This window comes from Schistocerca piceifrons, chromosome 8, assembly GCF_021461385.2.
Source record: "Schistocerca piceifrons isolate TAMUIC-IGC-003096 chromosome 8, iqSchPice1.1, whole genome shotgun sequence".
Lineage (NCBI taxonomy): Eukaryota > Metazoa > Arthropoda > Insecta > Orthoptera > Acrididae > Schistocerca > Schistocerca piceifrons.
The window spans coordinates 468350932-468495110 of NC_060145.1; the positions used below are offsets into that span (position 1 = coordinate 468350932).

The 144179-nt window shown below is 43.6% G+C and overlaps 1 protein-coding gene across 1 annotated transcript; it reads right to left on the minus strand.

The window, feature by feature from the left end:
• Positions 1-2846: 2846 nt before the first annotated feature.
• LOC124712464 (phospholipase A2-like) lies at positions 2847-75372 on the minus strand. Its single transcript, XM_047242760.1, has 7 exons — positions 75368-75372; positions 75128-75183; positions 70540-70578; positions 58339-58548; positions 48165-48324; positions 22405-22557; positions 2847-3442 (listed from the first exon to the last, which is right to left on the minus strand). Exons 1-7 carry the CDS (start codon positions 75370-75372, stop codon positions 3355-3357), a joined length of 711 nt encoding a protein of 236 aa, XP_047098716.1. The 3' UTR covers positions 2847-3354.
• Between the last annotated feature and the right edge of the window lie 68807 nt (positions 75373-144179).

Sequence of the window (144179 nt, forward strand, 5' to 3'; positions counted from 1 at the left end):
CACCCTCAATGCAATGTGAGCAATGTAGAAGAGTCTTGCGGCAGGAGATAACTAAGTGAGGTGGCTCTCGATTTTCAAAGAATTTTAAATAGTACAGAAATGTTGTATGTAGGTTATGGAGAGATAAGAGAAGTGTTAGTTGAAGAGAATGAAGAGGTAAATTCCTACAAGTTTCCTATGGTTAGTGTAACCATCAATAATGTAATTGTTCCATGTATTTTGGATTTAGGTAGCCAAGCCTTGGTATTATGTGAAGATGATTTCAGTTGTTGTTGCAGAGAAAAGAAGTAGTCAACATTGCCATTACAAAAGAGAAAAGGTCAGAGGAGCTTCCAAGGGAAAGGTACTGATGTGAAGGGAAAAAAGCCAGACAAAGTTTGTGTCTCAAGAACATGTTTTGATGGCAGTATTTTTGATTGTCTCTCATCTGACAGTAGAAGCAATATCAGGATTAGATTTCCTATTGAAGTGCAGGGAAACTCTCAGTTTGAGAAGGGAAATAGCCACCTTAATTATGTGGAAAAGGCCACTTCTGAATTTGATGAATCTGTGAATGGAATAGGTCATGTGGTGCAGCTTCATTTCTCTGTATTTACTTTTACTGATTTTTCTTGTCATATCTATTGTTATAAAACCAAATTCATCTTTACTCCAACATTTACTACACATCTCTTTAAAATCACCAAATTTTAAATAAAGTCCAACAAACTCGTGATAAATATGATTTCAATTTGTATCATCTTGCCTGAAAATATTTAGAAAATTATGATTTTCTCTAACTAACTGTTCTGGTATTTTTGAATACATTTGACTTGAATAAAAAACAAACTTTTACCGCCTGTAAGATATTCTTGAACTGTATCTTGCTTTTCAAGAATGAAATCATCAAAAACTGCAACTGAATTATATTCACATTCATCCAATGCAATAATTTCATCAATACTTTCAATAAAAGTAGTAATTTTTCCATTAATTTATCTTCAATTTTTTCATATCCTTTTATGAATTCTTAACATTTGTGGTTGATCTAAACTTTTAGAATAAATGCAGAAATTTTATTCCAGTTTAACCATCCTGGGGCTATAATATAATTATCAAACATTAACACTGTTTTTCCACGACTCCTTGGTCCTGTTATTGAACATCGAATAGAATTTGGTAAAATTGTACCTAGTTTATTTTTTAATTCCCTTTCCTGAATTCTTATTTTTGTTCTCAATCTGTCATTTAATTGAATAAATTTCATTAATAAGAATGACTAGATTATTTTGATTGTGTGATAATTCATCTGTCTGAAAAAAGTTGAACTGTACCAATAAGAGAAACTTATAGAAATGTTTCATTAGTTTCATATTATACACCTTTCTTAAGTCCAAATATTACATCAAAAAATAACAAATTGTATACCGAAAGAGAAGTGATAGAAATACCTTTTGGTGTATAGTTTGAAGCATTTATTCAATCGAAAAAACTAATATCTGCATTACTGAAAGTGACATTAAATTATTTATGGAGAAAGAAGATTTATGGGACAAATTTTTGTATTTAATCATCAAATTATCGAAGTTAATGAAAAAATAGTTGCTAATGATGTTCCTAAAATTATTGCATTTGATTTAATTAATATAAATTTTAATCCATCTGATGGAATGATTGTTAAACCTACTGATCATTTTCATAGATAAACTAATATTATTTCTTCATTAAACCAAATCCTGAATTTGGAGGACCAATAATTAGTGGACCAAATTAGTCTGTAAATATTCTAATTTTTGATGCAATTCAGAATTTAGAAATAACTACAAGTGATGAAAATGATAATTTGATTGACCTAATTAGTGCTTGTGTAGCAGTAATTTTAAAATCAGGTTAATAATTTTTTCCTTAATAAATAAAGAACAAAATCAAGAGTTATCAGTTGTACTCATTTCCTGTTAATGAGAAAACAAAGAATAATTTAAAGAATCCAAACAAGAAAACATATATTAATATTAATATAGGTGATGGTTGGATTCAGCCTAATTATTCACAACTCTATGTGACATTTGATGTTATTCACACAGATGGAACAGATTTTTCAGTATATGATGGTAAATCAAATATTTAACTAACTGATAATTATGTGTTAAAGTTATTTGATGTTATTACAATTAAAAAAGAAAACAATATTTTGTCTGGATTTGAACACCCATTTATTTCTTCCTCAACTCTTTTCAATTAACTTCTTCTCTATCAAATGAAATAATTATGGAACGACATATTTTTAACAATAGTAAAACTGAAAACCTAACAAAATGAAGTACTTTACCCATTAGAATTATTTGGTGTATTTTTAAGCATTTTAAAGAAGTAATAAAGGAAGGAGATTCAATAGTAGTTTTCACTTGGAGCCCCAGAAAAGATCAGAATATTTTATTCTTAGATGGCTTAGTAATAATGATAAAGAAGGTAAAATTGTTGTTAAAAGTATGGAAATTCATGTTCCTGTTGTTAAATACGAACAAAAATATTCACTTGAACCAGAACAAGAAAGACTGAAAAATCAAAAAATTCCAATTCCTTTTTTTGAACCACAAACAATTGAAATCGCTGGATTCACTGGAAAACCCAATTCTGAAGCAGATATTATTATTATACTTCCTTTGTTGATAGTATATAATTCCTTTGTTGATAATTTCATTCCACCCAAATGGACACAGGGTGAAGTGGGCTGGGTACTGCCACATTGTTGCTCTAGTTGTTGGAACACCAGGTGCAAATGTGACACTGTACAGTAACTTGTCAATGTCTACAGTGTTGATATTGAACTGGTTGTGCAATTGGCAGTTAATAATAAAGTCAACATATGCTTTTATCACGTGTTTGACCCTTTATGCTCAAGTTCCATTCCTAATCTATTACAAATGTAAATATTTCTATACGAATTTCTTTCATTCACAATGTCAGATTTGCCTCTGGTGGCCAAAACTGGTTGCACTCTAACACATTTGAATGTCTACCAAATTTCCCTGTCCTATGATAACTATAGCCAATAATGGACCTCTTTGAGTAGCTGCACTTCAATTATAAGCACCCGTTACATTGTCATATGCTGCTGTTAAAGTAAAAACCATATTAATGGACAGAAGAAAAGGATCGGCCCAAATTTTTTCCCACAAAATCAACAAATTATGTGCATACTTTTAACAAGAACCTCTGGGATTTTCTTTATAAAGAAAAAAGTTTATTGGGCATTGTGGAGCAACCTCAACAGTAAGAGTTGCAAGAAACGGAGCTGTAGATTGAAGCAGTGTTGCGAGATGGTGAGGTGAGCTGTGGCCTCCAGTTCCAACACGGCGCCGGCCGGTATTGACGTCAGAAATGCGGGTTGTCCAGCCACTGCCAGCGGGGCTCGCCGCTCCTGTCCAGTTCGTACTCGCTGCAGTGCGGTGTCTCGCCCAGCCTGTGTGCACAGAGGTACATTAAAGACAGGACCAGTAATCTACTACTCACAAAATTACCTTAGGCACAGCTCGGCCCGAAACAAGAACAACGAATCGCATTTCAGACGCAATAGGATTCCTTCATTTCCGATTAGCCGTGGGAGGTCTGCCGTAATCATTTTTACCTTTGGTGTTCTGTGGGTGCCGTGGCAGACATTATGAAAGCAGAATGTTTAGATGTGAGACATTGTGGGAACATTTAGTCAGCAAACGATTCATGAAATAGGGCATTTTGTCACTGCAGTTATTTTTCTGAAAAATGGGAGGGAAATAAAAGTTCGTCCATATAGTCAATACGTGAGTGCTCGTGGTGCTGGCTTCCGCTTCTAGAACATTCACTAGCGTAAAAATTCAACGAAAACGTTTTTGAAATTTGTAGCAGACAGTGTATTTAACAGTTCTCTTGGCGAACAGTGTTGCCTGCTACAAGCAAATGCATATTTTTGTCCTTAAATCATCATTTAACTAAACCAAACTAAGCTCCATCCGAATAGGCCTCGGAAGGCCCAACGGTAGCGACCGGCCGCCGTGTCATCCTCAGCCCACAGTCGTCACTGAAGGTGGATATGGAAGGGCATGTGGTCAGCACACCGCTGTCCCAGATGTATGTCTGTTTACGAGACCAGAGCCTCTACTTCTCAATAAAGTAGCTCCTTAGTTTGCCTCACAAGGGCTAACTGGACCCCGCTTGCCAACAGCGCTCGGCAAACGGGATGGTCACTCATGCACGTGCTAGCCCAGCCCGACAGCGCTTAACTTCGGTGTTCTGACGGGAACCGGTGTTACCACTGCGACAAGGGTATTGGCTAAATCATCATTTAGGAGACGTAAGACTTGTTACGGTAATTAGGGTACAAATCACAGTCAGACCCGCACCCTCAATGTCCATTCCCTATTTTGCACAAAGTTCATTATCACTCGCCGGCCGGTGTGGCCTAGCGGTTCTAGGCGCTTCAGTCTGGAACCGCGCGACCGCTACGTTCGCAGGTTCGAATCCTGCCTCGGGCATGGATGTGTGTGATGTCCTTAGGTTAGTTAGGTTTAAGTAGTTCTAAGTTCTGGGGGACTGATCCACACTCATGAAAATTGCGACAAATTCGGAATAAACAGCAGGGTATTGGCAGTAAGCTAGAATACAGATATTACTGCTCATCGTTTCACTTGCAGGAGTTTTATGTTACGTTTTTTAATCAGACTGCAATCACAAAATCGTTCTGAGAGAGAGACAACGTTAAATAACATCGAATGTTATGGAACATACTGCTAGGCACCCAGAATCTGTTGCAAAAACGAAAATGGAGGAAAAGTTTTAGCATGTAGCAGAATGCGAATTTACCGCCTCCCACATCACAAATACATATCTCTAACTACACCGTTCACATACAACACTTGGCATTATTATTGTTCGTCTCGGGACCTCATAAAAGCCTTTTAATACTTAAGTGTCGTTAACTGATGTTTAATTGTAACAAATCATAGCAAGAGTGACATTTCTGATAAATCTTCAATGCGCCGTCACCTTGTAATGGTATACTGTCTTAACACGCAACTTATAATACAGAAACAATAAAACGCGATGAAATCCAATATGGAGTCTCCAAAGTGGCAAGCAAGGACCATCACGTGACCTGACACGAATGCTGTGGTATGCTATTGGTTGTTCCTGTTTCTGACCGAGCTGTAAGCACAAAATTTTGTGTCCATCTTATTTAGAGAGATCATAGAGCGGGAATATGTATGTAGTGAGTATAGCAGACAGCACGTGTAGACAACATCAAACTGAAATAGTCACGTGACTTTAGTATGATACACATCTTTCTTCCATTATGTTGTGTGTTTTTTTTTTTTTTTTTTTTTTTTTTTTTTTTTTTTTTTTTTCGTCGGTGTATTACTCGAGCTAATGTATAGGGGGAAGTTGGGGGAACTTCGTGCAAAAACGCTGACGGAAAATACATCGCAACACCAAGAAGTAATTAATGAAGGGGAATGAGATTTCTGGAATTCATTTGTCTAGGTAACATAATTATATGATTAACATTGCAAGATCATATGTTAATGTAAGCGCGAGATAAGCCATTGAAAATATGAAATGCTGGAACATTAGTAACCGGTGTAATAGTCGGAATGTTAAATGCAAGGATGCAAAACGTGCATGCGATGTACTGTACAGGTGTCGGATGTGAGTTTATGGGATGGTGTTTCATGCCTGTTGCACTTGGTCAGTCAGTACAGGAACAGGTAACGCTGTTTGTGGATGGCGCTGGTGTTGTCGTCCAATGATGGCCCATATGTGCTCCATTGGAGACAGATCAGGTTATCGAACACTCTGCAGAGCATGTTGGGTTGCGACAGCGGTATGTGGCCAAGAGTTACCCTAATAGAAAACACCTGGTGGAATGCTGTTCACGAATGGCAGCACAACAGGTCGAATCACCAAACTGATGTACATATTTGCAGAAAGGATGCGTGAAATAAGCACGAGCGTGCTCCAGCTGTCATACGAAATCGGGCCCAAGCGCATAACTCCAGGTGTAGGTCCAATGTGTTTAGCATGCAGACAGGTTGCAGCCCTTTAAGTGACCTCCTCCTAACAAAAATATGGGCATAACTGGCACTGAGTTAGAAACAGATGCCATCAGAAAACACAACAGATTTCCACTCTGACGACCAATCAGCTCTCGCTTGACATCACTGAGGTCACAAATGCCGGTGGTTTGGGATCAGCGGATTGCACGCCACAGGGCGTCTGGCTCAGAGCTGTCCTTGAAGCAAACGATCCGTAACAGATCAACAGATCTTTATGTCATTGTGGCGCTACCTGCTGATCAAATTGTTGCTGCAGATGCAGTTCGATGCGCTAGAGCCATGCGTCAAAGTCGTGCGATTGTCTTCCCTCTCGGCAGAGCCACGTGGTCGTCCGAAGCCTGGTCTTCATGCTGCCATACGTTCTCGTGACCACCGCTGCCAGTTGTCATGTACAGTAGCTACAATCCTGCCAAGTCTTTCTGCAATATCGCAAAACAAACATCGTGATAGTCGTAGCGCTGTTACACGACCTCTTTCAAAGTAAGTGAAGCGTTGGTAACGAATTCATTATCGCGTTAAAGTTGTTCTTAATTAACATCAACTCACCACGTCCATTTTCAAAGGTAATTACACTACTGGCCATTAAAATTGCTACACCACGAAGATGACGTGCTACAGACGCGAAATTTAACCGACAAAAAGAAAATGCTGTGATATGCAAATGATTAGCTTTTCAGAGCATTCACACAAGGTTGGCGCCGGTGGCGACACCTACAACGTGCTGACATGAGGAAAGTTTCCAACTGATTTCTCATACACAAACAGCAGTTGACCGGCGTTGCCTGGTGAAACGTTTTGTGATGGCTCGTGTAAAGAGGAGAAATGCGTACCATCATGTTTCCGACTTTGAAAAGGTCGAATTGTATTCGCGATTGCGGTTTATCGTATCGTAACATTGTTGCTCGCGTTGTTCAAGATCCAATGGCTGCTAGCATAATATGGAATCGGTGGGTTCAGGAGGGTAATACGGAACGCCGTGCTGAATCCGAACGGCCTCGTATCACTAGCAGTCGAGATGACAGGTATCTTATCCGCTTCTCTGTAACGGATCGTGCAGCCACGTCTCGATCCCTGAGTCAACAGATGGGGACGTTTGCAAGACAACAACCATCTGCACAGTTAGACGTTTGCAGCAGCATGGACTATCAGCTCGGAGACGATGGCTGTGGTTACCCTTGATCCTGCATCACAGATAGGAGCGCCTGCGATGGTGTACTCAATGACGAACCTGGGTGCACGAATAGCAAAACGTCATTTTTTCGTATGAATCCAGGTTCTGTTTACAGCATAACGATGGTCGCATCCGTGTTTGGCGACATCGCGGTGAACGGACATTGGAAGCATGTATTCGTCATCGCCATACCGGCGTATTACCCAGCGTGATGGTATGGGGTGCCATTGGTTACACGTCTCGGTCACCTCTTGTTCGCATTGACGGCACTTTGAACAGTGGACGTTACATTTCAGATTTGTTACGACTCATGGCTCTACCCTTCATTCGATCCCTGCGAAACCCTACAGTTCAACAGGATAATGCACAACCGTGTGTTGCAGGTCCTGTACGGGCCATTCTGGATACGGAAAATGTTCGACTGCTGCCCTGGCCAGCACATTCTCCAGATATCTCACCAATTGAAAACGTCTGGTCAATGGTGTCCGAGCAACTGGCTCCTCACTAGACGCCAGTCACTACTCTTGATTAACTGTGGCATCGTGTTGAAGCTGCATGGGCAGCTGTACCTGTACACGCCATCCAAGCCCTGTTTGACTCAATGCCCAGGCGTATCAAGGCCGTTATTACGGCTAGAGGTGGTTGTTCTGGGTACTGATTTCTCAGGATCTATGTCCCCAAATTACGTGAAAATGTAATCACATGTCAGTTCTAGTACAATACATTTGTCGAATGAATATCCGTTTATCATCTGCATTTCTTCTTGGTGTAGCAATTTTAATGGCGCTCATGACAGTTACAGCGTAGATTTAAAGCAAACCTGGTTTGCATCCTCATAGTGGCGGTATAGCACCATTCTTAAGCGACTGGCGCGAATTTAGAATAGACTTCGTCTTTCAGATGTAGAAACAGCGCTATCAACTGTCGTTTATATCGCGTATCTCGTTCTTGGTGTTGAGATTTTTTTTCCGTCAGTGTGTTAGCGACTTCTGATGCAATCCAGTCGCGTAGCGAGCAAAGGAACGGATAACTACTCATACACCTTTGTAGATGTCCTAATTTCTCTCGTCTTGTCTGTGCGAGACGTGGTAGAGGCAGGAGAATTAGTAAACACTGTTACGTAAATATTGTATCCTGAAATTTCTTAATCAGGACTGCACGAGAACTATGTCGCCTTACTTTCGAAGATTCCCTTTTCAGCTCGCCGAACAACTCCTTTACACTTTCATATATGTAAGACTGACATACTGCGATAATGGCTACGAACTTCTGAATTTGTTCTGTATCTTCTTTCATAGCCATCACGTAGGCAGTGATCATTGTGTCCCGTTTTAGCTCACTCGCATACAGATGCTGCGCCCTTTGACATCATGTTACTGTTTTCAGGTTATCACCATTTTTCACAGCCTTCCAGTAACAGTACTTGTGGTACAATGGCCCTTAAGGTCACACATCGCTGGACTTACCGTGATGGTTCGGGAGGGCTTAATCAGAATGTTTAACTCAGAGTCTGCTGGTCTTTGGTTAAAAGATACTGGGAGAAACATACTATGGACGGTGCTATGCGAATTGTTTGTAATTGTTTCCACAACGAAATTTTTAAGGTATCCGGATTTTACGGACCTTACATGAGCTTGACCCATAATGACAGGACAATACAGTATGAGATCCTCAGAAAATAATAATTACATTATATCAACAAAAGGTAATTGTCGTTAATCTCATGTACTGAAAACCAACAAAACAACCTCTAACAATATGGACAATGTCATGGATCAAACAAGTTAAAGCGAAATGCATTTTCGAGACGAACCAAGCAGGTGGTTAATGATATCGTAAAACTCCCATTTAGCATGATAACGGCGAGCTTCAGCGCAAAAAGAGGTGAGGCTAGAACATTACACTATTCCTTTTAACGTAAATAAAGCTGGGACGGAGGGTAAGAGGCTGCACGTCATTAACAGGGATAGGCTGCGACCCAGCAAGAAAATAAAAATGTATTCACCTCTAGCGAGACCGTGATTGGCTGAAGCCACACTGGCGACTCAGATGCGACACAGTGGGAAGATCCCCATTACATAAAAGCATTTTGAGACCTAAAATCTATCTCTCTTGTCTCGCGGTGGACCGCAGAAGTATGTGGAAATAAGCAAAGGCTATAGGTGCTTTGCTTTCTGCAAAGTGGGGAGCATACACTTCATGTATCGTGGCTACAGATAGCAAAGCGGTAGTTACTTAATTCAGTCACGGCCAGAGTAGGGAATTTGCATTTCAGATCCAGCACAGAGACAACGCAATTGCAGATGCCGCTTGGTAAAGTACCATCACGTATTAGGCCACAATAAATGTTGAGTCTAGATTTCCTCACTTCAACTTGCGTACGCTTTGACCATTGAATATCAAAAGCTAGGACACTAACCCACCCTCACACTTTGTACATGAGAGTTTTTTTTTTTTCGTTGGTTCAAAAAGTAAATTTGTTCTCCACCAACTCAGTGCACTGGCCAGCTACGACAGCATAGATTTAAATGAGCTGACGAAGATTTTTAATAATCATTCTTTCCTGTGAAAAAAATTTTCATGTGTAGTGATACCCATTTTAATAATCGTCATTTCAATATGTCCAAGAATTAAATATTTTGTTATTGAGTGTCAAAAGTAATTGAACATGATTGTTGTTTATCATTTGACCCCCGAAAGCAACAGTTGATAAATTACATGTAGAATAAAATAGGGAATAGCTGTGTTTTCTTTCTAGAATAGACCCCAAACTTTCACTTTTAGTAATTCATGCATTCTAGGTACGTGACAGCAGGATTTCTAATGATTTTTGTTACGATCTGCACCTGATATTAACTGCCTCACAGGGCCAGGGTCATATTTATTTAGAATGTCGGTTGACACCCTGGACTTGAGAAGACAGTTCAGATGATTTATCCATTTGTGCGGTAAGTGGTAAGCTAAGTTTGCACACATTAGTACACTCACTGTGCTGACACAAAGGTCGGACGTACGACAGACTCTTGTCTCGAAATATTGTCGAGAATATTGTCCTACATAAAGCACGCCAGTGGCAAGAAACAAACAAAATCTTCACCACGCGATACCGGTGGCAATGTTACCAATGCAGTGCCACTGAAGTGGGGTCACTAGGTGCGGTTTTCCGAAATTCCTTTACCAAAGAAGACGAAGGAATGTTTCAGAATTCGAATGAAGTGTAGCTGCCAACATGAGTAACTTAGAAGAAGACATCCTCTATGCTGCAAAGCAACTCAAATCAATAACGGCAAGTCTTCTGGTACAGACTGTATATCAGTTAGGTTCGTTTCAGAGTACGTTGACAGAATAGCCTCATACTTACTAATCATTTACAAACGCTCGCTCGACGAAAGATCCCTACTCAATGACCGGAAACTTGCACAGGTCACACTAATACATCAACAAAGGAAACATGAATAATGCATTGAATTACAGAACAATATAGCTGACGTCGACTTGCTGTAAGATTTTAGAAAATATGCTGTGTTCGCGCATTACAAGTTACCTGGAAGAAATCGAACTATTGACACATAGCAGGGATTCAGAAGATACCGTTGTTGCGCAACACAGTTAGTTTTTATTCTCATGAAATAAAGAGTGCTGTCGACATGGGCTCAAAGTGATCCCATTTCTTTGGTTTCCACGAGACTTTTGACACCATTCTTCACAAACGGCATATAATCAAACTGCGAGCCTACAGAGTGTCACCTCAGCCGTGGTACTGGAAGTGTAATTTCCTGTCAGAGAGGTCACAGTTTGTAATAACTGGCGAAAAGTCATCGAGCAAAACAGAAGTGCTATCTGTCGTTCCCTAAGGAAGAGCTAAAGGTCCTTTCCTATTTCTAACCTATTTCTAATCCACATAAATGATTTCGGAGACAATCTGAGAACCACCTTAGAGTTTTATCAGATTCTGCTGTTGTTTACCGCCTAATAAAGTCATCGTTGTTGTTGTCTTCAGTCCTGAGACTGGCTTGATGCAGCTCTCCATGCTACTCTATCCTGTGCAAGCTTCTTCATCTCCCAGTACTTACTGCAACCTACATCCTTCTGAATCTGCTTAGTGTATTCATCTCTTGGTCTCCCTTTACGATTTTTACCCTCCACGCTGCCCTCCAATGCTAAATTTGTGATCCCTTGATGCCTCAGAACATGTCCTACCAACCGGTCCCTTCTTCTTGTCAAGTTGTGCTACAAACTCCTCTTCTCCCCAGTTCTATTCAATACTTCCTCATGAGTTATGTGATCTACCCATCTAATCTTCAGCATTCTTCTGTAGCACCACATTTCGAAAGCTTCTATTCTCTTCTTGTCTAAACTATTTATCGTCCATGTTTCACTTCCATACATGGCTACACTCCATATAAATACTTTCAGAAACGACTTCCTGACACTTAAATCTATACTCGATGTTAACCAATTTCTCTTCTTCAGAAACGCTTTCCTTGCCATTGCCAGTCTACATTTTATATCCTCTCTATTTCGACCATCATCAGTTATTTTGCTCCCCAAATAGCAAAACTCCTTTACTACTTTAAGTGTCTCATTTCCTAGTCTAATTCCCTCAGCATCACCCGACTTCATTCGACTACATTGATGTTCATCTTATATCCTCCTTTCAAGACACTGTCCATTCTGTTCAACTGTTCTTCCAAGTCCTTTGCTGTCTCTGACAGAATTACAATGTCATCGGCGAACCTCAAAGTTTTTATTTCTTCTCCATGGATTTTAATACCTACTCCGAATTTTTCTTTTGTTTCCTTTACTGCTTGCTCAATATACAGATTGAATAACATCAGGGACAGGTTACAACCCTGTCTCACTCCCTGCCCCTCGACTCATAACTGCCATCTGGTTTCTGTACAAATTGTAAATAGCCTTCCGCTCCATGTATTTTACCCCGCCACCTTTAGAATTTGAAAGAGAGTATTCCAGTCAACATTGTCAAAAGCTTACTCTAAGTCTACAAATGCTAGTAATGTAGGTTTGCCTTTCCTTAATCTAGCTTCTAAGATCAGTCGTAGGGTCAGTATTGCCTCACGTGTTCCAACATTTCTGCGGAATCCAAACTGATCTTCGCCGAGGTCGGCTTCTACCAGTTTTTCCATTCGCCTGTAAAGAATTCGCGTTAGTATTTTGCAGCTGTGACTTATTAAACTGATAGTTCGGTAATTTTCACATCTGTCAACACCTGCTTTCTTTGGGATTGGAATTATTATATTCTTCTTGAAGTCTGAGGGTATTTCGCCTGTCTCATACATCTTGCTCACCAGATGGTAGAGTTTTGTCATGACTGGCTCTCTCAAGGACGTCAGTAGTTCCAATGGAATGTTGTCTACTCCGGGGGCCTTGTTTCGACTCAGGTCTTTCAGTGCTCTGTCAAACTCTTCACGCAATATCGTATCTCCCATTTCGTCTTCATCTACATCCTCTTCCATTTCCATTATATTGTCCTCAAGTACATCGCCCTTGTATAGACCCTCTATATACTCCTTCCATCTTTCTGCTTTCCCTTCTTTGATTAGAACTAGGTTTCCATCTGAGCTCTTGATATTCATACAAGTGGTTCTCTTTTCTCCAAAGGTCTCTTTAAATTTCCTGTAAGCAGTATCTATCTTACCCCTAGTGAGATAAGCCTCTACATCCCTACATTTGTCCTCTAGCCATCCCTGCTTAACCATTTTGCACTTCCTGTCGATCTCATTTTTGAGACGTTTGTATTCCTTTTTGCCTGCTTCATTTACTGCGTTTTTATATTTTCTCCTTTCATCAATTAAATTCAATATTTCTTCTGTTACCCAAGGATCTCTATTATCCCTCGTCTTTTTACCTACTTGATCCTCTGCTGCCTTCACTACTTCATCCCTCAGAGCTACCCATTCGTCTTCTACTGTATTTCTTTCCCCCATTCCTGTCAATTGTTCCATTATGCTCTCCCTGAAACCCTGTACAACCTCTAGTTCTTTCAGTTTAACCAGGTCCCATCTTCTTAAATTCCCACCTTTTTGCAGTTTCGTCAGTTTTAATCTACAGTTTATAACCAATAGATTGTGGTCAGAATCCACATCTGCCTCTGGAAATGTCTTACAATTTAAAATCTGGTTCCTAAATCTCTGTCTTACCATTATATAACCTATCTGATACCTTCTAGTATCTCCAGGATTCTTCCATGTATACAACCTTCTTTTATGATTCTTGAACCAAGTGTTAGCTATACTTAAGTTATGCTCTGTGCAAAATTGAACAAGACGGCTTCCTCGTTCATTTCTCTCCCCCAATCCATATTCACCCACTATGTTTCCTCTCTCCCTTTTCCTACTCTCAAATTCCAGTCACCCATGACTATTAAATTTTCGTCTCTCTTCACTACCTGAATAATTTCTTTTATCTCATCATACATTTCATCAGTTTCTTCATCATCTGCAGAGCTAGTTGGCATATAAACTTGTACTACTGTAGCAGGCATGGGCTTCGTGTCTATCTTGGCCACAATAATGCGTGCACTTTGCTGTTTGTAGTAGCTTACACGCACTCCTATTTTTTTATTCATTATTAAACCTACTCCTACATTACCCCTATTTGATTTTGTATTTACAACCCTGTATTCACCTGACCAAAAGTCTTGTTCTTCCTGCCACCGAACTTCACTAATTCCCACTATATCTAACTTCAACCTATCTATTTCCCTTTTTAAATTTTCTAGCCTACCTGCCCGATTAAGGGATCTGACATTCCACGCTCCGATCCGTAGAACGCCAGTTCTCTTTCTCCTGATAACGACGTCCTCCTGAGTAGTCTCCGCCCGGAGATCCGAATGGGGGACTATTTTACCTCCGGAATATTTTACCCAAGAGGACCGTACAATAAAGCTGCATGCCCTCGAGAAAAATTACGGCTGTAGTTTCGCCTTGCTTTCAGCCGTTCGCACTACCAGCACAGCAAGGCCGTTTTGGTTAGTGTTGCAAGGCCAGACCAGTCAATCATCCAGACTCTTGCCCCTGTAACTACTGAAAAGGCTGCTGCCCCTCTTCACGAACCACACGTTTGTCTGGCCTGTCAACAGATACCCCTCCGTTGTGGTTCCATCTACGGAACGGCCATCTTTATCGCTGAGGCACGCAAGCCTCCTCACCAACGGCAGGGTCCTTGGTTCATTCGGGGTAGGAATAAAGTCATCACATGATCAAAACCAATTGGAATATGATTTAGAGAAGCTACCTGCGTCGTACGAAAAGTGGGAATGGGCCACAAACACTGCAAAGTGTGAGGTCATCCACATGAGTACGAAAAGAAATCCGTCAGATTTCGGTTACATGATAAATCACACAAGTCTAAGCGCTATTTCAACAACATATCTAAGGATTATAACTACGAACAACTTAATTTGGAACGATCACATGGATAATGTTCAGGGAAAGGCGAACAAAAGACTGCATTCCACTAGCAGAACACTTAGTAGATGTAACAAATCTGTCAAAGAGATTCCTCCTCTGCTAGAGAACTGCAGAGCGGTACGGTACCCTTATCGTATCAGATTGACGGAGAATATCGAAGAAGTTCAAAGAAGGGTAGCTCGGTTTGTGCTGTTGTGAAATAAGAGAGGGTGTCACGAAAATGATACTCGAGCTGGAGTAGCAATAATTAAAATAAATGCGTTATTCGTTAGGCCGAGATCTTTTCAAGAAGTCTCAGTATCCATCTTTCCTCTCCTCTTTGATAACTAACTAACTGACTCCGTTCGAATAGGCCTTGGAAAGCCCAACGGCACCGACCGGCCGCCGTGTCATCCTCAGCCCACAGGCATACTGGAGGCGGACATGGAGGGGCATGTGGTCAGCATACCGCTCTCCCGGCCGTATATCAGTTTCCGAGACCGGGGCCGCTACTTCTTAATCAAGTAGCTCCTCAGTTTGCCTCACAAGGGCTGAGTGCACCCCGCTTGCCAACAGCGCTCGGCAGGCCGGTTGGTCACCCATCCAAGTGCTAGCCCAGCCCGAAAGCTCTTAACTTCGGCGATCTGACGGGAACTGGTGGTACCACTGCGGCAAGGCCGTTGGCTCCCTCCTCTTACATGGGGAGAAATAATCAGCGTAATAAAATAAGAGAAATCGGGGCTAGCACAGTAAGACACAACTGATCGTTTTTCTCGCATGCTGTTCGAGAGTAGAACAGTAAAGAGACAGTGTGAAAATGGTCCGATGAACCCTCTGCCGCCCACTAAGTGCGAACTGCAGAGTACTCACGTAGAAGTGAATGTCATGTAGATGCGATCATATCTCGATTGCAGGGAAAAATAACACTTTCCTGACTCATGGTCCTCGCTGAAACAGGTGCGTACTGTGCAGCGAGATAGTAAAGCCGGAAGTCACGTTACCGACAAGCCGAGGCACAAGAGTATAGGGAACCGTTCACGGTGATGTTTCGAAACCTCTGTGATATCTGCAGTAGTCATGTAACTGTAGCGGCTCCGGCAAACATGAGGTTTTCTGTAAACGTCACATGGATGTGAACTGTTGTTGTAAAGTGTTACATCGCTTTCGTAAGTAATGTTTGTCGTTTCCGAAGTCTACCATATCGGACATTCATCTTGAAGGACCTATCACGGTAGTGGATGACGGTACAGCAGCCGATCGACCAAAGGGACCTCGGTTGTATGGGTTTTGTTGAGGGGACCAATCAAAAGAGTAAGACAGCAAACACTATGTCTCGGAACGTGAGCATGTGAGGTAGTGGGCAGTTTAAGTCTACATCTAGATCTACATGACTACTCTGCAATTCACATTTAAGTGCTTGGCAGAGGGTTCGTCGAACCACAATCATACTATCTCTCTACCATTCCACTCCCGAACAGCGCGCGGGAAAAACGAACACCTAAACCTTTCTCTTCGAGCTCTGATTTCTCTTATTTTATTTTGATCATCATTCCTACCTATGTAGGTTGGGCTCAACAAAATATTTTCACATTCGGAAGAGAAAGTTGGTGACTGAAATTTCGTAAATAGATCTCGCCGCGACGAAAAACGTCTTTGCTGTAATGACTTCCATCCCAATTCGCGTATCATATCTGCCACACACTCTCCCCTACTACGTGATAATACAAAACGAGCTGCCCTTTTTTGCACCCTTTCGATGTCCTCCGTCAATCCCACCTGGTAAGGATCCCACACCGCGCAGCAATATTCTAACAGAGGACGAACGAGTGTAGTGTAAGCTGTCTCTTTAGTGGACTTGTTGCATCTTCTAAGTGTCCTGCCAATGAAACGCAACCTTTGGCTCGCCTTCCCCACAATATTATCTATGTAGTCTTTCCAACTGAATTTGTTCGTAATTTTAACACCCAGGTACTTAGTTGAATTGACAGCCTTGAGAATTGTACTATTTATCGAGTAATCGAATTCCCACGGATTTCTTTTGGAACTCATGCGGATCACCTCACACTTTTCGTTATTTAGCGTCAACTGCCACCTGCCACACCACACAGCAATATTTTCTAAGTCGCTTTGCAACTGATACTGGTCTTCGGATGACCTTACTAGACGGTAAATTACAGCATCATCTGCGAACAACCTAAGAGAACTGCTCAAATTGTCACCCAGGTCATTTATATAGATCAGGAACAGCAGAGGTCCCAGGACGCTTCCCTGGGGAACACCTGATATCACTTCAGTTTTACTCAATGATTTGCCGTCTACGAACTGCGACCTTCCTGACAGGAAATCACGAATCCAGTCGCACAACTGAGGCGATACCCCATAGGCCCGCAGCTTGATTAGAAGTCGCTTGTGAGGAACGGTGTCAAAAGCTTTCCGGAAATCTAGAAATACGGAATCAACTTGAGATCCCCTGTCGATAGCGGCCATTACTTTGTGCGAATAAAGAGCTAGCTGCGTTGCACAAGAACGATGTTTTCTGAAACAGTCAAAGAGTTACGGTCATCTTTGGAATTGTACGTGGTGGTTTAATGTTAAGTCAAGGAGTCATTAGCAACACTTCACTCAGTTTGAAAGAGGTCGTGTAAGAGGGCTACGAGAAGCATGATGTTCCTCCTGCGATACTGCAGAAAGACTTGGCAGCAGTGTAGCCACTGTACTTGACTGCTGGCAGCGGTGGTCACGAGAATGTATGGTGGCATGAAGACCGGGCCCGAACGGCCACGTGGCACTACTGAGAGGGAAGACCATCGTATGACTTTGGCGTATGGCTCTGGCGCGTTGTACTGCATCTGCAGAAGCAAATTGAGCAGCAGGTGGCACCACAATGACGCAACGAATCGGTTACTTCAAGGACAGCTCCGAGCCAAACACCCTGCAGCGTGCATTTACTGTTCCCAAACCACCGCCATTTGCGACTTCAGTGGTGTCAAGCGATAGCCCATTGGAGGTTTGGGTAGAGATCTGTTGTGTTTTCTGATGACAGCTGGTTCTGTCTCAGACCTGTTGAGGGCCTGCAACCAACCTGCCTGTGGGCAAGAGTGCAGAGTCCGGAGGTATAATCGGTAAGGATAGGATAAACTGTGACTTAGCGATATGATTTCTGTGAATGCTACTTTTCGGTAAAGTCGGTAACTTCAGATTTGTCACTGTTTAAATTCACAGAGCTTGAATTCATAATTTATGTCCGACGTTAAAAAGCGATTTCTGCGACTTATACGACTTACCAGCGTAGATATTACCCTGTGATTTGGCGCAAGTGCATTTGCAAACTGGTATTTCCGGCAAGGTCAGCTGTGGGAAACTATGCAACGGAAGTGATATGTTCTCGCCTGTAAAGCGTGCAAACAGATTTTTAATTGTGTGTCATTGAAGGTGTTACGCGATTCCAAAGGATTGGTAAACAAATGTGAAACACACTGTGAGCGAATAATAAAAACTTCGTTCTGTCCTTGTTAAAACCGTCTGACAGCCACTAAATTCTCTGGCAAGTAGTTGATAAAGATTTAGTTATGTGTTTTTAGACTGGTGATATACAAATGAAAAGAGTGGGAAGTATAGATCTCCCAATTACAAGCTGACATCAGAAATACACTCTAAGGGGAAAAAAAGAATGATACACCATGAACGAACTACCCGAGAGGGATGGAAATTGGTAGATGTGACTTACATCTCCAGACAAACAAATAATTAAAGTATCAGAAAAAAATCGACGGTTTATTCAACAGAAAAAGCTTCACAATCTGAGCAAGCCAATAACGCGTTGGTCGACCTCTGAACCTTATGAAAACAGTTATTCTACTTGGCATTGATTCACATAGTTGTCTGATGTTCTGAAGGATATCGTGCCAAATTCCGTCCAACGAGCGCGTTAGATCGTCAAAATTCCGAGCAGGTTGGAGGGACCTGCCCATAATCCTCCAAAATATCCTTAAATGAGAAAGATCCGACGACCTTACTGGCCATGCTAGGGTTTGACGAACTCGTAAACAAGCAGTAAAAGCTCTCGCCGTGTGCCTGCGGGCATTATTTTGCTGAAATGTCAGCCTAGGGTGGCTTATAATCAAGGAAAACAAAACGGGGCGTAGAATATCGTCGATGTACTGCTACGCTGTGGATGACAATCGCTGGGATCCTGCTGATAATGAGATCCACCTCAGATCATCACTCATGTTTTCTGGGCCACGTGGTGGGCGACTGTCAGGTTAGTAATCTCACCTCTGTCCAGGACATCACCAGATACATCCTCGGCGTGGAATCTCATTGACTCGAGTATAACTGCCTTCATTGATGAGTCTCGCTTCCACGTGACCCCGACGACCAGCGAAGAAGTATCTGGAGACGTCCCAGAAGCGGTGTGACGTCAACCTGACTGTAGCCTACCATACAGCCCGGAAACCAGGAGTGATGGTGTACTGTCCCATTTCTCTTCATAGCTGGACCCTTTGGTTGTCGTTTGCGGCAGAACAAAGAGGTTTTATTGTCCTTCATGGAAAGCCATCCCGATTTACATTTCAGTAAGGTAATTCCTGCCTACACACGGCTATATTTTCTACTGTTTGGCTTCGTGCCTGCGAAAACCTACTTTGGCCAGCAAGATCGCCTGATCTCTCCCCAAGTGAGAACCTCTGAAACATTACGGGTAGGGCCGTCCAACCTTCTAGGGATTTTGACTATCTAACGGATGATTGGGTAGAATTTGCGACGATATCCTTCAGGAGGACATCCAACAACTGTCTCAAGCAATGGGCCGGCCGTTGTGGCCCAGCTGTTCTAGGCACTTCAGTCAGAAACAGCGCTGCTGCTACTGTCGCAGGTTCGAATCCTGCCTCGTGCATGGATGTGTGCGATGTCCTTAGGTTAGTTAGGTTTAAGTAGTTCTAAGTTGTAGGGGACTGATGACCTCAGATGTTAAGTCCCATAGTGCTCAGAGCCATTTGAACCATTTTGTCAAGCAATGCCAAGAAGAATATCTGCTAGCATAAGGGGCAGAGGTTGACCGCTTGGTTATTGACTTTCTAAATTTGTGGAGCTCTTTCTCTTGAATAAATCATGCAATTTTTCTCAAATTGTAATCATTTGTTTTTCTATGCATGTACATTACATACACCGATTTCCGTCCCATTTGGATAATAACATCGCGGTGCGTTGTTTTTCTTTTCTCGAGAATGTATTTTACATTCATTGTCATGCAGGTAGTTTGTACCACACACAAGAAATGATTGCAGTCAACTTGGAAGTACCAACATACACTAATAAGCCAAAACATTATGATCACTTGCTTAATAGCTTGTTTGTCCGTCTTTGGAATGAAATACGTCACTGATTATGCGTATCAGGGATCTGACAGTTTGTTGGTAGGTTTATGAAGATATGTGATACTAGCTGTCTACGTACAGGTCATGTATTCCCGTAAATATTGGGCCGTTGATTTGCGTACGCGGTGATGGTGCTCCATAGCGACCCATAAATTTTCCATAGGATTTATAACAGGAGAATTTCATAGCCGAGACATCAACGTGAGTTCACTATAACGCTCCTGAAACGAATGCAGCACGGTTCTGGCAACGAAACGCAGAGAGTTATACTGCTGAAATCTGGCATCGTCGTCAGGAAATACATCAAGCGTGAAAGGCTGCAGATGTTTCGTAGCTTTCAGCGTGTCTTCGATTACTATCACAGGTCCCATGTAACCACAGGAGACTGTCTCCCACAGCATAATACTGCTCCCTCCAGTCTGCGTCCGTGGTGTGCCGTACGTTTCGAGCCGCCTCTCACCAAATAACAGCGTTTGTGGAGACGACCATCGACCTAGTGTAGCAAAAACGTGATTCACCCGAAGAGCCGATATGTTTTCGCTGTTAGACGGTCGACTCCCGAGGGCCCCGTTGTCATTGGGTCAACATGTGAACACATAGAGACGGTCTGCTGTAGAGCTCCATGTCCGACAAAGTACAGAACACTTGTGCGTGCACCAGCACTGTGCTCTTTCGGCAGAGACGTCACAGATGACCATTGCTCCTACTTTACAGAGCAGACAAGCCTCCGAAACCCCCGTTCTGTGAAGAGTGGTGGACGTCCAGCAGATTAGCGCCTAATCGTAGTTTTTCTGTAGACGCTCGCGACAGTAGAAAGTGAACATTCGATCAAGTTCGCTATTTCTGTGATACACTTTTATAGGATCTGCATAATAATAATGTGCCCTTTGTCAAAATGGCTTATCTCAATGGATTTCCGCATGTGCTGCCTATATCTTCGCTAGAATGATCGCCCGTCCGTGTATGCTCTGCTTACATACTTTTGATACTCCAGCCACGTGCCCACAACGCCACAAGGTAGCATCCAACGTAGCAGTAGGTACTGGTCACACTTCGCTTATCAGTGTATATTGTGCTACATGGCCACAAGACCTATGTGATAGAGTGATGTCGGGCCTCGTTGGTTGTGAATAGAAGCATCGGGATGTACAGCATGGAGTTGTCCACGTCTCGAATATAGTTCTGTGATACTCCACACCAAGCCGCCTGCACCTAAGCGCGCAGATCCTACAGACTGGTGGTTGGAGGTGAAGGGCTGATAACTTGCTCTATAGCATCTCACACATCTCGATCAAGGAGAGATTGGGGGACGCTTCTCGTCATGGCCTCCGGAATTTGTGAAGCAACTACTTCAGCATTAATGGTCCGTTGTCCCTTCTCACCTGTAAAGGCGTTGACTGTCTGATCAAAAATACCCGGACACTTACAGTATTAGTGCACATTAACACGGGGTGTACCCACTAATCGCTTTTATCACTGCTCCAACTCTGCTCGGAACAGCGGACAGTTCATGAGGTCTGAACTGTGGTTGGTTACTGCTTGTCGTTTCCACTTCACCGTCACATCATCTGCAGTCGACTTGCGCAGCTTTGAAAGAGTTGAAAAGTGCCTGCTGGATCTGTCACTGACGTGACCTCCAGTGGCGTCCCGACTCACTGACCCACTCTGCTATCGCTGCTCCTCTGCTGACGAGACTCAGCACCCCCTACCTACGGGTCCGCCTCTCGCGACGTCTAGCGGCAAGTCCCGCGCTGCAGTGGGGTACCGGATACTTTACATTAGATAGTGTACATTAAAATACGTCTATTGTACTCAAAAGTAACGTTAATATCAGTATTTATCACGAGAAGATTAAAACTGTCACTTTCTGGTAGATTATAACTTTGAGCAAGATCAGGACTCGAACGCGGAATCCTGCCGTTTTCGGGGTCGTTGGTGTTACTGATCGAGCCCTGCAAGCAGAATTCACGACACAGCCCCGTACATTCGCTTCTGCTCGTGCCTGTGTCTGACTTTTCAAGAGCAGAAGCTCTCCCATATAACTTACCGGAATAGCGCTCCTGGAAGAAAAGATTCTGCGAAAAAGTGGCTCAGCCTCACCCCACCTAGTGACTTGTGACTGCAATGCGGTGTCCGATGTTTTAATTAAAACTGCCTGGCAGATTAAAATTGGGTGCCGGGCAGGGACTCGAACCCGGATACCTCAGTCCTTTCTTCGCATTAGCGTTGGTTTAGCAGAACCATCAGTTGTCGATTATCTCTTAGGACTTCTAGATAGTATCAGAAAAAATCATTAAATACACGAGAAAGCTCCATAGACCCCGTTACGTAGAAAGTAATAATCCTCAGTGTTATTGAGATGTAATGTTCCTACTTACAGCGAATAGCTCTTGCATCTGGCTACTGGATAAGTCTCCTCGTAGCACTGGGGTCGCAGGATGCTGAAGTAGATGACGCCCACCTTGAGGGACACTAGCGTGTTGGCATCTTTCAGGCAGCGGTAGAATTCGCGGTCGCACTCACAATGGGATCTGAAAGAGAGATAAAGCAGGAAGAAGAAGAGCTGAACGAATTCCTTATCAGGGATATACAGTGTGATTATAATTAAAGTTAAACTTTCAAAACGCTGTAGAAATAACACCACTATCGGAGAAGGGGGAACACGTATAGCAGAAGAAAAAAATAGTGTGAAAATTGATTAGATTCCGCTGTATGTGTCATAATATGTAAAAGAAAACACCTGTCATGCGCACGACCCACTGGGTTGATATAAACACGCCGGGTACGCGGCTTTTCCTCCCTTCGCGTCTGCGACGTTCGCCATGATTGTCTTAATGCAAGATCTCGCTGTGCTGTGCTGTGCTGTGCTTGTAAAGCTGTATTACAAGAATGATGACTGTGCACACGTCGCTTTGCAGAGGTACCGGACACTGAAGGGTTTGAAAAAAGGTGTTGGTCCGATGACTGCCGTGGATCTGCAGAAAATGATTCGGAATTCGAAAAGACTGGTTCTTTTGGTGTGCAGCCTGGTAGAGGGAGGAAACGAATTGATTCGACGTCAGTGAAAACAGTTGCCACAGCAATGTAGGAGAAAACGAGTGGTGGTGTGCAAACGTGTAGTGCATGGAGAATTGCCCGAACATTGGACATACCCGTGAGCACGGAGCGTAAAGTCCTACGAAACATCCATCTTTGCTGTCCATTCAAGATTACCCATGTGCAAGAGTTGCTTCCTGTTGACCTGTCAGCGAGAGAGACCGTTCCTTTAGAATTTCTTTCTCGCATGAAAGTGGAAAAAGATTGGCCGTGGAAGATTTTGTGGACAGACATCTGACAGGATATGTCAATACACAGAATTGTCGAATACAGGCAACTGAAAATCCACACGCAAATCAACCAGCACCACTTCATCCTGAAAAGGTCACTGTGTGGTGCGGGTTTACGGCATCATTTATCACAGGACCATATGTTTTCGAAGAGACAGGTGTATTCTGTCCTGTTACCTGCACCGTCACTGGTAAGCGCTATGAGTGTCTTTCGCACAACCACGTCATTCCAGATCTCCAACACGGTGAATGTATGGATGGGGTCATTTTTATGCAAGATGGCGCACCTCCGCACATTGTAAATCCAGTCAAGCAGCCGCTGAAAGGCCATTTTGGAAATGCCAGAATTATCAGCCACCACTTCCCTACAGCTGGCCATCCCGATCACCTGGTCTTAATCCGTGTGACTTCAGGCTGTGGGGCTGTCTGATAAATGTTGAGTTCAGTTTTCTGATTTAGCTGCATCGAAGGCACGCATTGCTAACACATTCTGAACGTGACCTCGGAAACACTTCGATCAGTTGTGGAACATGCTGTTTCTCGATTTCAACTTGTTGTACAAAACGGTGGACAGCATATTGAACGTGTCTTGCACCAGTCACACGGAAATTAATAATCCGATTTGATTTTGACTGATGCTTTTTCTGCGGTTTTTGGCCTCAGGACAATTAGAAACCGATTTTTTTCCATCCGATTGGATATGACCTTGCTGTGGTGGAAGGGCTTACGTAATTAACAGTATCACACCTGTAAACCCATGCACACTGGGTAGTACAGTTTGTTTAACGTCAAAAGTACATATTAGTCATTGTTGTATGATGCATTTGTCATTTGTAGTCGACCGCTATTAAATTATGATGCTTACAGCGCCACCTACTGTTACATTTCGTAACTATTTTTGTTCTGCCGTTCGTTTCCCCCTTCTCCGATAATACGCCGTTGCAATTTGATTCCATTCTGACCAGTGGTGCTCTTTCCACATTGGTTTGAAGGTTTAATTGCGTATTTCTAGATACTGACAGGCGCTAATTAATGAATTTAGGATTCAGTATGGGTACATCTGTGGCCACCTTTGTGAATGGAACAGTTGTGTGTGACACTGGGGCGATATGGTTGCCTGTTATACTAGCTGTCTAAGTGACAGTTACGCTTCACCATTTCCGCTTGACAAACAGTCAACATGACAGACAACTCAAAGAAAGAGGCCGAAACTGAAATAAGCAACAAAACAGAGGACGTGACGTCAGCTTCATCAAATGGTTGAAATGGCTCTGAGCACTATGGGACTTAACATCTAAGGTCATTAGTCCCCTAGAACTTAGAACTACTTAAACCTAACTAACCTAAGGACATCACACACATCCATGCCCGAGACAGGATTCGAACCTGCGACCGTAGCGGTCGCGCGGTACCAGACTGAAGCGCCTAGAAACGTTCGGCCACTCCGGATGGCCAGCTTCATCGATCAAATTACCTGGCACATAATCCATAACAGATTATTTTATCTGGAGTCGTGTAAAACTTGTACAGTAGATATGGGCACATAGCGTAGTGACAACAAGAACCACCGGAGGTAACACGGCTCGAATCTTTCCGAGGTATCCCCTACCACCGTCAGAATTTTTGGTGGCGGGAATCTGCAACTCATTTCTAACGTTTCCTGTCACCTTTAAAGTTCCTTCAGATTCAACAATTCAGCAACATTATTATTTAATATCCTCCGTTGTTATCAATTTAATTTTTTGTTGTAATTCATTATTACAAGGGTTGCCCATAAAGTAACGAACCGCAGTTTTTTTTTCCTCTCAGCCTAAAATAATGTCACGAATGCGGAACGTTACGTATGTACTATATTAAGTCTCCTGAGTGAGAGTTTTAAAATGGCGTCTGTAGGTGATGCATGTTTCAAGCAACGTGCCGTCATTGAATTTCCCACAGCAGGGAAAGAAACTGTCGTCAATTTTCACAACCGCTTGTCCAAAATCTATGGGGTGTCTGCTGTCGACAGAAGTACAGTTAGTCACTGGGCACGGAGGGTCAGGTCATTAGACGGCGGTTCGGTGGAGTTCCACGATTTGCAGCGGTCGGAGAGACCATCTACGGCTGTCACACTTGACATGCTGCAACGAGCTGATGTCGTCATTCGCGAAGACAGACCCATTAAGACTCGGGAGTTGGCGCTGCTTCTTCCAATCAGCAAAGTGAAGCACTGGCTCCGCGACCATGGCCAAGGCCGTAGAACAAGATGGAGATTACGTGCAAAAATAGCGTGTATAGATATAACACCATTCTTTCGTGTGTGTAATTCCCATTACGTTCAATACAGAATTGTTGAAGAAAAAATGCGGTGCATTTCTGGGCAACCCTCATATTACTTCGACTTTGTACTGGAGAAAACAACATTTGCTTCGAATAAAGAACAGTTCATGTTATCACATGAAGAAATTGTACAATGTACGATCTGTCTCTAAAAACTAGGCAGCATGTCTAAATATGCAATAAATGAAATGAAAAAATATTGCACATTTTTGAGCCAATTTAGGGTCCGAATTAGTGGCGGAAATACAAAGTAAGATACCAGTAGAAAGAGACGAGATGGACGATAACCAGCTCGGCCCCATAATCTAGGTCCATAATCGAACACAGCCCCACAGGGCGCCGCCCCAGCACTACCGACGCCACTCGAATCGCACACGGGCAGGCGCACGTGGCGTAGGCTACTCGTCAGGTGGCACTGTTAATCGGAATGACGTCGCGCCAGTCAATGAGCACACCACTGGTATGCAAAAGGTAACGATAAAAGATTTCCCATGTTGTACCACTGTCGAGTGACATAGCTTGCTGAAACGTGGACCATACACAGAAACGTCAAAGTGGTACAGTATAGTACACAAGGGAACTGAAAGAAGTACGCTTTGAAACGGAAAGAAATGGCACTTCTGTTCAGAGACAACAATCACAATGAATTCCCCGCAAAGTATGATGGTCTACTGAACATTACAGTTGCGAGACATGCTTTTAAACATGGTACACTTCGTGGTCAAAAGTATCCAGACACCCATAAAACATACTTTTTCATATTAGGTACTCTGCACTGCCACCTACTGACAGGTACTTCATATCAGTGACGTCAGTAGTCATCAGACATTGTAAGACAGCAGAACGGGCAGTTCCGCGGAACTCACGGGCTTCGAACGTCGTCAAGTGATTGGGTATCACTTGTATCATACGTCTGTACGCGAGATTTCCACACTCCTAAAAATCCCTAGGTCCCTTGTTTCCGATGTGATGGTGAAGTGGAAATGTGAAGGGACACGTACAGCACAGCACAGAAGCGTACAGGCCGACGTCGTCTGTTGACTGACAGCGACCGCCGACAGTTCAAGAGGATCGTGCGTAATAGGTAGACATCTATCCAGACCATTACAAACTGCATCAGGATCCACTTCAAGTACTATGACAGTTAGGCGGGAGGTGAGAAAACTTGGATTTCATGGTCGTAAGCCACACATCACGCCGGTGAATGCCAAACGACGCCTCGCTTCCTCTAAGGAGCGTAAACATTGTACGATTGAACAGTGGAAAAACTTTGTGTGGAGTGACGAATCATGATACATAGTGTGGCGACCCGATGACATGGTATGGGTATAGCGAATGCCCAGTGAACGTCATCTGCCAGCGTGTGTAGTGCCAACAGGTAAATTCGGAGGTGGTGGTGTTAAGGTGTGGTTGTGTTTTACATTATAGTGGCTTGCACCCCTTGTTCTTTTGCGTAGCACTATCACAGCACAGGCCTACATTGATGTTTTAAGCACCTTCTTGCTTCCCACTGTTGTTGAACAATTGCTTCTTTCAACACGATCGAGCACCTGTTCATAATGCACGCCTGTGGCGGAGTGGTTACACGACAATAACATCACTGTAATGCTGTAATGGACTGGCCTGCGCAGAGTCCTGACCTGAATCCTACAGAACACCTTTGGCATGTTTTGGGACGCCGACTTCATGCCAGGCTTCACCGACCAACATCGATACCGCTCCTCAGTGCAGCCCTCGGTTAAGAATGGGCTGCCATTCTCCAAGAAACATTTCAGCACCTGATGGAACGTATGCCTGCGAGAGTGGAAACTGTCATCAAGGCTAAGGGTGAGCCAACACTATACTGAATTCCAGCATTATCGATGGAGGGCACCACGAACTGACAGTCATTTTCAGTCACGTGTCCGTATGCTTTTGAGAACATAGTGTCTGTAGTCCTCATACACGGCAATGCACAGTGTGCAGCGTGCTCCCACGGTGGTCATGAGGTTAGTAAGGATTTACTGTGGTAATGTGTTCCATTACTCCACCAGCGCAGTTGACAACTGATGGATGGTCCTCTGTGAGTGGGATGGTCCACTGTGTGTGTTGTCATGCTGCAATGTGTCCGCCCATAGCATCCCACTTGTGTTCGACTGGATTTAAGTAGCAGGAATGGGTACACCAGTTCCTTCGCAGAATACCCTTTTGTTCCAAAAGCTCCTCCACCTGTGCTGTTCGATACGGTCCCACAGTGTCATCCACAATAATGAAGTCAGGGCCGAATGAACCTTTGATAAGATGCACATGGGAAAGGAGTAGCCTACAGTGTCACAATGACGCTGACCGGTCAGGGCACCATGTTCAACCATTTGGAGGCAGTACACACATGCAATATTCTCCTTCCCCACACCACAACACCAGGACCACCAAAACATGATTGGTAGTGTTCCTGGTTGCGTGACAGACTCGTATGGTGAGAGGACTCCGTGCAGATTAACAATGGAAGTGTAAACCAGATGTGACCTGAACTCAAAGAAACAATATTGGCAGCAATTGAGAGATTTATACCAAATAAATTAACAAATGGCAGAGCTAGAATGAGACGATTTGAAACTTCCTGGCAGATTAAAACTGTGTGCCAGACCAAGACTTGAACTCAGGACCTTTGCCTTTCGTGGGCAGATTGAGATTCTGGAAACATCCCCCAGGCTGTGGCTAAGCCATGTCTCCACAGATGCCCTACAGAAGATATCGTCGTCGTGCAAGACAGACAATATATAAAACAATTGAAGACGTTGAAATGACAACATCTGCTGCTGACAAGAAGAAGAATACTATCAAATCCGTCGCCGCACATTCACTACTAGATGGACCCGCCGTCTTCTGTGGATGTAGACTGAACTTCAGTATTGATCTGAATGATACGTTTTCGCATGGTAATGGGTGGCTAACTGTCGCAATTGTACGAGGTGGGTACAGGTGTACCCAATGTATCAGGACTGGAAAGTTTCGTCGACCGTGACGTCATAGCCTACCGCACAACCTCCTATCCTTCCTCTCAGGAGTGCTAGTTCTGCAAGGTTCGCAGGAGAGCTTCTGTAAAGTTTGGAAGGTAGGAGACGAGGTACTGACAGATGTAAATCTGTGAGGACAGGGCGAGAGTCGTGCTTGGATAGCACCTGCCCGCAAAAGGCATAGGTCCTCCTGAGTTGGAGTCTCGCTCTGGCACACAGTTTTAATCTGACAGGAAGTTTCAAATGGCAGAGCTGATTTTCCTTGGTACATGATGTGTCAACACAGCACGGAATTCAACTTTTACACAACGGCACAAGCTCAGCACAACAGGCTGTGGGGTGGTAGGTCTGGACCCAGTGACACATCAGGCAATCACCATCGACAGTTGCACTGAACATTTATTTGCCACATCTAAACAAGACAAATAACAATGAAATTTTTAAAATTACCATTTAGGTGAGAGCAAGTTACTTCAAAATTTAAACATTCATAAACATGGCACTTATGGCCTATTACATATTTAGTGAAATGAATTAAAAATTATTTACTCAAAAACTATGATCAACCTGAAGAACAATTTACCAAAATTTAATGAGGAAATGTAGTCTTTCTTTATTGTAGTGATTGGTATTAGCAAAAGTAATTCAGTGTACAGGCAACTACAAATCAGATACCATGGCACACAACCACGTTACTTAAATGACAATGTAGGATATAAAATATAAAATTTCATGTGACCAAGCAACCTCATGGAATTCAACAAATGGGAGCAGCAACAGTTATGAACAGGCACGAAAAATCCCAGAACTAGAGGGTATCTACAACAGACTGACATCTGCCTTAAGTAACTAGAAACACAATAATTCACTGCAGCACATCATCTGTAGATTTAACCAACCTATTAATGAACATCAGCTAAGCAGTACAAATCTACTATCTTACGTGTGTAAGGCCAATTATACATTAAGCTGTGAGCGAACTAAATACATGGCCAGCCCGCACGTGCAGGAAGAGGGGGCGGAAAATACACAACATCACAAGCAGGACGCAACTTAGGACCCCACACCCGCTACCAAGACAAACAGTAGAAGTCCCGATGAAACGAAATCAAATGCAAGTAACTAGTGCACAGGTTAACAGTATATCGAGACTGCTTCCCTCCCCCCCCCCTCCCCCCTTCCAAGACAAAACACAAGAAGACTTACAGCAAATAGCCACACTTAAATTTGTAATTAATTCAGAATTAATTGCCATATCCATACATTGTCATTGAAGGAAATCTTGTACTTTCATTAATAGAATCAGTTTCATACTATTTAAATACACAACAACAACTGGCCTCTCAGTAACTCTTAAGAATTTATTAAACTACTCATCTAGAGTTAGACACATGTCTCTCAGACACCATCACTTCAGATAGAAAAGTAACAGTAATGTTATTACAATTCGCAGCAAAACATATCCATGGAAATTTTACCCTTGTATATCTATAGCAATTGGCCAGCTTAACTTCATTGTGTGATATAAATACAATAACCAGGCACACTTAGACAAGGATAAGACAAACTGTTTTGAATGGCGGTTAACACTGACAGTAGCAATCTACAGAATATATCAGCACTCCATGCCCTAGTAAATGTTAATCATCACATCACATACAGCTCTCACTACAACCTTGGTACTAAGCAAGTTTAAATTTGCACATTTGAGGACAGACTCAGTACGAGTAGCAACGGCAAGCCAAGAAAATGAAGTCAACAGCACTGAACCAAGTAGTCTATTCTGGCCACAATTTACAGCACAAGCAACCCCCCCCCCCCCCCCCCCCCCCCCCCGCCCTCTTGCCTGTTCGCCAAAGCCAGCCGCCTCAGATCAGGTGCCAGGAGACAGGCAGGATGCGAAATACACCAACGGCTTCCCAGTAACGTGACTGCTTCCACGCCGGCGATATTTGCTACGGTACCGTCACCCGAATAAACAGCAACTTTTGATGTGCTCTTCCTGCTGTCTCGCACGGCGCCTGTACTCTCCGCCAGACTACCCAAATGACATTACTGCTAGGCGTCCCAAAGCAAAATACTCGCTCCTTGCCAGAGCTTACCCCTCGCTCCCGATCCACCCGGTAGGTGGCGCCCCCGCCCGCTCTGTGCAGACCACTGGAAAGATGACCCATACCCGTGACGGGAATATCGCTGATGGAGCCACACGGCTCAGTACACTAAACGGGTCAGAACACTGTTGCAGAAACAACGAAACAAACATTCCAATTTCAAACGGACGCAAAATCCACAAGATTGGCGATGTTTTACAGAAGCTCGAAATTTAGCGTGGACTTCAATTCGAGATGCTTATAATAGTTTCCACAACGAAACCTGGCAGAAAATCCAAAGATATTCTGGTCGTATGTGAAGTATGTTAGAGGAAAGACACAATCAATGCCTTCTCTGCACGATAGCAATGGAGATACTATCGAAGACAGTGCTGCCAAAGCAGGGTTACTAAACACAGCCTTCCGAAATACTTTCACAACAGAAGACGAAGTAAATATTCCAGAATTCGAATCAAGAACAGCTCCCAACATGACTAACACAGAAGTAAATATCCTCGAAGTACTGAAGCAACCTATTCACGTAATAAAAGCAAGCCTTCTGGTCCAGACTGGATACCAATTAGGTTCCTTTCGGTGTATGCCGATGCAATAGCTCCATACTTAACAATCTTATAGAACCGTTCGCGCGGTTAAGGATCCGTACACAAAGACTGGAATGTTGCACAGGCCACACCAATATTCAAGTAAGGTAGTAGGAGTAATCCGTAAAGTTACAGGCCCATATTATTAACGTCGATATCCAGCAGGATTTTGGAACATATATCGTGTTCGAACATTATGAATTACCTCGAAGAAAATGGTCTATTGACACATAGTCAACACGGATTTAGAAAACATCGATCTTGTGAAACACAACTAGCTCTTTATTTGCACGAAGCGTTGAGTGTTATCGTCAAAGGATTTCAGATTGATTCCGTATCTCTGGATTTCCGGAAGACTTTTGACACAGTACCACACAAGTGGCTTGTAGTGAAATTGCGTGCTTATGGAATATCGTCTCAGTTATGCTGGCGTTCCCCAAAGGTAGTGTTAGGGCCCTTTGCTGTTCCTTATCTATATAAACGGTTTGGGAGACAATCTGAGCAGCCGCCTTCGGTTGTTTGCAGATGACGTTAAACTTCAGTTACACGATAAATTAGCCACATCTAAAGGCCATAAATACCTAGGAATTGCAGTTACGAACAACTTAAATTGGAAGGAATAGATAGAAAATAGTGTGGTGAAGGCTAACCAGAGACTGCGTTTTATTGGCCGGACACTTAGAAAATGTAACAGATCTACTATGGAGAATGCCTACACTACGTTTGTCCGTCCTCTATTAGAATACTGCTGCGCAGTGAGAAATACTTATCAGATAGGAATGACAAAGTACATCTAAAAAGTTCAAAGAAGGTTAGCACGTTTTGTATTATCGCGAAATAGGGGAGAGAGTTTCACTGTAAAGATACTGGATTTGGGGTGGACGTCATTGAAAGAAGGCGTTTTCCGTTGCGAAGGAATCTTCTCAATAAATTCTAATCACAAACTTTCTCTTCCGAATGCAAAAATATTTTGTTGACACCGATCTATATGGGGAGAAACGATCACCATGATAAAATAAGGCAAAGAGCTCGTGCCGAAAGATATAGATGTTCGTTCTTTCCGAGCGCTATACGAGATTAGAATAATAGAGAATTGTGAAGGTGGTTCGGTTACCTCTCTGGCAGGCACTTAAATGCGATTTGCAGAGTATCCACGTAGATGTAGAGATAGATTTACTGGTCAACGTTATCGTGACACTATTTTCCTTCTCCGTGTGGATCTTTTCAGGGGTGCGTTCGACCCTGTCTTCATTTTTATGGATAACATTCCGCGACCAAATCGGACTGCGTATCTTGAGGCGCTCTTGGAACGATAGAATATTCGGCGAATGGTCTGGCCTGCTCGTTCCTCCGACTTACATCCCATAGAGCACATGCAGGATGCGTTGGGCAGCACGTCCACAGGCGCCGGCAACCATCTGGCGGTTGAAACTTCCTGGCAGATTAAAACTGTGTGCCAGACCGAGACTCGAACTCGGGACCTTTGCCTTTCTCGGGAAAGTGCTCTACCACGTGCTTCGGTAGCTCAGATGGTATAGCACTTGCCCTCGAAAGGCAAAGGTCCCCAGTTCGAGTCTCGGTCTGGCACACAGCTTTAATATGCCAGGAAGTTTCATATCAGCGCACACTCCGCTGCAGAGTCAAAATGTCATTCGGGAATCATCTGGCAGTTGTCACCAGCTCCTGTGGAGGTGTGCAGCCCCACCACAAGAACTCCTTAACAACCTAAGGTTAGGCGCAAATTGAGAAGCGTATAGCACGTGTGACGTGACACGACACTACAGCGCGACCGACACCCCCGGGATAACAAGGCCGTCCAGCAGTGTTAGTGACGTCACACTAAGCGGCCCATAGCCGACGCAGCAGTCCACGGACAGCTCCGTACAGACGCGCCTGATGCTAACGATCTTCTGTCCGTCATACAGAAAGGAGCGAACTATAATTCGAAACAAAGACCAAATTATATATATTCTTGTAAACAGCATAAAGGTTCATAACGAAATACCGATTGCATATACGGGCAGGAATAGGTTCTAGAATTCCTCTGAAAAGTGTTTATCTTCAGTACCAGAATGAACATCAAATTGTCAGGTTTTCTAAATAGAAAAGCACTTTGTTAGTAACAGACAGCAATAATGAGACTTGCAGTTGGTGATTTCTACGTGGAAAAGCTGTAGAGAGATTGAAAATGGTAAGTAAAGAGAGCCTCAGCCTTTTACTCACATTCTTACATGTAATGCTCTTGGTTGTTTTTCATTTCCTTACCTTTTATAACATCTTTAATATTGTTTCAAGAAGTGTATCTTCAATAGCAGAGTGAACTTCAAATTGTCAGGCTTTTCTTAAAGGAAAGAGCAGTCCCTTAGTATCACAGTGCAAGACAGAATATTGTGTTCAGTGATGTCTATGTTAAAAGGAGAATATTTGATATCTATCTTTTGTTTCCATTCTTTATTACTGGGGATACACTTGTAAAAATTCTTGAAAAGAGCTGTCACCATGAACATATGAGTAAATTCACAATAGTCATGTGTTTTATGAGATAAAGCGAACTCTTGTTACCTTATTGTAAACGAAAGTTGTGAGGGGTTTGCTATGTATGACAGTGTTTGAGATAATTTACTTTCAGTGTAATAGCTTGAAAATGTTAAGTCCTGCTGTCAGTTGGCATTTGTCACCACCTGTATGCGAGTTTTAAAACTAAATAGTGTTCTGACAATTATAAAATAGTGGCAAAGTTCCTCAATCGATTAAACTTAATCCTGCCCGTATATGTAATCGGTATTTCGTTATGAACCTTTATGCTGTTTACAAGAATATATATAATTTGGTCTTTGGTTCGAATTATAGTTCGCTCCTTTCTGTATGACGGACAGAAGATCGTTAGCATCAGGCGCGTCTGTACGGAGGTGTCCGTGGACTGCTGCGTCGGCTATGGGCCGCTTAGTGTGACGTCACTAACACTGCTGGACGGCCTTGTTATCCCGGGGGTGTCGGCGCGACACGCACGTGCCGCACGAGTCGCGCGGGTGCAGCGCATATGGCGAGGCGTACACCGTACTTCGCACGCGCCGACTGGCGACGCTCTGCGCTGACAGAACCGAAGCGCGGGCAACCTGTTATCTTCCTCAAACGATTTTACAGAAACTATTCACTGAAAATATTTTATTGTTGCCTTACTTGTAGCGTTATATGTCAGCTTCGTGGCTACAGAAATGAAGAAAATGGTCAGTATTATTACGAAAGTAGGAATATCCTAAAAGAGTCTTATGATTAGATATATTTAATTTGTTGAAATGTACTGCTGACAAAGGCAGATCTACTTTCATGGCAATGTTTTTCGATCTCCAACTCACAAGGCACACATAGCTAGCTTGTGCATTCCTGTCGTGCGCATTATCCTCCGCTTCTGACAATACACTGACCATTGTGCTGTGCGACATATCAATTGTTTATTTTTCTCAATAACAACTATTTTATTCGCGATCACACATTGTAAGTTTGGCAAGCCGTAGGTGAGTAACCAGTATCTGGTATGTGCCTATCATTCCGCCTGAAGGACGCTCGTCATTATGTTAATACAGCTCAGATCAAGAGGAGGAGTAAAATCGTTTGGTAAGTTTCCATTCCAGTCGCTAAGTGTTAAAAATACGATGGGTTACGGGAATTCCACGAAAATTCCAACAGACTTGGCAATCTATTTTTGTGTGAGTTGCTGACCTTTTCTGATTCGAAGAAGCATCGCCGTTTGTGAGCAACGGCCACATTTCTCTTGGTGACTGGTTTAATTGTACTTGCTTTGTCACAGTGTAATTTGCCAAACTGATCTCACAGTAGCTATTGCGACAGAATCCCGAAACGGATCGCCTCATTAAACAGGTAATTGGCAATCACAGAGCTCAATAGCTTACGAATTACCTCATAGTGTCGGTTTGCAGCAACATAAAAGAAGAAATTTCATGTTTATTTTCATACTAGAAAGCTCTTGTTTCGCTAGGTATCGATAACTCTTAAAAATTACAGTCACTGGAGTGAAATAAATAAAAAGGGAAATATAAATACTGATACATCACCATAGATGAGAAAGTTCCGTGTGTTTAAGAATCGTCAAAACACACTCCTCCTTGTGAGCTATCATTCGCCAAACTTTCGTTTCGATGCCTTGAGAGGTTTAGGAGATATGAGAGATGTTGTGAGTATTTGATTCTGGAGGCCGTGAGATCGGAAGTGAGCGCGCTACATACGATCAATTTTCTCGAGATCGGAGGCAGATAACAGACCTCCTCCCAAGTCTAAAAGAAAATTCAACATGTTAGCTTAATTTCATACGCAGCAACAAATGGTGTAGTACGCACCAAACGCAAAATCATAGCGACCCCTAATTTTCGTTGCAAACTTTTTTGAGTTTTGCGTAGTATCTTACTAAACTGTGTACATCACTATAAGAACGGTCATTAGCGAGATGATGGGCATTTCGCCACGAAGCTGACGTATAACGCTACAAGTAAGGCAAAAATAAAATATTTTCAGTGAATAGTTTCTGTAAAATCGTTTGAGAAAGATTTCATGGTGCGTGCGCTTCGGTTCTGTCAGCGCAGAGCGTCGCCAGTCGGCGCGGGCGAAGTATGGTGTACGCCTCGCCATATGCGCTGGACCCGCGCGACTCGTGCGTGTCGCGCTGTAGTGTCGTGTCACGTCACACGTGCTATACGGGTCTCAATTTGCACCTAGCCTTATGTCCAGTATGATAACACGTTGCAGAGCATGCGGTGCCGTCCGTGGCGATCAGACAGCCTGTTAAGAAACCTACCTCGCCTTTCGTAACGTCCTGGGGACCATGAGAAGTCGCGGTGACTTGAGTGTAATTATTGTCTTTGACTAAAAGTGTCATTTCTGATCGTCTCATTGCGCATTTTTCTCCGTTACTGCTTCAGTACTTCACTCCATGTACTGTCATACATCATACATTATGCGAATGTCACTTCCGTCCGTAAATACCCAATAGTTGCTGATGTAACAACAGTGATACAACCCTTCAACAAAGGAAGATCTGCTGATAACAACTGGGAGAAGTATTCTACCCGAATTAAAATAACGTTGTGATCGACGTCACAGCGTGCCGAGCGCGAGGGACCAATCACCAGCCAATCGTAGTTCATTACGATATTTACGATATTTCAGTGCCTGTGTTATTCCGAATTACGATGTAATGTTCCTTTGGACATGCACACATGTCCGAAGGGACAGGCGCTGCGGCTACTACAGCCGCCATGAAATACATGAACTGTATTTGCAGTTCCGATTATGGATTCTCTGGATTCTCATCAGCTGTATAATGGAATAACAATGAAAATTTGTGCCGAACCGGGATTTCCCGCTTATTGCGAGCGGTTGCCTCACCATTTGGATATCCGAGCGCGACTGATGCCGAGAGCCATACTTCCATTCGCCGTGAACCAAGTGTCCGCAACCTGTACTCGCACATACCGTACGTGTATTCCCGTACAACGGAGACATTTTACTTTGATGTCGCTTGTCCGGTGTCGACGGATAAACGTGCAGTGCCTGTGTTATTCCGAACTATGATGCAATATTAATTTGCACATGCATGCATGCCGCGATAAGCGAAAAATCCGAGGCCCAGACGGGCACAAATTTTCACTGTCGTCATTCCGTTATACAGATGCTGGCAGTTCATATTCGCAACTGCGATTACGTTTCGTGATAATTGTACTAGTTTGGTTTCGATCGCCACGTACTTACACTGTTTCCTGTTTTGTAGGTGTTGTGTTGGCAGAAGAGCCAACACCGTGTTACTAGTGGAGGTCGAAATGCTCGCGTTTTAGCTCACGCAGGCTGGCGTGAGGAGGGAAGGACTATACTGACGTGAGGTCTGGAACATAACAAGGAATTAGAATACAGAAAGCGGACGTAATTAGTTTGATACTTAACTTTAATCCATTAATGATGAACGGTACATGATTCACAATATTATCTGTTCAGATTATAGTAACTGAATAAGGCGCCTTGCTAAGTCGTAGCAAATGATGCAGCTGTAGGCTATGCTAAACTGTCGTCTCTGCAAGTGAGAACGTATGTAGACAGTGAACCATCGCTAGCAAAGTCGGCTGTACAACTGGGGCGAGTGTTAGGAAGTCTCTCTAGACTAGACCTGCCGTGTGGCGGCGCTCGGTCAAAATCACCGATAGTGGCGACACGCGGGTCCGACGTATACTAACGGACCGCGGCCGATTTAAAGGCTACCACCTAGCAAGTGTGGTGTCTCGCAATGACACCACAGTGGGCACGTGCAGAGCCTTGTCGAGCACGACTGCAGCGGGGACCCTCCAACCTCTGTACGTGGCTGTGGTTTGTCTGAGCCAGGACGAATAAACTTCGCGAAGATTAACGGAAGTTGCCGAAGTTGACCGATGCTGCTTCGCCTAATGATGCAGTCCAGTGTGAGCCATGCAGTTGTCAATTAACCAATACAGTTCGCGTTTCCTCTCTGCTTCAGTGCAGTTAAATTTATCAGACGTTAAAAGTCTTATCAGTTAATTTTCTCGATTTAGTCACGGTAGGCTACGGTGCAGCTTCACTGAAGTTTTTTGTTAATTGTAAGCAATTATAATCAGGCGTCGTCTTACTCACCGGAAATCTTTTTCATTTGTCTTGCCCAAACTTCGAGAGGCGTTTGAAAAGTCCGTGCAAAAATAAAAACTACTTACGTGTTTGGGGTAAACTTTTTTATTTTTCGACAGTCTCCTTTTAGACTCGTACACTTCGTCCAACGCTGTTCTGATTTGTTGATCCCTTCCGAATAATAGGAATTGTCCAAGTCTTCAAAATAGCTATTAGTTGCTGCAATCATCTCCTCGTTTGAATAAAATGTTTGTCCCGCCAGCCATTTCTTCAAATTGGGGAACAAACAGTAGCCCTAGGGAGCCAAGTCTGAAGAACAGGGGGGATGTGAAACCAGTTGGAATCCTATTTTAATTAATTTTGCGACCACAATTGTGTGCTGTTTAGTTGTCGTGATGGAAAAGCACTTTTGCGGTCCAATCGCCGGCGTTTTTCTTGCAGCTCGGTTTTCAAACGGTCCAATAACGATGGCTAATATGAAAGTGTAATAGTTTTACCCTTTTCCTGATAGTCCATGAGGATTACCCCTTGCGAATCCCAAAACACAGTCGCCGTAACCTCTCCGGCCGAAGGAATGGTCTTCGCCTTTTTTGGTGCAGATTCTCCCTTGGTAACCCATTTTTTAGATTGTTGTTTGGTCTCAGGAGTATAGTAACGTATCCGTGTTTCATCCACGGTGACTTAACGACGCTTTAAGTACTGCGGATTATCCTTGCAACACTTCACACTATTCCGTTTTTGGTCTAGCGTGAGCAATCGCGGAATCCATCTTGCGGATAGCTTTCTCATATACAAATGTTTATGCAAAATATTATGTACCAATTCATTCGAGATGCCCACAGCACTATCAATCTCACGCAACTTAACTCTTCTGTCATCCTTCACCATATCATGAATTTTATCAATGATTTCTGGGGTCGTAACCTCCACAGGGTGTCCAGAACGTTCAGCATCACTTGTACCCATATGGCCACTCAGAAACTTTTGAAACCACTTATAAACTGTTGTAATCGAAGGTGCAGAGTCACCGTAATGTTTATCAGGCTTCTCTTTAGTCTCCTGAGGCGTTTTGCTTTTCATAAAGTAATGTTTAATCACCACAGGAAATTTTTTTCGTCCATTTTTTGACAATCATTCGACTTCCTTGATTCACACGAATGCCAAACACTAAGAAATAGACCTGTATGGCTGAAACTTGGTGTGCGTTTTTTCCAAAGATGCTACTAACTAAACACGACCTCGATACGCGCCGGTGGTGCCATCTCTCGGACTTTGCACGGACTTTTCAAACGCCCCTTGTATTCCTTACTTCAGTTGCACAATGAATACCATCTATACTTCATAATTTTAGTCTCGCAAATTTAAAGTACGACAGATAAATGAACCACATACAGTATTCTATTATCGCTATAATTTCTCGTTACTCACACTAGGAACGAAAAACGACGCTCCACGAAGAAATTACCCGTATGGGACCGGGATACGTAGACCTGATGTACATTTACAGACAAACAAATTATTACAACTTCAGAAAAATCGGATGATTTATTCAAGAGAAACTGTTTCACAAACTGAATATGCCAGTAACGCGTTGGTCCACATCTGGTCCTTATGTAAGCGGTTATTCGACTTGGCATCCACTGGTAGAGTTGTCCGATACCCTCCTGTACGATATCGTGCCAAATTATGTCCAACCGCGCGTTAAGTCGTAAAAAACCGAGAGATGGTTGGAGGGAGCTCCCCATAATCCTCAAAGCGTTCTCAATTGGGGAGAGATGCGATAACCTTGCTGGCTAAAGTAGGGTTTGGCGAGCACGAAGACAGGCAGCAGAAACTCTCGGCGCGTGCGCTCGCGCATTGTCTTGCTGAAATGCAAGCACAGGATGGCTTTCCATGAAAGGCAAGAAAACGAGGCTTAGAACATCGTCGACATACCACTGTGCTGTAAGGGCGCCGCGGATAACAACCAAAGAAACGGCACCTCAGAATGTCACTGTTGGTTGTGGGGCGGTATGGCAGAGGACAGTGAGGTTGGCTTCCCACTGCTCTCCGGGGCGTCTCCAGCCACGTCTTCTCTGCTCAACGGGCATCGGTTCGAAGCGCCATTCATAGCTGAAGACAGCTGTATTCCAGTCAATGAGATCCCGTGTCAAGGAGGTGTCTGGAGACGCTTCCGGACAGCGATGGGATGCCAGCTTAACTGTCGCCTGCCGTACGGCCGGACAATACGCAGTCACGGTCTGGGGTGTCATTTCATTTCGCACAGGACAGCCGTACGTAGACGATATTCTACGCACAGTTTGTTGCGCTTACATTTCAGCAAGATAATGCCTGAACGCACACTGCGAGAGTTCCTACTGCCTGTCTTCACGCTTGCCAAACCCTACCTTGGCCACGAATGTCTCCCCAACTGAAAACGTTTGGAACTGTTCAGAACTGCTACAAATTCGTCGGGCAATAGACCGCGCCGCTCGAACTATCAACACAACTGGCACTGCTAAGAGTATCCTACGACTTCCACATCGCTGTCAACGGGTTATAAACAATGCTGCTGACTACTTTGAAGGAAAAAAAAACTTTGAAACACCTATCTATTTTGTACGAGCTGTAAATAAATAGTTGCCACTATTAAAGTTCCAACCCTCGTAATCTTTGTAATCTCATCGCAGTCTTTTTCTAAAAGTTACCATTCGCAATAAAGAGACACATTCGCTCTAAACCGGTAATGGGACATTAATAACAAACAGTTCCTGAACTTCTTAGGGTATAGTTCCTTAAAACGACGACCACATGGTAAGACAGCCATAAATCTGACGCCACATCACACGCAACTTTCGCCTCCACAAATTTTAACTTTCCATTTACGACCGTCTTATCCAGTTAACTCACACGCTAAAATACCTCGAGCCATCTAGTCAGCAGAAAGCCCATAACAGACTAAAATTACTAAAACAATAACCGGCCGAACATGGGGATTGCACCCTTTCCATAACCATCTACATCTATAAATCGCTGATCTGACCAATCATCTGCTATGAAAATGTGGCCTGGACTTTCGCTCCTTCCCCCCTCCCCCCCCCCCCCATTTTTCACGCCATACAGATCCTCGAAGGTCACATGCTCCTCCAAGCCTTTCGGAACCGCTTACCCTCCTACTCGAGCATTCTCCACCAACTTATAAAATTCCTCACTCTGCTCTTCCATCTCGAACACAACGGTATAACCTACGTCACCTCACCTGTAAACTCGAAACTCTACCCGCCCTTTAGCCCCCCCCCCCCCCCCCTCTGCTCACAAATCATTCTGCCGCGATACCACCAAAGTCGCCCGGCACCCCCAACACTACACATCCACACCATCCAAGTCCTCTCCGAACGAAACTTTAACCGCGTTCACTTACCCGATAGTGATTCAAAAAAAATGGTTCAAATGGCTCTGAGCACTATGGGACTCAACTGCTGTGGTCATCAGTCTCCTAGAACTTAGAACTACTTAAACCTAACTAACCTAAGGACATCACACACATCCATGCCCGAGGCAGGATTCGAACCTGCGACCGGAGATCGTGATTCATCCTGGCATATATCAGTCCTGCCAGATCTAGGAGATCCCTGTCACACTCGCTTCCCCTCCACTCCTCTCATTTCCTACATCTCAGTTCGGAGTCGCATCCCTCACCATTCTTCCCCAGTCCATCTTCCAGACATCCATCCCGACAAACACCCTCCTACGCATTACCCTTTAATGCTACATTCCCGAGTTACCCCTGTCCAAGGCAGTCTACAATCGTTCATCAACTTCATTCATGTATGTATCTATTTTAGTCAGTCAGCCCACTTATACAGCTCGTGGTCTAGTGGCTGGCGTTGCTGCCTCTAGATCATGGGGTCCCAGGTTCGATTCCCGGCCTGGTTGGGAAGTTTCTCTGTCTGGGGACTGGATGTTGGTGTTTTCCTCATCATTTCATCATCATACATCGATTGGATGGCGAAAAATTGGGATCGTGTACAGGTGCTGAAGTCGACGCAATTGAGCCCCCCACAAACCAAACATCATCAACATTAGTCAGCCCATCGGCGTCCGCAGCTCGTGGTCTTGCGATAGCGTTCTCGCTTCCCGCGCACGAGTTACCGGGTTCGATTCCCGGCGGGGCCAGGGATTTTCTCTGCCTCGTGATGACTGGGTGTAGTGTGTCTTTCATCATCATTTCATCACCATCGACACGCAAGTGGCCGAAGTGGCGTCAACTCGAAAGACTTGCTCCAGGCGAACGGTCTACCCGACGGGAGGCCCTAGCCACACGGCATTTCCATTTTTTTTTTTTTAGCCGATCGGTCTTTTACGTTTCACCTAATGCTACCTGAAAAGCGTCAAAGCTTTTCATGTTTATAATTAAAGGAGATAATTGCTTTTAAAATCAGTCATTAGTTTATTGCAATATATGAAGTGTGATGGAGGTGAATTACTGTGTCATTAAGCATCGGTAAAGGGCTATCATTCTTCTCTTTGCAAACTTGGTACACTTTGTGCGTGGAAGGAATTCTTCTGATGCGTTCCTAGATGGGAAGCCCGGCGACCAGGTGGACACAGGTAGTGCGTCCACGGGCGAGCGGCGGTCGTGCGCCTATGTCGGCACGCTTCGCAGAGGGCAGGCCCCCAGACGATTAGCGGCAGGCGAAGACGCTGCATATATCAACACACTGAGAAGGGAAGCCGTGGACATTCGCACGTGTGCCCGAGGCAGCGAAAACTACAAACTTAGAACGAAAAACAGTTTTGTCACGATTCTAGGTAACGCGGAGAGAGCGGCGAGTTGAATAGCAACAGCACGACTTGGGTGTCCAAGAATCTCAAGTGGCCGAGGGAGAAGTCTTGGTTTATTTGTATACTCTGTCTCACACAATCGCTCTATTTTCCTCGCAGAATGCGACGGCAAGGAGGGAGGAAATTTTTAAAGGGACCTCTTCATTGGCAAGAATGTAATGTTCGCTTCGAAAAATAGTACGAGCTACGTAATTTGCGGAAGGGCGGAGACAAGACGCTGGAGGGGAGCGGCTCTCTCTCTCCAGGTGCGAGGAGCGCTCTAGTATTGGGCATTCCGAATATTGCTTCTGAGGAGGCAGGAGTTCACTCTTGACTGCTTCCGATAAGTCGCAAGGATTCTTTTACCGCTTGTCATGAGACAATGCACGTTGCATTCGTCGCAAACAGCGTAGAGAGCAAAGTTTGTTAGATCCAAGTAGGCGAGCTTCACTCACTGTGCGCGATATCAAGAGCTTAACTCAAGATCATATTTTGATTTACTACATTTCCGATTACGGTAGTACTGTTGGAACAGTTTTGAGCTTTGTTTAATGCAGTTTTACGTAGATTTGCACTTGCACATGGACGCATACCGTCGTCCAGTGTTGATATCATCGAGTAGCAGGTTTCGGCACTGTTTTCAGCGTAGGGCATGTTAGACGCTATCAGCTACGTCGCCGGCAGAGTCTTGATGCAGCCGCACGCAATCAGCCGACTCCACCGCCACGCCGACCACGCTATGAACATGGTAACACAGAAAACGCCCGCTTTTCTAGCCGCGCTTTCTTCTTTCACTTTCTTCAATTTCTTTGCAATGTGTTAGATGCTCATAAAGACGCAAGGCACAGTATTCACCGTTTGCCAATTAAGAGAGCCATATGTTCAGCTGTTTTTCTTTATTCCTTCCTCATTTATTACACCAGGTCAACCCGTCTCGTGTAATTTATTTATACGTTAAATTAGAATGAAGTCATACAATGCTCATGTTAAAAGGCAAATACCAGGGCAGGCACCTTATCTAATTCCTTGTTATGAGCTCTTGGTGCCAACTCAATTCTATTTCATATATATATACTTTCTACAGTATCTGGCGACCCAAATTTTTCTTTTATTTTTGTTTATCATTATTTGAATAATTTGTGAGTGACTGTTAAATGAATTTGATAAAATTTCAATAATTATTGCATATGCAGTTTAATGCAGTTCACTGAATAAACCACTTATATGTTGAACAGCTCTAAGGCGCTGCAGTCATGAACTGTGCGGCTGGTCCCGGTGGAGGTTCGAGTCCTCCCTCGGGCATGGGCGTGTGTGTTTGTCCTTAGGACAACTTAGGTTAAGTAGTGTGTAAGCTTAGGGACTGCATGACCTTAGCAGCTAAGCCCCATAAGATTTCACACACATTTTGAAACCTCCCCTCAGAAAAATTATTGAAGTACTGTGCTGGTAAACCTCTTATCTTATTGGATTTTCAAACAGCTGAGCAGAGCTGAACGTACTCAGACATTTCTCTCTTTACTTATTCTGATCAATACTAAACTGACACACAATATGTGACTTTCAATAATCCCTACAAAAGAATGGCCCTGACTAACAACAACCTATACCTTTCATAAATCACTTACTTGACAAAAATCTTCGTTACTCGAACTACTGCAATACAGCGAGCGCCAATACTGCCAGCTAAATAAAAGATTCTAACTACTGAAGGCACTAACTACTAATAGGCATAGTTAGCAAATGAAAGATTTTGATAGAGAACAAACAATGTATTTACCTTAATAATGTTCAAAAGTCATCATGATATACAGTATAACAAATTTACTCTTTCTGATGGACACACGTCCAGATCGTCCGCTCTGAAAATTCTACCATCTCTCCCCCCACATCCGCCACTGCTGGGGGATCACCTCCAACTGCGCAACGCTAAGCGCTGTTAACATCCAACTGCCCAACACTGCAATAGCAAATATTCCAACAATGCAAACCAGCCACAGACTGCACACAGCACAGCCAGTGATTTTCATACAGAGCGCTACGTGAAGTTACCAACATAGAAACCTAAACAGCCTACTTACAATTTGAACATTTTTTTGTTGAACAGCACTCCTTCAATTTCATTTATAGAATTTAAATAAAATTCATCTCTTTCTCCCTCCCACACGAGGTATATTGCATGTCTATCTGTTTTTATGTATTCGTGTGCAACACTCTCTTTCCATTCATTTGTGTCTGTGTTTTAATTAGTCAACAAATCGAGCTTTTCATATTTTAACTTACGCAGCTGACGATCTGTCTCTTTATTGTGCAAAACAATCATTTCAGTCAGCTCCTGTGTCCAGTTTTCATACTATGTTTTTTTTTAACTTATTACTCTCGTTTGGCAGAAGAGCGTATAATGATGATGCATTAATTTGTTCGGAAAGCGGTGCTGATTTTCAAGGCAATAAAAGCGGGTTAAAAGCTGTGAACTATCTGGGGAAGTTAACCTTGCATTACTGAGCAATTGTTTCACCAGGTATCTAGTCTAGCTTACCAAATACCCAACCAGACTAACATTAATTATAATCTTTTAGTAGTCATCTTACGATAACCGGTGATATATATATATATATATATATATATATATATATATATATATATATATATATATAAAGACAATTTAAATAAAAAGAAATAAATTAGTTTGTAATTGGAAATTTATTTTAACATCTATCATTGAAATTTCAGCATATTAAACTTGAGTCATAACTAAGCTGGTGCCTTATTTAGGACTGTGAAAATATGAGATTGTAATCTTGCGGAAGACATCAAATATGGAGCCAAGATTGGGAGACTGCATACAACACTGCATTCATAAAATAACACACGAAGAACGTTGAAACATATCCAAGAGGAAATTAACCACAACCAACCGATTCAATTTTCACCCAAAGAATCCTGTCCGTCATGAAATTACCACACACTGGTATACTAAATTCATACTAACTCTCAGGGAAATCTTCCTGAAAAGAATAGATGAGGGCTACTTTCATGCTTACACCACATGCTTCACGTGGTCAACTTGGTTTACATAAAGAGTGTAACTCCACAATAATTTCGATAATTAAAATAAATTACATCGAAACGCAATTTACAAAAGAAAAACCTTGAACTGGTTACTATCGTCTTACTATTAACCTGATGGGTCAAACAATTGTATAATCACGTGGTACTGGTCTCACAAAGTACACCCCACGTGGTTTGAACATAAAGAAAAGTTGCTATATTGAAAAATATTGTCAAGACGAGTCGTTATAATCTCACGCAGAGTCGCATTTAAGATTGATGATCTTAGTTAGAGTTACTGATCAACACGTGGTTCCACTTTACTCACAAAGTAGTGACAAAGCAACTACCGGCAGATATTCTGAACTTCACACTCGAATGAGACTGCGTTGCAATTTAAGATACCATTAGCTATTTTAGAGCTAAACCTGAAATAAAGGTGATTAAATTTTCAGTTAGGCTGAACTTAAGAAATCCATTGACCTATGGACTTAGCAGAGATGAGCTTAACCAGAGATCTTACCACTTCAGACGCTCGCCGCGGACAGACTGAACTGGGTCCCTACCGAGGGTGCTTAACAGATACATACGGAATTGACCAGAGAGGCAGCTTCCTGTACCAACATGACAAGGGACAGACAGGACCATACTAAGAATAGAAACCTCTTTGCTTTTAGAAAGTGTAGCTACCTGTTCCGACGTTGGTCCTACTGTTCTCTAGCAGACAGGCTTCTCTGCTACCATCAGGCATGCAACTAGATATACATTTGCTCATTCATCCTTTCACACAGAAGGGAAGCGGGATGACAGTATCTTGTGATATACAGTATATAAAAGAAATAAACTTATTTTAGAAAATAGATTAAGGAAAGGCAAACTTATGTTTCTAGCATTTGTAGACTTAGAGAAAGCTTTTGACAATGTTGACTGGAATACTCTCTTTCAAATTCTAAAGATGGCAGGGGTAAAATACAGGGAGCAAAAGGCTATATACAATTTGTACAGAAGCGAGATGGCAGTTATAAGAGTCGAGGGGCACGAAACGGAAGCAGTGGTTGGCAAGGGAGTGAGACAGGGGTCTAGCCTCTCCCCGATGTTATTCAATCTGTATATTGAGCAAGCAGTAAAGGAAACAAAAGAAAAATTCGGAGTAGGTATTAAAATCCATGGAGAAGAAATAAAAACTTTGAGGTTCGGTTACGACATTGTAATTCTGTCAGAGACAGTAAAGGACTTGGAAGAGCAGTTGAACGGAATGGACAGTGTGTTGAAAGGGGGATATAAGATGAACATCAACAAGAGCAAAACGAGGATAATGGAATGTAGCCGAATTAAGTCGGGTGACGCTGAGGGAATTAGATTAGGAAATGAGACACTTAAAGTAGTAAAGGAGTTTTGCTATTTGGGGAGCAAAATAACTGATGATGGTCGAAGTAGAGAGGATATAAAATGTAGACTGGCAATGGCAAGGAAAGCGTTTCTGAAGAAGAGAAATTTGTTAACATTGAGTATAGATTTAAGTGTCAGGAAGTCATTTCTGAAAGTATTTGTATGGAGTGTAGCCATGTATGGAAGTGAAACATGGACGATAAATAGTTTGGACAAGAAGAGAACAGAAGCTTTTGAAATGTGGTGCTACAGAAGAATGCTGAAGATTAGATGGATAGATCACGTAACTAATGAGAAGATATTGAACAGAATTGGGGAGAAGAGAAGTTTGTGGCTCAACTTGAGTAGAAGAAGGGACCGGTTGGTAGGACATGTTCTGAGGCATCAAGGGGTCACAAATTTAGCATTGTAGGGCAGCGTGGTGGGTAAAAATCGTAGAGGGAGACCAAGAGATGAATACACTAAGCAGATCCAGAAGGATGTAGGTTGCAGTAGGTACTGGGAGATGAAGAAGCTTGCACAGGTTAGAGTAGCATGGAGAGCTACATCAAACCAGTCTCAGGACTGAAGACAACAACAACAACAACATATAAAAGAAAGCGGATGTAGGTTCTGTATGAGACTGTGTGACATGAATTACATATAAACTGTGTTTTAAAGTGTATTAGTGTGACAGATCGTTCTTGATTATGTGTAAAAGTAACACGTTCCACTGCTCAGTCTCCTCCCAGATAGTCAGAAACACCACAATAAATTTAGAAGTAGATGACAACAGTTTTAAAAAATTAACATGAAAGGAATCCAACAGAGACATTTCAAGCGGCAAACTGTATACGCTGACAGCCCACACCCATACGCGGAGAGGGGGACGAAGTAACAATGAAGGAGAAACAAAAGTTGGAGTGTACGTGCTTGCCGGCTACCTGGTGAAGGTGCAGGTGTTGGTGAGTCCGTAGCGCTCCTCGCCGACGGCGAGGTTCTCCGGGCAGCCGTCGTGGCGGCGGCAGCACGCGTCCGTTGCCGCCAGCACGCCCGAGTCCTGCTCGCTGCGGGCCACGTTGCCCGCACCGCACCACTTTGTGCCTGCACACGCCAAACGCCACACGCCACACACTACTGAGCGGCCCCGGATCTACGAGATTTCCGAACAGGGGCAAAAGCCTAACTGGCGCCCCCCCCCCCCTCTCCTTCCCCGTCCATCCCCCTCGACAGTTTGAGATAGGATGCCAAAATTAAAAAAAAAAAAAAAAAAAAAGATTTTTCACAAATATGTTCATTCTGTAGCGCACATCTTTCTGAATATACACGGTGGTCCATTGATAGTGACCGGGCCAAATATCTCACGAAATAAGCATCAAACGAAAAAACAACAAAGAACGAAACTCGTCTAGCTTGAATGGGGGAACCAAATGGCACTATTGTTGGCCCGCTAGATGGCGCTGCCATAGGTCAAACGGATATCAACTTCGTTTTTTTTAATGGTAACCTCCATTTTTTATTACATATTCGTGTAGTACGTAAAGAAATATCAACGTTTTAGTTGAACCACTTCTATCGCTTTGTGATAGATGGTGCTGTAATAGTCACAAAGTACTTGGTATCACGTAACATTCCGCCAGTGCGGACGGTATTTGCTTAGTGATACATTACCCGTGTTAAAATGGACCGTTTACCAATTGCGGAAAAGGTCGATATCGTGTTGATGTATGTCTATTGTGATCAAAATGCCCAACGGGCGTGTGCTATGTATGCTGTTCGGTATCCTGGACGACATCACCCAAGTGTCCCGAACGTTCGCCGGATAGTTACGTTATTTACGGAAACAGGAAGTGTTCAGCCACATCTGAAACGTCAACCACGACCTGCAACAAATGATGATGCCCAAGTAGGTGTTTTAGCTGCTGTCGCGGCTAATCCGCACACAAATTGCGCAAGAATCGGAAATCTCAAAAACGTCGGTGTTGAGAATACTACATCAACATCAATTGCACACGTACCATATTTCTATGCTCCAGAAATTGCATCGAGACGATTTTGAAAGTCGTGTACAGATCTGCCTCTGGGCACAAGAGAAATTACGGGACGATGACGGATTTTTTGCACGCGTTCTATTTAGCGACGAAGCGTCATTCATAAACAGCGTTGACGTAAACCGGCATAATATGCAGTATTGGGCAACGGAAAATCCACGATGGCTGCGACAAGTGGAACATCAGCGACCTTGGCGGGTTAATGTATGGTGCGGCATTATGGGAGAAAGCACAATTGGCCCCCATTTTATCGATGGCAGTCTAAATGGTGCAATGTATGCTGATTTCGTACGTAATGTTCTATCGATTTTACTACAAGATGTTTCACTGCGTGACAGAATGCCGATGTACTTCCAACATGATGGATGTCCGGCACATAGCTCGCGTGCGGTTGAAGCGGTATTGAATAGCGTATTTCATGACAGGTGGATTGGTCGTCGAAGCACCATACCATGGCCCGCACGTTCATCGGATCTGACGTCTCCGGATTTCTTTCTGTGGGGAAAGTTGAAGTATATTTGCTATCGTGATCGACCGACAACGCCTGACAACATGCGTCAGCGCATTGTCAACGCATGTGCGAACATTACGAAAGGCGAAAATACTCGCTGTTGAGAGGAATGTCCTTACACGTATTGCCAAACGTATTGAGGTTGACGGACAACATTTTGAGCATTTATTGCATTAATGTGGTATTTACAGGTAATCACGCTGTAACAGCATGCGTTCTGAGAAATGATAAGTTCACAAAGGTACATGTATCACATTGGAAGAACCGAAATAAAATGTTCAAACGTACCTACGTTCTGTATTTTAATTTAAAAAACTTACCTGTTACCAACTGTTCGTCTAAAATTGTGAGCCATATGTTTGTGACTATTAGAGCGCCATCTATCACAAAGCGAAAAAAGTGGTCCAACTAAAACATTCATATTTCTTTAAGTACTACACGAACATGTAATAAAAACTGGGGGTTCCTATTTTTTTAAAAAAAGCAGTTGATATCAGTTTTACCTATGGCAGCGCCATCTAGCGGGCCAACCATAGCGCCATCTGGTTTCCCCCTACAAGCTAGACAAGTTTCGACTTTGTATTTTTTTTCGTTTGACGCTTATTTCGTGAGATATTTGGCCCTGTCACGATCAATGGACCGCCCTGTATATATATACTGTAAGACGTGTTATTTTGTCTCAAGTTTACCAAAGGGTAGAGTCACGCCTGTGCACATTACATTCTTCTATTGCATGTCAGTGTATTTTGCTCTGCGGAATTCAAACGTGTATATTTTGTAATGGAAGCCATCAAACCTATATTCAGGACAGTGGAAATTAAATTGACCTGCAGTGCCTCTCCTGCTGCCCCCCTTGAAAAAAAAAACTAGCAATTAATTCTGTGTGGGATTATTTGTGAAGGGGAGAATAACAACTCTTCAGAAAATTTGCACTCTTTATTGCCTGTTAGTTAATAACTTCCTCTTTTGTGTGACATGAACTTAAATACAGGAAACGTAACACCAGTAAATATAAGAGACAAGCAAGATAGTACACATTTCTTCAATCCTTAGGTCCCAGCATTTTTTTTTCCTCTCTAATCTCGCTACAGCTTCACACAGCGTGCTTTCCTTTTTGAGAAACAACCTATTACCTCAAAGTTCGTCAAACATTTTGCTACACGAAAAATCAAAATCTCGTTATCTAATACTGAAAAAGTTGTTGATACGAATAGTAGCCAAGACTGCTGTGGTTTCTCGATTTGATAACCTCTATTTTGTCACTGACTGTTAAATAAAGCGAAATAGGCTTTTGTAGGAATTGTAACACTTGCCAAATAAGCTAGACTGTTTTGAGAAAAATGGTAATTTTTATGTACCTCATTTATGTACAGAACGCAATTCACAAAATACCAATATTACGCTTACTACAAGCAAAAAGTTTTATGTTAGGAAATAGTTTCACATTTCATTCATATGCTCCAGTTTCTCAAGTATGAAGTCGAAAAGTAGTAGTAGTACGAAATTTTTATATAAATTCGGACCCATCATATTCTTCCATATAATTTATGTGATGTCCCAGTTTCTTCGCATTCCTCATCCCTTAAAAAAAATATCTTATAATCACTAATTCCATAACTATTCCCGCCACTGTCAAAACTTATTTTCCAGTTAACTGCGCATGTTCACTTATCTCGTATTTATTTTCCGATTACGCGTCATTACATGTTCGTAAGACGCGTTTTTTGCGCTGTTTCTAGACCTGAACTTAAAGCAGCTGCTAACCGGAGGCTTTACAACTGGTAGTTAGCGATCTGGCAAAAATTTTCTGTCAAAATATCATTTTCTTGGATATACCAAGAAGATAACATGTACTCTTTTTTACATATTATTCCTGTTAGTCATTTATTTCTGCCCTGGTAATCTGAACCTACGAATTCCACTAATAATCATAACAGCGCTGATCATTCCCTCACCCAAAGTCTTTTATTTCTAGATGCGACAGAGCTCCCCCTTGCAGAGACATCGCGTACACTATGCAGGCATCCAAAAATCAACTTATGATTCGTTCAGAAATCAATTTAGAATGTGTTCAAAAATAGACTGGGATGCATGCCAAAATCATATGAATAATCGATACAACAAGTGCGATGGGTGATAGACGCTTTGTGAAACAAGGTTTTTTCTTAGAGAAACCGCAGTTTCCCTCCCCCCCCCCCACCCCCCACCCCCTCCCCACCCCTCCACCGACTCAGATTTGGGACTGCTGCCGAGCTGACAGCATACAACCGCTGAGGTCAGCTGATTATGTGTTGGGAGACCGAACATCGAAGGTCATCTGTATGCCAGCATGGATCAGTATACCCAATGCGTACGCGTCTTGAGTAAATTGATCGTCGGAGTGTAAGATAGTTTTCTAAATGTTTGTATAGCGCTTATCTCAGGCGCGACGTGGGCATCAACCCGAAATTCACCTAGTGGAATGTGAGAAACGTCCTAAAAGCGACACCGATACACCGACACTTGCAGTAAATCTCCCGTGCAGATTCCATCGGGGGCCAGAGCACTTGCCGCGCTGTCTAAGGCGATTTGCCATGGTTCGCAGGGCTCCTCCCATTGGAGATTCGAGTCCTCCTTCGGGCACGGGTATGTGTGCTGTACTTAGATTAAGTCAGTTTAAGTCAGATTAAGTAGTGTGTAAGCCTCGGGACCGATGACCTCAGCAGTTTGGTCCCATAGGAACTTACTACTATCGGCACATCTCCCTCTCCTCGAAGCGGAGCGGGCGGTTTAATACGCACGGTTATCCGGGCAGATCCCGTACAGATCTCCTCAGTGGTCGGCGTACGTGGAAACAGCTACAAATCAGTAGCAGCCCCCCCCCCCCCCCAACATCATCATCCAGTTCTGGACATCCCCTCAAATTAATGTGAAAATGTGATCGACTGAGGGGACAACACAATGTTGCGACCACAACGAAGGACGCAGAGAGTACAAAGTGTTATTTTCCTCTCATCTTTCATTCCCTACCTGAGAGGATAGTGTGTGGTGATACAAAATTCGCTTTTTTTCAGCCACATATCAAGGAACTGAGAGCGAGTCTATAGGATTTCCAATGGGGAAAGTAGTTAGTTGCATGTTCCATAAACTGTTTGAACGATTTTTTTATCGATGTACATGGAAGAAGTCGGTTTACAGAATATATACAGGTGATTAATGTCTTACTTATGGAACTACACTCAAAAACTAGTATTTTAATATTAAATAGGAAGCACTGTCTAATGTTCTGCAAAACGTAATGACGAAAGTACTTCTCACGTGATGTGTTACTGCTAAGTAGCATAGCTCGATGCAACTTGCACCGTATGGTATGCGGGGACGAAGGTGCACGCAGGGCAAAGATGTTTCCTTACTTGTGAGTGTAGTGTGTCAGATCTGCATTTTCAGTTGAGAGGGTTTATGGTGGAAGAGTCAAGTGTATTGTGTTAGTGGTTTGTGCTTTGAAACTTTCGATATATTAGGTGAGTTAGTTTTCTGGGGCCTACAATCCTGGTATTTACCATGTAATCGAGGGTTTCTGTCTGCTACAACAACAGCCCAAAGAATTAGCAGTACCGTGTATTCAGTTGCAGAACCTAACTCACGCTTTAAGCTTGGCTATTACTTTAACAAGTTGTGACATATGCCAGCTGATACCGGAAGTTCAGAAATCTGCGTCACCGTGCAAACATCCTAAGAACTAGCTGCGGCAAATGTCCGCATGCGTACCTTTGTCCCAAAAAGTTTGTCTTTTCTTTGTTTGGTTTTAACACTGAACGCGTATATTTATTTAGCAGATTTTATGGGGCTTGGTTTATAGTTCTCTATTTCACATTGACTGATTCAGTATTAACAAGACTAATTCAACCTCAATTTAGAGAAACTAAGAGAGAAAAACGTTCTCCATGCCGTTGCCATCTAAAACGTCACAGGGCGCAAAGAAGCTAATAGAAATGCAGCTCAAAGTCTTGGATGTAGTGAAATCATATTATGTAAAAGACTTAAAGCAGGTCTGGGGGCGCGTCAGTTGAGCGTTTCAAGAAAGTATTTTCTGGGACAGAGGAAACGGAATTGGCGAAGGACTGTATCAATCTGGTCTATGTTCTACGGCCTTGCGCTTAAACAGTTCCGACATGTAGCTTATCAGTCTGCCGAAAGTAATGCCCTCAGTCACCTATTTAATAAAGAAACCCGATTGCCTGGGGATAACTGGGCTCGCTTATTCGTCACTCGTCATAATTTAAGTATGAGGCAACTGGAGAAAATCAGTATCAGGAGATAATGGGGCTCAATAAGGCACAAATGGAACTTCTTTTCAGTTACTCGGAAAATTTCCAACCTAAATATAATTTTACGCCCCATAAAGCCTATAATGAAGACAAAACGGGAATGCAGACTCCACAGGAAAAACTGTAAAGAACTGTGCCAAGAGATAGCCAAACAATAATAATAATAATAATAATACAATGTATTTCCTTCTGTTAAACTGTTTTGCATTTAAATTAGTGATATGTTAGTGTCATGTTTTGATGTTTAATACGATCACAATGATGGAGACAGTGATTATGGTTATTATGATCATGGTGATGATTTTGATATTGTAAAACATTATACAAGTTAATAATGGCAGTACCTGACAAATACTTTAATTGTGCTTTACTCTGTCATGATTATACTAATTTGTTTTTGTGTGGAAGTTTGTCCAGGCCTGGGGCAAAGACCTATTTTCTTCAGTTGTAACATTCTGTCAAATGTAACTTCAATACAGCATTGAAGTACTTGAATTTTGATATGATCCTAGGTGTATTGAACACAACAGTCATTTTCACGTAACCATAAAAGCTAAAAGGAAAAATAGAAAAGTGTTGGAAATTGGAAATTTGTGGTAAGGTCTTATGGGACCAAACTGCTGAGGTCATCGGTCCCTTGGCTTACACACAACTGACTTACGCTAAGGACGACACACACACCCGTGCCCGAGGGAGGACTCGAACCTCCGACGGGGGAAGCCGCGCGGACCGTGACAGGACACCCCAGACCACTCGGCTACCCGCGCGGCGTAGAAAAGCGTTAAGTGCGCACATTTGACCCAGCCTACCCTACATAGAAAGAACTGCTACGGCATAGTAAACACAGTAACTGAACATGCTCGATAAAGTTCCTTGATTATTCATGACGTGCCCACCTGTGACGGTAGGTGGAAACATGTAAGGCACCCACGAACACAATAGAACATGATCGTTTCGGTATCCAGATGTTGTGGTGTGGGGAGACATAATGTTGCACGGGCGTACTGACCTCCAAATCTTTGAACCCGGTACACTCACTGGTCGACGTAATTGTGAGGATGCCTATTCCTCTCCCATGCTCGACTTTTTCAGGATGCATTCGCCCCTGACTCCATTGTTATGGATGACAGTGCTCGACCACATGGAGTTTCACAGGTTGAGCAGCTGCTGGAACCAGAAGGTATTCCGCGAATGGACTGGCTTCTTCTAACTGAATATTTCCAGTTTGCGGATGTTGCTGTGTGTTTCCTGCCCATACAGGTTGCTAATATAATTGCGTAGGCTTCCGTGGCCAGAGTCAGTCGACATATAAGTTTTCTGTGTTCGGTACCGCGTCATAATGTAAAAACTGTTGCTGCTATAGAAAAAACCAACGTTTCGGCCACGATTGCAGGGGCCTTCTTCTGGGTCTGATGGTGCGTTCTAGTTATGCACTGTCCTTTATATTTTGTTGTTAGTGTTCGCTGCGCATACCATTACGCCATAATTTTAAAAAGGTAGTTAGTTTCATTGATCACTTAAGGAAGAAGGTAGTGCTCGTGCCTCGTGTTGACAGTGCGGTCTGTTGGGCTCTGATTGCTGGCAGCCAAGATGGGTAAAGCCTGAGTACATCCTCCCTGTTCATGTTGTTAGGGTGTTTAAATATTTCGATGGCCTTTCTGATTTTGCGTTTCGTCATAATAGGCTGCTTGGCCAACACACTGACTTCGCTGAATTTTATTTCTTTTCCGCACTCATGGTGATGTTCTGCCACTGCGGATTTGTTGTGTTGCCCTAGACGAATATAACGCTCGTGGTCCCGAATGCGCGTTGCTATTGGCCTACCAGCCTCGCCGATGTATGCCTCTCCACATTCGCATTCCATTTTGTAAACGCCTGCAGCGTGTAATGCATCCACCTTGTCCTTGGTGAAGCCTAGCACGTCCTGGATCCTGCGACCACTATAGAAGACAGGCTGCACCACGACGCGGCGAAGATGTTTGTCTGTTCGGTCAGTAACGTTTTTCACATAGGGTAAGCGTACTGTTGGCTGCAGTTTGTCTATTTCCTGCTTATATTTCTTGCTTGTGTTCATCGACAAGGCTGTGTTTATCGACTTAAGGCTGTAGCCATTGGCTAGAAACGTTGTGCGTAACCTTTTAAGCTCAGGTGTGATGTTTTGAGCATCACTTAGGCGCTGCGCACGGATTGCCAAAGAGCGGATGACAGAGTTCTTTTGCGCTGGGTGGTGGTAGGATTGGGCGTGCAGATGCCTGTCAGTATGTGTAGGCTTACGATATACTCTGTGCCCCAGTGTGCCCTCCGTTCTCCTGTACACTTCGACGTCTAGAAATGGGATAGCACCATTCTTTTCTACTTCCAGCGTGTACTGTATCTTCCCGTGCATATTGTTCAAATATTCGTGGTGTGTAGCTCCGTTTCACCATGAGGTCATATAGCGAACGTGTCGTCCACGTATCTCAACCAGCAACGTGGGCGTAAAGGAGCTGAACCGAGGGCCGTTGCTTCAAAGGGTTCCATAAATATGTCGGCTGCCAGCGGAGATAGGGAAACCCCATTGCTACGCCGTCTGTCTGCTCGTAGTATTTTCCTTGCCATTTGAAGTACGTTGAGGTCAGGCACAACTCAACCAGGTCGCATATGTCTGGCGGAACACGCTCCTGAAGGATGTGGATAGTTTCATCTACTGGCACGTTCGTAAATTGTGATTTCACGTCAAAGCTGACCATGATGTCCATAGGCAAAATTGTTTCTCCCTTTAGGCGTTCTATAAAGTGTGTCCAGTTGGTAAACAGCAGCAAACTTCTCATTCGACGGTGGCCACCAATCATGGTACATAACACAAGAGCCAATGGACAACAGAGGTCACGTTCTCCCGCCACGGCAATAACCTATTAAAATAAAGTTCCCTCTCCTTCTTCCTTAAGTGACCAATGAAACTAACTACCTTTTTAAAATTATGACGTAATGGCATGCGCAGCGAACACTAACAACAAAACATAAAGGACAATGCATAGCTAGAACGCACCATCAGACCCAGAAGAAGGCCGCTGCAATCGTGGCCGAAAGGTTGGTTTTTTCTATAGCAGCAGTAGTTTTTACATTATGACGCTGTACCAAACTCAGAAAACTTCAATGTCGACATTTTGCAGTACGCCCATACGCACCAACCGTCCAGAAGTTGTAAACAGCGCTGGTGGAGGAATGCCACACCCTAAAACGATAACTCTTTACCGACCTCGTGACCAGCATGGGAGCATGCCGAGTGTGCCGCCCTTCGAGGTCACAAACACTATTAAGAAGCATGTCCCACCGTTTGTAATGTACAGCCTACTGTCATGAATCGCAGTGAATTTGATATAATTATTGTGTTCCAATGAAAGTGTCATTTCTATTCATTTCATTGACAATGGCTATCAGTTATATTTTACACTATACTACAGAAGTGTAGCCATGTATGGAAGTGAAACATGGACGATAACTAGTTTAGACAGGAAGAGAATAGAAGCTTTCGAAATGTGGTGCTACAGAAGAATGCTGAAGATAAGGTGGGTAGATCACGTAACTAATGAGGAGGTATTGAATAGGATTGGGGAGAAGAGAAGTTTGTGGCACAACTTGACTAGAAGAAGGGATCGGTTGGTAGGACATGTTTTGAGGCATCAAGGGATCACAAATTTACCATTGGAGGGCAGCGTGGAGGGTAAAAATCGTAGAGGGAGACCAAGAGATGAGTACACTAAGCAGATCCAGAAGGATGTAGGTTGCAGTAGGTACTGGGAGATGAAGCAGCTTGCACAGGATAGAGTAGCATGGAGAGCTGCATCAAACCAGTCTCAGGACTGAAGACCACAACAACAACAACAGGAGTTCTTTCTACACATGGGTCCAGTTCGTTCGAGCAGTGCTATTTGGCAGTGACACACGATGCATTAGATACTTTTGTCCTCAACTTTTACGCGCTCGTGTCTGGCCACTGGCCACCATTCTTACGTGCTTCCCCCCAACCAACCACTTCCTTGCTCCTTGCAAGCGAAACTATTCCTGTTTCAGAACTTAAAACAACGTTCCGATAAAGTCAACATGGTTTACGCTTCACAAACGACCAACACAATAGAACCGCTACTGTGGGTGCCAGGCACTTGGTCGGACCGCGCCGTGAGCAATGCCTGGGACCCAAAGGGGTGGCGAGCTTGGGGTTGGTCATCCTTCAGAGACGGACAGAGTGAGGGGAGCGCGAGTGACTTACCAGGGTGCACGACGATGCGCTTCTTGAGCGCCTCGTAGATGCCCTGTGGAGTGAGCGACACGTCGTCCACGTCCAGGTACTCAGTGACCAGCTCGTCGACGACGCGCCGGCAGCCGGCCTCCGCCTCCCCCGCGCAGGTGCTGTTGAGGCCCACCAGCTCCAGGAAGCGGCCCGCCGTCTCTCCAGACACCGCGCCCGCCACCCACGTAGCTGCCGACACGGAAGGCTTGTTTTAAGTGCTCACCAGGTGTGGCTCGTGGTTTTAATGCAAGCGAAGGCTCTGAATCTGTTACCAGGAAGCCCAAATTCTCAAGTGCCCTAGAGTCATACCTTTTTTCTCCTTTTCAATTATTACTCAACATATGTTTTTTTTTCTACTCCATGCGTCGCACACGTTTCTAAAAGTGCCCAAATGCATGGAAGGTAGGGATGTTCACGATCATCGACATTTGAAAAATATCGATTTTTCAATACTTATGCTGAAACTATGAAGTGGAAGGCAACTGGAAACCACCACTGAAATCGCTTACCTAGACGCTCATGCGGTGGACCTCTCTGACGAGGCTTCCCCTATGACAAGACCTGCCGTAAGGCAGACCACAAAAGTTTCCATCTGAAACACACTTCGCAAAAGAATTAAAGGGTCACTTTGTTGAAAATCATCATACGACACACAAGTTTGAAGTAATACTCAAAGGTGCCTGCAACCTTCCTCTGTAATGGCGGACAAGCGCCGTACGCCACGACATTGCCCTCAGGTTCAGCAAGGTGTCGACACATACAAGAAAAAAAGCTAGAAGTTCATGCTAGGTGCAAGGTGGATAATGAGACCACACTGGCACCAGATTTCTCCATAGTTCTGGCCCAGGTCACGTTAGACGTGTCACACGATAGGAAGGTCGTCATTCCTCCGTTACGCACTTCTCATTCCTTCTCTTGACGCCTCTGCGATAGAGGTCAAAACAGCGACGGCCAGCGCTTAATCCAGCGTTTTCTTACAGGTGGCTGAGAAAAACATTTCAGACACACCACTCTCAGAAACGACACGAAAAGGCCTCATGAGGTGGTAATAAGGACGTCAATGAAGCTACCTCTCCTCTTTCACTCACATTTTGCGATGTAAATCGACATTTTGCATTGTGTTGTGCAACGCAATGACGTACTTCACACTGCGGACTCCTCGCCAGACGATTACGCCCTTCGGTGAGGACATCGTGAGACTACAGCTGCACTGAACGTGATGTGGTCTCTTTCGGGTGCAACGCGACTGCAACTTTAGCATCGTTCGACAAAATTTGAAAGTGACCCGACACAGAACATGGGGTCTCTGCTTTTTCAGCCCTGCTATTTCGCGTCCTCCTGTGGCAAGATAACGGCAGGGTGAGAGACTGACATCTGCTCGAATAAAACGCAAAGTATCTCCCTAAGACCGTTCAGTTTGGCAGCAATCTCGGTGTCACCTGCACACCACTGTCGACCACATTAAAAATATTCCTGTACAGAGACAATTCTGGACCGATTCCTAAGCACTGGCGGGCAGGTAAAACCTCTGACACATTCTACCTGAGTGGCGGTGCACTGCTGCTCTAGCACCTGCTTGTGGACCTGTGAAATCCAAGGAGTGTCGAAGGGGTTGCCTGCCTGCAGGTGCATAACAGTGGCTTGAGGGTTGTCTCTGAACAGGTACATTTTTAAAGTGTTCAATAAATGTGTGGAGGCGGCAACGGGAGTGTTGTCAGAACTGGGGTGTGCTAGAGAGATGCATATATCAGAGCCCCACCCCCTCTGATCACGTCACAGGAGGGTGCAAAACAGCAGGGCTAGAAAAGCATAAATTTTCTTTGCTGCATCGTATCACGTTCAAAATACGTCGAATGGTTTTCAACGGTCACTATTGTTTCCATCATGTATACCAGAGCAAAAATTGCAATAGTGCTACATTCCAAAGAGGTCAAATCATGTTCAATGGCACTGTGGCCCCACGATGTCCTTACACAAGGGATAAACTAGAAGGTGTCCATAGACAAGGGATAAACCAGCCAGAGGGTGACAACAGTGTCAAAGGCTGTCAGGAACGCCGTTCTGTTGGACATCGCACTGCAAATTGTTATTTTCGTCCGCAAAATGCCTGTGAATGAACGTTGCAAGGGAAAGGGTGGTTTCATTGACATTTATTATGCCGCGAGCTGAGATCTTTTCGTGTCGATTCTCAGAGGTAGCCTGCCTCAAATGTCTTCCTCTACCATCCATGAGAAAACTGCGTAATTTGGATGCTGGGTGTTGCGGTTCTGACCTCTGTCACAAAGGCATCAAAAGAATTGAGTGAGAAGTTGTTAACGGGGGTGGGGGGGGAGGGGGGGGCGAAGGTGACGACCATCCGATCGTGTGGCACTTCTACCGTGGAGTTAGGCAAAAGTGTAGCCTTACACCTCACATGAACTTCCGGAACTTCCGAGCCCTAGCCTTTTTCTTTCCTTTCGCATGTGTAGTCGACACCTTTCCTCTAAAAGCGTTGTCGTGACGTCACAGGCCGCCACAGTTTTGCACCTTTACAGAGGAAGTTTGAAAGCATCTTTGACCCGCATTTCAAACTTTTTCATCGTTAAGAGGGACAACAACTGGATTTCAAAAAATCGACCCTTCAATTCTTTTGGGCAGTGTATTTGACACATCGTATCAACGATAGTAAAGGCAAAGTATCGACCATCTATTTACCTGTCACTACACTCAATAAATTTTTCCTCTTCTGAATTTTTTTCTGAACATGTTTCATAGCACTCCTTCGGAATTTCTGCAGTCGTTAGGGACAATGACAACCAAGCTACCATTCAAGCTGGTGTGTAGTGTATACGAGTCTGGAGACATACCATCAGACCTTAGGGGAAAAGATCATCCACACAATCTCGAGAACAACGAGGGCGGCTGAGTGCGAGAACAAAATCAGCATAACGACTCATGTATCCAAGCTGTTTACAAGAATAACGTACACAATAACGGAAAAGGAAACTGAGGATCTCTTATATGGCGAAAAGTTTGGCTTCCGGAAAGTTAAGAATACGAGACAAGCATTTCTAAGTTTGCGACTGATAAAGGAAGCAAGACTTACGTAAAATAAAAACATGTTAATAAGAACTGTCGACCTAGAAACAGTGGTTCAAAAATGGTTCAAATGGCTCTGAGCACTATGGGACTTAACTGCTGTGGTCATCAGTCCCCTAGAACTTAGAACTAATTAAACCTAACTAACCTAAGGACATCACACACATCCATGCCCGAGGCAGGATTCGAACCTGCGACCGTAGCGGTCACTCGGCTCCAGACTGTAGCGCCTAGAACCGCACGGCCACTCCGGCCGGCTAGAAACAGTGTTCGACAACGTAAAATGGTGCAAAATTTTCGAAATTCTCAGAAAAATGGGTGTAGGCTTCAGGGAAAGACTGGCGATATGTAGAGCTAAGAGGGAACAATAAGATTGGAAGACCAAGAACTAAGTGCTCGAATTATAAATGATGTAAGAGAGGGAGTCATCCTTTCGCCCCTACTGTTCACTGTATACATAAAAGAAGCAATGACGGGAATAAAAGGATTGTTCAAGAGTAGGATTAAGATTCAAGGTTAGAGGATACTAATGGCATCCTCAGTGAAAGTGAAGAATGATATAGCCGGCCGGAGTGGCCGAGCGGTTAAAGGCGCTACAGTCTGGAACCGCACGATCGCTACGGTTGCAGGCGATCCTTAGGTTAGTTAGGTTTAAGTAGTTCTAAGTTCTGGGGGACTTATGACCACAGCAGTTGAGTCCCATAGTGCTCAGAGCCATTTGAACCATTTTTTGAAGAATGATATCTTCAGTGAAAGTGAAGAACAACTGCAGGATGTATTGAGCGGAATGCACAGTCTAATGAGCATGGCATACAGCCTGAGTATAAACTGAAGGAACGTGTTGAGGAATATCAGAAATGAGATTAGCAATAAGACATATAACATGAAAACTGATGATCACGAACCAAACGAAGTTAAGGAATTCAGCTTGATGGAATCAAAAGGCATATGACGGATGAAGAAAGGAGGGTATAAGCAGACTAGCACAGACAAATATCACATTCCTGGCCAAGAGAAATTCCCTACTATCAAAGATTATCCGTAGCCTGAAGACGAGGTTTCTGAGAATGTACTATAGGAGCACAGCATTGTACGGTAGTCAATCATGCACTGTGGGAAAATTGGAACAGAAGAAAATCGAAGTATTTACTATAAAAAACAGTCTTGATCACAATTTATTTATTCTGGTGGTACATCACCACCAGAAGGAGGTTCTTACTCATTGGTCTGAAGATGACCACAGTAGTGGTCGAAACCGGTCACTGTAATAAGTATATTGTGATAAAGACTGTTTTCGATAGTAAATATCTCTAACACATTGATCACTGTTCACTCCCACGATGTATTCAAAAGAAAATCGAAGTGTTTGAGACGTGGTGCTACGAAGGATGCTGAAACTTTCGTGGACTTGTATGGAATGAGGAGGATCTTCGCAGAATCGGCTAAGAATGGATCATAAGAGAAACACTGACGAGAAGGAGGCATAGTATGACAGGACATCTGTTAAGACATCAAGAAATAATCATGATGCTACTAGAGAAAGCTGTGTAAGGTAAAACCTATAGGAAAAGACAGAGATTGGTATATATCCAATAGGTTGGGATAAGAGAAGAAATAGTGACAGGCCGCATTGAACCCGTCAGAAGACTGATGACCCTGGCTTCTCAACGACACTATTGCAACACATTTTTGAGTTGTTGATGGTGGAGGGGGGAGGGAGATTGAGAGTAAGAAGTTTAAAAGAATAAAGATAAGAAAACTGGTTACTGTTGCAGCTGAGTATGGACTACAGCGTTTTATTGTTAATTCAGTTCATGCATTCATGGTGTGAAGTAGCGTGTGCCCGTATGTTGCGAATTCTTGTTTTTTTTCCATTAAAATTATACTTCGAATTACGTAAATACATTTTCTGCTTATGATACTTAAGATTATGTATGATCAACGTAAATTAAAATAATTAAATGAAAGAAACACACATATCCACATTGAGGTTTTTCAGATGTTTGAGTTCTGACGGATCTCAAATAACTGTGCTTGGTTACTTCAAAAGATAACTTTATGAATAACAGACATTTTCAACACACTTTGGTTTTCGGTGTTAATATGCAGGGTATTCGGATATTCCCCTTACAAACTTCTAGGATTTGTAGAGGGGAGGTTGTACATAGTAATTTGAACACGAAACCGTATCCGGAAATGTACCGTTTACGTTCTACCACGGTTTCAGTTCAGATGTTTAACTCATCCACTTTTGTTTGAGCAACTGAATTAGGCGAGATGCAGTACAATTATTAGGTAACAATTCGAAAGGAAACATAATGAAACATCCATTTACTGCTTAAGCACATTTGCTTGTACAAGCAGAACTCCTGAAGACAGACGTTGACTGTGGGTATTGTTTCACAGACACAGTCTCTTTGACTCTTCAGAGATGTCACTAAACCCGACCAAAGATGTAAACAACAATGCATGAGCAGCGCCTATTAGACGGAGGGGGTCCGAGAGCCGATCAATTCCAGTTATTCCACCAGAAAGGAGGTACACGGATCGTGTTGTCTAGACGGTTGCCTAGACAGTCAATACCGCTGTTCGATCGCGTACGAATTGTTGCTTTGTGCCAGTAAGGGCTCTCAACAAGGGAAGTGTCGGAGTGAACCAAAGCGAAGGTGTTCGGACATGAGATGCAGAGAGACAGGAACTGTTGATGATATGCCTCGCTCTGTACGCCCAAGGGCTACTACTGCAGTGGATGATCGCTACCTACGGACTATGGCTCGGAGGAACCCTGACAGCAACGCCACCAGGTGGAACATTGCTTTACGTGCAGCCACAGGTCGTCGTGTTACGAATCAAACTGTGCGCAATTGGCTGCATGATGCGCATCTTCATTCCCGACGTTCATGACGACGTCCATCTTTGCAACCACGACGCCATGCACCGCGGTACAGATGGGTCCAACAACAAGCCGAATGGACCGCATATGCCTTGATCCAGACAATCGTCGCAGACGTGTTTGGAGGCAACCCGGTCAGGCTGAACATCTTAGACACACTGTCCAGCGAGTGAAGCAAGGTTTTGGGGTGGCAATATGCGCGGCCGACGTACACCGCTAGTGGCCATGGAAGGCACCGTAGCGGCTGTACGATACGCAAATAACATCCTCCTACCAATAGTGCAACCATACCGGCAGCATATTGGCGAGGCATTCATCTTCATGGACAACAATTCGCGCCTTCTCGTGCACATCTTCAGGATAACGACATCGCTCCACTAGAGTCGCCAGCATGTTCTCCAGACGTAAACCATATCGTACATGCCTGAGTTAGATTGAAAAAGGCTGTTTATGGACGATGTGAACCACCAACCGCTCTGTGGGATCTACGCCGAATCGCCCTTGAGGTATGGGACAACACCTTCATTTCTTCAGTTTTAAAATAAATTTCCCAAATTTCTTCCACTTGTCTTTTAATACATTCTCTAAGTTTTTAAGACACTTTGGTCCTCTATAACCAACTGGATTTATGTAAGGGCCATTTGTTGTTTTCTTTTTATTAATTTGACTAGAAGCAACTTGAGATAAATCCTTAATCCAACAGTAGCGTGAATTATTTATCTTTTCCAAAGTATAATAAATTAATATGTTTCTCCTTTTTACATTTTGTTACTTTTAACCGATATACATATTTCATCAGAGGAATTTTTTTCTTTGAAGGAATAAACATTTACACACACATTAATTTTCCTGTACATTTTTGGAGTATTATTAATTTCAACAGGAAACGAAATATTAGGTATTTTTTCTTAAACCTCTTTAGAAAAATCTTTATAATTTCGTGCTATATCGGGATTTTTACATTTATGCCTATCGACTGGTTTTAATGCAGAAGTTACTGCCTATAATAAGAATTTTTGATCATTTTTACATAAACCCAAGCATTTTTTTACTCTTTCTGGTAATTCAAAACCGGATGACCTTCTTAATGGAACATATTTATTAACTGCTATTTGTAATCCAATAGTTCTATTTAATATGTATCCCAAGCCTTCTGTTTGAAATTAGAGATTCTGGGAAAATATATTTTCTACCATTCCTAAATTTTTAATTATATCTTCTTCAGTAAGAATTAAGTAATTTTGAGTTTGATGCTTATATTCAACAATTTTATTATTTTTCTGTATCCTGTACTTACAAAAAAAATAAGTTTATATACAGTGCATTAAATAATTTAAGATTTTTCATAATTTCTGTTTTTTTCACAGTTAAGGAATGATTAGGATACAATGACCATATATTATTTTAGAAATTAATAGTGTGATTCTTTTTTAAATACTAAATCAACTAAAGATTGCTTAACTGTTTTCCTATTTCTTTATTTCCCAAACACATTGGTAGAAAATGGAAATATTTTATTTTAATGGTTATCCTCATTATTTTTAAAAATGTCATTATTTTCTGTTTTATAATAGGGTTTCCAATTCTTCCTTGCCTTTATTTCTTTTCTTATGAAATTTTTAAGATTATTATAATCATAACATCTTTATTTAGTTTGTAATACCCTTTAGAGTAATATAATGTGCAATATTCCTGAAGGTCAAACATGGAGATGTTTCTTTTCAAACTTTCTTTGAGCTTATCCAAGCTTTCTTTTTGAGTTCTCATTTATAAGGAAAAAATAGACTATTAATGTTTTTAATATTAATTTTTTTTTAATGGAAAAAACGAAATTTGGGAGATCCTTTTACTCTGAAATCTTATTTTTCATGTGTGAGATTTTTTTATTTCTATTAAAAATTTGTCATTAACTGATGATTTTCATTCATTTTTTATATATGGTAAAGATTTATAATTAACTGATATTCTTTCATTTATAAAACGAGTGTTTGGTTAGGTGGTCAAGAATCAGCAGAAGCAGACAAATATTGCTAGTAGCCCTAAGCCTGTTGCAGCATCAACAGTATCCACCCACTTACGTATTTTGCTTTTTATGCCACTGCAGAAAGTCATCATCTAACATCAATGTTATCAATGTATTAAGAATGGTTATTACCTGCTATTTATGGTTAGATGTTGATGATGTAATGGAGATATACATTGATGATATGTAAAAATTGCACAACCATAATATCAAGTAACACAAATAAAGTTGCAAATGATGCACTTTATGAAGGAAATGCCTTTAGTCAGCAAAGACCTTGTTAACAGCTCAAAGTAACCACACAAGTTTTATGCCCTTGTAGCATCTAACCATTTATCAAAATCTCGCTATGTGGTGAAACTTATTCTCATGCACTCTATTGAAACATTTACATACTTCATGTATCTTTACTACTCCACTTGATAGAATTGCAATTGCCTAGAACAAAAAAGCATCATTCAGACCAGCAAAACATTAATATTAATGAGGTATCAAAGCATAATAGAGAGTGACAAGCATTTGAAATGGGAGATTCAGCGAATGTTTCTTCTTTGTTGTAACCAGTGGAATGTGAAAAATCATGTGGAGATTGGTACAACTTTCTCCAGATCAGATATTTTTACACTTTAGTTGTACTCCATAGAAACCCCTACCTCAAACGTGTGCTACATGGAGCTAAATCCGACTTGGTGGAGCAGCCTTGAAAAATATGACTTGATATCAACAATTCTAAAACCTGTGACTGTCATAATTTAAATCTACGTGCAAACTTTGCAAAATGTTTCCTGATTGTTTAAATTCCTTATTACAGCACTGAAAAATATATTCTAATATACCTGTTGGGTGGCCTTGCCCTAAAGCCTCTAACTATGAACAATATCTCATGCTAACACATCGCTCACTGCACCATACTTACAAAGTGTGTAAAATATTTTGTGGTAATGACTACAATGAGAAATAAATTTAAGAGAGTAAAAATAGCAACACAATGCAACCCAACAGAAAGATATACACTAAACACTGTAACAATGGCCCAGAATATGCAGGACAGTTAGTTAGTTTCATGCTCCATGAATTATTTGTATGAGTAATCATAATGATATGAATTCATTAATTTTACATTGGTATGTAAATATTGCTAGTTGCTCACTATTTATTTATTTATATATTTAATTTTTTTCTGGTGTCAGTAAGTCCTCCCTCCTACTTTTTAAATATTCCTTAAGCAGAAGTTTTCCTATGGAATACAAGGATTTGACAAGGAGAATTTTTTTATCTTGTTTTCAAATTTCACTATTCTGTCTGTAAGACATTTCATATCACTGGGTAGGCGATAAAATTTTGGTACCAACACAGTGCACCCCTTTCTGGGATAAAGCCAGTCTTAAGACCAATCTCAATATGGACTAACTGATATCATTTTTATCTTCTGTATTGCAGTTATGCACATTATTCTTCTTTTTGAACCTAAGTGTGTTATTTATAACAAAATTCGAGAAAGAATAAAGATACTGTGAATCAGTAGTCAAAATGCCTGATTTCTGAAACACGTCTACAAAATGACTATGGGTGAGCAATGTATACTATTTTTATTGTACATTTTTCAGGACTGAGAACATTTTTAAAGGTGAGTAACCCAAGAATATATGCTGTTTCGCATCGCTGAACGAAATACACGAAATGTATTAACTTGGCAACAACAAAACACAGACAAGATGGGACACAGTACCATAAAAGGACAAGCTCACACATAAAATCATCAAAATTTTCAAAAAATAGTGCATAAACATGGTGTTCAGAAGATGGTGTTCATATCAACATGGTGTTGATATTAGGTTAAAACTAACAAAAGACTTAACATATATACCAGGAAGCACTTGTATATCAATTACAATGTAACAAATATGATGACAGATACACATGACAAACAGGTATGACATTATATATCCAATTCAAAGAACATATGACAGCTTGCAACTATGAGACTAACACAGAACATTAGTACAACAAGCCACGTAACACAATGACAAGCTAATTTCTAGGGAGGAAGATATGAAAATAATCAGAATAAACAATAATAAATATTCTTATACGAAAATTATCATGGGCACAAAATTAAAGCAAAAAAGAAAACGATTTTAAAAAACCAAGAGAAGACAATAAACAACCCAACTCGCCATTCAAATTAACAGAAAAAAACAGTACAGAACAAACTGACAGACAATCATCAGAATAATGGCACACATCCCTTTTCCCTTTACTCTTCCCTTACTCCCTCCAAACAAACTCTAAACAAAAACCCAACCATTGGATCACTTAGAACCCCATCCTTCACTCATTCCCTGACCCACATTCAACATTCTGAAAAAACAAAGAAAAACAGTCTTGAACAGATGCAGGTGTCGAGAGAAAGAGAGGGGAGAGGAGAGAGAGAAGTGGAAAGAAACGTTCAATAAGAAGAAATCACTTGTATACACAATCAAGACAAGAGGTACCTATAAAACAAGGATAATGATACATAGCAGAACTTGATCAGATATAGCTGAGAGCAGGAGAATGGAAAGGAGTCATTAAAAGTAGTAGGTGAAATTTATTATTTGGATAGCAAATTAATTGATGGTGGCCGACACAAAGAGGATATAAAATGTAAACTGACCGTATCAAGAAAAGAATTTCTGAAAAAGAAGAATTTGTTAACAGTGAACACAAATACAAATGGTAGGAAATCTTTTCTGGAGGTATTTATCTGGAATGTTGCCAAGCACATGAGTGAAGGATAGACGATCAACAGTCTGTGCAAGAAGAGTGTAAAAATGTTTGAAGTATGGTGCTGCAGAAGAATGCTAAAGATTAGATGGGTAGCCCGAATAAATAATGAGGAGGTTCTGAATCAAAGTCGGGAAAAATGAATTTATGGCACAAATTGAGTAAAACAACAGATCAGTTCATAACCACTTTCTGAGGCATGAGTCTGTTTAGTTATGGATGGAAATGTGGAGGCTAAAAATTGTAGAGCGAGACGAAGGCTTCAGTATAGCAATCAGCTTCAAGTGGATGCAGATCGCAGTAGTTACACAGACAAAGAGGGTTGCAGAGGGTACAGTAACATGGACACCTGCATCAAACCTGTCTTTGGACTGAAAACCAGAACAACAACATGTAATTTCTGAACCACGACAGCGTGTTATCTACTTGGAAAGACAGGCTGGGGCATTTACTTTCTTAATGTGTGTGATATAAAACACTGCCAAGTAGACAAATGCATCTATGTCATTCTTGCAAGTGCTTAACTAACTTGTATTGTTCCTCTTATAAACTTCTTGTAACGGAATAGTGAAACCTTTCTGTTTCATCACCGTACATGATTTTTCTGCTCTGAAATCGTATAGTTAGCGGCGGTTTGCGTGGATGTGTCTCCGTTCTACTTATCAAAAGAAACGTTGTCATCATGTAGCAGTGTTCGTGAACAACAGTTGCTCTAGCAACTATATCTATCTAGTATTTTCCGCCGATAAAACCTTTTTGACAGGAATGTATCAAAACAGTAAATGAACACCGTTAAAGGATCTCTCACGTTTTGTAGATGCAGTTTCTTTCGACACAAATGTCGCAATTACAGTCAAGGAAAATAAGAAGAGAGGAGATAATTTAGCTACGCCGAATAATGACTAAGGTAAGCAAAAGACAGAGCAGACATCATGATATTGGCAAAGATCTCCAACAGTTCTAAGTTACTCGGAGTAGTTACAAAAGAGATCATTTATGTGCCCGTAATACAGTAGTGCAGAGTTGTAAAGAACTTTTAATGCTGCTGTAAGAAATCTTTCTCACTCTTATGATTACAGACCTAGCGGAAATTCGCTAAGGCAGTTTCGGGACATCAGTGAAACAGCTGAAATTACGTTTAAGGATTTTAAAAGTGAAGCTGCAAAATTAGTAGTAGGCCTAAGTGAATCCTGCTTGCAGATACAAATCATTGCTTTCGTTGAGAATCGAAACTTTGATTTTTATAAGGAGAGTATTTAGTATCTGATTCGTAAAAATTTGGAATGTTACTATCCGTCCTTGTTCTCTTGATTAAACACTACTGTGTACTTACTTTACTCAATGGGATCATGTAGTAGCATAGAATGAGACAGCTAAGACGAAAAGCAGAGACAAATTAGGCAGACGGCTCATTTCTTACCTCCTTTCACTAACTTCCTTCCAACTCCTTGGACTTCACCTGAAAAAGGCAAAATATGTTAGTTACACTGACATAAAGACGTCCTATCAAGCATTTGCGTGTGGTGCCTATGAAACAAAAAAATTGTCGTAGCTGGTCATTTTAGCTGAAAGCTGTTTCTGCATTCCTGACATGCTGCACATTTACTGCAAAGAGCCGGAAATTGCAAATGTGTGGTTAGAATGTGAATTGCGAAAAGCATCTTCTTGTATTGATCAATATACATGGATGAGCGAAAGCTTTGTGGCTGCCTTCACAATAGCGAGGTCCTCAGCTTCTGGAATGCGATGCAACAGCGATTCTGCTTGGTTTGAATTCGACAAGATCCTGACAGGGTGGGTACTTGGTAATATGTAGCACCACGTGTCTGTGTACATGTCACGCAATTCCCAAATTTATGGGCCAGTCGTTCGCGCATGGAGAACTGGAACCTGATATCTTCCAGTTTGTGACCCTTCGGGCTCAGATTACACACATTTTGTGGCTAAAACGTCAACATGAGTCCACTATCACTCTCCTGGAACCACTGTAGCATGTTCCTCGTCTTGTGACAGGGTCAGTTACCCTACCGGAAGAGACCATCGCCGTCGCGAAAGACGAAAAGAAGGACTGCATGTGGTCCGCAATAATGTTCACCTAATCCACGGTAGTCATGGTTTCTTCGAGTACTATCGCGGAGCCCCTAGAATTTCAGGTGGATTTCATCCACGGCATATTAGTGCTTCAGCCGGCCTGCATATGTGTCGCTAGTATAAAGCGGCTGTTCGCCTGAATGGCAGTTTGGACATGAACATTAACCTGATGTGTTACAAGAAATGTCATTCGTCTGAACAGGCGACACGTTCAAGTGATCCACGGTCCAATCTATGCGATCCATTGCTCACTACAATGTTTGTAGTATCGTCTGGTGCAGAACACCACGTTAAACGTTGTGCTCAGAAGCAGTTGTGCCAGCGACAGCAATGCGGTCTTGTCAAAGTCGCGTATGTCAGCGATTTTGTCCCGTATCATCACTATCAAGGACAGGTAAATGCAAGAGTTAATACAGCTAGCGCATCCAAGTTTCTGACAAGAATAATGTACAGAAACAAGGAAAAGATAACTGGCGATCCGTTAGATGCCATCAGAGAGGCAGTTCTGATGTTGCGCTCGGTAGTGGAAGCAGGATTGAGTAAAATCGAGACATACTCACAAACTTTCTCGACCTATAACAAGCGTTCGATTATGTAACATGGTACAAAATATTGGAAATAACCAGGAAAATAGGTACAAGGTATAGGGGAAATTGTACAAAATGTGCAAGAATCAAGAGAAAATAATAACAATGGAAGAAGAACAATAACGTACTCAGATTATAAAATAGATAAGACATATATTCATTGAATGAGATTTTCACTTTGCGGCGGAGTGTGCGCTGATACGAAACTTTCTGGCAGATTAAAACTGTGTGCCGGAGCGAGACTCGAGCTCGGGACCTTTGCCTTACGCGGGCCAGTGCTACCAACTGAGCTAACCAAGCACGACTCACGCCCCGTCCTCGCAGCTTTACTTCTGCCAGTACCTCGTCTCCTACCTTCCAAACTTTACAGAAGCTCTCCTGCGAACCACTCCTGAAAGAAAGGACATTGCGGAGACATGACTTAGCCACAGCCTGGGTGATGTTTCCAGAATGAGATTTTCACTCTGCAGTGGAGCGTGCGCGGATGTGAAACTTCCTGGCAGATTAAAACTGTGTGCCGGACCGAGACTCGAACTCGGGATCTTTGCCTTTCGCGGGAAAACATCTCCCAGGCTGTGGCTAAGTCATGTCTCCGCAATATCCTTTCTTTCAGGAGTGCTAGTTCTGCAAGGCTCGCAGGAGAGCTTCTGTAATGTTTATGGCAGAAGTAAAGTTGCGAGGACAGGGCGTGAGTCGTGGCTGGGTAGCTCAGTTGGTAGCACTTGCCCGCGTAAGGCAAAGGTCCCGAGCTCGAGTCTCGGTCCGGCACACAGTTTTAATCTGCCAGGAAGTTTCATATATTTGTTTCATTCCTTTTGTTTAATCTGTGCAATGAAGAAGTAATGATGGAAGGAAAAAAAAGGTTCAAGGATGGTAAAAGGACATTAACTATAGCGCAACATCCATATTTGGCAGAAAAGCACAAGGTAAGAAGTGGTCTGCAACAGCACCAGTGCAGATGTTATGGCTTACAAAGTATGACAACAGCCATCGCAACGTTACGAGCCAGCCTGGTGAGGTGTGGAAACAGTTGACACAGCAGTACCTAAGTGGAAAAGGGCAGAAGCCTTTTCACTTCTGTGGCCGCCAAATTGTTTATGCCACAAGGCACAGCAGAGCCGAAGCAAGTGCAGCTCGGAAGTGTATAAATACCTACCTATTTTAGACTAAAGTCACTTCAGCTCTATCGCCATCGGATTGGGACGCTCCGGCGCCGTGTGGAGCGCTGCTTGTATACCACTGTTCGCCGTTCTGGGTCAGAGCAGTCCGCCCTGAAACCGCGGGACCAGAAGCCGCTACTGGCCCCGGGAGGCAGCTTGCCAGCTTTCGACGTGAGCAGTGGGTCAGTGCCGCTACGTTGGCTGCCTTCCGCCCTCAGGACAGCGCAGGGTGCGTGAACTGTACCGCAACACGCGCAGCCGCGGCTGGCCGAGACCACATGCGTCACGAGGAGCGAGCAGCCTAGCCGACGCTGTGCTCTGATGCCACTGCAGGGCGACAGGACAGAACACAGGAAGCAGCTAGGAGCCTCAGCCATGTTGCTGTTTCCTGCACTGAACCACGGCAGGGATCACTAATAAAGCAGTTTAGAATTTCAGCTACTTGACTGGCACCGCACTGCATCCCCCGGCACCACAGATCCACCGGCTGTATACACTACTGGCCATTAAAATTGCTACACTACGAAGATAACGTGATACAGACGCGAAATTTAACCGACAGGAAGAAGATGCTGCGATATGCAAATAATTAGCTTTTCAGAGCATTCACACAAGGTTGGCGCCGGTGGCGACACCTACAACGTCTTGACATGAGGAAAGTTTCCAACCGATTTCTCATACACAAACAGCAGTTGACCGGCGTCGCCTAGTGAAACGTTGTTGTGATGCGTCGTGTAAGGAGGAGAAATGCGTACCATCACGTTTCCGACTTTGATAAAGGGCGGATTGTAGCCTATCGCGATTTCGGTTTATCGCATCGCGACATTGCTGCTCGCGTTGATTGAGATCCAGTTACTGTTAGCAGAATATGGAATCGGTGGGTTCTGGAGGGTAATACGGAACGCCGTGCTGGATCCCAACGGCCTCGTATCGCTAGCAGTCGAGATGACAGGCATTATCCGCATGGCTGTAACGGATCGTGCAGCCACGTCTCGATCCCTGAGTCAACAGACGGCGACGTTTGCAAGACAACAACCATCTGCACGAACAGTTCGACGACGTTTGCAGCAGCATGGAAAATCAGCTCGGAGACCATGGCTGCGGTTACTCTTGACGCTGCATCACAGACAGGAGCGCCTGCGATGGTGTACTCAACAACGAACCTGGGTGCCACAGTGGCAAAACATTATTTTTTCGGATGAATCCAGGTTCTGTTTACAGCATCATGATGGTCGCATACGTGTCTGGTGACATCGCGGTGAACGCGCATTGGAAGCGTGTATTCGTCATCGCCATACTGGCGTATCACCCGGTTTGATGGTATGGGGTGCCATTGGTTACACGTCTTGTTCGCATTGATGGCAGTTTGAACAGTGGACGTTACATTTCAGATGTGTTACGACCCGTGGCTCCACCCTTCATTCGATCCCTGCGAAACCTGCATTTTAGTAGGATAATGCACGACCACATGTTGCAGGTCCTGTACGGGCCTTTCTGGATACAAAAATGTTCGATTGCTGCCCTGGCCAGCACATTCTCCAGATCTCTCATCAATTGAAAACGTCTGGTCAATGGTAGCCGAGCAACTGGCTCGACACAATACGCCAGTCACTACTCTTGTTGAACTGTGGTATCGAGTTGAAGCTGCATGGGCAGCTGTACCTGTACACGCCATCCAAGCTCTGTTTGACTCAATGCCCAGGGGTATCAAGGCCGTTATTATGGTCAGAGGTGGTTGTTCTGGGTACTGATTTGTCAGGATCTGTGCACCCAAATTGCGTGAAAAATGTAATCACATGTCAGTTCTAGTATAATATATTTGTCCAATGAACACTGGTTTATCATCTGCATTTCTTCTTGGTATAGCAATTTTAATGGCCAGTAGTGTACATCTGCGTTATGCTTTTACTGTCATGTTTGTTCGAATGGTACAGTGTAATACGCTTTTGAAAAGGTTTTGAGAAGGGGAAGTGGATTACCGAATGAAGAATATAGGTTGCTATTTAAAAATGGGTACTGCTGTTCACATCCTCATAACGAACAAAGCTACTAGTAGGTGTAGGTGGGAAGCACTTGTTTGACACATTTCTTACTTTACTTGTGCACACAGTGTTATTTTGAGACGCAGCTGCCGCGCGGCTGGGTCAGAGGTCGCGCCGCCGCCACTCACCGACTCCGCCGGCGAGGCCGCGGCCGACGCCGCCCACGACGCCCAGCGCCGCCTCCGCGCCGCTGCCCGCCGCCCCCGCCACGCCGGACAGCAGGCCTGCGACGGGCCGCCACGGCGAGGAGGCGGCCGCCCCCGGGCCGCGCCACAACACCAGCACCGCCGCCGCCAGCGCGCCGCACGTCTGCCGCAGAGCGAGACAGCAGAGTGAGCCAGGCGTCCTCTCACCGACGAGGAACTGACCGCATCTGGCGACCTCACAGTGGGTAATTACACATTCCGAGCGTGAAAGGAAGGTGTACACAGGGTGGTCCATTGATAGTGACCGGGCGAAATATCTCACGAAATAAGCATCAAACGAAAAAACTACAAAGAACGAAACTTATCTAGCTTGAAGGGGGAAACCAGACGGCGCTATGGTTGGCCCGCTAGATGGCCCTGACATAGCTCAAACGGATATTATGTAAGATGGCAAGAACTGTGCCCCTTACATGAAGTCATTAAAGATTACCTAACTCACGTTGAGCAAACAGTAGGGCTGAACAAAATGACTGACAAGGCACAATGCATCTTGTAGAGGGTATAGTATGGACGTATTGAATTAATTAATGTCGGGTGATGGTTTTAAAGTAATTCACACGACATGAAAACTTTGTGGAAACGAGTCGATTTACTGGTTGCTAGTTTACCCCAGGGAAGTATTTAGAGTTGACCGTGGCCGGCTGAGGAACGGCGAAGGGGAGCGACAACAGGCAGCTTACGGCGGCTCAAACTCTGAGAAAGCGGTAACGCGGCGCGGCCTCCAGCCGCCTTAAGATGAGTGACAGCACGGGTGGTTAACCCCAACCCCATGCTGGTGTACCGGTAAGCAGACAGAGAACTTGTACGCCTGTTGATAAATGTCCGTCGTCCCGTTTTCAGGGAAACATGCAAGAAAGCCGCGCAAAGTTATGGTGGAGCGGTCAACAGAGGTCAAAATATGCGAGTTCGTGATTATAGCAACTTCACGCTGAATTCACGGTCCACAGAGTCTGAAGTAAATCAGGTGAAGAGCGACAGAATGAAATACGCCGGCCTCCTATAGGAACGTAGGACCAAGGAATTTGAAGTACTCTCCTGGGAGTCAGAATTCCGGAAAAATTGGTGTTTTGTGCAGACGCTAACCTTGATGGGTGGCCTGGGAGGAGCTAATAGAAGAAGTTCAGAGGAAGGGAAATTTTGTGGGAATTTGCTCACTTCCCAGAGCAGGCATTGGTCGGCGCTGGGAAGCGACGCATAATTAACGCGACTTGCGCTGCAATTGGCGTAAGTGATTTTACTGGAGGAGAAACCGAGGCGAAGAGTGGACTGGGGGAAGTCCCCGTAGAGGTCTTCCGTTCCCAACATGCCTAGAGTGCGGACGTGGCGTTCTTTACTCAGCTTGCCTGAGAGAAAGTGAGCATCTCTGCAGTTTAGGACTTAGCAAATGGAACGATTGAGCTTGGAGATGGGAAGTTTTGGTTCAGCTATGTACTGAGCAAGATAGCTAGGAGTGAATAGACGAGCGCAGCCTTGCAGCACCACGAGGTCGGCCGACGTCCACACAACGACGCCGCTCCGCCACGCTGTATTCGGTAATATTGCGCCCGCGCCGCCCACTGATTAATTTGCTCGATCACGTCGGCAAAGTTTCCACATGGGTTTCATGGGCCGTGTATTGTAGAATTCTTCTCACACTTCGCATTACGCCTGGGTCAGTCGATAGGAATTACTTTTGATTTATCGCGCTTTACTCCACGCAAACGCAATTTATCACCGCTGCCTGTTAGGAGAGTCATGTAATGGGATGATTGACGATCGTGAGTTAAAATAAATCTGTGCCAATCGACTGCATCTGTTTTCAATCAAGTAGTTGAAATCCCAAATCACTTTCTTAATTATTTTTATGTTCAACATTTGCATCTGGTGTCACAACAGCTGAATATAACATCAATGTGCACCCCTTTTTAATTAAAAGGGATCAATTCTGAACCAATTAATGTCAACACTGCCACCGCAGTTCAATCAGAAGTCACAGGGCCTTATTACTTTCTTTGCATTATCCGACATTGCCGCACTTTTGCACTCTCTGTTGATCTGTTAGCCAGTTACCTGGGGTGAACATACACCAAAACCAGATAAGTGACGGGTGGGGTGTTACAATTAAATCAACTGCGTTTCTTTAAATGGGAACTCCCATTTTTATTAGACATTCGGGTAGTACGTAAAGAAATATGAATGTTTTAATTGGACCACTTTTTTCGCTTTGTGATAGATGGCGCTGTAATAGTCACAAAAGAATTAGTACGTGGTATCACGTAACATTCTGCCAGTGCGGACGGTATTTGTTCCGCGATACATTACCCGTGTTGAAATGGAACGTTTACCAATTGCGGAAAAGGTCGATATCGTGTTGATGTATGGCTATTGTGATCAAAATGCCCAACGGGTGTGTGCTATGTATGCTGCTCGGTATCCTGGACGACATCATCAAAGTGTCCGGAGCGTTCGACGGATATTTACGTTATTTAAGGAAACAGGAAGGGTTCAGCCACATGTGAAACGCCAACCACGACCTCCAACTAATGATGATGCCCAAGTAGGTGTTTTAGCTGCTGTCGCGGCTAATCCGTCCATCACTAGCTGACAAATTGCGCGAGAATCGGGAATCTGAAAAACGTCGGTGCTGAGTATGCTACATCAACATCGATTGTACCCGTACCATATTTTTAAGCACCATGAATTGCATGGCGACGACTTTGAACGTCGTGTACAGTTCTGCCACTGGGCACAGGAGAAATTACGGGACGATGACAGATTTTTTGCACGCGTTCTATTTACCGACGAAGCGTCATTCACCAACCGGCATAATATGCACTATTGGGCAACGGAAAATCCACGATGGCTGCGGCAAGTGGAACATCAGCGACCTTGGCGGGTTAATGTATGGTGCGGCATTATGGGAGGAAGGATAATTGGGCCCCATTTTATAGATGGCAATCTAGATGGTGCAAATGTATGTTGATTTCCTACGTAATGTTCTACCGATGTTACTACAAGAAGTGTCACTGCTTGACAGAATGGCGATGTACTTCCAACACGATGGATGTCCGGCACATAGCTCGTGTACGGTTGAAGCGGTATTGAATAGCATATTTCATGACAGGTGGATTGGTCGTCGCAGCACGTTCACCGGATCTGACGTCCCCGGATTTCTTTCTGTGGGGAAAGTTGAAGGATATTTGCTCTCGTGATCCACCGACAACGTCTGACAACATGCGTCAGCGCATTGTCAATGCGTGTGCGAACATTACGGAAGGCGAACTACTCGCTGTTGAGAGGAATGTCGTTACACGTATTGCCAAATGCATTGAGGTTGACGGACATCATTTTGAGCATTTATTGCATTAATGTGGTATTTACAGGTAATCACGCTGTAATAGCATGCGTTCTCCAAAATGATAAGTTCACAAATGTCCATGTATCACATTGGAACAACCGAAATATGTTCAAACGTACCTAAGTTCTGTATTTTAATTTAAAAAACCTACCTGTTACCAACTGTTCGTCTAAAATTGTGAGCCATATGTTTGCGACTATTACAGCGCCATCTATCACAAAGCGAAAAAAGTTGTCCAACTTGGACATTCATATTTCTTTACGCACTACACTAATATGTAATAAAAATGGGGGTTCTTATTTTTTTTAAAAACGCAATTGATATCCGTTTGACCTATGGCAGCGCCATCTAGCGGGCCAACCATAGCGCCATCTGGTTTCCCCCTTCAAGCTAGACAAGTTCTTTTTTTTTGTAGTTTTCTCGTTCGACCCTTATTTCGTGAGATATGTGGCCCAGTCACGATGTACGGGCCAACCTGTATACGCAGACTGAAGCGACGAATGGAAATTCGTATCGAAGCATCTGCAGTGCTGTCCTAGTTTAGAGGGAGTGCCGAGTGCTTTTTTTTTTTTTTTTTGTAGTTTTTTCGTTTGACCCTTATTTCGTGAGATACGTGGCCCGCTCACGATGTACGGACCAACCTGTATACGCAGACTGAAGCGACGAATGAAAATTCGTATCGAAGCCTCTGCAGTGCTGTCCTAGTTTAGAGGGAGTGCCGAGTGGGTTGACGCGTGAATGGGAATTACGACTGAGGACGGAGGCGAGCTATTGTAGTCCAAGCATTTCGGTAAAGCCACTGTGCCACCCTGGTGTAGTGGTCAGCACATCTGTTTAGTGAATAGGTGACATGGGTTTGAAAACTAGCCTCGGTACAAATTTTCATTCATCGCTTCAGCCTGCATATATATGTTATAAATTTTGGAGACTTGAAAAGGTATCTGAAACCATATAGTTTCATTTGGTGAAAGGAAGAATCTGCCAGATGGACAGGAATGTGGCCAATACAATGTATCACAGGTAGAACAGAGGACACGCCATTTTGGATTAAGTGAAATTTAGTTGAATACTTAGTTGGTGTTTTTTATACGGTAATGTAGGTTCTATGAATATAAGGTGTTTGAAAGCGATCTCTCGAAAACTCCTCGTGTTTGGTACAATTTGTTACGACAAAATGATGCCAAACTATGTATCGGTAGTTGAATGCTTCTCGTATATGAGACTTTTCTTGACTTGCCTCCTATGAATGTATCCCGTTCCAGTGCTACAGCGCACTGACGATATGTCAAATGCGCGTCGTTTTTAGCGGAAATTTTTACAGTTAAATATCAAAAAATGACATCTTTGGCTACAGGTGTCAGACATGTGTATAAATTCTCTAATATATACCTAACACATTGCTATCACGTGAAAGCCATGCAGTTGTCGATAGTTGTGAACCGTGAACTGAAATACCTAAATACCTAGAAATTACAATTACGAAGAACTTAAACTGGAAGGAACACGTAGTAGTGAAAGATTGCGTTTTATTGGTAGGACACTCAGAAAATGTAACAGATCTACTGCTCTTGTCCGTCCTCTTTCACAATACTCCTGCGTGGTGTGGGATCCTTACCAGACAGGATTGACGGAATAGAGCGAGAAAGTTCAAAGAATAGCAGTATGTTTTGTATTATTGCAAAAGAGGGGAGAGAGTGTCAGTGACGTTGATACAGGATTTGGTGTGGACGTCATTAAAACAAAGGCATTTTTCGTTACGGCGAAATCTTCTCACGTCATTCCAATAACCAATTTTCTGCTCCGAATGCGAGAATATTTTGCTGAGGCCGACCTATATAGGGAGAAACGGCCATCATAACAAAATAAGAAAAATCAGAGCTCGCATGGAAAGGCGCTTTTTCCGCGCGCTATACGAGATTGGAATAGTAGAGAAGTATTATGAAGGTAGTGGAATGTGATCAGCAGAGTATGCATGTAGACGTAGATGTAGATGATTGTGGCCGCATCACTGCAATGAACGGACTTGGAACGCGAAATGAGTGGAGAACTTCAGATCTCCATGCCCAAAACAATTTCGGCCTGCTCAGTCAAAGTTCAGGCAAATGATTTTAGTTTATGATCATCATGACAGATTCCCACGTGGAACAAGTGCCACAGCAGTGTAGTATCGTAACCTCACTCAAAAGCCTGCGCAGAAAATGCACAAAACCCGGCCTCAGTTGCTCGAGCTTGAGCCACTGATTGTCCACGACGGTGCTCACCCGCATATCGGCGGTGTTGTAGCCCAAAAACTGTGCGAACACGGATGAAAAGTATTGCCGCATTCTCACTGGGGCCCGGACATAGGTCCACCAGACTTCGACTCATTCCCGAAGTTGAAAAAAACCTATGCGTGGTCGTCGTTATCTTTTCTGTGGAAGAGCATCCTGGCATCGTTACCCGAGCCATATTGGAGGACTGAAACGTCCCTCGTGCATTACCCCGGGTATTTATACTGCGTGCGAGTACAGAGGTGTTAAGAATCTATGCCGTGTCATGTTTTTAATATCGACATCTTTACGGTTTTGAACATGTCTTCCGGGGCGGAAGTGGATTACCGAATAAAAAGTATAAGATACCATTTAAAAGAGACGTATTGCTGATCATATTTTGGAAACGGACAAGATTACAAGAAAGGAAAACGATGGTTAATAACGCGCTGGTAGCTGAAGAACGTTTTTCGATGCCTTTTTTTTTTTTTACTTTTCTTGTGTTGAAAAAAGTTATTTGTGATCGTCGAGCTAAATGGGGACTCATGTTTATGGGCAACACATGACATAAAAGTAACAGCCGGGAACACCTCCAGTCCCTGTCGTACGTAACGGAGGTCACAACGCCTTCTTGAATGTCCTCTAAGAACGAGACGCATCGTGCCTATGTCTCAAGGACGAAAAAACAATTCTATCAAGAAGGAAACGGCAAGTCGGTCACCTTGGCAACCCTTCCACGCGGTTCTCGCATCGCGTCCGGTATTGGACCACTGTAGTCGTGTGCTAGAGCGGCGGCCACGTTCTGAGCATGGCTCTTCAAGCCCACACACACGTCTCTGTCTTATTACCTCACAGAATTTAGCAAAGCCACGGTTGCCACCGAAACGTGAGGCAGCCTGTAATTGTTACTGATGTCTTCAGTCCAAAGACTGGTTTGATACAGGTCTCAATGCTAATCGGATATTTCTTTCTTTCTTTCTCTGGGCCTTGTGCCGCTCCAAAGCGGGGCCGGCCGTGTTATTACAGATTTGGCAGTGTTAGTTGCAGAGGATGGCCGGATGCCATTCCTGCCGTCACCCCGAACCCCCTGGGACGGATGTAGTGTACCCCAGCTGTCTACGTCTAGTGTAATCCACGAAATAGTGCGAAGGTGTTCAAATGTCTGTGAGTCGTGTAACTAAGGCGCAACGTGGGGACCAGCCCGGTATTCACTTAGCGGGATGTGGAAAATCGCCCTTAAAACCACATCCAGGCTGGCCAGCATACCGGTCCTCGTCGTTAATCCGCCGGGCGGATTCGATCCGGGGCCGGCACGCCTGCCCAAGTTCAGAAACCAACGCATTAGCACTCTCGGCTACCCTGGCGGATCAACGCTAGTCGTATATGTGCAAGACTATTCTCTCTTCAAAACTACTGCAAACTACACTGAGGTGGCAAAACTTGTGGGATAGCGATTGCACGTATACAGATGTCGCTTGTATCGCGTACAGAAGGTATGCAAGGGCAGTGAGTGCATTGATGAAGGCATCATTTGTTGGCTAAATGGTTCAAATGGCTCTGAGCACTACGCGACTTAACTTATGAGGTCATCAGTCGCCTAGAACTTAGAACTAATTAAACCTAACTAACCTAAGGACATCACACACATCCATGCCCGAGGCAGGATTCGAACCTGCAACCGTAGCGGTCGCTCGGCTCCAGACTGTAGCGCCTAGAATCGCACGGCCACTCCGGCCGGCTATCATTTGTTCTTTGGTGACTCATATGAAAAGGTTTCCGGCGATTATGGCCTCACTACGGGAATTAACAGACTTTTGAAGGTGAAATGGTAGTTGGAGCTGGACGCATGGGGCATTCCATTTGGGAAATCGTTAGGGAAACCCAACATTCCGAGATCCACAGTGTCAATGGTGTGCTGAGAATGACAAAGTTCAGGCATTAACTCTCACCACGGACAACACAGTGCCCGACGGCGTTCACTTAACGACCGAGAGCAACGGCGTTTGCGTAGAGTTGGTAGAGCAAACAGACAAACGACACTGCGTGAAACAGCTGAAGAAAGCAATGTGGGACGTACGACAAACGTATATGTTAGGATAGAGCGGCGACATTTGGCGTTACTGGGCTATGGCAGCAGATGACTGACGCGAGTGCCTTAGCTGACAGCGCGACATGGCCTGCAGCTCCTCTCCTTAGCTCGTGACCATATCGGCTGGACGACAGCGAAACAGTAGTCTGGTCAGATGAGTCCCGATTTTATTTGCTAAGAGCTGATGGTAGGGTTTGAGCGTGGCGCAGACCCCACGAAGCTATCGACCCAGTTTGTCAACGAGGCACTGTGCAAGCTGCTGGTGGCTCTGTAGCGGCGTACGCTAGATTTACATGGAATAGCCTGGGTCCTCTGGTCCAAACGAAACTATCATTCACTGGAAACTGGTATGTCCGGCTACGTGGAGACCATTCACAGCCATTCATAGACTCCATGTTCTCAAACAGCGAGGGAATTACCACGGATGACATTGTTCCATATCACTGGGCCACAATTGTTCGTGTTTGGTTTGAAGAACTTTCTGAACAGTTGAAGCGAGTGGTTTGGCCACCCTGACCCCTGATGTGAATCCCATCAGACATTCATGGAACGTAACTGAGATGTCATTTCATGCACAACATCGCTGTAGACGCAGCACGGCTCATTATTTCTGCAGGGGACTTCCAACGAGTTATGGGGCCATGGAACGCCTATCTGCTGCACTACGCGGGACAAAAGAAGATCCGACACGATATTCGGAGTTCCCAGTTCAGTGTTTTTACAGCTGAACCTCCTTACTGCAGTCAGGTTTGGTCTCCCTCCACAATTTTTATCTCCCATTCCGCCACTCACATTACCCTCGATTAAATGAAAAAATTTAACGGTATTGGCCCCAGACGGGTCAGTTGTTCCCGGCAGATCACCGTGTCATCCTCTGGCAATGGCTTCATTGGATGCGGTATCGAGGGGCATGTGATCAGCACTACGCTCTCCCGGTCGATGCCCAAATTTACATTTGTTAACAAACGTGGTTCTACAATTACAGTGTGCAGTCCTCGTCACTAAATTCCAACGTGACTGAAACACTAATCAGCAATGACACGAGAGTACGGCGACTCAGATCACGGAAGGTACGGTGACGGTTCCTTTAAAAACGACGTGGCTGATAGTCCTCAGTCAGAACATGTGCTGTGTCTCTCATAAACTCGTCGTTGTGAAGATGTTGAAATCTCTTCTTTTTTTTCTACTGCAGTCTAAAGTACTCAACGTAGTTGGGAGATCATTACTTCTGCCCTAGTGGTAAAATGTGGCCCATATAACATATCTTCATCGTTTTGATTGCGAGAGTATTAGTAACGTGCCTTTTCCGTAATATCATTCGTCTATCTATATATATTTTCCATTTTTTTAAAAAAGTTATAGGTGTCACAGTCCTTCATACCCGTCTTCTTTTGTCGGCTATGATGACTGTAAGACATCTATGTTATTACTCGCAAGTTAAATGCTAATAAGTACCACAATTTCGGCAGTTTTTAAGCTTATATTCATTTCATTTACAGGTCCTGTGTCCATCATTGTTTGACTGATGACAGTTAATTTTTAAGTTCCATTTTTCTGCTGTGAAGCAAAGGTTCATCTTTACGATGACTACGCGCCGCACTATTCCATGTTTAACTTCCTCATTCATTTCAGACCCTGCAGTCTCAACTGCCTTCCATTCCTCGTCCGGTTTTTTTCTGGCGTCCACTGCCATATATTTCTTCACATTGTACAACAATTCCACACAGTCGCACATCACCCAGTGAATTCTGCGCCTGTCATGTCAACACGACATCAAAAGAAATTGTAATACTCACAGAATCAGCTGAGTGGGGAATTTCATACCACGTGGTTGTAATGAATATGCAACTACTCGGTGAGGTCCAGTGTGGGCTGTAATTATCGCATGGCAGCAAAACTCGGTAAACACGCTAATGCGATAATGCGGAACCGATTAATGCTGGAAAAAAATTAGTTCTAATTTTGGTCACCAGGTGAAAATTTGGCGTTGCACACTGTTTGTGTGATGGCATGACATCCACGTTGTCATATGACAAGCCATAATGTGAGTGAACATTGCGGCTATCGACAAGGAGGCTCGATGTCATTAAATGATGTCAATGAGTTGTTGTTGTTGTTGTAGTTTTCCGTCCTGAGTTGGTTTGATGCAGCTATCCATGCTACTCTATCCTATGCAAGCTGCTTCATCTCCCAGTACGTACTGCAACCTACATGCTTCTGAATCTGCTTAGTGTATTCATCTCTTGGTCTCCCTCTACGATTTTTTCCCTCCACACTGCCCTCCAATACTAAATTTGTGATCCCTTGATGCCTCAGAACATGCCCTACCAACCGATTCCTTCTTCTAGTCAAAGTGTGCCACAAATTTCTCTTCTCCCCAATTCTATTCAACACCTCCTCATTAGTTACGTGATCTACCCACCTAATCTTCAACATTCTTCTGTAGTACCACATTTAAAAGCTTCTATTCTCTTCTTGTCCAAACTATTTATCGTCCACGTTTCACTTCCATACATGGCTACACTCCATACAAATACTTTCAGAAACGACATCCTGACACTTAAATCTATACTCGATGTTAACAAATTTTTTTTCTTCAGAAACGGTTTCCTTGCCATTGCCAGTTTACATTTTATATCCTTTCTACTTCGACCATCATCAGTTATTTTGCTCCCCAAATAGCAAAACTCTTTTACTACTTTAAGTGTCTCATTTCCTAATCTAATTCCCTCAGCATCACCCACCTTCAGAATTTAAAAGAGAGTATTCCAGTTAACATTGTCAAAATCTTTCTCTAAGCCTACAAATGCTAGAACCGTAGGTTTGCCTTTTCTTAATCTAGCTTCTAAGATAAGTCGTAGGGTCAGTATTGCCTCACGTGTTCCAATATTTCTACGAAATCCAAACTGATCTTCCCCGAGTTCGGCGTCTACTACTTAGGGGTGGCACCTGGAAGACGAAGGCGTCCTCTTCCGGTGGCAGCTATTGACGAGGTTGCTGCTGCTGTAACTGACCCCGCGGCGGCAAGTGCCCTATACAGCGCTAGTGCTCGTGCAGTGCCACGAGGATTGTCCATCCCACGGCCATAAGAACGGAATGTTCTGCGGACTATATAGTACACTGGTACGTGCGAGAAGAGATCGTGAGTCGTGCTTGGGTAGCTCTGCTGGTAGAACACTTGCCCGCGAAAGGTAAAGGTCCCGAATTCGGGTCTCGGTCCGGCACACAGTTTTAATCTGCCGGGAATTTTCAAACACGACAAACTTTGGAAAAGCCATTTCAGTTTTCAATTTCAATAGTAGATTATGGTTAAATACTTTGTATGCTATGATCAGGCCCTTTATGACGATATGGCGCTAGCACTAGTGAACTGCAATAAGTACTGGCACGCTCGCTCGCTTCTGTATCTCTCACAATGATACAGCTCTTGTTTCGCCACGAATTCCAGATCAAAGGATTATGAACGAGTGCTACACGCCACCGTCTAGGATAGAATGGTTACAATGAGTCGGAGCCTTCTTTGAACTGGCACGCTCGCTCGCTTCTGTATCTCTCACAATGATACAGCTCTTGTTTCGCCACGAATTCCAGATCAAAGGATTATGAACGAGTGCTACACGCCACCGTCTAGGATAGAATGGTTACAATGAGTCGGAGCCTTCTTTGAATGAGAGAAGCAACTCTTCTGGTCCAAACTGTATAGCAATTAGGTTCCTCTCGGAGTATGCTGATGCAGTAGCTCCGTACTTAACCATCATATATATACAACCGTTCGCTCGACGAGAGATCCGTACCCAAAGACTGGAAAGTTGCACAGGTCACACCAATAATCAAGAAAGGTAGTAGGAGTAATCCACTAAATTACTGGCCCATATGATTAACGTCGATATGCAGCAGGATTTTAGAACATACACTCCTGGAAATTGAAATAAGAACACCGTGAATTCATTGTCCCAGGAAGGGGAAACTTTATTGACACATTCCTGGGGTCAGATACATCACATGATCACACTGGCAGAACCACAGGCACATAGACACAGGCAACAGAGCATGCACAATGTCGGCACTAGTACAGTGTATATCCACCTTTCGCAGCAATGCAGGCTGCTATTCTCCCATGGAAACGATCGTAGAGATGCTGGATGTAGTCCTGTGGAACGGCTTGCCATGCCATTTCCACCTGGCGCCTCAGTTAGACCAGCGTTCGTGCTGGACGTGCAGACCGCGTGAGACGACGCTTCATCCAGTCCCAAACATGCTCAATGGGGGACAGATCCGGAGATCCTGCTGGCCAGGGTAGTTGACTTACACCTTCTAGAGCACGTTGGGTGGCACGGGATACATGCGGACGTGCATTGTCCTGTTGGAACAGCAAGTTCCCTTGCCGGTCTAGGAATGGTAGAACGATGGGTTCGATGACGGTTTGGATGTACCGTGTACTATTCAGTGTCCCCTCGACGATCACCAGTGGTGTACGGCCAGTGTAGGAGATCGCTCCCCACACCATGATGCCGGGTGTTGGCCCTGTGTGCCTCGGTCGTATGCAGTCCTGATAGAGGCGCTCACCTGCACGGCGCCAAACACGCATACGACCATCATTGGCACCAAGGCAGAAGCGACTCTCATCGCTGAAGACGACACGTCTCCATTCGTCCCTCCATTCACGCCTGTCGCGACACCACTGGAGGCGGGCTGCACGATGTTGGGGCGTGAGCGGAAGACGGCCTAACGGTGTGCGGGACCGTAGCCCAGCTTCATGGAGACGGTTGCGAATGGTCCTCGCCGATACCCCAGGAGCAACAGTGTCCCTAATTTGCTGGGAAGTGGCGGTGCGGTCCCCTACGGCACTGCGTAGGATCCTACGGTCTTGGCGTGCATCCGTGCGTCATTGCGGTCCGGTCCCAGGTCGACGGGCACGTACACCTTCCGCCGACCACTGGCGACAACATCGATGTACTGTGGAGACCTCACGCCCCACGTGCTGAGCAATTCGGCGGTACGTCCACCCGGCCTCCCGCATGCCCACTATACGCCCTCGCTCAAAGTCCGTCAACTGCACATACGGTTCACGTCCACGCTGTCGCGGCATGCTACCAGTGTTAAAGACTGCGATGGAGCTCCGTATGCCACGGCAAACTGGCTGACACTGACGGCGGCGGTGCACAAATGCTGCGCAGCTAGCGCCATTCGACGGCCAACGCCGCGGTTCCTGGTGTGTCCGCTGTGCCGTGCGTGTGATCATTGCTTGTACAGCCCTCTCGCAGTATCCGGAGCAAGTATGGTGGGTCTGACACACCGGTGTCAATGTGTTCTTTTTTCCATTTCCAGGAGTGTATATTGTGTTCTAACATTATGAATCACCTCGAAGAAAACGGTCTATTGACACACAGTCTACATGGATTTAGAAAACATCGTTCCTGTGAAACACAAATAGTTCTTTATTCACGTGAAGATTTGAGTGTTACTGGCAAGGGATTTCAGATCTATTCCGTATTTCTGGATTTCCGGAAGGCTTTTATTTTGACACTGTACCACACAAGAGGCTCATAGTGAAATTGCGTGCTTATGGAATATCGTCTCAGGTATGTGACAGGATTTGTGATTTCCTGCCAGAGAGGTCACAAATCGTAGTAACTGACAGAAAGTCATCGATTAAAACAGAAGTGATTTCTGGCGTTCCCCAAGCTAGTGTTATAGGCCCTTTGCTGTTTTTTTATCTATATAAACGATTTGGGAGACAATCTGAACAGCCGTCTTCGGTTGTTTGCAGATGACACTGTCGTTTATCGACTAATAAAGTCATCAGAAGATAAAAACAAACTACAAAACGATTTAGAAGAAATATCGGAATGGTGCGAAAAGTGGCAGATGACCCTAAATAACGAAAAGTGTGAGGTCATTCATATGAGTGCTAAAAGGAACTCGTTAAACTTCTTTTACACAATAATTCAGTATAATCTAAAAGCCGTAAATCAAACTAAATACCTAGGTGTTACAATTACGAATAACATAAGGGGAGGTTTACTATCTTTTGGTTCAAAAAATCGATTTTTTAAAATTGCATTTTTGGATCCATAAATGAGTTTACAGTCCAACCTTGAAACGGTTTTTCCGAATATAGAACGGAAATGTTTGTTATTCGCGGTAGAACCAAAAAATGCACCTGCCTGATCCGGCCTTTTCAGGCACCAGTTTTTTTCTTTCGAAGTACAAGTTATTGTACCGGTGCTTGGGAGGAAAATTCTGATAAAAGTTTGAACGCGTGTGTTTGGAAGTCAGCCCCCCGGCATTTGCGTTCTGGTGCGAAGACTGTGGAGGTAGCAACTTTCATGGCAGTGAGCAGCTTCAACGAAGGGTATTCAGCAATTCTGAAGACCATGACAACGATGGACGTCACGCTGGGACTCTATTCGACGCAGTTCGCCAAGCATTCGGACGACCACCGGATTCAAGCGCTCGAAAACCGCTTGTCACCGGCCGTACGAGCGGCTCTGGAGCAGCGCAGGAAGGCCCAGATCGAGCAGAACGCCCGCTATGAGGAACAGGAAGGACTAGTTTATGGACCCGGAATAGCAGATTGAACGTACGTTGCATAATATTGCCGTTATATGTAGTCAAAACTTCAAACGCGTTTTTCTCGACATTTTTTTTATCGCGCGGTATGGTAACTTCAAATCTACTGAACCGATTGGAATGATTCTTTGTTTCCGACGAAGCTAATTAAATTGTCTAGGAGTTGCACCTCTTTTATTCCGATCCATCAACTATAAATATTTTTACTTGGCCGACGAAGTCGAAAAATCGATGAAAAAGAACCCTATTTTTTTCAAATGGCCGCCATTTTATTTCCTGTGGTCCAAATATCTTAAGCGAGGTACAACACCTAAAGAATCTTATATACTTCGCTGTCGTCAACTCATTTTTGATTTCAGACGAGCCGGCTGACCTGTGCCATACCGCGCGTGGAGGACTACTTCGAAATTTTGTTTCGTTCCTACGGCACTTCCGCCTTTGCTCTTCGACATTTCCGGTCGAAAAAATTCCAGTTTGTAGACGAAACATTTTGACCAAACTTGATATCTATAACACGTTCCGAGAAAAAAAATCTCAAAGAGCATGCTATTTTCGGGCCAAAGATAGTAAACCTCCCCTTAAATTGGAAGGAACGCATAGAAAATGTTGTGGGGAAGGCTAACCAGACACTGCGTTTAATTGGCAGGACACTTAGAAAATGTAACGGACCTACTAAGGAGATTGACTACACTACGCTTATCCGTCCTCTTTTAGAATACTGCAGCGTAGTGTGGAATTCTTATCAGATAGGACTGACGGAGTACATCGAAAAAGTTCAAAGAAACGCAGCACGTTTTGTATTATCGCGAAATATGGGAGAGAGTGTTACAGAAATGATACAGGATTTGGGCTGGAAATCATTAAAAGAAAGGCGTTTTTCGTTGCGACGGAGTCTTGTCACGAAATTCCAACCACCTACTTTCTCCTCCGAATGCGAAAATATTTTGTTGACACCGACCTAGATAGGAACGATCACCACGATAAAATAAGGGAAATCAGAGCTCGTACGGAAAGATATAGGTGTTCATTCTTTCTGCGCGCTATACGAGATTGGAATAATAGAGAACTGTGAAGGTGGTTCTATGAACCCCCTGCCAAGCACTTAAATGTGATTTGCAGAGTATCCATGTAGAAGCAGATGTAGATGTAGAGCCCTAGAAAGCCGTTGAACGTAACCTTTCATTAATAAATGAAAACGAAGTTTTCCGTCCATATGTTTATGTGAGCTTTCTTCTTCATCTACCATAATGAAATAGTTCTAAAAGTTTGCAAATGCACTTTTGGACCATCCCGTACGTAATAACGTTTAGACACTTTTTGAAACACTCGAATAAATGGCTAAAAAGGAGTTGAGAGGGTTGAAACTTCAATAGGTGTAGGGCAACAGTGTTACTGAATACGGATCTGCTTTTTACACCAGCTGGTGCTGTTTGGAAATGACACTTGTGTGCTTACGCTCCATTCCTCACTGTTAGCAGGCCGGTGTGGCCGAGCGGTTCTAGGTGCTTCAGTCTGGAGCCGAGCGACCGCTACGGTCGCAGGTTAGAATCCTGCCTCGGGCATGGATGTGTGTGATGTCCTTAAGTTAGTTAGGTTTAAGTAGTTCCCAGTTCTAGGGGACTGATGATCTAAGATGTTAAGTCCCAAAGAGCTCAGAGCCATGTGAATCATTTGAACCTCACTGTTAACTGAAAAGAAAAATATTATTTTAAGTGTCTTCCCTTTTCTCCAACTTTCTGTTTAACAGCATGCGCTGCGTTGCGCCACCGAAATTGGTGTGGTTTCTGCTGTACTGCCGTCAGGATGCCAGAAGCCGATACTTCCCACCGCTGGGAGTCGCGCAGTATGCTGCTTGCGGAAGAAGGCCACCGCAGCGGCTTCCGTCAACACGCATCTCCACTTCCGGTGGCCGTCAAATTTGGATTGACCTCAACAGTCTCTACCCGAAAAGGTTGACAAAGAAAATGTTTGACTTCATCGTTGAGTTAAAGCGTCTAGAAGACACACTGTGAGATTTACAAAGACTCAAGATCACCTAGGAATTCTGCAAAATTCAGGCCCAGCAACAGAAACCCTGCCCCAAAATCTGAAATTACACAGGTCGTCAAGCAACTCGTGAAGAGGTTAAGGAAGACGACAGAAAGTGTCATAGTCTATAAACCGTCATATTTTTTATCTGCATTTACGTGAAACTCTGACGTTGCACTTAGTAAGGAAAAGCAGGTTGGTAAAAAAGCAAAAGAAGTAGAAAAGGACACCTGCCTATCTTTTGCGGTCTCCGACAGAGCAGATGTGTGTTCACTGTGTGTGAATTCCTAAGGGACCAAACTTCTGAGATCATCGATCCCTAGATTTACACACTACCTAAACTAACTTACGCTAAAGACAACACACACCCATGCCTGTGGGAGGACTCGAACCTCCGGCCGCCCGATTCGTGACATGGCGCCTTGAACCACGCGGCCATTTCGCGCGGTGACAGTACAGAAACAGACGAGTATTCTACATTTTTAAAATACAAGCGGGAGTGATAACAAGTACGAGGTCAGGAAAGAGGGGAGCAAGTCAGAGATATAGTTTATTGCCACTACTTAAAAATCGAACGAGAAATCAAAGAAGATAAACAAAAAAGGAAGAAGAATTATGAAAACTAGGTGGTTCGCTTGTGATATAGTCCTTCTGGCCGCTGGTAACAAAGACTTTGGACACCTTATGATGAAGCGAATGGACAGATCACATAGCACGGAATAAGACTTACGGATAAACTAAGTCAAGGCGTGGGTTTTGGAGCGCAGTAGGTAAGGGAATAAGGACTTGCCTAACGTCAAAACTGGGGACACAGTAGTGGCATAGGTGAAAGAACTCTCAAACTAAGTCAAGGCGTGGGTTTTGGAGCGCAGTAGGTAAGGGAATAAGGACTTGCCTAACGTCAAAACTGGGGACACAATAGTGGCATACGTGAAAGAACTCTCAAACGACACAACGTAAGGGAGTAACACGTCAGAAGCAACTTGAGACAAGCGTGGAAAGCTTTCTTCAACGAACTGGAACGTAATTTATCGCAAACCCCAAAAGAAGAAACTGGAAGCATTTTAAATGTGGTGCTACTGAAGAAGAAAGTATAGATCTTATAATTAAAGTTTTCCCTGAGACATTTAAGTCTCATCTTTATCTGCGATAATGATGGAAGCAGAAAAAAGGAATTAGGATTTGTGCCACGGCCGCGACTCGAACCCGGGTCTTCGTGCTTACGAGGCAGAAATGCCAACCATTACACCACCACAGCACTATGGTCAACAGTGCTGCACGAACTACCCTAACATTTCAGTTCATATCTTCAGCTTATTTTCTCCCTACATTGTCACTATTGCCAGGGCTCTCGGGCATGGAAATAGCACCCCAAAGTTGGACGTAATGGGGAAGTCACGTACCATATGTGATCTAACAGATCTTATAATTAAAGTTTTACCTGAGATATTTAAGTCTCATCTTTATTTGCGATGGACCTGGGTTCGAGTCCCGGCCGTGGCACAAATTTTAATTCCTTTCTTCTGCTTCCATCATTATCGCAAAAATAGTGTAGTTCCAACATCCCGTTAATGAATCCTGCCTCGGGCATGGATGTTTGTGATGTCCTTAGATTAGTTAGGTTTAACTAGTTCTAAGTTCTAGGGGACTAATGACCTCAGAAGTTGAGTCCCATAGTGCTCAGAGCCATTTGAACCATTTTGAACCGTTAATGAAGAAGTCGCTAGAGACGAAGCACATGGTCGAACTTGGTACGTTTAGGCTACGACCCCTCATGTCCTTCTCTACAGGAACCGTGGTGGAATTTGCTTCAAGTTACAGGTGTTGGACAAACACCGCGAGAAATGCACGCTTAAACATGAATGTCGTTGCCAGCCAAACCTGCAGGTTGCGCCCTTGTATTTGACCACAGACTTCCCTGTGTAGTGTCCTCAGTACATTACAAGTCTCACTCGTAGGCAGAACAGTATTCTGTGTAGCTGAGTGTGCATTATGTCAGAGCTAAGTGGATTCGAATTTGGGCAGTTTGTTGGTGCTCCTAAGGTAGGTACTTCCTTAACGAAGGTAGTCAAAGTGTTTGGTGTTTCAAGTTTCAAGAGGTACCGTAGCGAAGATTTATATCGCATACAGGGAAAGCGGAAAACCGTGATCCGCTAAGTTACAACGCAGACGACACTGTGTGTCGAGTGATCGTGTCATGGAAGAGGATTGTAACAGAAAATAAGAGGGCAACAGATGCAAAAGTCACTGCAGAACTCAATGTCACACTCACAAGATCTGTCAGCACCAAAGCAACAGGATGGAAGCTCCATAAGCAGTGAATTGTAAGGCGGGCTGGAATTCCAAAACCACTCATCAGTGATGCACACGCCTGTGTGACGCCTATTTTTCACTGCGTTGTCCGTGGTGAGAGTTAATGCCTGAACTTTGTCATTCGCAGCACACTCTTCACGCTATGGATCTCGGAATGTTGGGTTCCTAACGATTTCCGAAATGTAATGCCCCATGCGTCTAGCTCCAACTACCATTTCGCGTTCAAAAGTCTGTAAATTCCCGTCGTGAGGCCATAGTAACGTCAGAAACCTTTTCACATCAACCACCTGAGTGCAAATGACACGTCTTTCAGTGCACTGCCCTTGTGTACCTTCTCTACACGATACTATCGACATCTGTATACGTGCATATCGCTATCATACGACTTTTCTCACCTCGGTGTAGGTTGCAGTAGTTTTGGAGAGATGAATAGTCTTGCACATATTCGATTAGCGTTGACCCGCCAGGGTAGCCGAGAGTGCTAATGCGCTGGTTCCTGGACTTGGGCAGGCGGGCCGGCCCCGGATCGAATCCGCCCGGCGGATTAACGACGAGGGCTGGTATGCTGGGCAGCCTGGATGTGGTTTTTAGGCGGTTTTCCACATCCCGCTAGGTGAATACCGGGCTGGTCCCCACGTTCCGCTTCAGCTACACGACTCACAGACATTTGAACACCTTCGCACTATTTCATGGATTACACTAGACGTAGACAGCTGGGGTACACTATTTCCGTCCAATTGGGATCGGGGTGGCGGCAGGAGGGCATCTGGCCACCCTCTGCAACTAACACTGCCAAATCCGTAATAACAAGGCCGTTCCCGCGTTGGCGCGGGACAAGGCCCAGAGAAAGAAAGAAATATACGATTAGCATTGGACTGAAGGCATCAGTAACAATTACAGGCCGCCTCACGTTTCGGTGGCAAACGTGGCTTTGTTAAATGCTGTGTGAGGTAATAAGACACAAACGTCTGCGTGGGCTTGAAGAGGTTTGCTCAGAACGTGGCCGCTGTAGCACACGACTACAGTGACACAATACCGGACGTGATGCGACAGCCGCGTGGAAGGACTGCCAAGGTGAATAGGTTCGGTCGTGACCGGCTTGCCATGTCCTCCTTGATAGGATTTTTTTTCCTTTCAGACGTTCTTAGAAGACCTTCAAGAAGGCTTTGCGGCGTCCGTTACGCACGACAGCAACTTGAGGTGTTCCCGGTTGTTACTTTTACGTCATATATTGCCCATAAACAGAGCTCCCCATTTAGCCTGACGATCACAAATAACTTTTTTGAACACAAGATAAGTGAAAAATGTTCCAAAAAACGTTATCGGCTACCAGGGTGTCGGGTCATTAACCAGCGTGATTTCCTTTCTTGTAGTCTTGTCTCTTATCAGAATATGATCAGCACTACGTCTATTTTAAATAGTAGCTTATATTTTTTTATTCGGTAATCTACTTCTGCCCCGGAAGACATATTCAAAAACATAAAAATGTCGACATAAAAAACGTAACACAGCATAGACTCTGACACTCCTGTACTCGCACGCATTATAAATGCCAAGGGTAATGTATGAGGGACATTTCGTAAGTAATGTAAGCTATTTTCTTTTATTTACGCGTCTATTTATTTAATATCTCTTTACAGGCCTTCAATACTGTTCGGGTAACGATGATGGAAGAATCTTCCGCAGAAAGATAGCGACGTCCACGCATAGGTTTGTTCATCTTCGGGAACGAGTCGAAGTCTGATAGAGTTATGTCCGGGCCCAGTGAGAATGCGGCAACACTTTTCATCCGTATTTGTACAGTTTTTGGGCTACAACACCGCCGATATGCAGGCGAGCATTGTCGTGGACAATGAGTGGCTCAAGCTCAAGCAACCGGGGCCGGGTTTCGTGCATCTTTTTTGCGCAGGTTTTTGCATGAAGTTACGATACTTCACTGCTGTGGCACTTGTTCCACATGGGAATCTGTCATGATGATTCCTTATTGATCATAAGCAAAAACCATCATTTTCCTGAGCTTTGACTGAACGCGCCGAAATTATTTTGGACGTGGAGATCTATAGCTCTTCACTCATTGGACTGTGATTTGAACTCCAGATCAAACTTTCTAATCAAAGTCTCATCAGTAGCGACAATTCGATAGAAGAATCCTTGGCGCGGTTAGCCGTGCGGTCTAGCGCACTGCTTTCCGGGCGGGAAGGCGTGTCGGTCCCTAGCACGAATCCGTCCGGCGGATTAGTGTCGAGGTCCGGTGTGCCGGTCAGACTGTGGATGGTTTTTAAGGCGGTTTTCCATCTGCATCGGCGAATGCGGGCTGGTTCCCATTATTCCGCCTCAATTAAACTATGTCGGCGATTGCTGTGCAAACACTTTCTCCACGTACGTGTACACCATCATTACTCACCCACGCAAACATTGCGGTTCCTCGTCTGATGTGAGACGTTCCCAGGAAGGAGCGAGGAGTGGGGGGATTGTCCACTGGGGGCCAAACCGCACAATAATCCTGGTTTCGGTGTGGGGCGGCGGTGGGTTGAGTGGACTGCTGTAGCCTGCTGTGGGGTTGTGAACCACTGAGGGCTACGGCGGGAACGAAGCCTTTCCGTCGTTTCTAGGTCCCCAGTTCCATACAAACAATCCTTGACCTTGACGGTCGAATCGTGTTTGAGCAAGGTTGCGATGACCAGGCATTTCTACTTCCCTTCAGCAGTCAAATAGTTTGGTTCCCATCTCTTCCTTAAATCATGTGTCGGAATACGGAATGCTTATGTTGCGGAATTCCCGTGGGTTCATAGAGTTCCTCACAAGTTGCACTGCTATGTTCTTCAAACTCAGCTGCCACAAGTTTCACACTGCGATTCTCTGTTGACGTTTATGGCCTTCCGTGTCTTGGATTATTTTCTATGCCCATACGTCCACCGCGGAAACGATTAACTCAACGTGAACCTGTGCTACTGCCGCCTGTAAACTCCCCACAAACATCACTTGACGCACTGTGGCTTTCTGGCGGGTTTTTGTCGCGTCATGTTTCGAGCTTGACGTACGACCTCAGGTGTTCTACAGTCACAGTACCCCGGACCTTCCAGACTCCATTTTTACCTGTCACCAATTTTACGTTAACCTACACAGCGAAAAACCAAAACAACGTGCTTCTTCCTCAAGCTCCCCACCTACATATAACTTAGTTTTCATTGTTGTTGCATCAAACAATCCACAGTCATACCAAACCGTGTGTTATTTATGAAATGTCTCTCTTGTACACTTGCTGGAGTTGGCGATAAATGAAATCCCAACCGAAATGTACACCGGTCATTCTGGCAACCGCTTTCAGTTGAAGGTTAGTGTCAGTTCAATGTTCACCACAGGAGACTTCGTAGAAATGTTATTCATCTATGGAGAACGTACGTTAGTAGAACAGTAACTGCAATAGTGTTTTCTTATTTACAAGAGGAGCTATGTACTAAAGTATAGTAATACTTTTAAACGGTATTTGACGTACAGTAAAAGCAGTCTTTGGCCAAAAATTGCATCATCATTACTTTTCTTTTGTAGTGAAGAATACTGCCTGACTGACTGGTGTGCAGTTCTCCTACCGTCAACTCCATCAAGTGAACGAGCTACGTTATCCCACTTACCTGCACTGGATCCTAGTGCAGGAGAGTCAAAACCAGTTTGGTATTACGTTTTTAAGATCATGTTTACGTGAATGGCACACTGTGATACGTTTTCTAACAGGTGTTCTGGGAAGAAAGTGGATTGCCAAATGAAAAAAGTATAGTGCACTATTTAATCCTAGATTACTAAACTCTGCCAAAATTTATGATTGCAGTTCGTACCAGTTCGTAGTTCTCCCCATTCTGGTACTGTCAGTTGCTGTTGTTGTCGTTGTGGTCTTCAGTCCAAAGACTGGTATGAGGCAGCTCTCCATTCAGCCCCATTCTCTGCAAGCCTCTTCGTCATAGAATAATTGCTGCAACCTACGTCCTTCTGAATCTGCTTACTGTATTCATCTCTTGATCTCCCTTCACAATTTTTACTCGAACATTTCCATCAACTATAAATCTGTGATCCCTTGATGTCTCAGAATGTGTCTCGCCAACCGATCGCTTCTTCTAATCAGGTTGCGCCATAAATTTCTCTTCTCCCCAGTTCTATTCAGTACCTCCTCGTTAGAACGTGATCTACCCATCTAACCTTCAGCATCCTTCTGTAGCACCACAAGTCAAAAACGTATATTCTCTTCTTGTCCAAACTCTTTATCGTCCATATTTCACATCCATACATGGCTATACTCCATACAAATACTTTCAGAAAAGACTTCCTGATCCTTAAATCTATATATTAACAAATTTCTCTTCTCCAGAAATGCTTTTCTTGCTATTCCCGCTCTGCACTTTGTATCCTCTCCATTTCGACCACTATCTGTTATTTTACTGCCCCAAATAGCAGCACTCATCTACTAATTTAAATGTCTTGTTTCCTAATCTAATTCCCTCAACATCACCTCACTGAATTCGAATACATTCTATTATTATTGTTTTGGTTTTGATTATGTTCATCTTATATCTTCCTTTCAAGGCACTGTCCATTCAGTGCAACTGTTCTTCCAAGTCCTGTGCTGTCTCTGACAGAATTAAAGTATCATCGGCAAACGTCAAAGTATTTATTTATTCTTCCTGAACTTTACTTCCTACTTCATATTTTTCTTTGGTTTCTTTTACTGCTTGCTGCGTGTGCAGATTGAATAACATCGGAGATCGACCCCATATCATTGACGTCGATCTGCAGTAGGTATTGGAACATATACTGAGTTCAAACATTGTGAATTATGTGGAAGAGAGCGATCCACTGACACATAGTGAGCTGGGTTAAAAAGATATCGTTCTTGTAAAACACAAATAGGTCTTTATTCACAAATAATAATGAGTACTATCAAAAGGAGATCTCAAATTTATTTCATATTTTTGAGACCGTTCCTCACAAGTGACTTATAGTGAAACTGTAGAGTATTGTCTCAGTTGAGCGACTGGATTCGTGAGTTCCTGTCAGAAAGGTTGCAGCTCGTAGTAACTGATGGAAGATCAACGAGTAAAACAGAAGCGACACATCACATTCCTCAATGAAGTATTTTAGGCCCTCTGCTGTTTCTGATCTAAATTACGGTTTAGGTGAAAATATGAACAGTCCTCTTAGATTGTTTGCAGATGATGCTGTTATTTACCATCTGGTGAAGTCATCGGATGGACAAAACCAATTGCAAAATTATTTAGACACGATGTCTGTATTGCGTTAAAAGTGAAATTTCTGCTGCACGATGAATCACACAAATCTAAAGGCTGTCAATTCATCTAACATATCTTTTAAAGAGATTGACTACACATGTCCGTCCTCTCATGGAGTGCTGCTGCGCGGTATGGGAGCCGTATGAGATAAGATTGATGGAGGATATCGAAAACGTTCGAAGAAGGGCAGCTCGTTTTGTGCTATCGCGAAACAGGAGGGAGAGAGTCACGAATATAATACGCGAATTGCGTTTTTCGTTGCAGCGAGATATTTTTACAAAATTTCGATCACTATCTTTCTCCTACTAATGCGAAATTATTTTGCTAACGTCCAGCTACGTAAGGGGAGATGATCATCGTAATAAAATGAGAGAAATCAGAGTTCGCACGGAAAGATTTAAGTGTACGTTTTTCCCGCACGTTTTTTGAGAAAGAACCGGTAGAGAAATAGTGTGAAGATAGTTCAATGAATCCTCTGAGAGGCACGTAAGCGTAAAGCGCAGAATATTTATGTAGATATAAATGGAAGATTTGGTGCTGGCTCCGTACACATCTTAGAGGGAAACGAAACGACTGCACAGATTGTGGTGTGCAGCAGAGGCATAATCGGCCTCCCCACTTTTCTTGCAAAGATCGATACCCAGGAATGTTACGTTGCAATATTGAAAGAAATTGTCGCCAGCAGGAGTCAAGGATCAACCAGACACTGAGTGGTTCATTTAAGATTGGGCCCGCTCACTTCGCACTGAACGAAAGTTCTGATTTTTTGATGAATACTTTGGGTATAAAATCATTGCAAAACTTTGAACATAGCTGCTAAGGTTCAGTGACTGTGTCAGAATTATATTAGAACAAATAAGCCCTCGGTCACAAATATTAAGTCAAAATTGACCAGGTTTCGACGCTACTATGAGCGTCGTCTTCAGAATTAGACTAACTGTTCTAAAACATATTAGGTATATAATACATTAATAAAATTAAAGTTTGTATTGACTGGAAAAGATGAAGTACTTACAAGTCACATATTAAAAAAGATCTACACCTGAGAGGCTTGTTCACAGTACGAGGAGCCCTTAGCGGCTCGCCATCTCACAACTATTCATGACGTCGCCTCTCCGACTTAGATCTTTTTTAATATGTAAGTACTGCATCTTTTCCAGTCAGAACAAACTTTAATTTTATTGGCTCTGAGCACTATGGGACTTAACATCTGTGGTCATCAGTCCCCTAAAACTTAGAACAACCAAACTAATCTAAGGACATCACACACATCCATTCCCGAGGCAGGATTCGAACCTGCGACCGTAGCGGTCACGCGGTTCCAGACTGAAGGGCCTAGAACCGCAAGGCCACACCGTCCGGCTTTAATTTTATTTATGTATTATATACCTAATATGTTTTAGAACAGTTAGTCTAATCCTGAAGACGACGCTCATAGTAGCGTCGAAACCTGGTCAATTTTGACTTAATATTTGTGACCGAGGGCTTATTTGTTCAAATATAAAATCATTGCGTTGGATTAATCCATATTTATGGATTGACCTTTATACTGACCTGGTCTGCCTCCTTGTGACTACTTTTCATGGAGCACATCGCTGTCTCTCCGGAACTGTCGCACCACTCTGGCCTAGCTTGGACTGTTAGTCTGCGTGAAAACTAAATCCATTTCCATTCAGGCACTCCAACGTATAAAGGACATATCCCCACAACGAGCGGTAGACATTTGAATGTTCAACTATGAGTGAATTCCTAAGGCACCAAACTTCTGAGGCCATCGATCCCTGCACATTTTGAAAATATTGTGATGAAAATCAGATTTGATTGAAATACACGCCGTAACGGTCGTGAGTTACTTTTGAGCTTGATCGCGGTGAGCTGATGTTAGTCAAGAATGTCTGTGAGGCGACGGAGATGAGGCGACGGAGATGCCGTTATCAACACTTCACTGAGTTTGAACGAGGTCGTGTAATAGGGCTACGAGAAGCATGATGTTCCTTGTGCTGTACAGCAGAAAGCCTTGGCAGGAATGTAGTCACTGTACACGATTTCCGGCAGTGGTGGCCACGAGAATGTACGACCGCAGAGAGACAGGGCTCTGGATGGCCACGTGGCACTATCGAAGGGGAAGGCCATCGAGTTTGGCGTAAGGTTCCAACGCACCGTCCTGCGTCTGCAGCAGCAACATGAGCAGCAGTTGGCACCATAATGACATAACGAACTGTTACAAATCCAAAAGGTCCGAGCCGGAGGCCCTGTAGCGTGCACTCCATTGACAACAAACTACTGACATTTGCGATTTCTGTGGTGTGAAGCGAGAGCTCACTGGAGGACGAGGTAGAGGTCTGTTGTGATTTCCGACGAAGGCTGGTTCTGCCTCGGTGCCTCATATTGATTAGAAGTAGGCCAGTTGAAGTCCAGTGCCCAACCAGTCCGCATGCTAGATGTGGTGTCACCGCCAGACACCACACTTGCTAGGTGGTAGCCTTTAAATCGGCCGCGGTCCGTTAGTATACGTCGGACCCGCGTGTCGCCACTATCAGTGATTGCAGACCGAGCACCGCCACACGGCAGGTCTAGAGAGACTTCCTAGCACTCGCCCCAGTTGTACAGCCGACTTTGCTAGCGATGGTTCACTGATAAAATACGCTCTCATTTGCCGAGACGATAGTTAGCATAGCCTTCAGCTACGTCATTTGCTACGACCTAGCAAGGCGCCATTACCTATTGATGCTGTAAAACATGTACCGTCAAGAGCGATGTTCACCAATTATGGATTAAAGTTAAGTATTCCAGCAGCTACGTACTTTTGTGCTAGTCTAATTCCTTGACCTGTTCCAGACCTCACGCCAGCCTGCGTGAGCTAAAACGTGTGCCTTTCGGCTTTCTCTCATAGTGGGTTGGCTGTCTTGCCAATCCACAACACTACACACACTGGTCCCACACCTGCAGTTATGATCTGGGCTGCGAATTCGTGTGGCACCAGGAGCGCTCTCTTGCTTATCCCACGCACCCAGACTGCAAATTTGTACGTCGATCTGGTGACTCGAGCTGCTACGCTACTATTCATGAACAACATACCACGTAAAATCTGGTATCCATCGGAATAACGCTCGCCCACATACAGTTGTTGTAACCATACAAGCTCTAAGAAGTGCCCACATGTTGCCTTGGCATGCACGATCACCAAATCTGCTCCAATCGAGCACATATGGGGTATCATCGCGGCATAACTCCAGTGTCATCAACAACCAGCGTTAACCGTTCCTCTACTGACCGACCAACTGGAACGAGCATGGAATTCCACCTCACAAACTGAGAATCGGCTCTTGTAGAAAATAATGCAGGCACTTTTGCATGCTTGCATTCAACATTCTGGCTGTTATCCTGGTTATTAATGTACCAGCATTTTACACTTGCAACCGCTTATCTCGCGCTTAAATTAACCTATGGTCTTGCAATGTTAATGACCTGAATTGTTACCTAGGCAAAAGTATCTCCAAAATTTCATTACTCTTCATTTTTTTGGTTTTTGCAACTTTTTTCCGTCAGTGTATTTAATTTTAAAATTTGGTAGTCCTTTACTGGACACTCGTGTATTTTACAAACGTGTCTTCTCAAAACGCAGTTCTTGTAACCAAACTTGTACGTTGACACCCAGACATGTGTGGAACGTGTAGCAGATCTTACATATTCTAGAAAAAAAATTCATGGAAGAAAAGATCGCCGGCCGGGTGGCCTAGCGGTTCTAGGCGCTACAGTCTGGAACCGCGCGACCGCTACTGTCGCAGGTTCGAATCCTGCCTCGGGCATGGATGTGTGTGATGTCCTTAGGTTAGTTAGGTTTAAGTAGTTCTAAGTTCTAGGGGACTGATGACCTTAGAAGTTAAGTCTCATAGTGCTCAGAACCATTTTTCAAGAAAAGATCATTTAGGTACTTGTGAGAAGTATACACAGAAATGACTGTAAATGCAGTATTTTATACTATATTTGATACGCTTTTACCTGATTGAATCTTAAAACGATAAACATCTCATATGCCTGTTCTATGGAACTAATTTAATTCGTTAATCGCTATTCAACTTACAAAGCCATCGCTGCTGACGTTCCAAATCGAAAACCGATTAACGAAATGAATTAGTACTATAGATCGTACGCAATTTTGTACTTTTCATTTATACGTATAAAGCTATTCTACCAAACAGCGATGCACTCGCTGGAAAGTGTGTCTAAGGCGTTCAGCCCGACCTGGTTGCCTCCAAACACGTCTCCGACGATTGTCTAGTTGAAGGCATATGCGACACTCATCGCTGAAGAGAAGGTGATACCAGTCCTGAGCGGTACATTCGGCATGTTGTTGGACCCATCTGTACCGCACTGCATGGTGTCGTGGTTGCAAAGACGGACCTCGTCATGGAGGTCGGGAGTGAAGTTGCGCATCATGCAGCTTATTGTGCACAGTTTGAGTCGTAGCACGACGTCCAGTGGCTGCATGAAAAGCATTATTCAGCATGGTGGCGTTGCTGTCATGGTTCCTCCGAGCCATAATCCGTAGGTAGCGGCCATCCACTGCAGTAGTAGCTCTTCAGCGGCCTGAGCGAGGCATGTCGTCGACAGTTCCTGTCTCTGTATCTCCTCCATGTCCGAACGACATCGCTTTGGTTCACTCCGAGACGTCTGGACACTTCCCTTGTTGAGAGCCTGGTACAAAGTAATATTGCGGACGCGATCGAACTGCAGTATTGACCGTCTAGGCATGGTTGAACTACAGACAACTCGAGCCGCGTCGTTCCTGGTGGAATGACTGGAACTGAGCGGCTGTCAGAGCCCTCCGTCTAATAGGCGCTGCTCCTGCATGGTTGTCTACATCTTTGAAGAAAAAGGTCGCTGAAGCCGTGGCAGAAACGTTGGTTTTTCTCCAGCAGCAGTATTTTTTATGCATTATGACGCGGTACCATATCCAGAAAACTTTTATGTCAATCTTTGGACAGTCAAAGTGACTGTGTCTGTGATACAATATCCACAGTCAACGTCTATCTTCAGGAGTTCTGGGAACCGGGATGATGCAAAACTTTTTTTGATGTGTGTATGAGAGCCACGCAGCAAAATACTCTTTGCTGAACAGCTTGTTTCAATACCATCGGCCTTTAAAGTAATATTTGCGTCGTCCATACTACGTGAGGCACTCGAGGTAAGTACACACAGGATGGGCTCGGCGTAGTCGTTGTGCTGCTATTGCCGCCTGCAGCCGTGGGCCAGAGCTCTCAGGAAATGTCGGACCCTCTTCGATTTTCTACATATTTATAGCATTTTAAGGTCAGTGACTGGACATCAATTTCCTGAAGCAGTACGCCGCACATTTCAAAATGAAAATAACTGACTTTGTTGCTTCCTGAAAGCTGTTAGGTACAAAAAGTTTCAGAACTTTAAACGGAGGCTTTCGTAGTTCCTTTGTTTGCTCGATTCTCGCTGGAGTCAGCTTTACTTTCACATGCATTCTACATTTACTATCAAACTGAAATGTTAGTTAATGAATACTGAATTACGTTTTCTAAATAAAAATAAAAAACAATCGATTTGTGTCTGATTTTCGATGGCCAAAAGGACAGTGGGAACTGCACAAATGGGGTATCGAACTGACCAGCGTGATGTCTATGTATGAAAAAAAAATTGCTTGAGAGTGATTAGGATAGTTACAAAAAACTTAGTGGTTTGAGGGAAACCTGAAGTATTTGAGGAACAGCTGCTGCTAGCTATGAAAATGAAGTGTCAAAAAATAGGAAATCCTACTACAAATTGTAACTTTTCGGGCTTATTTTCATCTATCTACTTTTAATAATTGGAGAATAGTGATCGTTATGTAAATACACACTGACGACAAAAATCACAACACCAAAATATTAATTAATGTAGAATAATGAAATTTCGGGAAAAGATTTGTCTAGGTGATATACATACGTGGAAAAATTTTTTGTTCAAATGGATTAATTATTTTAAGCAGAGGGAAATGTAGCAATACGTCACGACATTGTAGTTTGTGTGTTTTGGTCCTATTATATCAAAATTTTCTTTCTTCGCATTACTTAATATCTTCTGTTAGACACTGAATAGGGGATTAATCAACTGGAGCAATTATGCACGCGAATGCGTCATAATGTCGTTTTCGGGATGAGCGATTTATATTCTGAGCACATTTACGTGAGCTTTCGTGGGCAGGTACTCCCCTTGTCAGCGTTTCCGAGCTGGCAAGACGTTAATAAATTGAGCTTTGTTTAAACTGAAACTTTCATCCACATCAAACATGGTTCAAATTGCCCTGAGCACTATGGGACTTAACTTCTGAGGTCATTAGTCCCCTAAAACTTAGAAGTACTTAAACCTAACAAACCTAAGGACACCACACACATCCATGCCCGAGGCAGGATTCGAACCTGCGACCGTAGCGGTCGCGCGGTTCCAGACTGTAGCGCCTAGAACCGCTCGGCCACTACGGCCGGCTTTAAACTTTCAACATTTCTATTAGTTGTTTCAAATGTCATTAGCCAGTCGCTTTTTCTGTCCTGAAGTTGTCTTACTTCCGTATGCACCGTCAAAATCTGTGAAACTGTTTTGTGTTCTTCAGTGAAGCATAGGCACTGAAAACTTTAGTGACGCACCCTGATTGATGTCTTCGGGAAGCTTTTAGGAAAACTTCGTTCGCTATCGATGTAGTAAATTTGTGTAATACCGAGTCCTCGATATTCTTACAAATTGTACTAAATGGAATTATACCGTCTGACTGCTGTTCATCGTTTTCACCGATCGCATATGCGTTAACCGGTAAGGCGATAAACTAGCTCGCGCTGCTGCTACGGTCGCAGGTTCGAATCCTGCCTCGGGCATTGATGTGTGTGATGTCCTTAGGTTAGTTAGGTTTAAGTAGTTCTAAGATCTAGGGGACTGATGACCTCAGATGTTAAGTCCCATAGTGCTTAGAGTCATTTGATAAACGAGCTGCGAGGTGGAAGCAGAAACACGCCGTAGGCCCAGGAAGAGTACGTGGTCGGCGGTACTCGACATTGCGTGATTTACGTTCAGCAGGTACGAGACTTCAGTGAGGTAAGAGCACACACACACACACACACACACACACACACACACAGACAGATACACGTAGCAGTGTTTACTTTCGCGTTGAACTTACGATAAACAGGAGTGTAGCCGTGTAATCTCAGGTTCCTGGTTAAATTCTTGCATGAGAGAACTTTTTTCAACGATTTGCGTTCTATGATCATTATCAAACTGAAATCTTAATCAACAATTAACCTATCGTCATTTTTTATAAATAAATGTTTTCGTGTTTAAGAACTAATCGCATATAAATGCAAGTACTCCAGTTAAAATTTGATACAGATATGTGCGAAGAGTTATAATGTCAAAAGAATTATCTACTTCATGTTTCAAATTTTTTAAACAAATTTTTATTGATTATGAGTACTCATAATTCATGCAGTTAGCAAATTAAAATAAAAATACTGAAGAAAGCAAATCGGTCACAAGTTTCGTGAAGTGAATTGTCTAAAACAAATAAAATATACGACGCGCCTTTGAATCATGCTCGATATCGCGTACGGCAACTGAGACCCTCATATGTTAGTGACGTAAAGAGACAACTGACTGAAATTGCACCACACAGATATCGTCTACTACTCTTTAAAATTCTGTTTCTCTGATCTGTTTTATTTCTTACTTTTAGTCGATTCATTTCACAAAACATTTGATCATTTTTTTCCATTTTTTTTATTCTGATGTTTCCATCGCAAAGCATGAGATATAATACACTGACAGGAAATAAAGGCTGGCCGGGGTGGCCGAGCGGTTCTGGCGCTCCAGTCTGGAACCGCACGACCACTACGGTCGCAGGTTCGAATCTTGCCTCGGGCATGGATGTGTGCCATGTCCTTAGGTTAGTTAGGTTTACGTAGTTCTGAGTTCTAGGGGACTGATGACCTCAGATGTTAAGTCCCATAGTGCTCAGAGCTAGCCAAGGAAAGAAAACATCAAGAGGAAGTTGTGCGACATAAACGGAAGTTGACAGGGAGTTTCCTATTTCCGAAAGATGAAGTCTGTAAAAATTTCGAGCCACTAGTGTAAGAGTTGCTCTAGTAGCGCCACTATAAGGGTGCGAGTCAGACTCGATTTAGATACACGCTGTAGCGGCCGTGAGCCTCAGTTACCTTTGAACGTGGTGAGTTGATGTTAGTCAAGAATGCCTTTAAGGTGACAAAGACACCTTTATCAACACTTCACCTAATTTGAGCCCGCAGCTCGTGGTCTAGAGGCTAGCGTTGCTGACTCTGAATCACGGGGTCCCGGGTTCGATTCCCGGCCGGGTCGGGGATTTTCTCTTCTCGAGGACTGGGTGTTTGTGTTGTCACCATCATATCATCAGCATCGTCATTCGTGAATGTGGCTAAAACTGGACTGTGTAAAGTTTGTGACATTGTACTGGCTTTGATGACCGCGCAGTTGAGCGCTCCACAAACCAAACATCATCATCACCGAGTTTGAAAGAGGTCGTTTAATAGCGCTACGAGAAGCTGGTTGTTCCTTCTGTGATACTGCAGAAAGACACGGTAGGAATGTAGTCACTGTATATGACTGCCGGCACGGGCGGTCAGTAAAACGTACGGCCGTAAGAAGACCGGACTCCGGACGGTGACGTGGCACTGCCGACAGGCAAGACCAGTGAGTTCGGCTTATGGCTACAGCGCACCGTACTGCATCTGCAGCAGCAGTTTGAGCAGCACTTGGCACCACGGTGACACAACGAACTGTTGCAAATCTGTTACTTAAAGGACAGCTCAGAGCCAGAACCCCTGTAGCGTGCATTCAACTGACCTCAACAACCGCCATTTTCGGCTTCAATGGTGTCAAGCAGGAGATCATTCGAGGACAGTGTGAAGGTTTTTTTTTTTTGTTTTCTGATGACAGTTGGTTCTGTCTCAAAGCCAGCTGCGGCCGCACATTGATTAGGAGTAGGTCAACTGAGGGTCTGTACCCAACCTAACTGCGTGCTGGACATAATGGATCTACACCTGGACTAGGCGCGATTTCGTATGACATCGGCAGCACTCTCGTGGCTATCCCACGCACCCTGACTGCAAATCTGCACGTAATTAGCCGCGCAAGACAGCCCGGTTGGAATCCGTGCAGCTAGGACACATAACTATATAACTGAAGAAGACGACTGCCTGGTCGTCGAAACAGCTACTCTGAGCACACCATTAGTCCCTCATTGTGCCATTCATGCTCGAACAATAACGAGGACAGATTAGTCACGTTATCGAAGAAAAGATATATCACTGAAAGTTCCAGCTATAGCACATTGTCTTTGCTTTCACCTACGTCGAAACTATTGCTCAGATTATTAAGAACAAGACTAAAAAGAATACTGCGAGTATTCCTCAGGATCAGTTTCATATCAGATCAAGAAAGGGGACTAGAGAAGCTCTCGCAGCAGTAATAACTATTCTACAAAGAACACTGTCTTAACTGGAAGACGTTCATTGCATTCGTGGATACAGAGGTAGTCTTTTACAAGGTTAACTGAAAGCTGCTCTTTAAGACAATGAGGAATATACCAATAACCGCGAGAAGAGTTACACAAGTCGAGAAAAGGTATCTTTAGTTTATGTCACTGAAAAATGCTTGTGAACCGCCTCAAGGCGCACGGAAAATGTAGTGGAATTTACTGCCAACAACACTCACTTGAAATTTAAAGGAGGCTTATACCGTTTCAACGTAACTTGTACAGAATTGGTCTTTAAGTCGAGTCTGCTCATGTATTACATTTTTAGTTGTGTCACTGTCTCAGCCTGAGTGCGCAGTGATTGGAAGTAAGACTCATTTTAGTTCTGCACAAACACCAATGCACAAAGAGAGACGAGAATGGAAATCAAAAGGGGAATGAGACGAAACTGCGCACTATGCACGTTCTTGTTCAGCGAGTTTAGTGAAGAGGCCGCATCCAAATTTAAGGAAAAGACCGAAGAGATCAAAATCAATGGACAAGAAAAACGATTTATAGGGTTTGCAGATGACTTTTCGAGAAAAGCAGCGAAAAGTATATGGCCTAAATTTTATATTATTTACCTACTTTATCGGATATTTCGATTCTATGTGCTTCGAAGCGTGTAACGTAAAACTCTGAAGAAGTCGTACAACTTTCCAACATTTGTTCGATGCGTGCATTTATTAGTGAAAATAATAGCAATACAAACCGAAATTAGGTTGGTATCGATTGTTTTGATTGAAGAACTGGAGATGAAAAACACCGGTATACGGAAAACTGGTTGTATCAGCGTTCCTTCTGGGTAGGACTTCTGAGATTTCCTTATACGTGTACTGCGTGAAATGTTTCGTCTTACGTTGTCCGTTTTCTAGAAGCTACATACAGATAAAGGATTACAATGTAGACACAGGCAGCTGCTCAAGAATTTTCAATTTTTATTATCGACAATGAATGAATTACTGTTAACTTAAATTCCTTTCTGTTTTATTATTTCGTAGCAATGGCAGAAAAATTATAAGCTTTTGTGTAGAATTTGAAATCTCCCTTTTCTTTAATTATTTCGAATGGAAATCCCGTTTCGTAGTCAAATATATTTATTTACTTTTTAACATGAATTTGAATACAATGTTTACGATAAAACTAAAAAAGCTCTTTTAAAAAAAATTCAAATCAGCAATTTAGATCGTAGACAAGATAGGTCGTTTACCAGAAACAATTACGTGACGATAGTTAAAATTTCAGTACTGAATTACTCCAATGAGCAGTGTTTATTGTCCAATATGTTCATAAATTCTCGTTCTATAACTTGCTCATTTCTAAATCGACACCTTTCGTCAGAAACAATATCATTCGAAGGCGATAACAATCCATCAGAAGGCGCAGAACTTCCTACCAGCGATAAACATTTCTGGACTACAAATGGGAAGCACTGCGTACACCTACTCAGCTCCCAGAAACGGAAAGTATCACTGCTTTTGGGTACTAAAGGACAGCAGGTACATTATTATCTCAGTGGCGCGGTACCGATTCTTACATGATGTGTTTGTTGCTCATTTCTAACTTTCGGCGTTGTTATTAAAATAGCAAGCAGTAAAGGAAACAAAATAAAAATTTGGAATAGGAATTATAATCCATGGAGACGAAAAACTAGGTTTGCCGATGACATTGCAACTCTGTCAGAGACAGCAAAGAACTTCGAAGAGCACTTCGACAGAACGGACAATGTCTTGAAAGGAGGTTATAAGATGAACAGCAACAAAAGAAAAACGAGGATAATGGAATGCAATCGAATTAAGTCAGATGATGCTAAGTGAATTAGATTAGGAAATCAGACGTTTAAAGTAGTAGATGAGTTTTACTGCTTGGGGAGAAAAATAACTGATGATGGTCGAAGTAGAGATAATATAAAATGTAGATTGTGAATGACAAAGAAAGCATTTCTGAAGAAGAGAAATTTGTTAACATCGAGTATTGATTTAAGCGTCAGGACGTCTGTTCTGAAAGTATTTGTATGGAGTGTAGCCATGTATGGAAGTGAAACATGGACGATAAATAGTTTGGACAAGAAAAGAATAGAAGCTTTCAAAATGTGGTGCTAAAGAATAATGCTGAAGATTAGATGGGTAGACCACATAACTAACGTGGAGGAAACTTGTGGCACAACTTGACTAGAAGAGGGGATCGGTTGGCAGGATATGTTCTAAGGCATCAAGGGAGCACCAATTTAGTATTGGAGGGTAGCGTGGAGGGTAAAAATCGTAGAGGGAGACGAAGAGATGAATACACTAAGGAGATTCAGAAGGATAGCGTTGCAGTAGTTACTTGGAGATGAAGAAGGTTGGACAGAAAGCAGTAGCATGGAGGGCTGCATCAAACCAGTCTCTGGACTGTAAACCACAACAACAACATTAAAACAGCACTGATCACTCTTTCCCATTTTATATAATAACCCAATATTTCAAAGCAATGGAAAAAATCTGAAAATTTCGGGACCGCTTCTACGACAAATTGATATATCGATTTGTACCTGGTTGTTTGTAAGAAAATAAAAAAACTCCCGTTACAGCAGAGACCAAACAAATACCGTTAAGTACTGGTTATTCGAAACTAAAATACCGGTATCGGCTGTATTTGGCCATCTCTAGCGTAAGAACCCGAGTGCGCCTGAGCTCTGCAAATGACAGTGGTCAGTGTTCCGGCACGAGTCGTGACTTACCAGCGGGAGTCGAAGAGCGCGCGCCATGCCGCCGGCCAGACCACGCACTGTGACTTGGAGTCGCGCGGTGCGAATTATATCCTCCTGCCTCCATGTGTGTGTGTGTGTGTGTGCGTGTGTGCGTGTGTGTGGTTGCGATGGACGGAAAAGCCGGAAGGCCGCGCCGGCCGCCCGTCCTGCGACGCGCCTCCCAGGCTGCCAATGCAGCGGCGCTACGTGACGAGAACGCGCCATTACGATTACACCTTGTTTCTTTTCTGTTTCCTTCGTTTCCCAGTCATCAGTCGTTCGCTGATTTTATGCTGCCTGCCATCTTTCCCCACCTCGAGATAATCTCTTCATCTTTACGCGGCCATCTTCTACTATTGCGTAGCATTTATCCTGTCTCGTATATCCGATCGCTTGTTCACAATTTGGCAAAACTTCCTTATTACTGTTTCATCTTGTTGCCGGTTTCCTTACTTGATGCTGTAGTCGCTAAGATTATCTAAGGGAGGGTAGTCGTTTGCAGCATTTCTCTGTGAATCGTGTAATGTTTGTTCTGCGTGTTATCGTTTATTAACGTCGTTTGCTAGCTTAGAGGACAGGAAGAAAAGGGGTTACACGTCACACTGTACTTCCAGAGTGGTTAGGAGCAAATGCAGAAAGACAAAAGTCCAGTGATGGCAGGTCGTTGGCTCGGGTCAGTGCCGAATACAGTCACGGATCAATTACAACAGCCGCGGATTTTGGCACTTGATGGGACACTCGAAGGGCACAACGGTCTGAAATGCATTTCTTTATTGCATTCAGACTGCTACACTGAAGGCTGTCTGCGAGCAATACAAAAGACAATGGATGCCACATGTTCTGAGGCATCAAGGGATCACCAATTTGGCACTGGAGGGCAGCGTGGAGGGTAAAAATCGTAGAGGGAGACCAAGAGATGAATACACTAAGCAGATTCAGAAGGATGTAGGCTGCAGTAGGTACTGGGAGATGAAGAAGCTTGCACAGGATAGAGGAGCATGGAGAGCTGCATCAAACCAGTCTCAGGACTGAAGACCAAAACAACAACAACAACGAACAACCCGAGACTACCGCCATCTGCATATGTGCATATCGCAATCACACGACTTTTGTCACTTCCCTGTACTACTAAGCAATAGCCCAGTGAACTGATTGTTTACCAGCAACAAAATTCCGGAACTTTTTCTAAGGGGTCCCATTTGTTTTTTGGTGAGCTGTAGCCGACTTTCGTGTTTGCTGCTTTGTATGAGATCACCTTCACAGCGATAACCATAAAAATAATTAAATAAATTCGCACGTTTTTCAGTTTTTTGCTCAGTCCCGAAAAATATGCGTTTTTAAAAGATGACCACTCTTTTCAAAGTTAAAGTAGACAAAATTTTCTACAAAATGCGCTAGTCTGGTTTCATTTTCTTATGAACGGTATCGGCGCTAGAAGTGTAAAACCAGTGATTTTTTGGCCCTTCTGCGAAAATATCAAAAAGACCAGTCTCACCCCCTACAAATCGAAAAATATACACTTCAGCAACAAAAACCCCTGTACCACGCGAAACTACTTACACAATAAATTTGCAGCAAGAGACGCCTGTAACAGTCAGTTTTTTCGTAAGAGGGGAGAATAAAACCTAAAATTACGAGGAATACCTACCGCCCCCTACAGACCATCGACCCCTCCAACCTGTCCCTCATCGCAGTATACTTTCGGTGTGTTATGCCACACATACTGGACTACCAGGATCCACAGCAGTGGGGGTGGGAGTTTACAAAATACGGGTTCACTCCCGTTACCACATTGAAACCCCAGCTCCTGAGAGGCTTCCCTAGATTATACCTTGCAAATGCAGAATAGATTGCCAAGACCAGTAAGGGTGTAGCCTAGTAGGACTTTTCTGCAAGAAACAATGCCGGTTTGTGAGGTGTCGTGCATCAACATCGACGACAGTTTTGATATAGAAGATGGAAACGACCTGGACGAGCCCGTTGCAGTACCACTGTCTGAAGCAGCTGAGGCGACAGAACATATTAATTCCCGTCATATTTTGTATCATTATGCATCTTCACTGATCAGTTTTTCTCCATGATAATATTAGTTATTCTTTCACAGTTTTCTCTAGTGAAGAACAGTACCAACCCACAGTTCAGCCTGGACCTTCCGCAGACCTTGATGGTTTGCTTGACCTTGCAATGCCCAAGACCCATGACGTAGACATTCTAACGCCCAAGAAACATTGCTTGCGCCACCAACAGCCAAAGGGAAGCGAGTAAAAAACTGTGCACATCATGTCAATACCGATATTTCTTCGTACGCTGATAGCTCACTAGACAACTTAACGGTATATTGTATCCATATATTATAAGTATATGCCTTACTTTCTAGGCGCTCAGTCCGGAACCGTGGGACTGCTACGGTCGCAGGTTCGAATCCTGCCTCGGGGATGGATGTGTGTGATGTCCTTAGGTTAGTTAGGTTTAAGTAGTTGTAAGTTCTAGGGGACTGATGACCACAGATGTTAAGTCCCATAGTGCTCAGAGCCATTTGAACCATTTGAACCAACCTTACTTTCTTTTCAGTTAGTGAGCATACCCCGAAGTGATGGCACAATCCTGAGCTCATCATTCACTCATTTCGTAAGACATGTACGTCAATACATACAGATTTCAAATTCATCTTTCTCTTCCGTGTCATGTACCTAATATGTTGTAAATATAAACTTTATGTTTTCATCAAACATGCTTTCTCATCAGTCCATTAAAAGCAATTTCTTTTAAGCATAACACACCGAAAGTATACTGTGATGAAAGACAGGTTGGAGGGTTCGTTTGGTTGTGGGGCACAAAAGGTATTTTCGGTTTTCATCTCACATCTTATAAAGAAATTGAATATTACAGACGTCTTTTGTAGGAAATTTGTAGTACTTTCGCGTTGTACAGGGGTTTTTGTTGCTACAGTATGTATCTTTCGAGTTGTAGAGAGTGAGACTGGTCTTTTTTATATTCTCGCATATATATGTATATATCTACTTCAAATTTTTACGCTATATATATATATACTATAAAAATTTGAAGTAACTCGACCAAGAACTTTTCGAGATTTTCGCTATCAATATTCGTAATATATTCAGATGAAACATTGTTAGCAAAAATCTCGAAAACCTCTTGATTGATTTACATCAAGTTTTTGCACAATAGTCTACTAAATGTTTGAACGAACAAAGAATACATATTTTTTGTATATATATGGTATGTAAATATTCATATAATATATAAAGGGGAAATTTTAATAGCAATACGAACACCTCAAAGCTCTTTGCCGGTTTGTTTTAATCTTTCATAATGAACTTTCGGACAGTTATAGGTTATATAATATATAAAATGAAGAACTGTTGCTAGGAAAAATTTCAAATAATTCTTGACCAATCTACTCCAAATTTCTATGCGATACTCGGAAATAGACTACATATTTTTTAAATGGATATTGTATATAAATACATATGCAGTAAACAAAGTGGGAGCATTGTTAGCAAAAATCTCGAAAATTTCATTCTGATTTACTTCAAAATTTCACCCAATACTCTAATGAAATATGGATAGCATGGAATATATATTTTTTAAATATATGTAATATATGAATATATGTAAGGTTTAATAGGCAAACATTGTTTACAAAACTCTCAAAAGTGCTTATTTTAAACAAAAATATACATATTTTGCGTTAAAACAACCTGTGCCAAAAAAAAAAAAAATGCTGTGCTGTGGATGTGTGTGGTTTAGTTTTCTTTCTCACAGTCAGTTAACTGTGATATCAGGACATTTAAACCGTTACACAAATTGTTTCTCCAACATTGATTCTTTCTCTCTGTGTATAATTTTAAAGAAACTGTATATGCACAACAGTCTGCTGTTCGTTTCATTTGTCGTAGTTGATTTTAACAGAAGACAGGAAAGTTGTATTTATGACTTTTAACTTATGATCAATACACTACTATGGAATCTGAATCGTCCTAAACTTTATAGTTCTACCTGTTCCCAGATTAAATCCAGGCAAAATATTGTCATTGGAGCTACTATCCTCACACATCTGGCAGCTGGAAAGGTCACTCTCATACCCCATATACCAACAGATTTTCCTCAAGAAATATGAGTCTCAGTTTTATCTACGATATTTACGGAAGCTGAAGAAATGAATTAAAAATTCTTGCTACAAGTGGGACTTGAAGCTACATCGCCTTGCCTACGAGGCAGATGTGCTAGCCGTTACACCACTGAAGCAATGTAGGTGACACGGCTGCGTGGACTACACTAGTTGATCACCCTCCTTAATACAAATTTCAATTCGTGTCTTTCAGTTTATTTGTCCCTTTTGAAATTGTCACTATTGCCGAAGCTCTCTGGTATTTCTTCAGCTTCCACCATTATTGTAGATAAAGTTGAAACTCATATGAGGGTCATTGAACATTAAACAGCCAATTGATCTTGGGAAAAACCTGTTAGTAGGGCGAGTTTGGTACACCTATGGCTTTAAGTTGGCATCACTGGGACGAGCCCTGATCAGCTGATGTATGAACATTGTTTTGTTTATAACCTCAAAAATACATTTCAAAATGGCGAGTCCGCTTGAAACGTCCACATTAGTTGAACAATGTTCTGCTACTGGTTTTTTACTTGCTGAAGGCGAGAAACCAGTGAATATATATATATATATATATATATATATATATATATATATATATATATATATATATATAAGAATGTCTAAAGTTTGTGGTGAAGATTGTATGAATCGTGAAAATTTTTACAAGTGAGCCGAACAGTTCAAAAATGGTCGCGACTAAGTGACTGACGAACAGTATTCTGGCCGACTGGTAGCAGTTTCAACTCACTCACTTGAAAGTCGAATTGATGACATTATTCGTGCCGACCGCCGTGTGACTGAGCAAATGATAGCTGATAAGGTTCAGTAACAGAATGAAGTACCACAAAACATGTTCAACATGGGTCCGAAGGGAGTTGAAGTGGCTACATAAGGAAACAATGTTGGGAGTGTGCACAGAACTAAAGGAACGTTATGAAAGAGAATGTGGGCACTTCCTCAACAAAATTTTAATTTGTGATAAAACTTGGGTTCACTATTATGAGCCAGAATCAAAAAGATAAAGCACGGAGTGGAAGTACAGCAACTCACCTGTCAAGAAAAAATTCAAAACCCAACCATCAGCAGGAAAAGTCATTTTGACAGTATTTTGGGATGCTGAAGGTCCAATTATTTGCGATTATCTCTAAGAGCAGCGTACAATTAACACCCAATACTACTCGGATTCGTTTTTAAGCTAGGTGAAGCCAGTCATGAGAGAGAGACAGAGAGAGAGACACCGTGGATCTCAGAGGAGATGTGTGATTCGCCAGCAAGACAACGCACGTCGTCATATTGCTCAACTAACCCGTGAAACCATCGACAAAATGGGCTGGGAAGTACTGCCTCATCCCCCTTACAGTCCTGATTTCCTAATGATTTCCATTTGTTTGTGCACTGAAGGAGGCATTACCTGGGAAGAGGCTCCAGGACAATAAGAATGTGAAAAAGTTTGTGGAAAATTGGTTTAAACATCAAGATAAAGAGTTCTTTGCAGCTGTAATAAAAAAGCTTGTAGCCTATTGGAACAAGTGGATAAATGTTGAAGGGGATTATATTGAAGAGTAGAAAAAGTATTGTTTTGTGAAAATAAATGTTTTTTTCTCCAGACCAATTTGCCTCTTTAACTAGTGAATGACCCTCATATGTATCGACGAAAATTTAATTATATCACATCTATAGACCAGCTATGCCTGAGGTACAGGCAGGAATTCTCTATTACATCCAAAGCTGAGGCGCTATTCCAATACTGGAGAGCCTCAGCAATAATGATTTAAGAATGGAAAATAAGTTGAAGTTTGTGATAGGGAGGGCATTGGACTAGAGTAGAGCAGTAGTCCATGCAGTTGTGTTACCTACACTGTATCGGTGGTGTAATGCCTAACACATGTACCTAATAACAGTCCGGCTTTCGCAGTTGTGCAGTGTTGACATGCTGTGTGTTTCTACATGCAGAGCGTGTGCGCTCCCTAATGTTTACTTTCAGTTCTTGTCGCTTACACGTCGCTTTCATATCATGCAACCACGGCCAATCATTTTCAAAAACCCACGTTGCGATTCACCTTCTGCAATGACTACACCCAATCAAAGCCCTTGAAAGTAGAACGCTTCCCACTTAACGTAGCTAAGATGCCAGCGTCCGGCATTTTGGGAGTCCCTATGTCCATCTTCTTCAATGCAGTGTATTTCAAAGTCGTCAGTTACATCGTGTGAAAAGAATACTTCGTGACTCCAGACATGGACTACACTTTTGCCTCGATGACGGCAATGTCGGCGCGGCCACTGTCGACGGCGTAGTCTTGGGCATGCGCACCGTATGAGTTTCTCAACTACCATTTGAGCTCCTGGCGGAAGACGTTACCCCATTTTTCCACACCTATGGCACTGTACACGGCTACAATCAAGAACGCTGGACGTAATTCCAAACATACCCCATTCTTAACGGTGTACAGCATGTCACCATCGATCTCCACTGCCACGTGCCATTTTATCTGCAAATCAGCGGGTTCTCTGCGGTCGGTATATATGGCGGCCAACTTGAGGCCTGTTCCAGGTGTGGCAAAGAAGCCCTCATCATGTCTCAGTGTCTTCCGCAACGCATCACCCAGATGCCAGCCAATGCGGTGGCGCCTCCGAGTCTGACGACGGTTTTACTGATCACCTACTCATCGGCGCTCTCTTCTCCTCGCGTCGACCATCGTCAGTCAGGCCACGTATCAGTGTGCTTTCTAGCTGCTACGGATAATGCGGGGTTTCACGCATCACACTTACAACATGCTGCTAGTCCAGCGCCACTACCAACAGCGACGGCTTCCAGTCCTCTCTTGGCTGATGAAATGGGGGTCCTGTCGCTTATCGTCCCCACGAGGGCCTTCCTCCCAGACAGCCGTGACTCTCTCCTCTCTTCCAGCACAGGGGGATACAATCATAAAGAACGTTCCCCTAAACGGCGCAAGACGAGGCGCCTTACGGTCTCGGACTGAGACAGCTCATCACCCCTAAGGCTCCAGAGGCCATCTGGCCTCGGAGAACCTGCACGTTGGCAAGAATGACGACAATGTGACGCCGGCTCTTGTTGTGCCAGTACCTAATCTGCCAGCTCGTCCAGATGCACCTGGGCCAATGGACGCCACCGTTATGATTGCCGCCAAGCTGTCCTCCACTCCTACAGCTGACGTGGAACATATGAACGCCACAACAACAGCTCCCTCGATGGCGTGGAGTGATGACGTCGACAATGGCTTGAACCACACACTGACGAATGTGTTAACTCCAGATGGACACCTAGTTATGCCAATGAGAACACTGTCAGGTGGCATACAACATGGCTTGTGACTGCCTCCTCCTGACTGATGGAGCTCCCCTCCACAGCACGACTCGATACCAAAAATACCGAATAGCAACGATCGACACTAACAACATTGGCTCCCTAGTGAAAATTCAACACCTGCGCAAGATGATAAGAGCATAGGATGTCGACATCACACTACTGTATAACTATACGTACCAAGGTGTAGAAATGGCCTTAGACCTTTTCAGACCACTGTGCTACATCTGCAATATTCTCTTCCCATAACAAGTGGTCTGGCCCAGCCGTGCACTGTGGAAGCTAAATACCTCCAACCTCCCCGATGCCGACTGTGTTCAATGCGTTACTGAGACATGGGCCACCTGTGAACAACGCTTACCTAAGTACTGATTTGGTGACTGTAATGTGCCAAACCTGCCATTCGATGTACATTAATTCAATATGGCAAGGAAGTAGCTGTGTGGCGCTGGCACACTACCAACTATTTCTATGTGATTCTATGTGGCCTGGACGCCCAGCCACCCACCCCTGAAACCCGGATGGAACGTAACAGGATTAAAGCACAAATTGTAACACTGACACGCAGACTGCAGGGGCAGTGGTGAGGACCAGACGTCATGATTCGGCGGAACAGGAACACCCCATCACGCATCAGGTCGCCTCTGATAGGGAACACTGACGACGACTTCTCATCACCGAGATCTACACCTGTCGCAGTCAGCACGTCACTTGACAGACCGAAATCGTCACTGTAGACCACTACCGTACAATGAACCAGGAGGAGCCTGCCAACACCCATTCTGTGCTACTACCACGCGTCACCCGCGCCCTCGTCAGCAACGAAGCGAACGAGCTGACGGAGCTCATTACGTGTGACAGAGTCCACAATGCACTCAGCAAAGGTGCTTTGAATAAGTCAGCTGGCGTCGGTGGTTTGCTGATAGAACTTGATCGCCCCTCCCCCCCCCCTCCCCCCACCGCTAATGGCATTGCGGTGGACGACGATGTTTCATGAACTGTCGACGATGGGCAAGGCCATGCCACCAGCCTTTGTCACGGGAATAATTATACCCATCCACAAAACGACACCGGCTCTGAGACAGCACATTACCACACCCTAACTTTGATTAACACTCAAGCACTGCACTCCGTCTTCAGGTGACAAGTGGCCCATCGGGAACAAACTACCGCCATGTCATCCTCAGCTGAGGATGCGGAGAGGAGGATTGTGTGGTCAGCACCCTGCTCTCCCGGTCGTTATGATGGTTTTCTTTGACCGGAGCTGCTACTATTCGGTCGAGGCTGAGTGCACCCCAAAAAATGGCAACAGCGCATGGCGGCCCGGATGGTCACCCATCCAACTGCCGGCCACGCCCGAGAGCGCTTAACTTCGGTGATATGGCGAGAACCAGTGTATCCACTGCGGCAAGGCCGTTGCCTAACTTTGCTTAACGCTGACTACAAACGTTTTGCACGACTCCTGGCGACGTGTTGCCGCAAGATACTGACTAGCATTCTATCCCCAGAAAAGACTACACCTGGTGGCTCAGTTAATATACCGACAGCCACAGGGGAATGTCGCGATTTAAATGCACTGACAGCGGCGTGCAGATTTCGCGCAGCGGTGGTTGCTATTGATTATTTTGAAAGCGCGTTCATCAAGGTGCAACATTGTTTTCTATTCTCCATAACGAGCTGGATGGGTTTTCCACCCGCCTTTATCGATATCGTATGGCGCCTGTACGGCCGTGCTGAATCCTTGATTCAGGTCAATGGCCGTGTGGAAGGACCAGTGACCATCCGCTGCTCCAAAAGGCAGGATTGCCCACTTTCTACACTGCTTATGCCATAATCCTGAAGCCACTCACGGGGCGCTAGACGACCCACCTTTCTGGTCTCACTTCGTGAAACTGTGCACATTGGTATCAATTTCTCCCCCACTGTGCGGCGCCCCGCTTTTCGTCGTACTCTCCAAATTATGCACACGGAAGTGCATCTAAATCTCCGCCGCCAATACGATTCTTTGCAATGTATCGTATATCTGCATCAACATGTGGCGCCCAGCATGGTCCACATCGCAAAGGTACTCCCACTGGCATCAACTATTGGATACAGCCTGCAGACGGCATTTGAATACTTTCCTTCCGGCCGGTACGCTCTTTAGGGTCCGTTACTAAACGCTCATACCTCCCACCTGTGATCAGGGGGCTTCAGCTTTGTCAATGTGCGACTCCAAGTGGCGCCAGGGGCGCTTCCCCTATGCTCAGCCTGCTGGACATTCTTATGCCTGCGACCGTATCCTTGGCAGTAGGCCATATCACACACCAGCTGATGCACATTTCTGATTCCACCATCGACTTCAGTAGTCTCGCACTCACCGAGCACATGCCTTCCTCGAACCAACGATTTCTACACCCCATTACTTCGTTACATATCCAGCAATAATGTCGAACTCAAATACCCATCGATGTGGTGGCGCGCGGTTTGGCGTCATGTCCATCAGCGTTTCCTCCTCCGACTTCCACATAATATGGTACCAGGTCACATGTGAAAAATTCTTCCACAAATCAACATCTTCGCGCAATCGAATTGTCGGACACTTTGCTTTGTTCAATTTGCTACATCGATGATGACAATGCCCACCACCTGACTTGTGCTACCACCAGTGACTTCTGGAAGCTGGGTCAACAGTTCGTTGCCTGCTATCTCTACATTCCGCCCGACTCTATTAACCCATGGACTTTCATCCATCCTGAGGATACTCACTTCCCCACCACCGAAAATCATGCGACTGTGTGAGTCAAGGGATGGACGATAACTTACCTGTATGCTGATGGTGATAAATCACGCCTTGACTTCTGGCAATACTTACAAACCGGCCGCAATGAAATCGAACACCGACCGTGCTACCGCATCTTCTTCGCCAATTAGCTTTGCGCTATCTTGTCGTCATCCCCCTCACCTGGATGGTACCACAAGCAGACGAAATACCCGCCCCCCTGCCGACTTCTGGAAAGCCCCACACTACACTTTTATATCCTACCCAACAGTGCGGTAGGCACATGGACAAGCGCCCCTTCCTTTGATGCACACTGGTCATCCCCCCTCTCCCCCCCCCCTTGGCTTCTGCCGCCCTTCAGGCGCTTCTTCCCGGCAGTGGTGCCACATGTTGACCTCTGCCCACTCTGCACCCGCGCCCCATGTGGGGTGTAGAGCAGTGGCTGCAAGTCTTACCATACCTCCGCCCCTTCTTCCCTCTTTGTCTGTGGCCTCGTACCTCCATACCTCTTAGCTTCTTTTATTATTATTGTTATTATTATTATTCCCACACCTTGTTAATAAAGACTTTTACACACCTTGTTCTGCCGAAAGGACAGTCTTTCTGTTGTATTTGTGCTTGTAACAATAAAGATTTTTTGTTTACTTCACCTGTTTCCTGTTAAAGTGGTACGGGGATAGGAAGGGGGAGGCATTGTGGCCTAGCCTCGGGTTTCCTTGTAACAATAAGGATTTTTTGTTTATTTAACCCGTTTCCCATTAAAGTGGTCCAGGGATAGGAAGGGGGAGGCATTGTGGCCTGGCCTCGGGTTTTGACCCCTGCCCACCCTGTCTCCACTGGCTCCAAGCTGTCCACCCTACTTCCTGGGAAAAAAATAAAAAGTAAACACATGCAAGGAGACCCAGCCATGGCGCAAATTTTAATGCATTCCTTCAGCTCCTATAATTACCATACTCCAATGATTCCAACTGATTTATCCATTCATTTTAAGTGATATCAATTCCAGTCAAGTTTTCCTTTGTAACACCGATAAACAAGGCTCAAAGCCAGAGAGAGGAGGGAAGCTGAGATGGACAGAGAGAGGGGGAGAAAATGAACGTAGAGAGCATGGAGGAGGGGAGGGAAAAAGAGAGCCGGAGGAGGAGATCCGCAGAAACAGGGAGGAGACACAGGTGAGTGCCTACATACACAGTTAGTAACTGCGAGGCATTGCCAGGTTGTGGCTGCTCATATTGTCTCCGAAACCGTTTATATACATAAAGAACAGCAAAGAGCCCTTAGCGCTTCCTTTCATTCCCCAGCTATAACTTCGGTTTCACTAGCTGACTTCCTGTCTGTTACAAGAAATTGCAAAGTTTCCGACAGGAAATTTCGAATCTAGTCGCGCAACTGAGACACGCAGTTTGATTAGAGGCCACATGTGAGAAACGGTGTCAAAAGCTTTCTGGGATTCTGGAAATGATGAATCAACTTGACATCCTCTGCCAATGGCACCATATTTGTTCGACTTTTTCCATTGAAAAAGCTATAAAAAACATTTAAAGCAAACATATCTGGGGTTTAGGTGAACAGAATTGACATTTACTGCATAAGATAAACAGATGGTATTGCTTGAACGGCTGGCAGTAGAAACAGATGAAGAATAATTGCAAAAAATAGAAAAAATTTGGATCAAAAAGCAATATACAATAAAGCAAAATTATTGTAGTAATAGGAAAATATGAAAGAGAAACCTGATATCAAAATTGAACAAAATAAAATATAAAAAGTTTTATTTTTTTTAAGCGCCCTAATTTCAGAAGACAACAGATGCAGCTTGGAAATCAGAAAAATATTTACACCACTAAATAATACTTTCAGTTAATTGATTCGACAAATATTCGACTATAAAAACGAATAAACATTTTGTCACGAGGTTCGTCTGGTTTATGCTACGGTATGGCTTTGAACAATGGGCAATAATGAAGAAAGAGAGCAAGCCCTTAGAAGATATGAAAATATAGCTATGAAGAAGACTAGAGAAAACAGTCATTCTAACTTGAATTATTCTGTTGGTCCGAAGAACTGATTGAGAGAAGAAAAATCCAATGAAAAGGGTCAATGGGCAGAGATACTGCATAGCAACTATCAAAAAAATGTATTGAAACTCTTTGGACCACAAATAAAATAGAAGTAAAAATTGTGTGATATCAAGAAATGAAGTAGTAGAAAATTGTTAGATTTCAAACAGTCAAAATTATAGCGTAATGAAGAATCGATGAAAAAGAGCGTATGGCATCGTTGGCCCGGAGGCCCCATCTGGGGAAGTTTGGCCAACAAGTGCAAGTCTTATTTCACTCGAAACCACACTGGGCGACTTGCACGCCGGTGATGAGGACAACACAACATCCAGCCCCGAGCGGAGAAAATCTCCAACCCGACCGGGAATCAAACCCGGGCGCGCTTGCATGGGAGGCCAGGACGTTACTACCCAGCTAAGCATGCGGGCATGAAATGAAGACAACAGGTGAAAATAGAGAAGAGTGGTAGCGACAACAAGGTATACAGGGTGTTACAAAAAGGCACGACCAAACTTTCAGGAAACATTCCTCACACACAAATAAAGTAAAGATGTTATGTGGACATGTGTCCGGAAACGCTTAATTTCCATGTTAGAGCTCATTTTAGTTTCTTCAGTATGTACTGCACTTCCTCGATTCACCCCCAGTTGGCCCAATTGAAGGAAGGTAATGTTGACTTCGGCGCTTGTGTTGACATGCGACTCTTTGCTCTACAGTACTAGCATCAAGTACATCAGTACGTAGCATCAAGAGGTTAGTGCAATGTTTACAAATGCGGAGTTGGCAGATGCCCATTTGATGTATGGATTAGCACGGGGCAATAGCCGTGGCGCGGTACGTTTGTATCGAGACAGATTTACAGAACGAAGGTGTCCCGACAGGAAGACGTTCGAAGCAATTGATCGGCGTCTTAGGGAGCACGGAACATTCCACCCTATGACTCGCGACTGGGGAAGACCTAGAACAACGAGCACACCTGCAATGGACGAGGCAATTCTTCGTGCAGTTGATGATAACGTCTGGGCAGGCATTGTTGGTGATGTCTTGATTGGGCCCCACGTTCTTCCACCTACGCTCAATGGAGCACGTTATCATGATTTCATACGGGATACTCTATCTGTGCTGCTAGAACATGTGCCTTTACAAGTACGACACAACATGTGGTTCATGCACGATGGAGCTCCTGCACATTTCAGTCGAAGTGTTCGTACGCTTCTCAACAACAGATTCGGTGACCGATGGATCCGATGGATTGGTAGAGACGGACCAATTCCATGGCCTCCACGCTCTCCTGACCTCAACCCTCTTGACTTTCATTTATGGGGGCATTTGAAAGCTCTTGTCTACGCAACCCCGGTACCAAATGTAAATAGAGACTCTTCGTGCTCGTATTGTGGACGGCTGTGATACAATACGCCATTCTCCAGGGCTGCATCAGCGCATCAGGGATACCATGCGACGGAGGGTGGATGCATGTATCCTCGCTGTCATTTTGAACATTTCCTGTAACAAAGTGTTTGAAGTCACGCTGGTACGTTCTGTTGCTGTGTGTTTCCATCCCATGATTAATGTGATTTGAAGAGAAGCAATAAAATGAGCTCTAACATGGAAAGTAAGCATTTCCGGACACATGTCCACATAACATATTTTCTTTCTTTGTGTGTGAGGAATGTTTTCTGAAAGTTTGGCCGTACCTTTTTGTAACGCCCTGTAGAGTTTAGATAGAAAATTATGTAACTGTTACATCCAAAATCTCTAGTCTATTTTACATATTTTTACTTTCAAGAAATCTACTCTTCTTCCTCACAGCAGTAGCTTCGCTTGTGTCGTTTTCCTACGAAGTCTACACTACGTGATCAAAAGTATCTGGATACCCCCAAAAACATATGTTTTTCATATTAGGTGCGTTGTGCTGCCACCTACTCCCAGGTACTCCACATCAGCGACCTCAGTAGTCATTAGACATCGTGCGAGAGCAGACTGGGGCGCTCCGCGGAACTCACGGATTTCGAACGTGGTCAGATGATGAGTGTCACTAGTGTCATACGTCTGTACGCGAGATTTCCATACTCCTAAACATCCCTAAGTCCACTGTTTGCGATGTGATAGTGAAGCGCAAACGTGAAGCGAAACGTACAGCACAAAAGCGTACAGGACGACCTCGTCAGTTGACAGACACCGCCGAAGGTTGAAGAGGGTCTTAATGTGTCATAGGCAGACATCTATCCAGACCATCACGCAGGAATTCCAAACTGCATCAGGATCCACTGCAAGTACTATGACAGTTAGGCTGGAGGTGAGAAAACTTGAATTTCATGGTCGAGCGGCTGCTCATAAGCCACACATCACGCCGGTAAATGCCAAACAACGCCTCGCTTCCTGTAAGGAGCGTAAACATTGGACGATTTAACAGTGGAAAAACGTTTTGTGGAGTGTCGCAACACGGTACACAATGTGGCAATCCGATGCCAGGGCGTGGGTATGGCGATTGCCCGGTGAACGTCATCTGCCAGCCTGTGTAGTGCCAACAGTAAAATTTGGAGGCGGTGGTGTTATGGTGTGGTCGTGTTTTTCATGGAGGGGGCTTGGAGCCCTTGTTTTGCGTGGCACTATCACAGCACAGGCTTACATTGATGTTTTAAGTGCCTTCTTGCTTCCCACTGTTGAAGAGCCGTTCGGGGATGGCGACTGCATCTTTCAACACGATAAGGCACCTGTTGATAATGCACGGCCTGTGGCGGAGTGGTTACACGACAATAACATCTCTGTAATGGACTGGCCTGCAGAGAGTCCTGACCCGAATCATATAGAACACTTTTGGGATGTTTTGGGTCGCCGACTTCGTGTCAGGCCTTACCTACCGACATCCATACCTCTCCTCAGAGTAGCACTCCACGAAGAATGGGGTGTCATTCCCCAAGAAACGCTTCAGCACCTGATTGAATGTATGCCTGCGAGAGTGGAAGCTGTCATCAAGGCTAAGGGTGGGCTAACACTATATTGAATTCCAGCATTACCACTGGAGGGCGCCAAGAACTTGTAAGTCACTTTCAGGCAGGTGTCTCGATACTTTTGATCACATAGTGTACGTAATTTGTATACCACTGTCCTTTCTTCCTTTTCCTATTCCAATCGTGGAAGATTCGCGGGAAGAAAAGTAGTTAGTAAACCTCACTGAGCTCGAGTCTCTCTAATTTTATCTTGATGGTCTTTTCACCAAATATATGTAGAAAAAAAGGAAAATACCACCTTTCGGGTCACAGATAGGCCAATTGTGACCGATCGACCGCCCTGTCATCCTCAGACAGTGGCGTCATTTGGTGTGGTGTGGAGGGTCCTAGGATCAGCAGACCGCCCTTCCCTCCATTGTCGGTTTTACACGCCTGATGCCGCCACTTCTCACTCAAGTGCCTCCTCAGCTGGCAGCACGAGACTGAGTGGACCCGTTCCTGTCCTCTGATCAAGGAAGAATCCCTGGCAGTATCGGGAACCCAACCCAGGTCCTCCGCCTGACACCCATATACGTTGGACACTCACCTACAGAGGCGAACATACGTAGGGGGACGCAATATGTGCGTTGACTCTTCTAGGAACGTACGCGCGCGCAAATTTAACAAATCTTGGTCAAGAAAGCCTCTCTTGCGGGGCCTGCCACTAGAGTTGGCTGAGTATCTGCGTGACGCTTTCGCGCTTACTGAATAAATCTGTAACGAAACGCGCTGCATTTCTTTGGATCTTCTATGTTTTCTCCATCACTCCTGTCTCATAAAGATCTCAGACCTATAAGCAATGCTCAAGTATTTTGTGAGCTACCTCCTTTGTGGGTGATCTTCACTTCCCGAGGTTTCTTCCAATGAACCTCACTCTGGCATCCGCCTTACCTGCGATTATTTTATATTATCGCACCATTTTAAATCTCTCTGTAGGCACACTACTAGATATTATGGATGTGACTGCTTCCAGAGTTTCTTCTGCAATCGTGTAATCATACAATAATAGTTGTCCCTTCCTATTTATGTCCAATACGTTGCATTTGTTTAGTTTGGGGGTCACCTTCCAATCTCTGTACCAAGTATCGATCCACTCCAGAGCTTTCTTCATTTCCCTACAATTTTCTAGAGTTACAACTTATGCAACAGTATCATCAGCGAAAAACTCTGATAGAAATTCGGACGTTATAACTAGGTCATTTATAAATACTGTGAAACGTAATGGGCCTATAACACTCTCTTTCAGTGCACTCGAAGCTACTTTTACGTCTGAAGATACGTTCCGTCTGAAGATACATTCCGTCTCAAGATACGTTCCTGCTTCGGCCATTCTCTGTCACCTTGCTTGCCAGACAGATGCCTGTTTTTTACGCCGTTCCCTAATGCGTCGTTCCCAATTTCGTCATCACCCCTTTCTCTTTGTTTCGTTTATTCCTGAAGCATGTTCTGGGTGAAACACGCTGTTTATTACTTTCAACTCTTCTTCAATTTCTGCCTTAAACCAGATTCCAAGTGTTACGTTCTGAGCAAACCTCACGCTGATCTTTATTTCCCTTGAACTTTCATTCTTTTCTCCCAGATTTTCTTCACCTTCTCAATTGCTTCGTCGATGTACATGACGAAGAGCAGCACTCTTATTAACATTAATAACATGAGCTTATCCTCCTCAAATTTCCATTTGTATTACTTCTATTTCATTTTTGTAGATGTCACCTCTGGCAATGCTTTTTTTATGCGAGAAAGATGAGTTACATCATGGTTCTGAATCCACATTAACTTGTAGGTCCCAGCTCGAGGACTCCCCTTCTGACATGCATGATCCATGGATTTATATGGCTGTCTCCATACGTGTACACGTCCATGCGCTCGATACAATTTGAAACGAGACTCGTCCGACCAGGCAACACGTCCCCAGTCATCAACAGTCCTATGTCGGTGTTGACGGGCCCAGGCGAGGCGTAAAGCTTTGTGTCGTGCAGTCATCAAGGGTACACGTGTGGGTCTTCGGGTCCGAAAGCCCATATCAATGATGTTTCGTTGAATGGTTCGCACGCTGACATTGTTGATGGCCCACCATAGAAATCTGCAGCAATTTGCGGAAAGGTTGCACTCCTGTCTCTTTTAATGGTTCTCTTCAGTCGTCGTTGGTCCCGTTCTTGTAGGATCTTTCTCCGGCCGTAGCAATGTCGTAGATTTGATGTTTTACCGGATTGCTGATATTCATGGTACACTCGCGAAATGGTCGTACGGGTAAATCCCAATTTCATCGCTACCTCGGAGATGCTGTGTCCCATTGTTCGTGCACTGACTATAACACCACGTTAAAATTCACTTAAATCTTGATAACCTGCCATTGAAGCAGCAGTAACCGATCTAGCATCCGTTCAGACACTTGTTGTCTTAAAGAGGCCTTGCCGACTACAGTGCCGTATTCTGCTTGTTCACATATACCAGTTTCTTTGGCGCTTCAGTGTATGGTAAGCGAGGAAGTACATGTCTAGCTGATATTTTTATAACATAATCTGAAATATCACTGTTACCAATTGAATATTTTTAGATAGTTTAGTAATATTCTCTCCATAAATTCTTTGGTACAGTTTTTCACAGTTTCAACAGGGAAGAGTTAAATCACGTCTGGTCTCCGGTTACATAGTTTTAAAGGAGTGCAGGTGTCTCTTTGGAAGGCATCAAACTAATCTTTTCTGCTTTTTTAAATGGATATATTTTGCGTTTTTAAGGATAATAACTGGTGTACATTATAAATTTATGTTTAAATAAATATACAATTACTTTCTCATTTATCGGTAAATTTATTGTAGGTTTGTCTCTCTTTTTTCGCTAGTTTGTACCCATCACCGATAATTCGCTTGCAGTAAATGCACAGGTAATATGAACAGAAAGCATATGAGCTATAATTTTTTTAATTGGTTGGTGACTTAAATCATTTTCTTTTTTAAGCATACATTGCGGAAGTATTTTTTTCGTGACAAATATTTGTCACCGTTCTTTTTAATTTCTTTTAAAATTTCTGTAAGTTACATAATTTCAGACTATAAATCATCCTAGCCGATACTGTATCATAATATTGAATTTATGTTGAGAATCACTTTTTATCTACTCATAAGTTTTGCTCCAGTGCCACGCCACTGGTCGTTTCGGCGTTTGATCTAGACATAAAGTTCATTATTGAATAAGCGTCAGTTCATCAACATGGACGAAAAATTTAACTATAGGCAACTTTTGGACACCCAGTAATAAGCAGATATCGGAACGATAATAACAATGAGGAAGAGGATAAGAGAAAGCAGTCAACGGTAACGATTCAATAATGCCAAAACGATCGAATGTTTCTGCTCTGAACTGAGTGTGCCAGAAATCAGATGGTTCCAATTGTCGTCCCCGGCAGTCCAGACGGATGCGAATGTGGTTACAGACTGTTTACAATTGTGGCAAGAGATAGGCTTCACAAAGAAATTGAAGAACCGATGAGTGAATGTGAGCAGTACTACTTCATGCCCGCTAAATACTGTACCTGCTTCTTTTCAAAGGCTGTAGAATGTGAACACGTTTGTATTCATGGCTATGATTTGTACATACATAGCCGGTAACATAATTTTCTGCACAATACATTTCCTCTCCACACAAATAAATGTTTCAGGACTAGGCTAGAATGATTTTGGAATTAATAGATATCGTCACACCTTATTACTAAAAAAAGAATGTAAGGAATCGCTGCCGGCCGTGGTGGCCGTGCGGTTCTAGGCGCTTCAGTCCGGAACCGCGGGACTGCTACGGTCGCAGGTTCGAATCCTGCCTCGGGCATGGATGTGTGTGATGTCCTTAGGTTAGTTAGGTTTAAGTAGTTCTAAGTTCTAGGGGACTGATGACCTAAGATGTTAAGTCCCATAGTGCTCAGAGCCATTTTAAGGAATCGCTAAAAGTTGGTAGTTTATATTTCTTCATACGCTCCTAAATGAACGCATATGCTCAACTTTGCACCCCCACTCTACATCAGTAAAATCAGTTATGTGTTAATTTAAGAGGATATTCCTCTTTGAAAACTTCAGACAATCGATTGTTTTTTGCTTAAATGTTCTTTTGGGGTGTCTAATTTATTGTAGTGGTCATCCCGAGTTTGCCAGGAACTCCGTTATAGTGTTACAAGGTTATTTATGAAAAAAAGTCACAGAAAACCATTCAAAGCGGGAAAAAATTGCTTGCAACTCCGTCAATGTGCCAGCATCTAATTTCAACGACAGTCTAACAGGAATTACGGAAATTACAAACGTGCTTGAATTTGAGATTGGACCAAAGCGAACGAAAAAATATCGACGGAACAGAGCAGCCGAAGAGTCCCGCAGGACCGTCATGGCCACTAAGAATATGGAGGAGGACCTACTGTTGGATCTGGAGAATTGATGTATGGTCCGGATATCGTATGATTAACTTATCAAAAATATAAACTAAAACTGTAAACATGTTTTTCTCCTAGCCGATTTTTTTAGACTGGTGGGAGACAAAACTTTAGAACAGTACATACGATTTTGATCGGAATTCTGAACTGAGTACTCTGTCAACATACAAAACTATTTTACGACATCTTCAAAAGTCTATTTTCGGTGCGCGCTTTTGTCTCGATGTTGTGAGCGCAATAAATGAGTTTTTTAATTCCTACTCGTCACCATTTTGTTAATACTTAATATTTTTAACTATCCTATGTATGCTGATAAAAAGTATACGGGAAATGACTTACACAAAATTATTCTGTTACAGCTTCAGTAGGAGGACTGCGGAAACTCTCGCCGATGACCAGTGTTCCGGCTCCAATGGATCCGTCGATCTGTTGAAGCGGTTACAGGGAGCGTCCGATGTGGATACAACAATTATTTTGTAAAGACGAGAATGTAAGGTATAAAACTACGTCGTTAGATCGTGCACTAATTTTAATTTTACACACATCAAAAAATTTTTTGCATCACCTCGTTTCCCAGAAATCCTGAAGATAGGCGTTGACAGTGGATATTGTATCACAGACACAGTCCCTTTGACGGTTCAGAGACGTCACTGAACCCGCCCAAAGATGTAAAAAACCATGCATGAGCAGCGCCTATTAGACGGAAGGGGTCCGACAGCCGATCAGTTCCAGTCATTCCACCAGGAAGGAGGTACACGGCTCGTGTTGTCTGTAGTTCAACCATGCCTAGACGGTCTATATCGCGGTTAGATCGCGTCCGCATTGTTACTTTGTGCCAGGGAGGGCTCTCAACAAGGGAAGTGTCCAGGCGTCTCAGAGTGAACCAAAGCGATGTAGTTCGGCATGGAGGAGATACAGAGAGACAAGAACTGTCGATGACATGCCTCGCTCAGGCCGCCCAAGGGCTACTACTGCAGTGGATGACCGCTACCTACGGCTTATGGATCGTAGGAACACTGACAGTAACGCCACCATGTTCTATGATGCTTTTCGTGCAGTCACAGGACGTCGTGTTACGACTCAAACTGTGCGCAATATGCTGCATGATGCGCAAATTCACTCCCGACGTCCATGGCGACGTCCATCTTTGCAACCACGACACCATGCAGCGTGGTACAAATGGGCCCAACAACATGCTGAATGTTCCGCTCAGGACTGGCATCACGTTCTCTTCACCGATGAGTGTCGTACTTGCCTTCAACCAGACAATCGTCGGAGACGTGTTTCGAGGCAACTCAGTCAGGCTGAACGCCTTGGAGACACTGTCCAGCGAGTGCAGCAAGGTGGAGATTCCCTGCGGTTTTGGGGTGGCATTTTGTGGGGCCGACGTACGCCGCTGGTGGTCATGAAAGGCGCCGTTGCGGCTGTACGTTACGTGAATGCCATCCTCCGACCGATAGTACAACCATATCGGCAGCATATTGGCGAGACATTCGTCTTCATGACGACAGTTCGCACCCCCATCGTGCACATCTTGTGAGTTACTTCCTTCAGGATAACGACATCGCTCGACCAATGTGGCCAGCATGTTCTCCAGACATGAACCCTATCGTACATGCCGGGGATAGATTGAAAAGGCTGCTTATGGACGACGTGACCCACCAACCACTCTGAGGGATCTACGCCGAATCGCCGTTGATGAGTGGGACAATCAGATCCATCAGCACCTTGATAAACATGTGGCTAGTATGCCACGTAAAATACATACATGCGTACTACTTGGGTATTACACAGCAATCTGAACCACCACCTCTGAAGGTCTCACTGTATTGTGGTACAACATTCAATGTGTGGTTTTCATGAGCAATAAAAAGGGCGGAACTGATGTTTATGTTGATCTCTCTTCCAATTTTCTATACAGGTTCCTGAACTATGGGAACCGAGATTATGCAAAACTTTTTTGATGTGTTTATTTGAAAAATCACCCATTTCTCATTCGTTCTAAGAGAATTCCTCTTAAATGATGATAAAGTAATCAGTCTATTAGTTACTTAATCACATGGATATGTATAACACTTACTTTAACTTTGACGTACCCCCCGTGATGTTTTATGTACCCTGTGCGTAGGGATTCCATCTGGCGCTCTTTGTGCCCAGCTTGTATACCACTGCCGCAGTTCAGCCAACGAAAGTGTGTTTGTAACAAACTTTATGAAGATCTGAAGATGGTAACTTAGTGTTACCGGAACCGGCTACCTACAATGACGTTTTTTATAGCACTCTCGGCTAAGAAGTTCTTCTTCTCCTAAGTGATCACTACAGATCGCCCTTGCGAACTTAACATGTGTAAACTGATAACTAAGTAGTGGTTTCAGTGGAAAGAACGAATATATGTTTCAACCGACAAAAAAATTGCAGACTGGTTCCAGTTGAAAAGAAAGAATGAATAATTCAGTCAAAATGGAAAACAATAACGGACTGCGATGTGTTGATTGTTTTCATTCGGTTGCTCTCATAGAGGGGTTTCAGTCGAAATAAATTAATACTACAACCGACAGAATCGACTGTTTTTATTCGTTTCTTCCCCTTACTATTACTATTTTTCAAGCTGGTAGTAATTACCCTCTCAGAAATAAAATGAAATATTCTGATGAGTAAAACACAAAATGCTTTTACTTTATCTCTGCCAAACTATATTATTTTTAGAAAAATCATTATTATTATGACAATTTTATAAGCCTCTAGCATTGATTAGAAAAGTTCGGCTAACTACTTTTTTTCTTTTCAAATACTAGCATTAATGCGTGAACGATGCGGTAAAGATTAGAGCTTGTAAAAGGAATATAAGAACATCTTCTTCACAGTGCAAATGTAATTTGTGCTTTATACGGTACATGTACGACAGTAATAGTGACGTATACACATAACAAATGCCAAATGCGTTATGAAAGTTTTTTCCGACATGAAGAAAGTTCTTGCAGTGGACTAGAAATTTCTTCAGTAATCACAAAGATAAAGGAACTAATTGACAGCACAACGAAACAGAAACTACATAATGGCTATTATAGTGCTGTACACAGTATTATTATTATTACGAGTGGTAGTGGTCAGATACATATCATTGGCAGTTCAAAAGTAGGGAGTCTAGCGGTCAAGCGGTTTACAAACAGGACGTGTAAAGCTCACGTTTCAGTTTGGCTGATTTTAAATGGGGATGCAGCGTGTGGTTGAAGACTGTTTTGTACAAACTGGCGACCCATACTGTGGACATTCTTCCCTTGTGTGAACTGTCTGTCGTCCTCTTCTCCCTTCTATAGAACTCATTACTACAAACCTCTTGAGTTTAAATTACATTTATCAAGTGTTAACTTGTTTTGGTACCGTATTTCATTCCCTCAGCATCACCTGCTTTAATTCAGCTATAGTTCCATAATTCGTATTCTTCTTTTGTTGATATTAACCTTATAGTCTATTTTCAATACACTATTTGCTCCGTTCAGCTCATCTTTCAAGCTCTTTGCCGTTTCAAACAAAATTATGATGTTCTTAACAAATCCTATGGTCTTCATTTCTGCTCACTGACCTTTAATTCCGTTTCTAAATATTTCCTTAGTCTCCTTTACTGATTCCTCAATCTACAGATTGAGTCACATTGTGGGACGTGCTGCAACCCTGTCTTACTCACCTTCTCAACAAATGCCCATTTCTCATGCCCTTCGACTCTTGGAAATGCCGTCATTTTCCTATGCAAGTTGTAGTTAACCATTCGTTTTCTGTATTTTATTCCTGTTACCTTGTAAATTACAGAAAATGGACTCCAGTCAACATTATCAAAACTTTCTAGACATACACGAATGCTATAAATGTAGAAAAAGTTTTCTTCAATGTGTCTTCTAAGGTAAATTGCTGGATAAATATTTACTTGCGTGATTCTACATTTCTTCGGAATCTGAACTGATCTTCGCTGAGGTCGGCTTCCATGCGGTATTTCATCCTTCCGTAAATAATGCGTGTTTGTATTTTGCGGCCGTGACTCATTAAACTGGTGTCCCATTAAGATTCACACCCGGCGGAAGGTGTCTTCTATGGAATTGGGGTTATTACATCCTTAGCGAGGTCAGAGGGATGTTCGTCGATATCACATTTCGTGCACACCATGTGGAATAGTTGTTACATGTTTTTTTTTTTTTTTTTGCCAAGGACCTCAATAATTCTGAGGTAATGTCTTCTACACTTCCTGCCAAGTTTCGACTACGGTCTTTAAGTGGTCTGTTTAATTTATTTCGCAGTATAGTATATCCTATATCATCTCTAATTCCTATTCACTTTCCATAATATTGTCTTAGAGTTTTACCCTCGCTATTGCGCTGGTCCATTATAGTGACTGGGCCAAATATCTCACGAAATAAGCATCAAACGAAAAAGCTACAAAGAACGAAACTCGTCTAGCTTGAAGGGGAAACCAGATGGCGCTATGGTTGGCTGGCTAGATGGCGCTGCCATTGGTCAATCAACCGCGTTTCTTTTTTTTAAGAGGAACCTCCATTTTTATTACATATTCGTGTAGTACGTAAAGAAATATGAATGCTTTAGTTGGACCATTTTATTCGCTTTGTGATAGATGGCTCTGTAATACGCACAAACGTATAAGTACGTGGTATCACGTAACATTCCGCCAGTGCGGACGGTATTTGCTTCGTGATACATTACCCGTGTTAAAATGGACCGTTTACCAATTGCGGAAAAGGTCGATATCGTGTTGATGTATGGCTACTGTGATCAAAATGCTTAACGGGCGTGTGCTATGTATGCTGCTCGGTATCCTGGACGACATCATCCAAGTGTCCGGACCGGTCGCCGAATAGTTACGTTATTTAAGGAAACAGGAAGTGTTCAGCCACATGTGAAACGTCAACCACGATCTGCAACAAATGATGATGCCCAAGTAGGTGTTCTAGCTGCTGTCGCGGCTAATCCGCATAGCAGTAGCAGACAAACTGCGCGAGAATCTGGAATCTCAAAAACGTAGGTGTTGTGAATGCTACATCAACATCGATTGCACCCGTACCATATTTCTATCCACCAAGAATCGCATGGCGACGGCTTTGAACGTCGTGTACAGTTCTGCCACTTGGCACAAGAGAAATTACGGGACGATGACAGATTTTTTGCACGCGTTCAATTTAGCGACGAAGCGTCATTCACCAACAGCGGTAACGTAAACCGCCATAATATGCACTAATGGGCAACGGAAAATTTACGATGGCTGCGACAAGTGGAACATCAGCGACCTTGGTGGGTTAATGTATGGTTCAAATGGCTCTGAGCACTATGGGACACAACTTCTAAGGTCATCAGTCCCCTAGAACGTAGAACTACTTAAACCTAACTAAGGACATCACACACATCCAAGCCCGAGGCAGGATTCGAACCCGCGTCCGTAGCGGTCGCGCGTTTCCAGACTGTAGCGCCTAGAACCACTCGGCCACCCCGGCCGGCGTTAATGTATGGTGTGGCATTATGTGAGGAGGGATAATTGGCCCCCATTTTATCGATGGCAATCTAAATAGTGCAATGTATGCTGATTTCCTACGTAATGTTCTACCGATGTTACTACAAGATGTTTCACTGCATGACAGAATGGCGACGTACTTCCAACATGATGGATGTCCGGCACATAGCTCACGTGCAGTTGAAGCGTATTGAATAGCATATTTCATGACAGGTGGATTGGTCGTCGAAGCATCATACCATGGCCCGCACGTTCACCGGATCGGACGTCCCCGGCTTTCTTTCTGTGAGAAAAGTTGGATATTTAGCATCGTGATCCACCGACAACGCCTGACAATATGCGTCAGCGCATTGTCAATGCACGTGCGAACATTACGGAAGGCGAACTACTCGCTGTTGAGAGGAATGTCGTTACACGTATTGCCAAATGCATTGAGGTTGACGGACATCATTTTGAGCATTTATTGCATTAATGTGGTATTTACAGATAATCACGCTGTAACAGCATGCGTTCTCCGAAATGATAAGTTCACAAAGGTACATGTATCACATTGGAACAAACGAAATAAAATGTTCAAACGTACCTACGTTCTGTATTTTACTTTAAAAAACCTACCTGTTACCAACTGTTCATTAATATTGTGAGCCATATGTTTTGTTTGTGACTATTACAGCGCCATCTATCACAAAGCGAAAGAAGTGGTCCAACTAAAACATCCATATTTCTTTACGTACTGCACGTGTATGTAATAAAAATTGGGGCTCCTATTTTAAAAAACGCAGTTGATATCCGTTTGACCTATGGCAGCGCCATCCAGCTGGCCAACCATAGCGCCATCTGGTTTCCCCCTTCAAGCTAGACAAGTTTCGCCGGCCGGAGTGACCGTGCGGTTCTAGGCGCAACAGTCTCGAACCGAGCGACCGCTACGGTCGCAGGTTCGAATCCTGCCTCGGGCATGGATGTGTCGGATGTCCTTAGGTTAGTTAGGTTTAATTAGTTCTAAGTTCCAGGCGACTGATGACCTCAGAAGTTAAGTCGCATAGTGCTCAGAACCATTTAGACAAGTTTCGTTATTTGTAGTTCTTTCGTTTGACGCTCATTTCGTGAGATATTTATCCCGGTCACGATCAATGGATCACCCTGTATGCCTTTGGCCTTTCGTCCTAAACTTCTTTGCTTACTACTGACCAGCTATCTGAAGCTTTGGCGATCAGTCAATTCTCTTTCCTTGAAAGGTTTATTTAATTTTCCTACAAGGTTTGTCTGTTTTTCCCATAGTCATTATGCAGCTACAGTTTTCCATTTCTCCTCTAGCCCTGCTTGGTTTCCATTTTACACTTTTATCAGTCTCAGTTTATTAGATGTCTGTGCACTGACAAGACGAAAGTTATGGGATTGCGAGATGCCCGTATAAAATGAAGGTAGTGTCGCGTACACAATATTTAAAAGGGCAGTGCATTGGCGGATCTGTCATTGTTATTGTGGCCGCACTGAGGGAATTGACGGATTTGAACGGCGATTGTAGTTGGAGTTAGACGCACGGCACATTCCATTTCGGAAATCGTTAAGAAAGTCAATATTCCGACATCCACAGCGTAAGGAATGTGCCGAGAATACTAAATTTCAGGCGTTACTTCTCACCACGGACAATGTAGTGGCCGACAGCCACCACTTAACGACGGAGAGCAGTGGCGTTTGCGTAGAGCTGTCGGTGCTGACAGACAAGCAAACTGTGTGAAATAAATGCCGAAATGGATGTGGGACGTACGACGAACGTATCCGTCAGGACAGCGCGGCGAAATTTGGCGCTAATGGGTTATAACAGCAGACGAGCGAGGCGAGAGCCTTTGCTAACAGCACGTCATCTCTTGCAGCCCTCTCATGGGCTGGACTCTAGACGCCTGGAAAATCATGACTTGGTCATATGAGTCCCGATTTCATTCGGTAAGAGCTGACGGTAGGTTTCGAGTGTAGCGCACACCCCACGAAGCCATGGACCCAAGTTGTCACCAACGCACTGTGCAAGCTGATGGTGGCCCCGTAATGACGTGGCTTGCGTTGACGTCGGATGGACTGGGTCCATGAACCGATCATTGGCTGTAAATGGTTATGTTTAGCTACCCGGAGACCGTTTCAGCCATTCATGGGCTTCACATTCCCAAACAACTATTGAATCTTTATGTATGACGCATTCGGAAGGACGACGGTTCAATCCCGCGTCCGGCCATGCTGATTTAGGTTTTCCGTGATTTCCCTATATCACTTCAAGCAAATGCCGGGATGGTTCCTTTGAAAGGGCACGGCCGATTTCCTTCCCCATCCTTCCCTAACCCGAGCTTGTGCTCCGTCTCTAATGACCTCGTTGTCGATGGGACGTTAAATACTAATCTCCTCCTCCTTTATGGATGACAATGCGCCATCGGGCCACAATTGTTTAAAGTTATTTTGAGGGACATTCCTGACATTTAAAGCGAATGATCTGGCTACCCATATCGCCCGACATTAACTCCCATCGAACATTTATGAGATATAATCGAGAGCTCAGTTCGTGCACAAAATCCTACACTGGACGGCTGTAGAGGCAGCATGGCTCAATATTTCTGCAGGTGACTTCCAGCGACCTGTTGAGTCCATGCTAGGTCAAGTTGTTGCACCAGCTTGGGCAAAAAGAGGTCCGACACTACGAGGGGCGTTTGAAAAGTATGTGCAAAGTCAGAGAGATGGCACCACCGGCGAGTATCGAGGTCATGTTTAGTTAGTAGCGTCTTTGGAAACAATGCACACCAAGTTTCAGCCATATTGGTCTATTTCTTTGTGTTTGGCATTCGTGTGAATCAAGGAAGTCGAGTGATTGTCAAAAAATGGACGAAAAAAATTTCGTGTGGTGATTAAACATTACTTTATGAAAAGCAAAACGCCTGAGGAGACTAAAGAGAAGCTTGATAAACGTTACGGTGACTCTGCACCTTCGATTAGAACAGTTTATAAGTGGTTTCAAAATTTTCTGAGTGGCCATATGGGCACAAGTGATGCTGAACGTTCTGGACGCTCTGTGGAGGTTACAATTTCAAAAATTATTGATAAAGTCCATGATATGATGATGGATGACAGAAGAGTTATGGTGCGTGAGATGGCTAGTGCTGTAGGCATCTCGAATGAACGGGTACATAATATTTTGCATAAACATTTGGACATGAAAAGCTATCCGCAAGATGGGTTCCGCGATTGCTCACGCTTGACCAAAAACGGAATCGTGTGAAGTCTTGAAAGGATGACTTGCAGCTGTTCAGGAAGAATCCGCAGGACTTTAAGCGTCCTTTCGTCACTGTGCATGAAACGTGGATTCATTACGATACTCATGAGACCAAACGACAATAAACAATGGGTTATCAAGGGAGAATCTGCACCAAAAAAGGCGAAGACCATTCCTTCGGCCGGAAAGGTTATGGCGACTGTCTTTTGGGATTCACAAGGGATAATCCTCATCGACTATCTCGAAAAGAGTAAAACTATTACAGGTGCGTATTATTCATCGTTATTGGACCGTTTGAAAACCGAGCTGCAAGAAAAACGCCGGGGATTTGACCTCAAAAAAGTCTTTTTCCATCACGACAATGCACCAGCACACACCTCAGCAATGGTGGTGGGAAAATTAATGGATATAGGATTCCAACTAGTTTCACATCCCCCCTATTCTCCAGCCTTGGCTCCCTCGGACTACTATTTGTTCCCCAATTTGAAGAAATGGCTGGATGGACAAAGATTTTATTCAAACGAGGAGGTGATTGCAGCAACTAATAGCTATTTTGCAGACTTGCACAATTCCTATTATTCGGAAGGGATCAACAAATTAGAACAGCGTTGGACGAAGTGTGTAAGTCTAAAAGGAGACTAAATCGAAAAATTTTTAGTTTTGCACGGACTTTTCAAACGCCCCTCATATATTAGGAGGTATCCTATGCCTTTTGTCATTTCACTGTATTCTGTACTGTTGCTTCATTAGCTGCAATTTTTTCTGCTGTTATCAATTAGATTTCAAGTCGGCCTTGTCTTTTGGTTAATTGAATGAAGATAGCTATAACAATCTCTCTTTAACAGAGAGAGAATTCCGCCCATCATGTCTGAAAGTGCATTCAGCTTGAGCCTTACTAACTCCTGAAAAGAAAATTGCAGCAGGACGCGAAAGTCGATTGCAACAAGTTCATTCAAAAAGAAAATGTTCAAATGTGTGTGAAATCTTATGAGACTTAACTGGTAAGGTCATCAGTCCCTAAGCTTACACACTACTTAACCTAAATTATCCTAAGGACAAACACACACACCCATGCCCGAGGGGGGACTCGAACCTCCACTGGGATCAGCCGCACAGTCCATGACTGCAAACAAGTTCGTGACGTCACTTACCCACCTCCAGGTACGGTGTGCAGCGGGCTGAAGGGAACGTTGTCCACGCGCTGTCGGTCATGTGTGGAATGCAAACAAGTGTCCTTCGCAGACAAGCTAATGCCTCGCCTTTGTGTATGGCGCTTCTTAAGTTGTCGCCACACAGCATGTTAACGAAAACGTGGATGTGGAACTAAACGAAATCTGCAACATCAAACCTTAAAATATCACGTTGTAGAACATTCCCAAGCGTGAAAGTCAGAAACAGACACGTCAGTCATTGGCTTCCTGGGGAAAAATATACCCAATTAAATGCAAGTCCTCTTGGATTACATCGTTTGCAGTTGAAGCATGTAAGTTGATTTTTATATTACAACTTACGTGCTCTGAATATAAGCTGTTTCAGAGCACTTTCGCATTGAGGATCTCTTGAAAACATTTCGCTTTGATAGGATTTGTTATAATACAACAACGGGAAACGACATGATGGTTTTCGTATTTGGTGCTTTCCGAATTATAGCTTGCATGCTGTGATACTATGTCGTTTCGAGACACCTGTGCATTGAATGCTTATCAAACACGCATCGTTTTTGGTACAATTTCTTGTAGTTAAATGTCAGATGTTGACAAAGCGGCAATTAAAGTCTATGGGACAGAGCAAAATTGAACACAAAGATGCAAATAAGAACTCTTAACTGGATAACGAGTTTGAAAGCGATAATATACGCTAGGACAGAGTTAGTGACTCCAAAGGTATGTCAAAGTAAATTTTTTAATATGAGTGACAATTTTTTGTTTAATCGATCTACGCCTCCGCTGTCTTTTTCATTATTGCCTCCTCTTAAAAAGATGGTTCAAATGGCTCTGAGCACTATGGGACTTAACTTCTAAGGTCATCAGTCCCCTAGAACTTAGAACTATTTAAACCTAACTAGCCTAAGGACATCACACACATCCATGCCCGAGGCAGGATTCGAACCTGCGACCGTAGCGGTCGCGCGGTTCCAGACTATAGCGCCTAGAACCGCACGGCCACTCTGTCCGGCTCCTCCTCTTATATTCGACAATCGCTAAGAGAGCTAACGAGACCGTTTTACACGCATCCCTTTTCGTAAAGAAACTGTATGCTTTGCGCGCCAGATATAGCTTACAGTTTCGTATAATGCATTAGTTTGTTTTCATCGTGCTCGAAACCGTTTGGCGTGCTTCAAACGGAGAAATGCGTCCCGACTGACGACGGCTGTACAACAGTGCAGGGTCCTATCAGTGCATCAGCCACTGGATTCCAGTGTCACCGGCTGGGTCATTCACCACGCTAGGCGCAAATGTATTTTATTGACGTTAGATATTCATGAGTCGAGGAACACGAAAGGGAAGCAGTCGTTGAGAAGGGAGTGGGACAGGGTTGTAGCCTATCTCCGATGCTATTCAATCTGTACATTCATCAAGCAGTAAAGGACACAAGAGAAAAATTTAGAGCAGGAATTAAAGTCCTAGGAGAGCAAATGAAAACTTTGAGGTTTGTCGGTGACGCTGTAGTTCTGCCAGAGACAAGAAAGGACTTTTAAGAGCGTTTCAACGGAATGGACAGTGTCTAGAAAGGAGTACACAAGATGAACATTACAACACCGAAACAAGAGTATAGAATGTAGTCGATTTAAACAAGCGGTGCTGAGGGAATTAGGTTAGGAAACGAGACACTTAAAGTAATAAATGAGACTGTTTGGGCAGCAAAGTAACAGATGATGGCCGAAGTAGAGGGGATATAATATGTAGCGTTTCTGAAGAAGAGAAACTGTTATATCGAAAATAGACCTACGTGTCAGAAAGTCTTCTCTGAAGGTATCGGTACGGAATGTAGCAATGCGTGGATGTGAAACAGGTGTTATCAACGGTTTAGACGAGTAGGGAATAGAAGCTTTTGAAATGTGAAGCTACAGAAATGCTGATGATTGGATCGGTACATCACGTAAGTAATGAGAAGGTACTTAACAGAACTGGGGAAAAAGAAAATTTGTGGAACAATCTTATTAGAAGAAGCGATCCGTTGCTAGGACACAGTCAAGACGTCAAGGGATCATCGTTTTAGTACTAGAGGGTGAGACCAAGAGATGAATATAGTAAGGAGATACAAAAAGATGTAAGTTACAGCAGTTATTCGGAGATGAAGACGCTTATACAGTATAGAGTAGCATGGAGAGCTGCACCATGCCAGTCTTCCAACTGGCGACCACACAAGAGGTGTTTAGACAACGCAACCAACCGGATACTACTTGCGTAGTATTCATGGTTGTCTGGTCTGAAATTCAGTCGGAGGACTGCACTGATCCAGCTTCTCGTGCTGTGTATCATGTGGAAGCCTCTCCGAAACCAGCGCAAGTTACGTCCTTTTGTACCTGCTTACTATATTCCAGCCTTGATCTCCCTCTACCATCATCCTCCCCAATCCGCACACATAGACTCACACGACACGAGAGCACGCGCGTGCGCAGAGTTCTCTCATTTGCCAAACGTACTATTCCTTAATGCCATTACGTGTGTCCTATCAATCGTTCTCTTCTCTTAGTCAACTTGTGCCATAAATTTCCTCCCACCAGCCCCTCCTCGGTCCCAATTCGAGTAAACTGCCTTCTCATTCGTAGTCCGCATTTAGCCGTCAGCACTCTTTTGTAGTGTCACCTTTCAAAAGCTTTTGTTCTCCTATTTTCTGAACTGCTTATCACTGAAGTAACCCTCCCATTCGATACACTGTATTTTGCTACTCTAATTCCGTCAGCATCGTTTTACTATTGTTGATGTTCATCTTTTAACCGCTTTTGAAGACACTATCAATTACACTCAACTACTTTTCCAAGTCCTTTCTGGGAGAATACAACGTCGTAAACAAACTTAAAAGATTTCGTTTCTTCTCTCTGGACATTAACACTGACTCTTACAACTAGAAGCCTGTTTCTGGATGAATTGCAAATTACTTTATGCTCCCTGTATTTTATTGATGTTGCCTTCAGAATTCTAGAGAGTGGGTATTGCGGAAAAATGGCTTAGCCGTAGCCTAGATGACTATTTCCCGACTGAAACTTTAACACTGCATGGAGTGAGCGGCACTGTGAAACATGCTTACGAATGAAAACCTTACCATTCGGGGAAAAATTAGCAACTGAGGTACGTAAACAGAACCTACGAATAACCACAGCTCATAATTTTAGACTTCATAAATTTAACTAATGAGGAGATACTGAAAAGAACTGGGGAGA

What these genes read in the sequence shown, in the direction of transcription:
- LOC124712464 (XM_047242760.1), bottom strand. An exon ending in GCGCATCGTCGTGCACCCTG is followed by an intron (nt 48,325 to 58,338) that starts GTAAGTCACTCG and finishes TGGCGTGTGCAG; the next exon opens with GCACAAAGTGGTGCGGTGCG. An exon ending in AACACCTGCACCTTCACCAG is followed by an intron (nt 22,558 to 48,164) that starts GTAGCCGGCAAG and finishes TCTCTCTTTCAG; the next exon opens with ATCCCATTGTGAGTGCGACC.